General features: G+C 43.7%; 4 protein-coding genes across 11 annotated transcripts; 2 read left to right on the top strand and 2 right to left on the bottom strand.

Moving 5' to 3' along the window:
- Window positions 1-33,625: 33,625 nt before the first annotated feature.
- ALAS2 (5'-aminolevulinate synthase 2) lies at window positions 33,626-56,490 on the top strand. Of its 2 annotated transcripts, none has more exons than XM_084871088.1 (10): window positions 33,626-33,743; window positions 39,513-39,708; window positions 40,401-40,523; window positions 44,431-44,653; window positions 45,210-45,394; window positions 48,371-48,550; window positions 51,536-51,700; window positions 52,356-52,624; window positions 54,066-54,228; window positions 56,207-56,490. In XM_084871088.1, exons 2-10 carry the CDS (start codon window positions 39,528-39,530, stop codon window positions 56,368-56,370), a joined length of 1,653 nt encoding a protein of 550 aa, XP_084727214.1. In that variant the 5' UTR covers window positions 33,626-33,743; window positions 39,513-39,527; the 3' UTR covers window positions 56,371-56,490. The 2 variants fall into 2 exon arrangements, with proteins under 2 accessions (XP_084727214.1, XP_084727215.1); XM_084871089.1 differs by lacking the exon at window positions 33,626-33,743 and adding an exon at window positions 38,088-38,181.
- A 1,054-nt stretch (window positions 56,491-57,544) lies between these two features.
- Window positions 57,545-65,623, bottom strand: APEX2 (apurinic/apyrimidinic endodeoxyribonuclease 2). The gene is made up of 6 exons (XM_084871097.1): window positions 65,327-65,623; window positions 64,292-64,375; window positions 63,090-63,270; window positions 62,488-62,634; window positions 61,105-61,174; window positions 57,545-58,828 (listed from the first exon to the last, which is right to left on the bottom strand). The coding sequence occupies exons 1-6, from the start codon at window positions 65,469-65,471 to the stop codon at window positions 57,920-57,922; spliced, it is 1,536 nt and encodes a 511-aa protein (XP_084727223.1). The 5' UTR covers window positions 65,472-65,623; the 3' UTR covers window positions 57,545-57,919.
- Window positions 65,624-67,525: 1,902 nt separating this feature from the next.
- On the top strand, window positions 67,526-113,284 carry PFKFB1 (6-phosphofructo-2-kinase/fructose-2,6-biphosphatase 1). 5 transcript variants are annotated; one of them, XM_084871084.1, is made up of 14 exons: window positions 67,526-67,799; window positions 85,354-85,479; window positions 88,018-88,111; window positions 88,940-89,006; window positions 90,346-90,420; window positions 92,710-92,766; window positions 94,984-95,105; window positions 98,829-99,036; window positions 101,619-101,765; window positions 105,749-105,853; window positions 107,430-107,559; window positions 110,559-110,621; window positions 111,599-111,663; window positions 111,995-113,033. In XM_084871084.1, exons 1-14 carry the CDS (start codon window positions 67,772-67,774, stop codon window positions 112,052-112,054), a joined length of 1,347 nt encoding a protein of 448 aa, XP_084727210.1. In that variant the 5' UTR covers window positions 67,526-67,771; the 3' UTR covers window positions 112,055-113,033. The 5 variants fall into 5 exon arrangements, 3 of the variants coding, with proteins under 3 accessions (XP_084727210.1, XP_084727208.1, XP_084727209.1); XM_084871082.1 differs by lacking the exon at window positions 67,526-67,799 and adding an exon at window positions 72,123-72,563 and having other exon boundaries at window positions 111,995-113,284; XM_084871083.1 differs by lacking the exons at window positions 67,526-67,799; window positions 92,710-92,766 and adding an exon at window positions 72,123-72,563 and having other exon boundaries at window positions 111,995-112,131.
- Window positions 113,285-113,419: 135 nt separating this feature from the next.
- Window positions 113,420-123,236, bottom strand: LOC311615673 (uncharacterized protein). 3 transcript variants are annotated; one of them, XM_084871057.1, is made up of 13 exons: window positions 123,185-123,236; window positions 121,833-121,906; window positions 120,368-120,460; window positions 119,613-119,717; window positions 119,440-119,503; window positions 119,126-119,205; window positions 118,511-118,602; window positions 117,770-117,849; window positions 117,636-117,678; window positions 117,152-117,214; window positions 116,277-116,391; window positions 113,725-115,508; window positions 113,420-113,556 (listed from the first exon to the last, which is right to left on the bottom strand). In XM_084871057.1, exons 2-12 carry the CDS (start codon window positions 121,875-121,877, stop codon window positions 113,736-113,738), a joined length of 2,553 nt encoding a protein of 850 aa, XP_084727183.1. In that variant the 5' UTR covers window positions 121,878-121,906; window positions 123,185-123,236; the 3' UTR covers window positions 113,420-113,556; window positions 113,725-113,735. The 3 variants fall into 3 exon arrangements, with proteins under 3 accessions (XP_084727183.1, XP_084727184.1, XP_084727182.1); XM_084871058.1 differs by having other exon boundaries at window positions 120,368-120,442; XM_084871056.1 differs by lacking the exon at window positions 123,185-123,236 and having other exon boundaries at window positions 120,368-120,466; window positions 121,833-121,897.
- Window positions 123,237-144,179: the final 20,943 nt, after the last annotated feature.

Here is a 144,179-nt window from a genome sequence, read left to right as displayed (position 1 = left end):
TTCAGTTTTCTCATTTATGAAGTAGGTTAACTGCACTTGGCTGTAGGCCTGCTTTAATTTTCCAGCCAAATTGTAGGAAATGTTTAATATCTTCTCTAATGCTATATTTCCTCCTTTTACTGGTGTGTCATAATGCATGATGCATGCATACAATTTCACACACACACACACACACACACACACACACAGGCAGTCTTCTTCCCTCTCTTTTCATCTTGAACCTCCAATTCTCTTGCATCTTCTGGCTCTTGACCAGGAATGATATCCTGATTCTCAATTGGTGGCCCTGCTTGTTCAACTTGCTCATCGCTTGGCTGCTGAGCCTAGGGAAATGTATGTGTCAATAATATAAATATACATAACACATAAATAATGTAGCCATAGTAAGTCTAGTGACATTTTCCAGTACTATCTATAATAATAAAAGTGTAATATGCGCATTAGACCGGACATCTGGATGACCCTCCAGATGAAGCCGGGGATACGAGGGCTGAGGCAAGCTGCTGCGGCTGCAAAGGCCAAGCCCCTTGCATGAATTTCATGCAAGGGCCTCTAGTTCTATATAATTATTAACGAAGTTGTTCTTCCCATGAGAGGCTACTCCAAGGAAAGTTATCAACAAGGACTTTAGAAGCTATTTTAATCTCCACTGGAATGGATGTGAACAATCTGTTGTTAAACATGAGAAAGGAGTTGTACAATTTCCAGGAATCATAACAACATCCATCTAGGCAACATGAGAATGTAATCCACCTGGATCAATGTTTCCTTCATGAGATTCAATTTTTTACTTGTTATCAGCATGGAAGACTTTCATCAGTGTATCTATACTAGCTCCAAAACATTTCCCCCCAAAATAGATATCTGCTAATAGAAAACACGAAACATCAAAGCACTTACAGCTATAGGCCCAACCAAGTGTGAAAACACTTGATCATCTCCTTCTTCTTTAGATTCGGGTGCTGATTTTACTTGCTCACTCATATTTTACCCTGAAATATTGAGATTTAGAAAATTCACTTAAGATGATAGCTATATATGTATTTTTTTTTTAATTTCAAAATACTTTCAAGGTAAGTCCCAGGCAAATGCTCATGCTTTCTATTAATGCCAAATAGGCCCTTGTTTATGTGAGCATCAATCATACAGCCTTACACATGTGGTGAAAATTGGAGGACTTTTCTGATGAAGTCTGATTTCACAATTAAACTCATGAATGAAGGAACTTGAGTAACTTATTTGGTCATACTCTTATTTACTGGGCACCTTCTCCCCACATCAATAAAGTTTTGTGGGAAAGTATAGACAGGCTCATTTCTTGACTTAATGTCTCTGTTTTCTCAAAAGTCTTTGCGATAGAGAGGGCTGTGCCCCTGTCTCCCTGGGGACTCTGCTGGGGGCGCTACACACCTCGGAAGGGGGCGCAGCTCCAGGCCTCAGCGGGGCGGTCCCTCAGCATGGCCGTGTCTAGGCCCTTCCTTCGCCGCCCGCCCTTCCCCCCCTTCTCTGCGCCCCAAGGAGGACCGTGGATTGTGTTCTGTGGGCCGTTCCAGGTCCCTCCATGGCCCAGACACCCCAAATACTGTCCCCCAAACCCTTTACCTGCCCCCTGCCCTGGTGGGCCCAGCCCCTCCTAGTCCGGGTCACGCCAGGACTTCCAGGGCCATGGCGGCCATGATGCCTGAGAGGACAGAGGCGCTGCCCTTAGATAATGGTGCTAGCATTTAGGCTCAGTCCTCTGTCACTTGGTGAGACAAATGCAACAAAAGCACAATTCACAAAAAGAAAAATGATATAGTCCCTGTTTGGAGGATGAAAAGACAAGTTCCAGGCTGTGAGGAAACATTTGCAAGCACCTATCTACAACGGACCCTTATTTCAAATATATAAAGGACCCTCAAAATAGTGAAAATACGAATGTACCTATTAGAAAAAGACACAAAGAAATTTCACAAAAGAGGACATATGGGTGCCTAACAAACACATGAAAATATATTCAACATCGAGGGAAATGCAAATTAACATAGTGCAGGATAGGATTAGAAGAAACTGAATGTGTCATAAACTGATGGTGGGTACATGAAAAGGAAGTCACTCGGGCAATTAGTTGGGCAGTTTCTTTTCTTCTTTTTAAAAAATATATTTTATTGATTTTTTTACAGAGAGGAAGGGAGAGGGATAGAAAGCTAGAAATATCAATGATGAGAGAAACATCGACCAGCTGCCTCCTGCACAACCCCTACTGGGAATGTGCCCACAAGCAGTGTACATACCCTTGACCAGGATTGAACCTGGGACCTTTCAGTCCGCAGATCGACACTCTATCCACTGAGCCAAACAGGTTTCAGCAGTTGGGCAGTTTCTTAAAAAATAAAAAAATAAAAAATAAGCCCTAGCTAGTTTGGCTCAGTGATTATAGCATCGGCTTGTGGACTAAAGGGTCCCAGGTTCGATTTCAGTCAAGGGGACATGCCTGGGTTGCTGGCTCAATCCAACGTGCAGGAGGCAGCCGATCAATCATTCCCTCTGATCATTGATATTTCTATTTCTCTCTTCCCCTCCCTTCCTCTCTGAAATCAATAAAAATATTTTGTGAAAAAAACTAAACGTACACTGAACTTATGACCCAACAATTATAGTCCTGAGCCTTTATCCCACATAAATGAAAACATATCCACACAAAGACTTGTATACCACCTTTCATAGCAGCTTTATTTATAATAGCTAAAATCTGAAAATCAAAATGTTCACTAACATATGTATGGCTAAAGAAACTGTGGTATATCCATATCATGGAATACTACTCAGCAATAAAAGGAAATGAACTTTTGATACATACAACAATTTATATGGACCTCAATAGCTATGCTGAGTAAAAAAATAATAATAATAAAAATTTTAAAAAATCCAATTCCAAAAGGTCACATACTGCATGATTGCTTTTTTTATTAAAAACTTTTAATGTTGACATTATTGCAGGCTTCCTCCCATTTACCCCTTTTACCCACCTCCTCCTCCTGCCTCCCGCTCTTTTGCATTCCTTTTTAAAAATATATATTTTATTGATTTTTTACAGAGAGGAAAGGAGAGGGATAGAGAGATAGAAACATCAATGAGAGAGAATCATTGATCAGCTGCCTCCTGCACACCCCTCACTGAGGATGTGCCTGCTACCAAGGTACATGCCCTTGCCCAGAATCGAACCCAGACCCTTCAGTCTGCAGGCCGTCACTCTATCCATTGAGCCAAACCAGTTTCGGCTTGCATTCCTTTTTATGTAACAATCTGAAAATGAAACAGTTCTAAAGATGGAGAGCAGTTTAGTGGTTATTTAGGGATGGTAGTAGGGAAGGCTGTAGGTGTAACAACAAAGAAGTGGCACAAGGAAGATCTTTGTGGTGATGGGAGAGTTTTGCCTCTTTTTAAAAAAAATATTTTTTATTGCTCTAACCCAGTGGTTGGCAAACTGCAGCATGGGCTCTTTGGCCCCTTGAGTGTGGCTCTTCCACAAAATACCATGGCCTGGGCGAGTCTATTTTGAAGAAGTGGCATTAGAAGAAGTTGAAGTTTAAAAAATTTGGCTCTCCAAAGAAATTTCAATCGTTGTACTGTTGACATTTGGCTCTGTGAACTAATGAGTTTGCCAACCACTGCCCTAACCGGTTTGGCTCAGTGGATAGAGCGTTGGCCTGCAGACTGAAGGGTCCCAGGTTCAATTCTGGTCAAGGGCATGTACCTTGGTTGTGGGCACATCCCCAGTAGGAGGTGTGCAGGAGGCAGTTGATCAATGTTTCTCTCTCTTCGATGTTTCTAACTCTCTATTCTTCTCCCTTTCTCTCTGAAAAATCAATAAAATATATTTTAAAATTATTAAAAATATTTTATTGATTCCAGAGAGGAAGGGAGAGGGAGAGAGAGGGAGAAACATCAATGATGAGAGAGAATCATCAACCTGCTGCCTCCTGCATGGCCCCTACTGGGAATTGAGCCTGCAACCCAGGCATGTGCCCTTGACTGAAATTGAACCCGGGACCCATCAGTCTGCAGGCCAATGCTCTATCCACTGAGCCAAACCAGCGAGGACAGAGTTTTGCCTCTTGATTGTAGTGGTGGTTATACAAAGTTACACATATGACAAAATCACATAGAATCACACACATGCTTTGTGCCAATGCCAATTTCCTGGTTTGGGGATGGTATGACATTCTGCAAGATAGAATTACCTTGGGGGATATATGAATAGTAAATATCTTGAGGGAGACAGAGTGAAGGGTACATAAGACCTACCTGCACTATCTTTGCAACTTCCCTGCGCATATATATGATTTTTTTAAATTAAAAAAAAACAGGACGCTCGTGCATGCGCATGCAAACACACACACACACACACACACACACACACACACACACACACCATCAGACCTAGTGCTTCTTCTGGGATTCAATCAACAAAATGTAATGACAGTATTTAAAAAAAATGAGCCAGAAATACTACACAGATGGCTTATAATTTATTGGCGACAAGGTAAGGGAAAAAAAGTTGAGACCCAAAGAGGAAAAATGATGTCTTTGCACTAAAGGAAGTATTGTGGAGAGTATGGAGACATTGCTATCTAGTTGCTCTTGCCATGGAGGAACCGCTCCCAGCATGCCCCAAGGTGGCCCTAAAATTACTAAAGGAAATATGGCTATGTTTCTGGAGCTGGGTTGACTCGCCGGCTGATAAGTCCTTGGCATAGACTGGATGCTGTTATTTGTTCTCTGTTCCCAAAAGTATTCCACCTGAGGGGTTGGCAATGTTGGCACGCACGACCTCATCTCTTCTGGTCTTTCTGCGCCTGAGGGTGAAAGTCTTAGATTTAAGCTGCCCATTCTCTTAGGAACCTCTGAAACAGCCTTTTGCTCTTTTGCTCTCTGTTTTTGTATCTCTCTTCTCATCCCTTTCCTGCTCTCTCCTGTCAGAGAGGGGGTGGGTGTTATCTGAGTTGAGCCTTAAGTTGTTGAGTTGCTGTATGAGCTTATCACAGGAGGTACTTGCTTCCTTCCCAGGGGAGATCCCAGAAGTGGTGCCCACACATTTCAGGCAGTAGTAGCATTCACACTTGAATCTGTTCTGTTCTGTATCACGTGTAGAAGAGGTTTTTGCTTTTCTGTCAGTTTGATAAGGTGCTGCGGACTTGAGATATCTCCATCTGGAGCGTTCTACTAACTTTTTCCCCCTTGTCTTCTGAGGCACCCTTGAACTTTCCCACTGCTGTTCTTCTTCCATCCTCTAAAAAGGTACATATATTAGAAACCCAAAGAGTATATTTAAAACATGCCTTGTCATATCATTCATAGAACACCTACTAACAAACACATATGCACACCTTTCAGAAAGAGTCCCTGATAAATTAAGCAACTGAAATCTATATTTCAAATTTATTTGATTGGTCGTTTCTTTTTTTAAATTTACATTTCTTTTTTTTAAAAAAATTTTTATTGCTTTCAGAGAGGGAGGGAAAAGGAGAGAGAAATTGAAACAACAATGAGGAGAGAGAATCATTGATCGGCTGGGTCTAGCTGGCAACCCGAGCAGGTGCCCTTGACTGGAATTGAACCCAGGAGCCTTCAGTCCACAGTCTGACGCTCTATCCACTGAGCCAAACCAACGAGGGTATTATTTGGTCATTTCTTTTGATAAATGCCAACATAAGGAAACAATCTAGTCTAAAATTTTGGAATAATGGCTTTAAGCCAACTTTCTCCCTCCTGGATTACACATGGCGCAAGAAACTGCAGAATCACATTTCTTCAAGTGGAGAGTAGAGATTACAGTTTCTTTCCTTTCTCTTCCTTCACCCCGAGTTGAACTGATCATCTGGTTCTTCTCTTTTGTTCTTTAGTTTAATGAGTTGCATGGATTATTTTTTGGTGTGATAAGAATACTTAATGTAAGACCTACCCTCTTAGCAAATTTTAAAAGTGTGCAGTATTGTTATCTATAGACATAGTTTCAAAGGTACAAATAAATATATATATTTTTTAAAAGAAGCCTCATTCTCTTCATAAATTTTGTGTAATGTAATAATGTAACAGACTTTGAGATTCTCAGGTTCTATAAAGAAATTTATCCCTGATCCTAGAAGGTAAGGTGTTAAGCACAGTGACATATTGCCACTTGTTTGGGGAGGAAGGACAGAAACAATGAAAGTTAAGTGACCTTAACTCCTCATGACCCCCATTTTCCTCAGCTACAGTCCCTCTCCCCAGATGGGAAAAAACTCCCGAAATTCCTAGAAATAAATATATGCTTAACTTGCCCACTACCTTGGATTTCCTGCACCATCGCATGCCCCTTTTTATAAGGCAAGTAAAAAACTTGAAAGGAGAGAAAGGAATCTAAAGAGTAAGTTATTGGCCACAGATCCAGTTTTGTATGTGATTTCTCATGTTTTATTCTCCCAACCTTTGACAACATTTCTCTCTAATCCAATCCAAAATATAATTGCTGAGTGTGTCGCATGACCTCCCTTGTGACAGGTGATACAGAGATATGTGACAGATAACAGTCATCATTTACTTTTTTAAAAATATATTTTATTTATTTATTTATTTATTTATTTATTTATTTATTTATTTATTTATTTTTACAGAGAGAAAGGGAGAGGGATAGAGAATTAGAAACATATTTGAGAGAGAAACATCGATCGGCTGCCTCCTGCACACCTCCCACTGGGGATGTACCCACAACCAAGGTACATGCCTTTGACCGGAATGGGACCTGGGACCCTTCAGTCTGCAGGCCGACGTTCTATCCACTGAGCCACACCAGTCAGGGCAAAGTCACCATTTATTAATTTAAGGATACTTTTGGATGCGGTACAGTGAGTTAGATGCTTTACATCCATCCTTCATTAATTCTATCCCAAAACCTTCAAAGTAGGTAAAGCTGTCATTTTGCAGGTGTGGAAACTGAGGCTTAATAACGGAATGACTTAAGTGTCAGGGCCAGCGCTGGAATTCATACGTGTTCCATATTACACCAAAGCCAATGTAAATGAAAATTGTGAATGTGGAAGTCAGATTGGGCTGAGAATGGAGGGGCACTGATGCTCGGGTCATCAGGTAGGGGGGGAACATTGCATTTCATGGTAAGAGCAGCAACAAAGACACAGAGATAGCCTGAAACATTCTCCATCAAGTAAGTGGTTACATTTGCAATCTCTCCGGGAGCAGAACTGAGAATGAATGCTCAACTGATCCTTCCAATATAAGGGGTTATGTATTTATACATTTATAACTAGAGGCCTGGTATATGAATTCATGCTCAGGTGGGATCCCTCCGGGTGGCCTGCAGGGATCAGCCAAAACCCGCAGCCCAACGCTGCCTTCTTCTCCTGCCTGCTGCTCCCTCCATCCGGCCCCACTGCACCTGCTGTGGGCCTGTGCCCACTCACTCCTGATCAGGAGAGGCTTGCGCTGCACCTCAGCTCGCCAGCCATCAGCGGTGAGCCCTGCATCTAGAGCCTATCCCAAGGGACTAGATAGGCCCCAGACTCTGACAGAAGGAAGGTTTTCATATACATTTCACTAATTTTCTTTCATCTCTGACACTTCTATCATAGAGAAAGGGCAAATAGCAATATTAAATTATTCCCTCTAATTAATCCCCTTTTAATGTGCACAAATTTCCTGCACCGAGCCACTAGTTGTATATATATTAGAGGCCTGATGCATGAAATCGCACATGGAGAGTGGTGGTTCCTCAGCCTCTTGCAATCAGGGACCACTTGGGGGATGTCCGACTGCCAGGTTAGGCTAACCACTTTGCCATCATGCCTGATCATCCCTAACCACACTACCTGCCAAGCTGATTGTCCCTAACCACTCTGCCCGCCTGCCTGCCTGATCACCCCTAACCACTCTGCCTCCCTTCCTGATCGTCTCTAACTACTCTGCCTGCTTCCCTGATCACCCCTAACCACTTACCAGCCTGCCAAATCGTCCTAACCACTCTGCCTGCCTGTCTGCTTACCTGATCATCCTTAATCACTTGCCTACCTGCCTGATCACCCCTAACCACTAGCCAGCCTGCCTGATTGACCTTAACCACTCTGCCTGTCTGCCTCATCATCCCTAACCATTAGCCTGCCTGCCTAACTTCCCTAACCACTCGCCTGCCTGATTGATCCCCCTAACCACTCTGCCTGCCTAATTGCCATTAATCACTCTATCTTTCTGCCAGATCATCTCTAACTACCTCTGCCTGCATGCCTGATCACTCCATACCACATCTGCCTGCCTGCCTAACCACTCCTAACTGCTCTGCCTGACTGCCTGATCATCGCTAATCACTGCCTACTTGCCTGATTGCCCCTAACCACTCTGCCTGCCTGCCTTCTTGATCATCCCTAACAACTCGCCTGCCTGCTTCATTGCCCCTAAATATTTGCCTGCCTGATTGATCCCACCAAACCATTCTGCCTGCCTGCCTGATTGCCCCTAACCACTCACCAGCCTTTTTGATTGCCCCTAACCATTCACCAGCCTGTTTGATCACCCCTAACCACTCACCAGCCTGCCTGACTTGCCCCTAACTGCTCACCTGTCTGCCTCACTGCTCCTAACCATTCTGTCTGCCTACCTGACCACCCCTAAGCACTCTGCTTGCCTGATCATCACCAACCACTCTGCTGCATGCCTGATTTCCCCTAACCACTCACATGCCTGTTTGATCGCCCCTAACCACTCTGCCTGCATGCCTGATCACCCCTAACCACTTCCCAGTCTGCCTGATTGCCCCTAACCACTCTGCCTACTTGCCTGATCCCCCCTAACAACTCTGCCTGCCTGATCGCCATTAACCAATCTTCCTTCATGCCTGATGCTCCTAACTGCTTCTGCCTGCATGCCTGATCGGCCCTAACCACCTCTGCCTGCCTGCCTGATGATCCCAAACCACTCTGCCTGCCTGCCTGATTGCCTTTAACCACTCACATGCCTAATTGATCACTCCTCAGCATTCTGAATGCCTGTCTGATCACCCCTTACCACTCTGCTTGCTTGCCTGATCTCCCCTAACTACTCGCCAGCCTGCCTGATTGCTGCTAACCACTCTGCATGCCGGCCTACCTCATTATCCCTAACCACTCGCCTGCCTACCTGATCTCCCCTAACAACTCTGCCTGCCTGCCTGATCACCCCTAACCACTCTGCCTGCCTGCCTTCCTGATCATCCCTAACAGATTGCCTGCCTGCTTGATTGCCCCTAAACATTTGCCTGCTTGATTGATCACCCCAAACCACTCTGCCTGCCTGCCTGATTGCCCCTAACCACTCACTAGCCTATTTGATCACCCCTAACCACTCACCAGCCTGCCTGATTGTCCCTAACTGCTCGCCTATCTGCCTCATTGCCCCTAACCAGTCTGTCTGCCTGCCTGACCATCCCTAAGCACTCTGCTTGACTGCCTGATCATTGCTAACCACTCTGCTGCACGCCTGATTTCCCCTAACCACACACATGCCTGATTGATCACCCCTAGCCATTCTGCTTGCCTGCCTGATCACCCCTAATCACTCCACCTGCCTACCTGATCACCCCTAACCACTCACCTGCCTGCCTGTTTGCCCCTAACTGCTCACCCGCCCATCTGATCACCACCAACCACTCTGTCTGCCTGTCTGATTGCCCCTAACCACCTCTGCCTGATTGCCCCTAACCACTTATCACCCCTAACTGCTCACCTCCCTGCCTGATCGCCTCTAACTCTGCCTGCCAGCCTGATCGCCCCTAACTGATCACCTGCATGCCTAATTGCCCCTAACCACTATGCTTACCTGCCTGATCATCCCTAACCACTAGCCTGCCTTCCTGGTTGCCCCTAACCACTCTCCTGCATGATTGATCATCCATAACAACTTTGCCTGCCTGATCAGCCCTAACCACTCACCTGCCTGCCTGATTGATCGCCCCAAGCCACTTGCCTTCCTGTCTGATCAGCCCTAACCACTCTGCCTGCCTGCCTGATTCCCCTAACCACCCTACCTGCCTGCCAATCAACCCTAACCATTCACCTGCCTGCCTGATCACATCTGTCTCTGCCTACTTGGCTGATAGCCCCAACAACTCTGCCTGCCTGATTGCCCCTAACCACTTTGCCTGCCTGCTCAATGGGCCATAACCACTTGCCAGCCTGCCTGATCCCTCTTTACCACTCTGCCTGACTGCTTGTTGCCTCTAACATCTTGCCTGCCTGATTGATCACCCTTAACCACTCTGCCTGCCTGAATTCCAATACTATTCTACCTTCCTGCCTGATCACCCTTAACCGCCTCTGCCTGTATGCCTGATTGCCCCTAACCACTCTGCATGCCTGCCTGATCACCCCTAACCACTCTGCCTGCTTGCCTCATTACCCCTAACCACTCACCAACCTGACTGATAGTCCCTAACCACTCTTATTGCCTGCCTGATCATCCCTAACCACTTGCCTGCCTGATTTATTGCCCCTTACCACTTGCCTGCCTCATTGCCCTGACCAAATCTGCCTGCCAGCCTGATTGCCCCTAACCACTCTGCATGCCTGCCTGATCGCCCCTAACCACTCTGCATACCTGCCTAATCACCCCTAACCACTCTGCCTGACTGTATGGTCACCCCTAACCACTCTGCATACCTGCCTGATCACCCCTAAGCACAGCTAGCTTGCCTGGTCGCCCTTGACCACCTTGCCTGCCTCGCTGCCTGATCATCCTTAACCACTCACATGCCTGATTGATCACCCCTAACCATTCTGCATGCCTGCCTCATTGCCCCTAACCACATGACTTGCCTGCCTGTTAGCCCCTATCCACTCTGCCTGCCTGATTGATTTATTGTCCCTAACCACTCTGCATTCCTGCCTGATCTCCCCTAACCACTCACCTACCTGCCTGATTGCCCCTAACAACTCGCTTGTCTGATTCTTCACATCTCACCACTCTGATTGCCTGATCACCCCTAACCATTGCATGCCTGATCACCCCAAACAGCCTCTGTGCTTGCCAGATCACCCATAACCACACACCTGCCTGCCTGATTGCCCCTAACAACTTGCCTGTCTAATTGATCACCCCTCATAACTTTGACTGCCTCCCTGATCGCCCCTAACCACTCTGCCTGCCTGATTTATTGTCTCTAACCACTCTACCCACCTGTCTGATCACTGCTAACCACTCACCTGTCTGCCTGATCACCCCTAAATTCTCACCTGCCTGCTTTATCACCCCTAACTGCTCACATATCTCCCTGATTGCCCTAACAGCTTGCCTGCCTGCTTGATCACCCCTAACTGCTCACCTGCCTACCTGATCACCTCTAACCACCTCTGACTCGGCCCCTGCTGCCACATCTTTTTCTGGAAGAATGTCCGGAAGGTCGTTCGGCTGTCTGGTCTATTTAGCATATTATGATTTTATTATTATAGATTCCTAGATATGAATATGTGGTGGTGGGAACTCAGCATTCAGGTGAAGGGGTTGATGCTTGGAAGAACAAGAGAGAACATTATAACAGAGAAAGAAGAGGCTGTTGGCAAGACCCTTTACCTCTCTGAATCTGATTGCTCTCTGTAAATGAGGCTAATAAGATCAACATTCCCAGGAATGTTGTGTATGTCTGATTAGCACAGAGCCTGTTCATTATAAATTTTTTACCTTTTATTTGTGTTTTTTAAAAGCTGAATGTTATTCTGTTATATGTAGGTTTCGATTTTATTGATCTGTTGACGAACAGTTAGGTTACTTGTACCATTTAAAAAAAAAAGCTATGCTTTAGATTTTATACAAATAATATATCCTTAATATCACACATCCAGTCAATATTCAAATTTCCCTAGTTCTTGCATATTTTCACAGTTTCTTTCCAGAATAAATGTTACTTGATTGTTGTGCCTACCCCACCATTATAGAGGTTTTAGGTATATTAACACTTTTCCTTTTAAATATGTTTAAAAAAAATAACCGAAGATGCATAAAGTGATTTATGATCAAAGATATTTACCCAAGCTTTTTTTAACAGTGGAAAATGGGAAACAAAGATCATGCCTACGGGTTTGGTTGGATAAATTAGCCTTCATATTTACAATGGTATGTTATGGCTTTAACCCTCTGAGTGTGCCTCCACTTTTCCAGGCAAACCTAGGAAGTGACATCTGACTCCTGTAGAAAAGGATTGAAAATAACTGTCTGTGTTATCTTGGACTCCCAAGACATCACACATGCTGTTCCACCCTTCTTGAAACTTCGCCATTATCACCACCCTCCCACAAACACATCTGACAAAACCCTAGTCATGCTTCAGATCTCAACTCACATGGTGCTTCCAATAGCCAGCTTTCCATGATCCTGTTAACTGTCATTCCCTACATCAGAGAAAGTATTTACCATTTGGTTGTAATTGCTTCCATAGTTAACTATCTCCCCTACTAAGTTACTATTTCCTATGCTTAGCACAGGGTTGTTTGCATGTTCTGGCACATATGCCAGGCACATGCCCACCTCACATGTTTGTGCTGCCTGTTCCCACTAGTCCTCCAGATACCCTTGCGCTTTGATCTCACACCGTCTTTAAGATCTGCTCAAATGTCACCTTCTCAGTGAGATATTTAAAACTATACAAACCGATCACCACTGCCAATCCCACTTCCCTGATCTATTCTTCCAATGGACTATATTGCTCCTACTGCATTGTAGCATTTTCTTTCTTTATATTCATCACTCTCTCTACAGCTAGGCAGTGTTTCTCAAACTTTTGACATATGTGTACCCCTTCTATAATTTTCATAGCGCTGAGTACCCCTCGTACTCATGAGAACATAGAATTAGGCGCAGCTAAGCCCGGAGCAGTGCATATCTCCATCAAATTCTGGTGCAACGCGTACCCCCACCAAACACTTCCCGTACCCCTGGGGGTACGCGTACCACACTTTGGGAAACACTGAGCTAGAGTATAAACACAACAAAGGTGGGCGCTTGCGTCTGCTTAGTTCACTAGTTCACCCTCAGCTCCTAGAACACTGCTGAGCACGCAGGTGATCTCAAGAAATATCTGTGGCTGGAATGAATGACGTGCCTAGTGCAGAGTAGGTGCTCAGTGAACGGCAGCCTTTATTATTGCTACTTCCCTGGTTCAGTGATGCTGGAGAGGACACAGTCAATGACAGCACAGTGCAAATTGCTGAACATGGAGGAAAGCACCATCCATCTAATTGCCCCAACCCAAGCCCTGGCAGTTGTTTTCAACTAAGTAGATGCTGCTCTCTTTCCCCAGACGAGGTGTCTTCCTTATTAGTCAGGCCATCCACCCTTTTCTACAGGAGCCAGATGCTACTTCCTAGTTTTGTCCAGCATGTAAAGGAACACTCAAATGGGAAGCAGGAGCTGGATTCCTTTAGAGCTTCCTCTACGACATCTCATAAAATCTCATGTTTACTTTACAAATGCTTCAAGTTCCCAGTCACCGATTGTTGTAAATATTAACAAGAGGCTTATTACCCCATGAAATATGAATGTTTTGTTGCAGTCTGATCCTTCCCTTTTGTTAAAGAACAATCGAGAAGAATTACGAGGTAGATCCTGTGTCCTTAGCCTGAGAAAATGATAAACCCCTCTCATCTGTCAATTTATGGGAGTTCAGGGTCAAAGCTGCTCCCATATTTTCTGGAGAGGGCAGGCCTCTTGAGATAAGCTCTTATTTTATGGGCTGGAGCAGAAACAGAAAAGGAACAATCGGCATTGTTAAAAGCAGAAGTCCTGACGTCATTGAATCCAACATCTCTCTAATTTTTTTCCTTAACACTGTGCCATCTACAGAATTTTGGCAAACAGCTACCTACCTGATGTAATCCTTTCATTTCAAAGACCAGGAAACAGAAAACAAAGGGAGGCAATATAGCCTGCCCCAAGTCACAAAAATAATGTATCTCAATGTGCATATAGTCATTAATATTCACACAGCGGCCCTAGCCAGTTTGGCTCAGTGGGTAGAGTGTTACCTGAGGACTGAAGGGGTCCCAGGTTCGATTCTGGTCAAGGGCATATACCTTGGTTGCAGATTTGAGCTCCAGCCCTGGTCAGGGTGTGTGCGGGAGGCAACTAGTCAATGTGTCTCTCACATTGATGTTTCTCTCAGTGTCTCTCTCTCCTTCCCTTCCACTCTGTCTAAAAAATAGAAAAATATCTTCGGAAGAAGATTAATAAAACATTATATATAATACAGTGACCCAAGAGAGGTTTTGAGAACAAATAAATCTAAATGTTAAAAATGGCAAATTCTCCCTGAATAAAGAAAAAAAAAGCCTCTATCAAACAGCTTCCCTAAATTACAAGGTACACTCCCGTGGGTCTGCTTTCCCTCCACGTCAGGCAAACAAACAAGGAATTTGTACCATGCCGTGCACTGCAATAAAATGTCAGATAACTGCTGACTCTGGTAATTCATCATTGAATTGAAGGCATTCCATCTGGGAAGATCAAAAATCTAATTCCGGTTTCTTTCAACAAGAATCGATCTAGGAGCTCATTACAGAAAGTAATTTTTATTAACACAATGACAACAACAACAACAAAAAAGAGTAACGACAAGGATTTTATTTCCAATCACTATGTTGAAAATGTCAACATTATAATAATAGCTATTAACCCCTTTGTACAGAGGATAAAAACAAAGCTCAACCAAGCATAGTGACAGAACTAAGGTTACAGAGCTCGTACATGACAGAACATTGATTTAAATCATGGTACGCCTGGCTCTAAAGCTTGTGAACTTTCCATCATGTTTCAAAGTGATAATATCAACTTTGCTGAGAAAATTGTACCGCAGAGAAAGGACAACTACTGGGGTGGGGTTAATAGGCAGATTGGAATGCTTGGCCAGTTTCCTATTCATCACGCTGTTTGAAAAATTAACAGCAATAACACATAAATTTTACCAGAGGGAACATGACGGAGGCTGGTTTTAAATTTCCTGAATGGACTAAAGTCTCATTCTGGCTCAGAAAAAAAAGATACTTAAAAGTAGTTTCTGCTTATTACACTTGATATCTTCGTCTCGCTAGAAGGCACGTTTGTAAAATATTTTATTTTGGTTGAGTGATTTTAGGTTTGTTATGAAAGACTATTTGGGTGTCACAAAATGTCTAAAAGATTGTATGTGGTTGTGAAATAGAATATTTAAAGAGTCATAAACTATGAAAAGGTAAAAATAAATGACACCTAAGTAAACATATTTCTTTTAATCTTTTTTTCTGTCTTTATGTGTGGCTGTGGGTATATGTATAATTTACACCACTGAGATGATGCTCTCTATATAGTTTTACATTCAGCACATTTATATAATTATTTATAGTTCTTCTAACTATAAATGTAATTATTTAGAACAGTGGTCGGCAAACTCATTAGTCAACAGAGCCAAATATCAACAGTACAACGATTGAAATTTCTTTTGAGAGCCAAAAACCAACTTCTGCTGATGGGCCACGAAGTTTCAATCATACTGTACATGTGCGCCTGCACGTGGTATTTTGTGGAAGAGCCACACTCAAGGGGCCAAAGAGCCGCATGTGGCTTGCAAGCCACAGTTTGCCAACGACTGATTTAGAACATAAGATAAACACACACACACACCCCAAAAAAAAACATACCAAAAAAAAAAAAAAAGAAAGAAAGAAAGAAAGGATTGTTTGGGTGGATCGGAGCCAGGCCTGTGGGCAGAAGATGGCAGGAAGTTGGCCAGTTGGCTGGCCCCATCAGGCTGATCAGTCTGATCAGGGCTGGACTGGCTGGGAGGGGGAGGGGGGCAGCCACAGGCGATTGTTTGACAAGCCCACCCCTGATTGGGGGGGGGGCTATTGGGGGCCACCAGCCTGGAGGAGGGGCTATGGTGGTTGACCAGCTGGCCCTGCCCCTGGTCAGAGTTGGGGGGGCATAGAGGGAGGGGCCAGCCAGGCAGTAGGGCTGCAGGAGGTTGGTCAGCCAGTCCCACCCTCTATTGGGGTAGGGAGAGGCAATCAGGGGTGGGGCCTGCCAGGGGGCGGGGCTGCAGGAGGTTGGTTAACCCTACTCTTTATTGTGATTGGGGGGTGAGCAGGGGCAGGGCTGGCCAATAGGGGGTGTGGCCAGCCTGGGGGAAGGGCTATGGGGGGGGGGGTATTTGGCCAGCCACCCTGCCCTCTCTTGGGGTGGTAGAGGCTGCTCAGGGGCCGGGCGGGGGAGGTTGGCCTCCGGCCCCACCCCAGATCAGGCTGGTTCACTAGCAGCAGTGGGTGTCATAGCAACTGGTCATTCCAGTCGTTATGGCTTCCAGTTGCTGGGTTTTTATATATATAGAATACTATGAAAACTACTAGAAATAAATACTGTGTTACTGCTGGCATATCCCATCATTAATTTTAATTGATATTATTGTTTACCTGAGAGAGGCAAGAGAATGCGTCGGAAAATCTCTTCAAATAACATATTGAGAAACTTTAAAGGAAAATCTGAAAAACTAAGAAAATGAAAATGATAAAATTATTTTGAACACTCTATTAGATGCTAATAAATGGAGAGAATTTGAGTCTGGTTAGATAAATGCTGAACAAGGTGGCTGTGGGTGACGAAAAGGTTATCATTATTAAAATACCTAAATATAAGGACTGAAACAAATAAACAAAAAATAGAAGAAAATGTAGGTACCAAGATTTTGGACCTTGGTCTTAGAGAGGATTTTATTAATTTGGCCTCAAAAGCAAGGGAAATAAAAGCAAAAATAAATTAATGGGACTATATCAAACTCAAAAGCTTCTGCAAAACAAAAGAAACCATCAACAAAACAAAAAGGCAAAAACAAACGATCTAATTTTGAAAAAAATGGGCAGAGCCTGAACAGATATTTATTCCTATAGACATATAATGTAAACTGGTACAGCCACTATGGGAAACAGTATGGAGAGTTATCAAAAAAATTAAAACTAGAGTTACTGTATGACCCAGCGATCTATCTTCTTTGCATCTATTTGAAAATTTTTAACATATTTATTTACAAAGATATATGTATCCCTATGTTCACTGCAGCACTATTCACAGTGGCCAAGAAGAATGGATCTTGAAAATATCATGTTAAGCGAGCTAAATCAGATGGAAAAAGCAAAAAACCATATAATTTTCACTCATGTGTAGAATATAAAACTGAAAGCAACGAACAAACAAAAACTCATTGATACAGACAGTAGTATGGTGGTTACCAGAGGGAAATACAGGTGGTGGGTAGAAAAGAGTGTCAAATATATGGTGATGGAAGGAGACTTGACTTTGGATGGTGAACACACAATTTTTCAGTGAGGTTTTTCAATGACCTCAATATGGAAAATGTAGGTGTCCATATTGAACTGATTTTACATCACTGCCTGACCAATTTATCACATACTTCACGGCTTCAAACAATATTAAGTTCCCAACTCACAGTTTTTGTGTGTCAGAAGTCCAAGGGCGGTTGGCTCTTTGCTTACAAGGCCAAAAATCAAGCCTTCCTGGAGGCTCAGAGAAAGAACCTAACCCTAACCCTAACCCTAACCCTAATATATTGAGCTTCCAGGCTCATTCAGGTTGTTAGTAGATATGGTTCCTTGCTGGATGTCAGCTTTCCAAGGGGCTGCCTGCATTCCTTCTCACACTTTCCATGTGGCTTTCTCCAGCAAGTCAAGTCCCTCTGTGACACTCTGAATCTCTCTGCCCTCCCCTTCTACTGCATCTCTTTGACTGACTTTTCGGGCCTCCCTCTTCTGCTTTTAAGGGCTCATGTTATTACAATGGGCCCACTTAGATAATCCAAGATCATCTGTTTGAAAGTCAACTGAATTACAGCTGCCAAGTATTTTCAACAATAGTGCCTAGATATGTATTTGGTTGAATAACCAGGGGAAGGGAATTTGTGAGAATATCTTTGGAATTTTGCCTACCACACGTTTATTTACTAAAATTATTATTATTAATCTATTTTTAGGGATGTTGGTGAATTTTGTGGCACTGTGCCAAGGAATGATCTCTGACACTGATTCAAGCTCATTTAGTTCCTGCCCTAGCTGGTTTGGCTCAATGGAGAGAGTGTCGGCCTGTGGACTGAAGGATTGTGGGTTCAATACTGGTCAAGACCATGTACCTCGATTGTAGGCTTGATCCCAGGCTCTGACTGGGGCACGTGTGGGAGGCAACCAATTGATGTGTCTCTCTCACATCAATGTTTCTCTCTCTGTCTCTCCCCCTCCCTTCCATTCTCTAAAAATCAGTGAAAAATATCCTCAGGTGAGGATTAACAAACTCAGTTAGTTCCTGAGCTCCATAGAAAGCCTAAAGATCCTATTTCTACAACCAGAAAAATAAAATATTCCACAGAGTTTTAAATGAGAAATATGAGATTGGAGGCAGGGCATCTGAGGAATACAATTGTTCACTTAGAAAGCCACAAGTATGGTTAGCAATAAAGAGTACATTCACATAAGGTATAGAGATACTAACTCTCACCGGGCCTTTTCAGGAGATCCTCTTTCTCTCTCTCACTGGATCACTTGTCTCGAAGTGCTGGCGCGTGGAGAAGATAGAAGTTCGACCGCTCGGAGCAGGCCTCTTGAGATTCTAGAGAAGCAGAGTCTTCCAGCAGCCAACCTGTAGGGAGTGTTGACTGGATGTGGCAAGTGATTCTTGAGAAAAAGCAGGACTTTCTGGAGGATTGGAGGTTTCCTTACAGGGATGGTTTACACAGGGGCCCAAATTTCCCCCCTTTGGCCTTAATGTTCAGGGGCTTAATGGTGATCAGCTTGTTGGTGTCACAACGGGTTAGAATTTTTTTCTTTCCATGTGAACTAAATCACTAACCCTGATTGAGACCCCCAAAACTAACACCCCATTTCATACCTCTAGCTGGACAGTGGCACCACTGAGCAGGCCCTCCTCCAGGCTTTAGCTGCTTGGGACACCTGATGACAAAATAAGAGTTTCCAAGGCACTAGAGATGATGTAACAATAGAGTGATTGGAAAATAGGTCATAAACCCCATACCTGTGGTGACGGGGGTGGGGGAAGGGGGGAGGGGGAGCTGTGGGGGAGAGGAGGGTGTGTCCAGGTAGGAGGAGGTGATGGATAGAAGGATTTAAAGGAGGCATAAATCTGTATGTGACTGACTAGTGTTATTTCTTTTAGCATACACAGTAAAGAATGCAATTTGTATTCATTTATTTACAAGTATTTGTAATGAGAATACATACACATGTTGAAAAAACTCAATGTAACTCGTATGCATATGCAAGCACACGCACAGGGATTCGTTCCCCTTTTTGCCTAGGCACTAGGAGAGAACTGACACTTGAACAGTCATTTAAAGGCTAAAAAAATGGCCCTGGTCAGTGTGGCTCAGTGGTTAGAATTTCAAAGATAACATTTAAAAAATGAAGCATTATTTGATACTAAATGTTCACCGCAGATGTGATTATTGCAAATGGTTGTCATTATCCTTATGTTTTAGATGATAAAATAGGCACTTTAAAAGAAAAAAACAAAAAATAAATAAAATTGAGGCACTTTAGGTTCTTAAGAGAGCTTAAATATGCTACACAAAGTTAACAAATGCAGTAAGTGTTGGAGCCTAGATTCAAGATGATCTTGGACCTTAACCACTATGCTGTGCTGCCATCCACTGATGAGTCCCAGATCCACATCTTCAGCTCAGTCTCTCTCCTTGATGACAGTCTTGAGTATCCAGTGACCTTCTGCACATCTTTATCTTATGGTCCCATAAACACCTGACACTCAACATGTACACCCCTAAATTGAGCCTTGGCAAATATGTGATTTCTCTGATGTCAGTAACTCTGTGAAAGATACCTTCATCTATCCAGCAGTTCCAGCCATCTCATACTCTTCCACTACTCTCACCACCCCTAACACATCCATCCAATCAATAACCAGGTCTTTAAAATAAAACTTTACCCCTCTCTACCCTCTTCCTACACCTGCCTAACTTCTAGTAACCTTAGATGAGTTTTTCTGGCTAAGCTCTCTCTTAGGGCCCACAGAATGGCCCTGTGATAGAGAGATGTCTTCTAAGATTGTAGCACTGCTTATTTTATTAACTACAGGCCTGGTGCACAATATTCGTGCATGGAGCGGGGAGGGGAGTCCTCAGCCTGGCTTGCACCCTCTCTAATCTGGGACCTCTCAGGGGATGTCCGACTGCCTGTTTGGCCCAATCCCACAGGGCCTCTAGTATAAGTATAGTAATGTTCACAGTTAAAAAATAAAAATTCCTCAAATGTTCATCAGCAAAAAAATGGATCATAATCTGTGGTATGTTGCAATAATAAAATAGAATATAGCAAAGAAAATAAATTAATCTACATCTAAAACCAGCAGTTGGACATCCCACTCACAATCTGAGACCGCTGGCTCCTAACCACTCGCCTTCCTGACTACCTGATCACCCCTAACTACCTCTGCCTGCATGGGGAAGGGGGTGTCCCTCAACCAGGCCTGCACCCTCTCCAATCTGGGACCCCTGAGGGATCAGGCCTAAACTGACAGCCAGACATCCCTCTTGCAATCTGGGACTGCTGGCTCCTAACTGCTCACCTGTCTGCCTGTCTGATTGCCCCTAACCCCTCTGCCTACATGCCTGATCAGCCCTACCTTGCCTCCCTGCTGGCCTGATCGCCCCTACTTGGCCTCCCTTCTGGCCTGATCACCCGTAGCTTGCCCCCTGCCAGTCTGATCACCCCTACCTTGTCCCTCTGCTGGCCTGATCACTCCTATCTTGCCCCCCTGCTGGCCTGATCACCCCTAACCACCTCTGCCTTGGCCCCCAGTCTGGCCTCCCTCTGTGGGATATGACCTGGCAGATCAGGGGAAGGCACCACCCCCATTACCTCACTGCTGCTGCCACTGTCGGCCTGAGCCTCAGCCCTTCGCAGCTGCCCACGGGTGCCTGAGCCTTAGCCCTCACAGCTATTGCAGCTTTGTTTGGATATCCAGAAGATGTCCACTCTAATTAGCATATTACCCTTTTATTAGTATAGATATGGTCTCTGTTATACTGACCTCCATAAAAGCAAGAGCCCTGAATTCCAAGAGACTTGCATATTACCTGGTACACCATTTTGAATAAATTATATCAGAGTTGAAGACCAGATGTTAGGGTGAGGATAGGTTAATTTCTTAATATTCCAATGAAGGTTACATCTGGATGAAAAGGCAAAAGGAAAGGATGTGAAACTTTTACTGAATGGAATGTGATGAGAACCCTTTATGTCTTTCCCCACTGGCCTAATAATGTATTCAGAATACACCCAGTAGAAACAGAGTCTGAAAGAACATGTAGTTTCTAGTAGACAGTTCCTTGGTCTTAATAAGAAACTCATGGGAAGAATCACCTCCACATTTTGCACTGCACATTATGGCTGTTGAGAACGTATACTGGAAATGTGCAATAAAGGAGAAAGAACAACAATATGGAAGTAGCATAGTCCCCACGTACATTTCTTTTTTTTCCCTTAATTTCTTTATTGATTAAGGTATCACATATTTGTCCTCAACCCCCCATTCCAATCCCCCACCTCCCTACTCATGCCCTCACCCCCCCTATTGTCCTTGACCATGGTTAGGCTCATATGTGTGCACATAAGTCCTTTGGTTGATCTCTCCCTTTTATCCCCACCCTCCCTTTGAGGTCCAACAGTCTGACCCATGGCTCATTATCTCTGGGTATAAATTCTGGTTAGGAAAGAATTCAGAGCCACGACTCAAACTATAAGAGAACATCCTATATAATAAAGAAGTAATATGCAAATTGACCCTCATGCCCTCACAAGATGGCTGCCTGCAACAAGGCCGGCAGGGGGGTTAATGAGGGACGACCAAAGGACTGAACAGCAGGCTGCATGGGGCGACCAGGCCAGCACGGGGCAGGGGTCAGTTGGGGGTAATTAGGTTGGCAGGGGGGCAGTGAAGGGCAACTAGGCTGCTGGGAGGCAGTTGAGGGCAACCAGGCCAGCAGGGGTTTCAGTTAGGGGTGATAAGGCTGGCACACAGAGGCAGTGAGAGCCGATCAGGCCAGCATGGGGGCCAGTTAGGGGTGACTAGGCAGGCAGGCAGACAGGTGAATGATTAGGACCCAGTGGTCCAGGATTGTGAGAGGGATGTCCGACTGCCAGTTTAGGACAGCAGTCAGGCATCCTCCAAGGTGTCCTGGATTGGAGAGAGTGCAGTCTGGGCTGAGGGACCCCCCCCCTCCCCCATGCACGAATTTCATGCAATGGGCCTCTAGTTTATTTAGAAAATCACAAATGTAGAAGAAATAATTCTTAGAAGAAATGGGCTTAGGAAATAAGTTATAGAGGCAAAGGAAGGGCCCTTGGAGCTTATGGGGAGAGGGAGGGGAATACCAGGCTGTACTCTCAGGAGAAAGAGAGTACTCTCCTCTGTTCTAAAAGTTTTTATGGTGGAGATTTTAGGGGAGGTCCTAGGGGAAGCTCTCAATATAATATTCAGCAGCTTTCCAAGTGTGTGCTAATTGACTCAGTGCCAGGGCTGGGGTCATTAGTCAATGCAGCTTGTCCTGAGTCAGCTGTGATATCCCTTGTCTGGTTTTGCTGCTTTTCCGGCTCTGGAGCTGGAATACAACTGAGGCCCAGATGTTATCTCTAGGAAGGAAAGGTCTGGAGGCATAAACTGAATGACCCGTGATTTGAAAGGTCAGGGGGTCTACATAGTATGACCAGTGATATGCTAAGTGAGGAAAGGTCACCCTAGGAACGAGATCCCAACATATAATTGTCTGTTGCTAGGCACTCAGAGCTTTCCACTCTAGTGTCCTTCTGTACCTGGCCCGACGTCCTTGCTCTGCTCATGTTTATCTAACTGCCTACCACAGTAGTGCTCAACAAATATTGATACATTCAAGTTATCACCCTGTTCTTATCTACTCTATACACACACATACCACAAATTCTACTCAAATCTGTTTTTCTTATTTCTATGAAAATCCTCCAGTCTTGGGAAAGCTTACAGACAGATATAAATCACCCCCTTTTACTCCCTTCTAAAACGTTAAAGGCAGTTCCCTTTAACTTATAACGTCTCTGTGGTGATGACAAGATTAAAACAACAGGGTCTGTATCAAAAAGCAGTTGCCACAGAGCAGAATCTATTTTATCATCAGAAGAATATTATCGCCAGTGGCAGACTACCTGTTTTAATACTCTATAAATCAAAAACATTAACAGATTTATTCAATTGTACGTGTGAAAATGTACAGATAAGAGGCTAAAAGTGTTTATACAATATTCAAATAGAACAACTGCTCTGAGCTGCCTGCAGCTGTCAAGAGAGTGCACTCTACATTTTTTACACTAGGGGCAGCAACATCTAAGAAATGGTTCGTTATTCCCATGACATTTCTAAGAGACTGTAATATTTGACCAAAACCAAATATATATTAATTAGAAATTGAAAGACTAATACTTTGGGACCAATTTTCTGGGATTTGAGGAGGACCTCTAGGGGAAGATGTTGATTGGTGTGGTATACACTTTTGTTGCTTTTAAAGCTAGATGAAATGATGCCTTTGCCTCTCAGCATGAGACACAGCATCAGATGGGAGAATAGCACACAGCAGGGTCTGGATTCAAAGTCATTCCATGGAGTGATTCTCAAATAAATTTCTAAAAAATCTTTCTGTTTATCTTTGTATTTATATAGTGCATGTAAAAGAATCATAAGGATGAATGAGTCTGCTTGTTTGGTTAAACCCCTCTTGCAGGTAACTCCATATTGTTTTCCTCAGTGGCTGCACCAGTCTGCATTCCCACCAACAGTGCACAAAAATCCCTTTTTTTTTTCACATCCTCGCCAACACTTGTTTGTTGATTTATTGATGGTAGCCATTCTGATCTTGTGGTTTTAATTTGCATTTCTCTGATGATGAGTGACATGGAGGATTTTTTCATGTCTACTGGCCATCAATATGTCCTTTTTGGAGAAGTGTCTATTCAGGTCCTTTGTCCATTTTTTAATTGGATTGTTTGTTTGGTGTTTTGTTTTGTTTTTTGGTTGTGTGTGTGTGTGTGTGTGTGTGTGTGTGTGTACGTGTGTGTGTGTGTTGAGTTTTATAAGTCCTTTAGAAATTTTGGATATTAACTCTTTATTAGGTGTATCAGTGGCAAATATGTTCTCCCATTCAGTGGGTTGTCTTTTCGTTTTGTTGATGGACCTGGAGAGTATTATACTAAGTGAAATAAGCAAGTCAGAGAAAGACAAGTACCATATGATTTCACTTATATGTGGAATCTAATGAACAAAATAAACCAACAAACAAAATAGAAACAGATACTCATAGATACAGAGAACAGATTGACAGCTGTCAGAGGGGAGGGGGAAGTGGAACTGGGTGAAAACTGTGAAGAGATTGAACAATAACAACAACAACAAAAAAAAAACCCTCATAGACACAGACAATAGTATGGTGATTACCAGCAGGAAAGGGAGTGGGGAAGTTGAAATAAGTAAAGGGGGGATAAATGGTGATGGAAGGAGACTTGACATGGTGAACATATAATACAATATACAGATGATCTATTACAGAATTGTACAACTGGAACATATATAATTTTATTAACCAATGTCACCCCAATAAATTTAGTAGAAAATGAAAAATACTCATCCTCCATAAGGTTGTGCATTTTGAATACCAATTTTGTTTTTATCTCACAAGCTGAGGAATCCAGTATATTCAGCTTCAGTTTCCTTGGCAACCAAATTGCTTCCTGTCTAGACTTCTGGTCGTGAGAGAAAGAGAAAAGGAAAAACAAAGAATGGGGGAGGGAAGCTAAAAAATGTTATACCTTATCTCCCTTGCCTTTCCATACCACAGCCTGATAATTCTCTACCACCTACCACAGTCTAATAATTCTCTGCCACTCTAGCCATTATCCACCAAAAATAAATTAAATCTGTGGATGATGTTGAGTGAGATTAATTCCACATGTAAAGTCCAAATTTCCTTGCTCCCATCTATGCATCTGGGGTAAAATCTAAGGTTTTCTTTCTTTAAAAAAATATATTTTTATTGATTTCAGAGAAGGAGAGAGGAGAGAGAGAGAGAGAGAGAGAGAGAGAGAGAGAGAGAGAGAGAATGATGATGATAATGATGATAATCATTGATTGGCTGCCTCCTGTATGCCCCACATTGGGGATCAAGCCCACAGTCCAGGCATGTGCCCTGATCAGTAATCGTATTCTAACCTCCTGGTTTATAGGTCAATGCTCAACCACTGAGCCACACCAGCTGGGTTCTGAGGTTTTCTTGACAAGAGACCCTAAACCAGGGGTCAGCAACCTTTAAGACATAAAGATCCACTTGGACCTGTTTTCGAAGGAAAAAAAAAAAACCTGGGAGCCGTAAAACCATTGCGACATTTAAAACAAATATAACACTGCATATATTGTTTCTTACCTTAATGCTATATACCGGATCGTGCAGAAAAAGGATTTTTTCACTTAACAAAAAGAGCCGCATGCGGCTCCGGAGCCGCAGGTTGCCGACACCTGCCCTAGACTAAGAACCCTTGACATCTTTATTTTTACTCCTTCTTGCCTCTCTTTCTGAAATATAGAATAGGATTTTTATTACTAATCATAGAAAACAGCTCTATATTTTTTTCTTCTCCCATTCCATTCCCTTATGTCTACTAAAATGAGTGAGGGAAGAGAAGAAATTTGACCCATGGAAGAGACAGGGGCCAGCACTACTCCTGGACTCCCTAAGTGGTAAGCTATTCCATAGCAGAGGTTCTCAGTTACTCCTATCAATGCCTCCACATTGTGTTATAAAGGAAGGCTTTTTGTTTGAGACCTGCCTAAATCTTCTCCAATCCAGCATTGTGTGCTCACTCTAAATCATCCTCATTGGCATCCATGCCACCATTCTTTTTTGTTTGTTTGTTTGTTTATGCAACTTTATTGAAGAAAAATAAATCAATTACTAACAGAGCTATTAGTTGGTCACTCATCCATTGACAACTTGCATCATTTATTCAGTGCTATATTAAACAGTGTTTTGGAAGATAGATTAACTAATAGTTCCAAGCCTCCTAACAATTTACATGAAAATTACAAAATGTTTGAGACCCTATTTTGGAATATAAAGGGTGTTTGACTTCCAATTTCCATTCTCTGTAGAACAAGAACAGGCCATTCCTTTATTGACATGCATAAAATACATCACATTTTCTGTTCTGCTGATGCTATAAATTCAATACCAATTCTCCAGCCACATCAGTTATGAGCATAAAGTATATCATGTAACCTCAGATCTCTAACAGTGGAAGGATGGATGCTGCTACAATAGAATAATGCTGTTTCCTTTGATGCGACAATTGAGCCTCCATTTCCCTCCCCCTCAGATGAATTCTTCAGAATGTTAGAGCAGTGAGGAATGGTTTTAGTCTTATAACCAAATTAGAGTGAAGACATTGGCCACATAATACACATGCTTCATTTTTAAAAAAAAAAAAAAATTCTGAATCTTGGGCAGCTGTTCTCTTGTAACTACTTTACAGTGTCTAAAAGCAGTTATTGTCCAAAGCTAGAAGAACTTAAGTCTTCTCCGATGAGCATGTGAATGAATGGAGGGAGGTAAACAAAAAATAAAATTAAAAAAGATCAGGTCTGATAGGGTAGCAGCTGGATAAGAAAATCAAAAAAGGAACAGTAATTTAAAGTTTATTCCAGCTATAATGCAGGTTATTCTGACTTTAAGGTAGCATCACATGGCATACTTCTGAGTTCATTCCCGAGATATTCTGTTGTACTTATCTCTGTCTGTTTTATAGATCCGTGCAATCTCTGGCACTAGGGGGTCATCTGGGTTTGGATCACATAGCAGTGAACAAACAGATAAAAGAACTTTAGAAATAGTTAATGCAGGAGACCATTGTGATCTTAGAATATCGAGACAAATGCTGCCATTACTGTTAATATTTTAATTTCTTTATTGATTAAGGTATCACATATTTGTCCTCAACCCCCCATTCTAATCCCCCACCCCCTCAGACTCATGCCCCCACTCCCCTATTGTCCTTGACCACTGGTTAGGCTCATATGTATGCACACAGGTCCTTTGGTTGATCTCTCCCTTTTATCCCTACCCTCCCTTTGAGGTCCAACAGTCTGACCCATGGCTCCTTATCTCTGGGTCTGTTCTTGTTCATCAGTCTATGTTGTTCACCATTTCCCCTAGATGAGCGAGATCATGTCCTACTGGAAATATACTTAAAAGAATAAAAAATGAGGCAAGCAATCATGGTTATGCTGAAAGGCATATGAATCAGTCTGTATGAGTTTCTTTCTGGGCCAACAGTTCTTTTGAGGCCCAATTTTAATGTCAAACAGTTCCTTATGTGTACATGTCAGCAATGATATATCAGTTCTGGATGGTGGGCAAAGGATGATAAATTCTTGTTGTAAATGCAACCTTAGGTGGTTTGAAGGGGTAGTCTTCAGGAAAATGAATTGTCAAAAAGAATACACCACCTTGATACGGGCTGTCATTAGGTCCCATAATTGTGGCTTGCCAATGAAACATATCATCCCTAACTGAACCTGCAGAACACTGTGCTGGAGGGTCACGGGCAGGGTGTGTGCTCAAAGGTCTGGCCAAAACTCTGGCTCTGCCAGACACAGGCGCTGAGGGGCCCGGGCCTCCCTCCAGCTGCGGCCTCAGCCTCCTCCCCCGCATGGAAGCTGGGTGCCTTCCCGGCCCTACGGGGTTCACACGCCCACGCCACCATTCTAATTCTCAATCTCTACTATGAATCCTCCCATAATAAACCATTTTGTGACCCTTAGCACACTTCAAAGGGGCTTCCTAGAAATCCAACTATCTGGGATAAACTTCAATGCTAGTAAACCTCAAATATATGCCCTTAGATTGGCTCTATCATCTTGGCCTCAAGATTCTCCCTTTCTGGATTCTAGTTTTTAGTTGCAACAGGGTGCAAAGATACATTCAAATCCTGTCTTTCTTGGCCTAAAAGACTCCTACCACTTATAGGGGTCTGGACATCAGGGCCTCCAAATTCTCTCCCATGCACCTCTATCCTTTCTTACCCTCAGTTTCCCCATTTCCAGACCCTATAGGGCTTCAGGGAACGGAAGATGCAGGATAAGGGTATCATTGCCAATATTTTCCCTGTAAAAAATAGAGCAATTTGCCCTAGGCAGTTTGGCTCAGTGGATAGTGCATTGGCCTAAGGACCAAAGGATCCTAGGTTCAATTCTGGTCAAGGGCAAGTACTTCATTTGCAGGCTTGATCCCTGTGTGGGAGACAACTAATTGGTGTGTCTCTCACATTGATGTGTCTCTGTCTGTCTCTTCCTCTCCTTTCTATTCTAAAAATCAATGGAAAAAATCCTCAAGTGAGAATTAATTTAAAAAGAAAAAAGAAGACAGAGCAATTTAAAGGAAGCAACCAAAATTTAAATTGTGAGGAAAGAGCTTGATGAGCTGAAGATATGTTTATAATGTTATCTCTATTCCAAGTGATCTGAGTGTTCCTACTGATATAAGTCCCAGTCCTAGCCTCCCTCTCAGAGGCCCAGTTGTAGGCTGGAGCTGAGACCCTATACTCCATTCCACAACAGCTACACCTTCACCCATATTCATTGATTTATAACAACAAAAAAACTTCTAAGTTATCTTAGGGTAAAGATGAAATTTTAAAAATGCAATTACATGATCATTTGAACTGGAATCAGTAAAAACATAAATTCAGAGTTAAAGGAACTATTCAAGTCTATCTTCAGGCTAATTTTCATCTTGAACTGTTTTTTTTTCTTCTTTTAAATAAGAGAAACTAAAAAAAAAAACACCCCACAACATCACTAAATCTTCAAAAAATTTTCAACAAGCAAGCATGAAGAAAGCAAAATAGACAGTAGATAAAATAACAATCTTTGGCATAGTAAATAAGAAATTTGTTAAAAATTTTAAAATGTTATCTGATAATCATGTGAAATACCACAAAAACAGAGTAGACTCAAATAAATAAAATCAGAAATGAAAGAGAAGTAACAACTGACACCTCAGAAATACAAAGGATAGCCCAGCTGTTCTGGCTCAGTGGTTGACCTATGAACCAAGAGGTCACGGTTCAATTCCCCTCAGAGCACATGCCAGGGTTGCTGGCTGAATCTCCAGTGTGGGGCGTGTAGAAGGCAGCCAATCAAAGATTCTCTCTCATCATTGCTGTTTCTATCTCTCCCTTCTTCTCTGGGATCAATAAAAATAAAAGAAATACAAAGGATTGTAAGAAAATACTATGAAATTGGACAAACTCAACAAAATGGATAAATTACTAGAAACATACAATCAATCTGAAAATGAATCGGGAAGAATTTAAAAAAAAACCTGAATAGACCAATTACAAATAATTAAATCAAAGCAGTAATAATGATAACAATAATAATAAAATTCCTAGGCAAAAAAAAAAGTCTTGGACCAGATGGCTTCACAGGTAAATTTTATCAAACATTCAAGGGAGAAGTAACCTATCCTTCTCAAACTATTTGAGAAAATTCAAGGGAAGGGATGACTTCCAAGCTCTATTTATGAGGCCAGCATTCTCCTAATTCCAAAACCAGATGGAGACAATACAAAGAAAGAAAACTCTGGGGCAATATACCTGATAAACAGATGCTAAAATCCTCAACAATATATTAGTAAACTGGATCCAGCAATACACTAAAAAGATCATACACCATGATCCAGTGGGATTTATTCCAGAGATGCAAGGTTAGTACAATATTAGCAAATCAATAAATGTGATATATCACATAAACAAAATGAAGGATAAAAATCATATAATCATATCAACAAATCCAGGAAAAGCATTTGATAAAATCAGAACCCATTTATTTTATATATATATATATATATATATATATATATATATATATATATATATATATAAAATTAAGGTATTATATGTGTACATATCCTACCAATCCCCGCCCCCCCAACCCATTTATGATAAAAACTCTCAGCAAAGTGGGAACAGAGGGATCATATCTCTACATAATAAAGGCCTTATATGATAAGCCAACAACCAATATCATATTCGATGGGCAAAAACTAAAAGTGTTTCTCTTAAGATCATGAACAAGACAGGATGCCAACTTTCACCATTCTTATTCAACATAGTATTGGAAGAAGTACTAGCCACAGCAATCAGATAAGATGAACAAATAAAAAGCATTCAAATGGAAAAGGAGGAAGTAAAACTGTCATTATTCACAGAAGGCATGATATTGTACATAGAAAACTGAAAACACTCCACCAAAAAAACTTCTAGATCTAATAAGTGAATTAAGCAAAGTAGCCAGATACAAAATATTCAGAAATTGGTGGCATTTTTATATACCAATAATGAACTATCAGAAAGAGAAATTAAGAAAACCATCCCACTTACTATCGCAACAAAAACATAAGGTACCTAGGAATAAATTTAACCAATGTGATAAAAGACCTGTCATAGGGAAGTTATGAGATACTGAAGAAAGAAATTGAGAAAGACACAATGAAGTGAAAGCATGGATAGGAAAAATTAGCATAATTAAAGGCAATTTGTAGAATAATTGCAATTTCTATTAAAATACTAATGACATATCTCACAGATCTAGAATAAATAATCCAAAAATGTATATGGAACCAAAAAAGACCCCAAATAGCCTCAGCAATCTTGAGAAAGAAGAACAAAGTTGGAGGTATTATACTACCTGATATCAAACTACACTACATACCATAGTAATAAAAACAGCATGGTATTGATACAAGTACAGGCATATAGATCAATGAAACAGAATAGATAGCACAGAAATAAACCCATGTTTTTACAGGCAATTAAATTTAACAAAGGAGGCTAGAACATACAATGGGGTAAAGATAGTCTCTTTAACAAATGGTGTTGGGAAAATAGGACAGATACATGCAAAAAAATAAAACTGGACCACCAACTTACACCATACACAAAAATAAACTCAAAATGGATTAAATACTTAAATATAAGTCACAAACCATAAAAATCCTACCAGAAAACATAGGCAGTATAATTTCAGACATTTCTCTTAGCAATATTTTTGCTGACATATCTCCCGAGGCAAGGCAAACAAAAGGAAAAGTAAATAAATGGGACTACATCTAACTAAAAAGCTTTTGCACAGCAAAAGAAACCATTAACAAAATAAAAAGGGTACCCACTAAATGGGAGGTCATATTTGCCAATGACATATCTGATAAGAAGTTAATTTCCAATGTATATAAAGAATTTATACTACTCAACACCAAGACAAACAACCCAATTAAAAATGGGCAATTGGCCAGTATAAACACTTCTCCAAAAAGGACATACAGGTGGCCAATAGACATATGAAAAAACCCTCAATGTCACTAGTCATCAGAGAGATAAAGATTAAAAGCACAATGAGGTACCACCTCACACCTGTCAGAATGGCTATCATCAACAAATCAACAAATGACAAGTGCTGGTGAGGATGCGGAGAAAAAGGAACCCTAGTGCACTGCTGGTGGGAATGCAGACTGGGGCAGCCACTATGGAAAACAGTATAGAGTTTCCTCAAAAAAATAAAAATCAAACTTCCTTTTTGATGCAATGATTTCACTTCTGGGAATATGGGTGAAGAAACCCAAAATACTAATTTGAAAGAATATATGCACCCTTATGTCCAATGTAGCATTATTTACAATAGCCAAGATCTGGAACAATCCAAATACCCATCAGTAGATGAGTAGATTAAAAAAAAAAGCTGTGCTCCATTTACACAATGGAATACTTCTCCACTGTAAAAATGAAGAGAACCTTACCTTTTGCGACGGCATGGATGGATCCGGATATTATTTTGCCAAGTGAAATAAGTCAATCAGAGAAAGATAAATGCCATATGATCTCACTTATATGTGGAATCTAACTAACAAACTGAGGAAAAAAATAAAAACAGAGGCATGGACAATGGAATAGACTGACAGCTGTCAGAGGGGAAGAGGATTGGGGAGCTGGTGAAAAAAAGGTGAAGGGATTAAACAAAAAAAAAGTGAAAGCTAACTGCCTGGGTTCATAGTTGGGGTATGTACTTACTAACTGGCTAATTATCAGTTAGTTACCTCTTCTTTCTTAGCCTGTTTCTTCATCTGTAACATGTGTATAATAATACCTATCTTGAAAGGTCCTTATGAGGATAAACTAAGTTAATACATGTAAAGCACTTAATCAAGGGTCTGGTGCATAATAAGCACTTAACATTGCTACTTCTTTGGACCAGGCACTGTGCTTAGTGTTTTCTGTACATGATGCTATTGAATTGTTATGTTCTGGTGTAACCGCCATCTTACAAAGGGCGCCTCAAAAAAGTCAAATTATGGAGTCGTTTATTAAAGGCTGGCAGCATACGAGGGAGCAGAAGCACCCCAGACCACGCAGCCCCGAACAGCTTGCCACTTCTGGCTTATATTGGCAGAATATCACAAAGGTATTACATACATCTTTGGGTCTGGAACAAGGAACCTGTTTCGCGATTTTACAGAAGTGAAACTGAGGAAGTTAGTTATCTATGAATCACTGAATCAACAGAAACACATTATCTGGGACAGACCACCTGGACAATTTAGAAGAATTGTGCAGTCCAGATTCTGGGATCACTGAGCCAACAGGAATGCACTATCTGTAGCTACAAAGGCAATTTGGGATAATTGAAGTGTCTTGGGTCCCAGGAATGTGCTTCGATGACCAGTGAGATCACAATCAATGGGATAGTCAAACCGCCATCAAGGGAGTATTCAATCATACATAAGTTCCGAAAATCAAAATAACTTTCTATTGCTTTAGCAAACAAATAAGTACAGAACCCAAACAGCAGCTTCTACCTGAGATGACTACTACCATGCTTCAGTTACAATGACCTAGATGTCACCTATGGAAGCTGACTGCTCCAGAGAGCCCTTCCTACTTGTGCTACAGTTGCTTTTGAGTTTTATTGCCCATCATTTTTTTATTTTTTAAAATGTCTAATTGTGAAGAAGATACACATATAGAAAGATGCACAAAGTGGTGTATTTCATGATATATATAACAAAGCAAAAAACTAGCAAACCCATAACCAAGTTGCAAGTTCACCTCATGCTCTGTCTCATAATTTCTACCCTTCCCTCTTCATCTTTTTATTTTTTATTTTTATTGATTAAGGTCCCCCACCCCCATCCCACTCATGCCCCCACCCCCCTATTGTCCTTGACCACTGATTAGGCTCATATGTGTGCATATAAGTCCTTTGGTTGATCTCTCCCTTTTATCCCCACACTCCCTTTGAGCTTTTATAGCTGAAGAAACTGAGGGTTAGAGAGGTAATTTTGCTCTGATTCCAAAGCCCAGCAAGTTCATTTTACTACATCAGAGGAAGAAGAGGAAGAATATAGAAAGGGGAGAGCCACTGCTCGGGGAGAGGGGAGAGAGAGGACTACACTGGGTTTTATCTCTAAGAAGGGCCTAAGATACCTTTGGGGCCAATGCAAGGCCAGGCCAGCAGAAGGCGGGGTGGGTGGAGCTGAGCCAAGGGGGAAGGGATAAATACCAGGTCCTGACCCACAGCATCCACCCAGTCGTTCGTTCGTCCTCAGTGCAGGGCAACAGGTAAGAGTGACCTTCAGCCTGCTGCCCTCTTTCTGGTCTGTCTGTCCACCTAAAGGCTGTACATGCTAACTCTCTGGCCTGGCTAGATCCAATTTTGTTTCTTAGAATCTGTCTCTGTCATTTCCTCTTCCCTTCCCCCCATGTATTTTCCTGCTTTTCCCTAGTTTAGCTTTTTTTTTTTTTTTTAATCTTTTCCCCCTCATTTCCTCTCCTTTGTTAGTTTTCAAGGTCACTCTTTTCAGTTCATCTCTCTCCGACACACTAGCTTTCTCTTATTTTCCCTTCTTGGTCTGAATGCTATCTGTGTTCTTCTCTCTCTCTCTCTCTCTCTCTCTCTCTCTCTCTCTCTCTCTCTCTCTCTCCATCTCTTCCTTCTATTCTGCTCAGTCTCTGTCTTTCTGTCTCTCTGTTCCTCTACTTCTCTCTCTCCGAGAAAGATGTCCCGATATTTCTTCCAGCAATTCTCCATTTCTCTCTCACTTTGACTCCTTCTCTCTGCTTAGCTGACAGCATAGATCTATGAGTCAGAGCCTAGGGGGACAGAAGGAGGAAGAGAAAACAGGACATGTAGAGATTATGGGATTAATGAATTGGAGAAAGATTTGAAGGACTTGAGAGATGGATAATTAGTAGAAATAAGGGGGAAAGGTGAAAGAGGAATGTTGTGTCACTGAAGGTCAATAGATTTGTTTTCTCACACTAATTCATTGTGAGACCCTCTGAAAATGGAGCTTAGCCTATGATTTCCACAGCTTCTTTTAATTTTGATTTTGTGGTCTTCTAAATTTTTCTGTTTTTAAGAATTCCTGATTTCTGCTTCCTGTTATCTAAAATTCTCTATGATTCTTTCATGATGGAGAGAGGATGCTAGGAAGGGAAGTAAAACCTGATGCTTTCAACTCCTGTAGTTGTGTCCACATCTACTCCAGACCTAACCTATTCTTACAAAGCAGGCCACAAAGGAGAAAGAAGAGGCAAGGAATGCTACAATTAGTGGTTTCTGGCTCTCTGCTGGGGTAGAGTTGTGGTTGGCTCTTCTGATATCAGGGATTACAGATTGGCTGCTGACCTGAGAGAAGATTTTAAGATACAGGGAAAACCTACTAGTAATGATCTGTCTAGTAATGGCCTGGAATTGCACTATTATGTCTTTGAATAAAAGCATTGTTTTAATAAGAGCCTTGACAAGGATTGCCACAGAGTGGGTGCATAACTTGTTAAGTGGTGTAATGAATGAATGAGTGAGTGAATGAATGTTCACCAGTGCCTGAAATTTTACTTAAATTAGAAATATGTTCCTTTGGTAAAGGCATTGGTCACATTTCAAATTCAACTATTCCAGAAAGGAGCCTGTTAGTACAGCAGAGGGATTGACCTCGGGAGTTGAGCTCTCAGACAAGAATATATGTAGTAATATTTAAATCACAGATCCACAGTGGTTAAGTTAGTAGGATCTGGAACCAGATTCCCCAAGTTTAAATATTGGTTCTTCTACTTAACTAACTCTGTGACCCAGACAGGTTACTTAATTCTTTTGAGCCTCAGTTCCATCATCTTTGAAATAAAGTTGTCGTTAATGTCTACCTTGCAGAGTTACAAGGATTAAATAAATTAATTCATATGAAGTATTTCCAACAGTTAGTACTTTGAGTGTTTGCCTATTAGAATCTGATGGATTCTATGAAGTTATCTAGTCCACTGTCTGTGGATAAACTGGGGCCCAGGGAGAGAAAGTACAGGACCCAAATTCACATAGTAAATTGTAACAGAATAAGGGCAAGAATTGGGGCTGAGACAAGAATCAATTTGTGAGACCTGGTCTGATAATACTCATGATATAACTCCCCTTGGCTATACCTTCACTTTCCCTCTATAGAAAATGTAAAAAGCAAAAATTATAGCTAACACTTTTTCAGTGTTTACTATGGAATAGGCACTCTTCTATATACTTTATATAGATTATCTTACTGAATCTTCACAACATCATTGTGAAGTAGATTGTCCTTGTTATTATCTACATTTTACAGATATAAGACACAGAGCAGAGATGTAACTTTGCTAAGGTCTCAGAGCTAGTGAGTGGTAGAGCCAGGATGCAAACCCAAATAGTCTGGCTCCAGAGGCTGTGCTTTTAATACCCCAAATCGCTAAAAGAGTTCTTTGATTCAATTTTACTCACTCCACTTTTCATGACGGGTTGTGGGATGGATTGTAAACAAAATCCAAAGTAAATAGACTGTACAGTTATGGGTCATAAAGATAGGAAGAGTGAGGCGGGACAAATTCCAGGAAAGGAGTAAGAGAACAGAGAAATCAGAACTTAAACTTGAAAGAACTTGGTAGTTCAATGAATTCCAAGAAGTAGTCTATATTTTTCTAGGTCCCTGAGAACAGCATAGCCAAAAAACCCTTAAAGATGATGAGTATATTGCACTTCTTCCATTTTTATACAAGGGGATGGGAGTAGGCTTTAATTCGCCACCATCCCAAAGCAGGACTTGACTTACTATTACATATCCCTCTGTTGTTGTCATTACTCTGTGTTGATATTGGAGAATGGCATTTTGAAGAGCCTGGAACCTAGCTATTTGTTTTGCATTCCTCTCCCTGGGTGTCCACCCTTCCTCACCACCAATAGCCAGAGTCAGCCCTAAGCCAGATGCTCAGACGTGATTCTAGAAAGGAGCTCCTCTTCTCTCCCACACCCTGGTCTCATCGGGGAGCGGTCATACCTCAGTGGCGATAAACTCTTGGAGCTTTATCTGGGGTCTGCAGGCTCAGCCTCAAGTGCTTTAGCCTTTGCAGGCAGGCAGGGAAAGGAAAACGCGTATCTCCAGATACAAAGTAGTCATTTGGCCCATTCATTACCTTCCCTTTGAGGAAGGCATAAATACCTTACATTTGACAGCTGATGAAAGCTGAGACCAAGAGGGGAAGTGACTTTTTAAGAATGTCCAATAGGGAGTTGGAGAGCTAGAATTGCAATAAGAAAAGCTACCATTTATTGAAAACTATGTGCTAGGCACTGTCTTAAAAGCTTAACATGATGCGTTTCATTTAGCCTAGGGGTGTCGAACTCAATCAGAGAAGGGGCCAAAATCTAAAATCCAGCCTAAATCGCGGGCCGAATGGTTTACTGAACAGTCATAAACTGACAATGTCATAAACTGACAGCGGAGTGCAGTGATGACAGCGCGGTGCGGGCCACATTGCAAGGCCTGGCGGGCTGGATTTGGCCCGCGGGCCTTGTGTTTGACACATGTGATTTAGCCCTTTAAACACACCTTGACATTTTTCAATTCCAAAGTCCACACACCCTACCCCACCTACTAATCTCTGCTCCTATGACAGGCTGTGGGAGTTAGAGGGACAATGCTCTGGAATGAAACAAGGGGGAGAGATTGCTTTGTGAATTAGGGAGCACATGCTTGCTTTGTGAGACCTGGAAGGGAAGGTGTTAACTCAGTAAGAGGTAAAGGATGTTGCCATATGAGAACAGGGCTATGTGCTCCTTCTGTTAACTTGTCCCTTTCAACATAAGACCCTATATCTAATAGCATCGAGGTGCTATTAGATTCTACTTAGCAGTTTTCCTGGTGTGCCAAGGCCTTAGTCTCTCCTATTGTCTTGTCCCATATCTTGTCTCTTGATCCTCTGATGCTGGATATCCAGTTTGCCCTTTTCTTTTTCTTTTTTTTTTTTAAAGATGTTTTATTTTATTTATTTATTTTATTGATTTTTTACAGAGAAGAAGGGAGAGAGATAGAGAGCTAGAAACATTGATGAGAGAGAAACATCAACCAGCTGCCTCCTGCACACCCCCTACCGGGGATGTGCCCTCAACCAATGTACATGCCCCTGACCGGAATCGAACCTGGGACCTTTCAGTCTGCAGACCAACGCTCTACCACTGAGCCAAACCGGTTTCGGCCCTTTTTCTTTTCATCTGTTCCTCCCTCTTGCTCTCCCTAGCTGTCTTTCTCTGTGTGTCTCTCAGCCCTTCCTCATACCAACCCCCAACCCACCTTAACCACCTCTCTGTCTCTATTGTTTTGTCTCTACTCCCTCTGTCACTCAGTCTCTGTCTCATCTCCCTCAACAAGGCTGAGCTCCTCCTTCCCAAACTCTTCTTAGTTGTTCTCTCCCATCCCCTCAATCTCTGACAGATTTTCTCCTTTATTTTTGTGCCTGACTCTCTGCCTCTGCTAAATTCTCTCCATTCCTACTCTCAGTTTTCTGAGTCTTTGTATATTCCTCCATGCTCCTTGATCTGTCCTCATTTCTCTCTCTCTCTTTTGTTGTTAACCCCCACCTGAGGATATTTTTCCATTGAATTTTAGAGAGTGAAAGGGAGAGGGAGAGACAGAGAAAAACGAAATACATTGATTGGTTGCCTTCTGCACACACCCCGACCAGTGCCGGGGAACCTGTAACTAAGGTACGTGCCCTTGACCAGAAATGAACCCTGGACCCTTCAGTCTGTGGACCTACGCTCTATCCACTGAGCCAAACTGGCTTGGGTTGTCCTCATTTCTCTTTTGTGTTCTTCTGTCTCTGCCTCTACCTCTGCTTTCTCACTCACTAATATTTCTCCTCCTTCTCCTCCTCCTCTTCCTCCTCTTCCTCCTCCTCCTCCTCCTCCTCCTCCTCCTCCTTCTCCTCTCTCTCTCTCTCTCTCTCTCTCTCTCTCTCTCTCTCTCTCTCTCTCTCTCTCTCCTCTCTTCTCTTCTCTTTTTCTGAGCTCAGTCTCTTTCCCTATTCTTCTGTATTTCCTATCATCCTCTTGTCCTCTGTTTTTCTGGAGCAGTCCTCTTGTTCTTATCTCTAACCTCCCTTTTCCGTCTGGCTTTTATCTTTTTCTCTCTTACAATTTCTGTGCTTCTAACTCCACTACCATGATGTACATTTGTTGTCTCTCATTTTCCTTCTTTTATCTTTCCTAATTTTTATATTCTCCTGACTCGTCCCCTACTCTCCTCTTTTCTCCATTTGATTCTCTGTTTACTCATTAGTTTACTCCCAAATTCAACAAATATTTATATGTACTTTTTTAAATGATCTTCTCTCTGTCCCCTTTCTCTCCTCTGTCTTAGCTTCCATCTCTTTCGTTCACCCATAGACTTGTTCCCCGGGCCCTTTGAGTCTTGCCTTCACCTCCTTCTCGATCTGTATTTTATCTTGTAAAATATAGAAGCAAGTCCAAGAACAGCAAAATACCATTCTTGGGGAACATGGTTTGTAGGGCCTAGGGCCTGCCATTTTGTCCTGTTCCCTGAACATACTTAATCTGGTACCTGTGGCAGAAAATCTCTGGGATGAGGCTCAGAAGCTCTGATCAATGGTATCTCTATGTATTATCAGCTGAATCTTCACTGGACTGAGGCCAATATTTTTAGAAAAATTTTGGTCTTTAGTTGTGATTCAAAGAGTTAGTGGATTATCCACTCCTATCCTGGCCACAGTCACACTTCAATGATACCTCTGCATCACAGAGGGGGTCAGTGGCAAAGTCTGAATCAGAATTCAGGCTTTCTGACCTCCAGTTAGGACTCTTTCCTTCACCTCTTTGCTAAACAGCCAGTTTCCTATTTCTTCCTCTCTGATGCCCTATTGGTACATTTAAACATTGGGGAAATTCTTACCCTGAAAGGACAATAAGGGCAAGCATTTGGGTAGGAAGCTAAAGACAAAGAATCAAATACAAGAAAGACCCTTGGCTTTTGGCGGGGCTTTTATGATGAAATCTCATCTCTTCCACATCTTCTGCAGGACTTCTGGCTCAAGATGGTGGCAGCAGTCATGTTGCTACAACGCTGTCCTGTGTTTGCCCGGGGTCCCTCGAGCCCCCTGGGCAAGCTGATTAAGACTCACCAGTTCCTTTTTGGTAATGGAGGCTGTCCCATCCTGACCACCCAAGGACCAACCTATTCTCAAATCCACCTGAAGGCAACCAAGGCTGGAGGAGGTAAGAAGAAGCTACTGGAAAATGGGGGAATGTCTGGGTCCTAGACACAAGATACACTGTGCTTCATCTACCTCCCAAGTCGTACAATTCATCATTGCCTAATGATTGGTAGGGTTTATATGAAAGGAGTTGAGGCAGAATGAGCTGGCCTAAAATGAGCTGGGATCTGACTTCTGCCAGCATCTCCAAAGAAACTCAGGCTCATGCCCCTCATACTCTACATACTACATACTCTAGTCACTCTGAATTACTTAAACTTGCCTAGATCAACTCTATTATCTGAAGTTTCTGTGCCTTCACTCCTCTTAAATGATCCTCTTCCACACCCTTTACCAGAGTATCTCATATTTCTCATGGGACACTTAAATTGGGCATCATCTTTTCTGTCAAGCCTGCCTAGACTTCCAGCCTGTCCAATTCCAATTCTGTGTCATGTGTCTTCTCTGTTCTAGACTTTCTAGGCTTTCTGAAGCCTCCCAGCACTATTTATAATGTGTCTTCAGTGGGTGCCATTCCTACCAGTTTAAGAGCTCTCATCACAGGAATCTAACACAGGAACCAGACTCATCCATCTCTGTGTCTCTACCATAGTGTGAGATGGCACTTTGGGTTATAGTAGGTTTCAGTAATAATTGCTAAATGGAACTTTTGGTTAAAAACGCACTGCCACTTACTTGCTTACCTTTGCATAGACTCTCCATCTTGGTCCAAGAGCCACTGTCCCTTCATGCTGTCAGAACTCCAGGATGGGAAGAGCAAGATTGTGCAGAAGGCGGCCCCAGAAGTTCAGGAGGATGTGAAGACTTTCAAGACAGGTTAGAGTCAAGTTCCATCTCATCAACCTCTAGTCCTAATACTTGAACTCACTTCACTATAATCCTGAACGAGGCTACTCCAAGGGCAGCTAATATACATCCCATTATGGGGAGTCCAGTCTTTCTAGGGGAACCATGGTAAGCAATAGCTTAGATTATGCACTGAAATGCACCCTCCTCAATACACACAAATGCACAGGTTCCTATAACTTTTAGCCATTAGTCTAAAATACCATTCTTGGGGAACATGGTCTGTAGAACCTATGGCTGCCATTCTGTCCTATTCCATGAATATACTTAATCTGGTATCTGTGGCCTCAAATTCCTTCTCTCTTTAGAGTTCTGCCTCTTCTCTTCCAAGTGGCTAAATGGATCCCAGCAGGCTGGGCTCCCACATATAAGCAATACCACACTGACAATCTGGATTTTCATGAAAGAATAAGTGTTGGAAACAGGTACATACTATCCAAGGTTATGGAGCCCCAGGTCAACCCAAATGGTTCAGATCACTCAAGATAATCACACTTGAGAGATGGTTGCATTGTTGACATCTTTCATAGGCCCTTTTGTGAGATCATTAAGGATAACCATTTCAAAATCAAATTTTAATGCCATTCAGAAAAGAAGAGTAAGATACACTGTGCTTCATCTACCTCCCACATGTAAGACCCAGGGTGGCTTGCCCCAGTTACCTCACCTAAGGGAAAGTTCTAGTGGAGAGAAATGGGATTCACATTATGGAAGGTTTCCTGACACAGGAGACTCCACTTGGGGAAATAAATAGGTGCTCACTTTGCAGAACATTTTTTTCTTTCTGCAGAGAGCTCACCTACTTCATAAACTTAAATTATCATATTTTTCTTTGACTTAAAAATGACTACACATGCTGTCTTTGCCTCCCTTCCCCCGCATCTTCATGGCCTATGTATTCCACACTCCCTTTCAGATCTATCCAGCTTATGGCTTCCACCTGCTTGAGGAATCTATTCTCTAGTCCCCAGGAACCAGAGCAAATTTCAGAGACAGTCTCATACCTGCTACAGAACTGCATGGCTAGTGAATTTGCTGAGGTGGAAATAAAAGGGGTAGCAATATGGAAGGAGTGCTGAAAGGGCTTCGAACACAGCAGTGGAAATGGCAAGCACTTTGAAATCAAAGGGAGTGTGAGTTTAAATTTTAATGCTGGCACTTGCTGGATCTGGATCAGTAGGATTTTAATACCTGCTTCAGTGGACATGTTTCTAGCTTGTTATGAAGCCTCATTAAATATCGTTTATTCCTATCATTTATTCTCCATCCTTCCCTCAGAAACACCCATCCTTCATAAAGCCTTTTCCCTCTTTTGTATTTGTTTATATTCATTTTCATAATGGAATTTGTTTTGCTATCCTAATATAAAAGGAATATGATTCACTGTAAAATATTTTCCAACAGATAGAGTAAAGTATAAAGAAAAAAGTTTAAAACCAGAGCTCCACAATGCACCATTATTTTTTGCTGTTTTCTTCCAGATATTCTTCTATGACTAAACACACACACACACACACACACACACACACCCCTCCTACCTTCTCCTCCACGTATGTTTTTATTAGGAATATGATCTTATTCTACCCAAAGTTTGTTATTTTGCTTTTTCACTTTACCATATGTCATGGGCATCATTCCATGTCTCTAAACATGGAGCTGCATAATAATTATTAAGGGCCAAGGCAGTCAGTATCCCAAGAGGCAGCCAGTATCACGTGGGATAGTCAATATCGCGAGAAGCAGCCAGTGTCGCCAGAGGCAGCCAGTATGCAAGAGGCAGTCAGTATTGTGAGAAGCAGCATCAGTGGCAGGACAGTCCCAGATAAGCATCTATTTCCGTGATAGGTAATAATACTGAGGGGGAAGCACACACAGAAAAAAGGTCAAAATTTGTTCTGTAGCATGAATGCATTATTATTGAGTTAATCAAGCACCTATATTTCAGGTTATTGTTTACACTTCGTTATGCAAATTATTTCAATGTATATTGTATGTTGATGTTCCATTCATATCAATGTACCCAGATATAATTTGTAGTATTATCTTAGACTTATGAATACGTATACTTGAAATAATTTATCTACTCTATTGGGTTGCTTCCAATTTTTCCTATTACAAACAGTGGTACAACAAACATCATTGAATGTATCTCTTCATACACATAGGTAAGTGTTTCTCTAGGATAGACACTAAGAGGTAGAAATCCTTGGGGTATAAGGGTATGTACATTTTCAGTATTAATAAATATTGCTTATTAGCCCTTCAAAGTGATGCACCCGTCATCACAGAAAATATTTACATTCTTACACCATCTCCAGCACTTGATATTATCAAACTTTTAAATCTTTATCAATTTGATAGTGGAAATATGTTTATGCAGTTTATTTTTCCCTGATGAAGCATCTTTTTCTACATTTATTGAATTCTCTGTCTATATTCTTTGCCTACTTTTCTACTAGACTAAACATTGTTCATAGTAATGTTTCAATGTATAAAAAGAAATTCTGGATATCGATAATTTTTGTCAAATGTGCTACAAAGTTTTTGAAGGTATGTCAGTCTGTGCATTTAATTAACTTTTTAATATATACTTTTATTGATTTCAGAGAAGAAGGAGAGGGAGAGAGAGATAGAAACATCAATGATGAGAATCATCTATTGGCTGCCTCTTGCACGCCCCCCACTGGGGATCAAGCCCACAACCTGTGCATGAACCCTGACTTAGAATCAAACATTGATCTCCTGGTTCATAGATGGATGCTCAATCACATGGGCACATTTTTAAAACTTTTGATACATATTTCTAAACATCCTTGCAGCAAAAATGTTATCAGTGTACACACACCTACATCATGAATTACCATTGGCAACAATCATGATTTCTATCTCATGTATAGAGATCTAGAGTTTAACAAGCCCTTTGGCATATGTTATTTCAATTTATTCTGAAAATATGATTGCCCCATTGTGTATTGGTAGTGGTCACTTACTGGTAGGCCACTTACTTGCTGTATGACCTTGATCAAGTTACCTAACCTCTCTGTGCCTTGGTTTCCTCATTTGTAAAATGAAGATACTATTAGAACTTTCCACATGGGGGTGTTGTGAGAAATAAATAAAATAATAGCTATAATGTTCATAAGGCAGAGCATTACAAATAATAGGCAGTCATTAAATATTTGCTATAATAATATAATCAAATAGTTATTATTATTATTACCACTACTACAATTACTTTACTCATCATAATATGTGCCAGGTATTAGTTTAGGTGTATTCTGTGTGTAATCAGATGATCCCAATTTTTCAAGAAGGTATTATTAGCCTCATTCTACACATGAAGTAATTGAAACTAAGAGAGAGAATTCATGACTTTCTCAAGGTCCCAAAAGTAGGAAGTGGCAAAGTAATTACTTGATGTAGATCTGTCAATACTCTTTCCACTGATACTGGAAGTAGTGATTCCAGTGAGGCTTCTACACTAACCACAGGGGAAGAAAGCCTGGGTGAATGTATGAATAAATTACTGATTGAATGAGTAAGCAAAAGAATGGTTGAATTAAGTAGTGGAGAGTTCATATGGTCCAGTAAGTTAATGACTGATCAAACAAATGAATAAATTTGAAGAAAACTAGAGAAGGCAAAATGAACTGTATATATAAAATACAGACTTGCCAGGAAGTGATTTTAAATGAATTCTTTTTTAAAAAAATATATTTTATTGATTTTTTACAGAGAGGAAGGGAGAGAGATAGAGAGCTAGAAACGTCGATGAGAGAGAAACATCGACCAGCTGCCTCTTGCACCCCCCCCCCCACTGGGGATGTGCCCGCAACCATTAAGTGAATTCTTTTCATCCCCATCTCTACTCCTGCAGGAAACCATGTCTTTGGTTATGACCAGTTTTTCAGGGACAAGATCATGGAGAAGAAGCGGGACCACACCTATCGTGTGTTCAAGACTGTGAACCGCTGGGCTGATGCTTATCCCTTTGCCCAACACTTCTCTGAAGCATCTGTGCCCTCAAAGGATGTGTCTGTCTGGTGCAGTAATGACTACCTGGGCATGAGCCGCCACCCTCGGGTCTTGCAAGCTACACAGTGAGTAGTAGGGTCTGGGCCATGAGCTGTGTGGACAATCCAGAGAAGAGCCAAAGCCACACATGGAAGGAAAAGGCAGAGCTGGAAGTCAAAACCTGGGTTCCACCCACCACCTCTGTTGTACAAGGACTTCCAGCATATTTAATCCTCAGATAGGAACTAAATCAGTCAACAAACCGTGTTTTGTAAACTCTTGAGTGTACAGTGGTATTGAGGAGAGGATGGAAGAACAAGCAAGCCCACTCTCCATGAGTTCTCATTCTGGCTGCAGAATGAGTATTGACAGAGATGGTGTATGACCTCTTCTAGAAGGTCTTCCAAGCTTCTCAAGCTCAACCTAGATTCTCCCTCCATACCTGAGTGCCTTCAGCCTGAGAAGGAGTTCCAAGTCTTTCCAGCATCCCCAACTTGCCCTAAGAGTACTTAGTCACTTAGGTCACAGGATCACTGTCATCATTGACCCCCATCAATGGGTGGAATACATGAGAAACCTACCCAGTTCCTCAGTGTCTGTCAAGGGTTTCTTCTCCTTGCCTCCCCTCTTTTTCCTGACTAGGGAGACCCTGCAGCGTCATGGAGTTGGAGCTGGTGGCACCCGCAACATCTCCGGTACCAGTAAGTTTCATGTGGAGCTAGAGCAGGAGCTGGCTGAGCTGCACCAGAAGGACTCGGCCCTGCTCTTCTCTTCCTGCTTTGTGGCCAATGACTCTACTCTCTTCACCTTGGCCAAGATCCTGCCAGGTAAGCCTAGGGCCTAAGCTTTATACAGCGTACAGTCTAACTGTTTTCATTACTCTTTCCCTCTGTTCTGAGTTCACTTGCTCACATTGCCCTTCCTTCTTACCCACCTCGCATATCCTCAATGCTGGATGACTACAGTCCTCCCCTTTCTTCTCTTTCATACATAGGCTGAAGATCACTACTAAGGAACACAGCCCAACTTCACAGAAGAGTAACACAATAAATTTGTCACCCCCAACTTAACTAGGCTCTTCACACTCATAAACAATACTTGTATGTCCCCCAAATCCAATTTTTAAAACTTTCTTCCCTCATCTAAAACCTATGACTACCTTCTCCTTCACTCTTAACCAATTACCTCACATTTTACATTACATGCATGCATGCACACACACACACACACACACACACACACACACACACACAAATCACCAGCACACACACACACACACACACACACACAAATCACCAGACAGGGATTCCTTTCACTTACAGCCACCAAACCTACAAATTTTTCTAATTGTTCATTGATTCTTTTTTCATTCTTCCCTTTTACAATTTGAAAGTGCATCTCTTCTTCTGCCTAAAGTCAATCCCTTCCCTTATACATGGGATCCCATCTGGATCCCTCCTTCCCACTCTCTAGTCAATAACATCCCACCTCCCTTCTCTCCCACTCTTTAGCTAAAAATATCCTCAGCTCATCTGGCTGTCATCCTTCCATCATAGCCCCAACCCTAGATGAATATAACTCTCCACCTTCTCTCTTAATCCTGGGCTTATATAATTGCTCAGGCGGGAGCCACTAAAAATGTATGGTTCCCAACTTCTATCAGCTTGTCTATGCTCTCTGGCAATCTTGTTTCCATGGCCAGTTCTCCAAGTCTCCAGGGTAGCTTTGCCAATTCCCATTCTCCTCAGCCCTCCCAGACTTACCCCTCACTCTCACCCACATGATTGAGCATCCTCACATGCCCTTTCCTCATTCCTTCTCTCCTATCACGGTGGAAAAGGTGCCTTTTTTCTTGTTGACAAATCTTGCTGCTGGTGCTCTCTGTCCCATTTCCCAGTACTTCCTCAGGAACTTCGATCTATAAGTTTCCTGTCCCCTGTATCTTCAGCCTCTTCCTTTCTTTAGTCATACTGAAGTCTTTTGCATCTTACAAAAACATTTCCCCTCATTATGCTCGAGCTATTGCCCCATCTCTCTTTTTATAACTGGCAAACTGCTTGAGAGAAGTCTTCATACTTGCTAGCTGCTTCCTCACTTCCTGCTGATTCTTTGGCACACTATAAACATCACCACTGCTTCTCTGAAAATTATTCTGAGGGCACAGATAACTAACTCCAACTAAATTCAATATCCTTGGAAATTTTTTCAGTGAACCCCCTCCTCAACCATTACAATTCAACTTTTTTCCATTTCCACTGCAACCATCTTAGCCTAGACCAATACAATTTATTTTTTAAAAATATATTTTTATTGATTTTAGAGAGGAAGAGAGAGATAAAAACATCAGTGATGAGAGGGCATCATTGATTGGCTGCCTCCTGTACGTTGGACTGAGCCCACAACCCAGGCATGTGCTTTTGACTAGAATCAAACCTGGGACCCTTGGGTCCGCAGATTGATGCTCTATCCACTGAGCCAAACCGGTTAAGGCCAATATAATTTATTGATTTCACATTTGCCCTCCTGCAATCTATTCTTCACATCAGGAAGAATGATATTTTTTAAAATGCATACATATTTTTGTTACTCCCCTGCCCCAAACCCTTCAATATTTCCTCATTGCCCTTAGGACTAATTCCAAATTCTTTTTTTTAAAATATTTTTTATTGATTTCAGAGAGGAAGGAAGAAGGAGAGATAAAAGCATCACTGTTGAGAGAGAATCATCAATTGACTGCCTCTTGCACACCTCACACTGGGTATCAAGCCCACAACTTGGGCATGTGCCCTGACCGGGAGTCAAACAGTGTCCTCCAGGTTCATAGGTTGATGTTCAAGCACTGATCACACCGGCTGGGTCCAATTCCAAATTCTTTATCATGGCTTCTAAAGCTCCAAATAATCTGGCCTCTACCTACCTCTTATGCCTCATCTTTTTATACCCCCTTTTTTTCATTCTTTTATTTGGCAATATATTCACACACATATATTAGTTATGTTTATTCACCCGTTTATTCAAAAAGTACTTATTTATCAACTACTGTGTACTTAGCCTTATATTGGGTATCAGAAAGAGATAGATAAAAATATGTGGTTCCTTATCAATTGTCGGGGAAATCTGACAAAAACTCGCCCCTGTGCACAAAGATGCACGTTCAAAAATGTTCACTGCAAAGTTGCTTCTAAGAGTGAAAATTTGGAAACTCTAAAATATCCACTGGTGTGGAAGTGGTGAAGTGGATTATGGTGCATCCATTACTCAGGATAGATGCAATTGTAAAAACGAGGTAGACTTGTATTTACTGATATGGATATCACCAAGCTATACAGGCCTATTGTCAAGTAAAAAGAAAGAAGTCACTGAACAATGGAAACTGTCCATTTAGATCACCACAGATGTAAGTGAAGATGCACAATTTGTAAACTGAGGCAAAGGTAATTTTCTGAAAGGACCATGTGGGAACGTAACAGTGTTTCCCTCTTGCACACAGGGAGTGAGGGTCCTCTCCGCTTTCCACTCTATTTCCATGTTGATAGAATTGTTTATAACTAGGGTGAATTTCCTTGTTCCCTGTGTAATGAAAAGAAAAATAATAAATGTTGCTTTAATTAAAAAAAAAAGATGTTGTTCCTGCTATTAAGTAGCTTCCAGTCTACTTGTCCTTCATGGTAGGTTCACCAGAAAGTCATGCAGGGTCTTCAGTGGGAGGAAAGGGTTGGCCCTCTGTCCCTGCCATATTGTTCCTGAGGATCAAGTAGGAATGCTGGGACAGAAACTTAAGAATTATGCATGTGGTTCCTCAGGGTGCGAGATTTACTCAGATGCAGGCAATCATGCTTCAATGATCCAAGGAATCCGCAACAGTGGAGCGGCCAAGTTTGTCTTCAGGCACAATGACCCTGACCACCTGGAGAAACTTCTGAAGAAGTCCAACCCCGAGACACCCAAAATCGTGGCCTTTGAGACTGTTCACTCCATGGATGGTATGTACATGTGTAAATGTATGTTTACTAACCTTGGTCTCACAGAAACCATGGTAATAATGATAACAGCTAACATTTACAGAGTGCTCATTACATGCCAAGCAAAACTATTAGCATTTTATGTATATTTAATGGACTGAATATTCACAATTTTATGGGGTAAGTGTAATGATTCTTTCTATTCATTTACATGAGGAAAGGGAGACACAAACTAATGAAGTAACTTGCTTAAGATCATACAACCAGTAAATGCCAAAAGATTGAGGCAGCTATTATAGTGATCTTATGGATTAAGAAATTAAAGTTCATAGGCAGCTTCCAATTTATCTTGATTCTAATATGATTCTAATTCCTTCATAAAAGGGCTCCCTCTGTGATAAATTATGTATAAATCGATGATATCAATGTCTGGTTTCTGTGATGGAAAATTTTACAAATTATTGCCTGAACATTGTCTTCAAGATTTAGGATGAAGCATTGGAGTCAAAACAGGTTTTGAAATCAGACAGATCTGGGTTCAAATTCTGGGAACTTACTGGCTCTGTGACCTTGGATAACTCTAACTCTCTGAGCCTAAGTTTCCCCCAAGGTAAAATATCTAGTTGTAAGAATTAGAGATAATGAAAGTTATCGTATTTATTATGATCTAAGTAGAAAAAATGACCTTTTCCCTCCTGTCTCTTCCTCCCCAATCTGAAACAATGCTCAAATCATTTAATTGCTGCCCCCTTTGAGCAGAAATCATGTATTTTAGACATCACCTTCTGGATTTATTGAAGGGAAGAGGCCCTCACTTCATTTCAATTTGTCGGTTTTCCAACTAAAACAAAGAAGAGTTCCTGATATAGTGAACATACATGCCATCAGCATCATGTAATGGTAATGCACAGGCCGTGAAACCAGACTATTTATTTTGAAAACTCAGCCTGACAAGTTACTTAACTTGAGCAAGTTTCTTAATTGCTGTGTCTCAGTTGCCTTATTTGAAATAATAGAGTAGCTGTGAGAATTAAATGAGTAGTCATATGCACAGAACTTATTGTGCCCATTCCCACATTTCTACAACTAGCAATAAAATAAAATCATCCTATGATTATATTCTTACTGCTGAGACTAATTTAGTTCATGATTTCTCTGGTGGAAACCATGTTAGGACCATCCTACTTCCTTACATTCCCAAGTGAATAGTTCTTTATAAATAAATTTTAAATTCTCACCCCGGGACATTTTTTTCTATTGCCTTTTAGAGAGAGTAGGAGGGAGAGATAGAAGGAGAGAGAAGAGAGAGAGAGAGAGAGAGAGAGAGAGAGAGAGAGAGAGAGAGAGAGAGAGAGAGAAACTGACATGAGAGACGTCGATTGGTTGCCCTCCAGCAAAAGCCCGGACCAGAGACGGGGATGAATCTGCAACTTGGTACATCCCTTGACCGGGAATTGAACCTGAGACCTTTTGGTCTGTGGGCCAATGCTCTGACCACTGAGCAAAAACAACCAGGGCTGGTTCCTTATTTTTTTATGGAAACTCTGCCTAAACTGTCTATCCTATGGCACAATTTCTCTCATTGAAATGATGCTTGAGCTATCATATTGCCCCATTTGTTTTGGGCTCCATCTCCTGTGGTTGTTCCCACCAGTTGCTCACATTCTTTAATCCTGGTCTGGAGTCCCTGTTTCCCCGTGAACAAGTTTCTTCTGTATTTCGATTTCTCTGCACCTGAGTAGTTTCCAGGGATGGTAAAGGTGTGGATTCTTGTGTATGCAGAGTCTGCATATGGGATTCATAGCCACTGGAAGCCTTACAAAAACTATAAGCATATAAGATGTCTAGAATAACATAGATAATCTGTATGGAAATGAAGAGGAACCTACAGATCACTTCAAATTCACCTTCAATTCAATAGATTGAGATTAAGCCTGTGGGGGGGGGTGCCCTCATATAACATTGACAGAGATGAGAAATACGCTGTCATGGAGACACAGGGAATACAGAGACAGAGGCACCAAAAACAACCACCACCACCACCACCACCACCACCACACACACACACACACACACACACACACACACACACACAGAAAGAAACACAATGCAAAAGTGAAGGAGAGAGGGAGAGAAGCAGAGACACAGAGAGGAAAGAATGGGAGGGGAGAGAGAAAAATATAGCAGAGCCATAAAAATAGAGATATAGAGACAAAGATGGAAATGTCACAAAAAGAGATAGTGACAGAAAGCCAGACAGATCAAAATAGGGAGAACCAGTGAAGGATAAATATATTGCCAGGGCTGCCAACAGCACCTGGCTGAGGAGATGAGTGATATCTGAAATCAGAATGACATTAACCTGGAGCAAAAGGTAACATTTTTTTCAATTTATTTAAACAAAGGTATCACAAAGGCAAGTGCCAATCCAAAATGGAAATACACAGATTGGGGGGAGGGGGGGCGCGGAAAGAAGCATAGAGAGACTAGAAAATGACATAAATAAGAGAACATCTATTGGCAAAATGAAGCAAAAATGGGAAGGAGATGCAAACCTTGATCATAGCCTAGAGAACACACACGGAGGGGAAGGAGACGCTCAGCCAGCATGGCTCAGTGTTTGAGCATTGACCTATGAACCAGGAGGTCACAGTGCGATTCCCATGCCCGGGTTGGGGCTAGATCCCTAGCTGGGGTGTGCAAGAGGTAGCTGGTCAATGATTCTCTCTCATCATTGAATCATTGATATTTATCTCTCCCTTTCCCTTCCTCTCTGAAATAAATTTTAAAATATATTTTTAAAGGGGGGAGGGGAGGGAGAAGGGGAGACGGAGAGAGAGGGAGAGGGAGAAAGAACACGCACCAGCTTGGGCAGGAGTGAGGGGAAGGCAGTCATTACACACACAGAGGTCTGAAATAGTCCTCAAGTAGTTGTGTCCCAGTTCCACACTGGAGATGGATTTGGGGAAGAATTATGATCTACCTCTATTCCTTGGCTTTGCTCAGGTGCCATCTGTCCCCTCGAGGAGTTGTGTGATGTGGCCCACCAGTATGGAGCTCTGACCTTTGTGGATGAGGTTCATGCTGTGGGACTGTATGGTTCCCACGGTGCTGGGATTGGGGAGCGTGATGGAATCATGCACAAGATTGACATCATTTCTGGAACTCTTGGTGAGTGAGTGCCTTGGACTCCCTGACATATAATCCAGAAAGGAGGCCCCTGTAAGATCCTTTTATCCCTCCCCAAAGTTGCAGAAGCTATTTGGGTAGAATTCACAGCCTAGACCATGGAACTCCTGAATTCCCTACTTCCACTCCCTCCTCACTATAGAGTTGCTAAAAAAAAAAAAAAAAAAAAAAAAAAAAAAAAAAAAAAAAAAAAAAAAATCTGGGTGTTGTGTTGGGTTTTTTTGTTTTGTTTTGTTTTGTTTTGTTTTGTTTTTTAGAAGACACCTGAGCTGGGTCAAATAGCCAAGTTCCCGTCAGTAAGTGGAGAGTTGTAGTTCTAATGTTCTTTCCCATCCCAGCTCCAAGCTTCATCTGAGCTCCACCTTTGGGCCTAAACAGCTCGAGATCCCCACCCACCTCCTGCCTATCTAGTCATTGCATATGGCAGGCCTTGAAAGTCCTATCTCCAAGCAGCAGAATTATTCACTCTTGCTGATAATGATTCTCCTGACACGGGCAGAAGAAATGAGCAGAGGTCTGGAAAGGGAGTCTGGAGCTCCAGCTTCTGCTGCACCTCCTTGTGTTAGCTGGGGTTGATCCTATTCTTTTGAGGAATGAAAATGGGGTCTGTGCATATCTTCCTCCTCCCTGTCTCCAGGCAAGGCCTTTGGCTGTGTGGGCGGCTACATCGCCGGCACCCGTGACTTGGTGGACATGGTGCGCTCCTATGCTGCCGGCTTCATCTTCACCACCTCACTGCCTCCCATGGTGCTCTCTGGGGCTCTGGAATCTGTGCGGCTCCTCAAGGGAGAGGAGGGCCAAGCACTGAGGCGGGCCCACCAGCGCAATGTCAAGCACATGCGCCAGCTACTCATGGACAGGGGCCTTCCTGTTATCCCCTGTCCCAGCCACATCATTCCCATCCGGGTGAGAGCCCCACGCTTCCCATCACCCTCTCCTCCTCTCTCTTCTGGGAGCCTTCCCACACCCAGCAAACTGACACCTGCTCCTGTCTCCTGTCATCAACTCTTTGCTTTCCTGTCAACCATTTTTGAAGTTATCAGTCATTCTGGATTAACCAGTCTTTTTTTTTTTTTTTTACTTACTTTCTTTGTTTTCTTTTTTTTTTTTTCATTAGCCATCCTTATCAGACTCTTCTGACCCTCACAATATTGAGTATCCATGACCTATGTATAATTCAGTGTTTTTCGGACTCTGCATAAAGACCATTAGTGGGCCATAACATCACCTTCATAGGTTATGATGAGAATCTTTCTTGAACATCCAGCCTCTTAAAGAGACCGCTTCTTAAGGAGCCTATAAACTATGCATGATTAAAATGCTTGTATTTTATTAAGGAATGGCCTTTGTCTTAACTCACCACATCTATGGTATGGTGACTATAAATATAAAAAAAAATAACAAAAAAAAAATAACAGCAAAGAACATGTACATCATATAGTAAGAGTTTCATTTTATGGGCAATTTGTTTCAGTTTTGCTATGACTATGTGCACATGCATATACATATGTGTATGTGTATAGCATGATCATGAAATATATTTCTTATTGAGAACTGAAGTCAGAAAATATAAAATCAAAAGCCATGGGATTAGCTGCTATCTTTATGTTTTTATTTGTCTTGTTTTATTTATTTATTTTTCTAGCAGCTATTTTGGATCCTCAACTATGTTTGAGTATTTACTGCCTTGAAAAATTAGCTGTGACTTCTTTATTACTATTGTTTATCATTGACAAAGTTATAGATGTCTCTCCTTTCTTCCTCTTTGCCCCCCTCCACCCAGCCCCTATCCCACCCCAGGCCTTTACCACACTATCATCTGTATCCATAGACTATACATATATGTATACATGTTCTTCTTTCTCAAATAACATCAATTTGTGTGTCGGTAAGTAGGGAGGCAGGAAAAGATACTTTTATGTGACTATTGAAATAGTCATTGCTCCTTGGACCAACCCAACATTCCCTTGAAATATTGCTTTTGTAAATAACTGTTGTTGTTTTTTAATGAACCCAGTGGCAGCATCCCAGATGGGGGGTGCTTAAGGGATTTTCCTTCTTATCAAGAACCACCCAAATTAGCATACTAGCTAAGTAAAACCTGTGTGCTTGGTCTGCACACAGTTTCAAGACAAGGTTCCTAGCCCCACCTCCAAACTCACTCCTTAAAATTCAATTGGTGCCTCTGAGTAACTCCTTGATAGAGATATTCTAGAGCTGCCACTGATTAAGGCCTTTATGAAAAAAAAAGTTTAGAAATTCAGTGTTGTTCCTTCATCTGGTTCCCTCCACCTGCGATAGCGGGGCGAGGGTGACAGATATTGACAGGCTTTTCTCCTGAGCCCAGGTGGGTGATGCCGCACTGAACAGCAAGATCTGTGATCTCCTGCTCTCCAAACACAGCATCTATGTGCAGGCCATCAACTACCCGACTGTCCCCCGGGGGGAGGAGCTGCTGCGCCTGGCACCCTCCCCCCATCACAGCCCTCAGATGATGGAAGACTTTGTGGGTAAGTCTTCAACATGGTTGCCTGTAGCACTCTCCCTCCTTTCAGCCCCAGGATCTGAAGAAGTTGAGTGAATGGATGCCATTCATTTTAAAAAGCCATTTCTGAAACATCTATTGTGTGCCAGACTCTACACGAGGGCCATACATGGATTTTTAAAAAGTCCCTAGACTTGTAGGGCTCCAGTTTGCTTGAGGAGGCCATAGCAGATACAATGACTTCAAATTGTGAAAGTTCAACAAAGTCAGTACATATGGAAGGTGTGTGTGCAGAAAGGAGAGCCCTGGCCCAACATATGGGATTCAAGACAGGCTTCCTAGTGGAGATGACACCTGAACTGATTCTTTCAAGGTGAATGGTCTTGAACCAAGAGAATAAAGAGGGTGTGGAGGGGTATTCCTAGCAGAGGGAAGAACATAAAGGGAAGGAAGAGAGGATAAAAAGCAGCCTTGGATATATCAAGAATAAGCAGGTGCCCAACCAGTGTTGCTAAGTGGTTGGGTGTCGACCTCTGAACCAGGTCACAGTTCAATTCCCGGTCAGAGCACATGCCTAGGTTGCGGGCTTGATCCTCAATGGGGGCCATGAAGGAGGCAGCCAATCAATGATTCTCTCTCATCATGGATGTTTCTATCTCTCCCTCTCCCTTCCTCTCTGAAATCAATTTTAAAATATTTTTTAAAAAGAATAAGCAGGTGTTAGAGGAATGCAGGATAGTAGGAATGGTGTGGGGGAGAGGAGAGGAGTGTCAAAAAGACAATACAAAATAAGGACTGGAAAAAAAAAAAAGGACTGGATTGAAAGATTTATAGTGCTAACTGAATCGCTTGGTTTTTATCCTGAAAGATGCCAGCTTAGTTAATTCATCTAAAGTTTATTGTATTCCTGTAGGGTACAGTTTTTAGCAATCCTAGCGCAGACACAAGGATTGACATTGGAGATATTGAAAGGCAACTGAAGATACAAGCCTAGAATTCGGGAGGGTGGTCTGGGATGGGAAGGAAAATTTGAGAATCATTAAATCCATGAGACTGTATGAGATCACTGAAGGAATGATAATTTAAAAGGCCATGAACAGCCCTAGCCAGTTTGGCTCAGTAGATAGAGCATTGGCCTGTGGACTGAAGAGTCGTGGATGAGATTCTGGTCAAGGGCATGTACCTCAGTTGCAGGCTTAATCCCCAGCCCTGGTTGGGTGGCAACCAGTCGATATCTCTCTCTCACATCAATGTTTCTCTATGTCTGTCTTCTCCTCTCTCTTCTACTCTCTAAAAATCAATGAAAAGGGATTTTTTAAAAAAAAAAGTCACCTGAGGCATTTCTGAAAGTGAGGTCAGGTTCTCTCCTCTGGGTTCCCACCCCCTCCAGGAACACTCCCCACCCCAGGTTCCCATGTCACAACAGTGACACTGTGTGGTTACTGTCAGTGTCATTTTTCTCTCCAGGCTAGGTGTTTCAAAGTAGATGGTTTCACCTCTTGGGCCATAGCATGTCCTGTACCAGGCCAGTGCAGCTATCAATTGTGTCAAATTAGGAGCTTGCCAATCTTTTTTAAAAAATATATTTTATTGATTTTTTTTTTTTTTTTTACAGAGAGGAAGAGAGAGGGATAGTTAGAAACATCGATGAGAGAGAAACATTGATCAGCTGCCTCCTGTACACCCCCTACTGGGGATGTGCCCGCAACCAAGGTACACGCCCTTGACCGGAATCGAACCTGGGACCCTTGAGTTCGCAGGCCGACGCTCTATCCACTGAGCCAAACCGGTTTCGGCTTGCCAATCTTTTATACATCACAGCACCCATTCACAAATGGCAACATTCATCATACACACTGGGGCAAACCAAAATCCACTTCTAGTTCCAAGACATCTTGAAAGGTTGAAGGGATCTACATCTTGGCACAGCTGTACTGTGACACAAGGATTGAGAAAACCTAGTCTAACCAATTCTTTCCCTCCTCTCCTCTCACCATCTTCAGAGAAGCTGCTGGTGGCCTGGACTGAGGTGGGGCTGCCCCTCCAGGACGTGTCTGTGGCCTCCTGCAATTTCTGTCGCCGTCCTGTACACTTTGAGCTCATGAGCGAGTGGGAACGTTCCTACTTTGGAAACATGGGGCCGGAGTATGTCACCACCTATGCATGAGACGCCAGCTGACTTGGATCGCCAGCCACCTGCACTTCACTTGGGGCTGGGCCTCTTCCTTTGCTTTGTTGTGTGCCTTTAGCTGACTTGAGTTTGAAAACAAATAAAGAGCAAATTGCAGCATTTGTTGCCCTCTGTTGGACAGAGAACTGCACTAAACCCGAATCCCTAGGGACAAGTGGCAGGGCCATCAGTAAACCACAGATCACTTGTAGATCCGACCACCCCATTTTACTGATAGAGAAACTGAAATCCAGAAAGGAGACTATACAGTAAGTTGGACAAAAAGTGGAGACACCTGGCAGGTTTATTTGAAACTAGAAGCCCAGTGCATGAATTCATGCACAGGTGGGGCCCTGCCAGCCACTCCAATTGGGGCCAATGGGGCCAGCTAGGCTGTGGGGAGGGGCCACGGGTCATTGGCTGGCCGGCCCCGCCCCCTGGTCAAACTCCAGGTGGAGGGGACAATTTGCATATTAGCCTTTTATTATATAGGATGGCTCTTACCCAAGTTTCAACAAAAATCCTGGGATTGACTTTTCACTGGGAGGCCTGGACACCTGAGCTTCAGATAGCCTCTGAAGCCAGGAGGCAGAGTCAGCTCAAACCAATCTGCCTAGAGGAGTAGTTCCCCCAAACTGGAGTTATTTTCCAGCCCAAGGAATGGATGTCCTCAATAATTATCCTTTCCTTCCCACACCTTATAGAACAGGACTTACCAGCCCCATTTTACCAGGTGAGAAAGAGGCTTGACTATAGAAAGCAACTTATTCAAGGCAATGCTCCCAACCTTCCCAGGTCACAGAAAACAGAAAACATTTGCATGGCGTGCTTGGGTAGTGTTACTTACCTAGGAGGCAATCTTTCCTGACACCTGTGCCATTCTCGACTCTGGCTGGCAACTCCCACCTCATAACCCATTTATGGCAGCTGTCAGACACACCAGTTGGGACGTGTTGGTTTGTGGCTGAGCTTTCTGTCACACCACACCTACCTCCTCTGTCGAGCCAATCTCGGCAGTACAGGAACCCCTACAACTCAGCAGAGCCCTTTATGGTGAGCACCCCTCCTCCTTCCTCCCCTTTCTGAGTTATACCACCAGGCGACAGGCAGTTGGCAAACCCAGTATTGAGATAACATCTCATGGAGCATATCCAAAACCTTCAAATGACATGGGCACTAAAACAAAGACACAGACTTTATTGAGGCTGATACATTTCCTAGCAAGGGAAGAATGGGTCAGTCTTAAAAGTACCTGGAGCCACTTGTTCCTGTGTATTTCTTACAGGAAGGTGGAAATTGGGGTGCAGGACTGGGGTGCAGACTTAAGGCACAAGTAGCTCACCAGTGAGGAGCAAGGCAGGAAGAGAGAGGAGAGAGGCCTTAGAGGAATAAGAGAAAGAAGAAACAGAAGGATCCCTGAGAAAGGTGGAGGAGGAGGAGGGGGGTGAGGAAGGAGGCCTTGGGGGAGGAGATAACAGCTTAGGAAGGTGCTGGCCTCAGTTCATATACAGGGCTGACCAGGCCAGAACCCCTTGGCTGGGTGGGCTCAGCTAGGCCTGCTCCAGAGGAAGAAGTTGCAGCGAGAAGAGGGGTCAGTGGAAGGCCCCCGGGGCCTGGAACACATGTAGAATTGGCGACCCTGGTTGGGTCCTGCCTTCTTCACAGTTCGCATCACACATGGCTCCCCATGGCCCCCACAGAGCGGCAGAGGCAAGGGACCCCCCAGCACAGACTTCCAGAATGACGTCCGTACCTCCTTCTTATCCTTGGCCTCTGCATCCTTGGCCTGCCCCTCAACCCCTTTTCCCATCACCTCGTCTTCTGGGATCTTTGGGGTCCCAACGGCACACAGGTTAGGAAGCTCCACATTGGGAGAAGCTTGGAGGCGGCTGGAGGATGGCTGGAAGTAGTTGATCAGTTTTTTCTGGCCTCTGCTGGAGCCAGCCCGACTTGGCCGAGGCCTGATCGAGCGCACCTGGGCTTTGTTTTGGCGTATCTGTCCCTGGGTTTGACTGCTGACCTGCAGCACTGACTGCTTGGACACAGGCTCTTGTTTGGGCTGGACTAGGAAATTAAGGATCTTGAGCTGGGTGCCTGAAAACTCAGGGAGGAAGCGGGTGCAAAGAGGAGGGCATTGATTTGCTGGCACAGAAGACACGCTCAGGATTGCACCCACGGGACAATGGTCTGAGCCCATCACCTCGGGCAGCAGGAAGGAGTCCCGGAAGGTGTCTATGACCAGAGTCCTGTCTCCCAGCACATAGTCAATCCGGGTGCCATAGTTCGCACGCCGGGCGCCAGTGATTGTTGACCAGCAGGTAAAGGCCCTCTCCTGCTTTGGATGGAAGCAGCGGTAAGTATCAATAAAAGCCCCAGCGTGGGACCCACCCTGGCAATCCAGCGTACTGAGCAGGCCGTCCATCCACTTGCGTCCTGGGTCCTCTTCAAAGCATTCCTGGGGAAAGGGAAAGGGTACAAAGAGAGAGGCAGAACTAGATGCCAGAAAGGACTTGGCTTCGTTTTACAGACAAGAAAACGTAAGCCAGCAATGGCTGGGATTCCATTTCCACCCTTCCTGACTTGTTATTCGCTCCATCGAAGCAATTCTTAGAATTGCTCACCAAAAGAATGGAAAATAGGAAGCTAAAGGTGGCTGCCTCTAAAAAGTAGGGCTAGAAGTTGGTCCGAAGGTTGTGGGTTATTGTTAAGCTGATTAAAAAGTAGGGCTAGGGCTGGGAGTTAAGACTGCTGCCTTTTCATTCAAACCCTCTGGCACTATTTGGCTTCTCTTGTGTCAAAACCCTCACCGACCATCCCTCACCCCTGAGCTCAGGGGCTCCAGAAATCCATGTCTGAATACTTCCTTTGACTCTGCTCCCCAGTTCAGCCATCCATCCAACTCACCCACCCACTCATTCAATCAACAAATGTTCAAAGAACACTGGGCAGGAGTAACCTAGGCAGAGGGCGTTACAAATGAAGAGAACAGCTTCTCTGATGGGCCTCTGGAAGGAGGAGACAGTATACCCAAACATCTGAAGGGAAGCCAAACTGAGGGCCATAATACCAGCAGAAGATGGCTACTATAGTTCATGCCAGCAGAAGTTGGTCATTTAGACTAGAGGTGTACCAGAGGAGACAGAGAAAACTGAAATTAAGTGATGATGTGGAGCCCGACAGGTGTGGCTCAGTGGTTGAGCTTTGACCTATGAACCAGGTCATGGTTTGATTCCCAGTCAGGGCACATGCCGGGTTGCGGGCTCAGACCTCAGTGGGGAGCACGCAAGAGGCAGCCAGTCAATGATTCTTTCTCATTATTGATGTCCCTATCTCTCTCACTCTCCCTTCCTTTCTGAAATCAATAAAAACAGATGATGTGGAGCTGACTCTACAGTACTCGCTGGCCAACTGAATGTGGAAAAGGTAGAGGAGGGAAGGAGGACAGTAGTATCACAATTGCCAGGCTTCTGGGAAGAGCAACCGAGGGGATGACAATGCCATTTTTAAAGATTAGAAGAGTTGGTATTGTGGGAAGAGGACATATTCTGCTTCTTTGGACAGTGTCACGTGACCTGGTACTATTAATTCTCGTTTGCTGGAAGAAAGAATGTAGGAGGTGCACTTAGATCTAGGACAGTTCTGAATTAAAAAAAAAAAAAAAAGGTTCATCAGCAGAAGACAGAGTATATTAGAAAACTGATAGCCCTAGCTGGTTTGGCTCAGTGGATACAGCGTCAGCCTGAGGACCGAAGGGTCACAGGTTCGATTCCAGTCAAGAGCATATGCCTGTGTTGTGGCTTTGATCCCTATTAGGAGACATGCAGGAGACAGCCAATAAATGATTCTCTCTCATCATTGATGTCTCTCTCTCTCTCTCCCTCTCTCTCTCTCTGAAAGCAATGAAGATATATATATTTTTTAAAAAACTAAAAAAAAGAAAGAAAATGATTGGCCCTTGAATTCTGACTCCATAGGGGCCCCATCTCCTGCCACTAACCTCCCTCCCTATGCACACCAGGCAAATTCTCAACCTGCAGCCTTTTCTCATGCTAGAATGCTTTGGTGCCCTCGCCCCAAACCTCTCCTCTACTCATCTTTGAAGATTTAGGACATTTCCAGCCTCCCTGAAGCCTAGGCTGACCCAGGAATCCCATTTCTGGGCTCCCTGGCTACCTGGACTGCCACCTCTGTCTCAGGCCTGAAGACACCATTCTATAAGTGGCTGGTCATGTGTCCAGAGCCCACCACCACGCAGAGTGCTCTGAGGGGCCAAGAGCCAGAACTGGGTGGTAACCTGAGTCCCCATCATGCGAGTCAGGCTAGGTCAGTGGTCGGCAAACTGCGGCTCGCTCACCGCGTTTTGCTGCTCTGTAGACTAATGAGTTTGCCGACCACTGGGTTAGGAGCTTAATAAAAGGAACAACAACAGCCTGTAATTATTGGAATTGAGAGTTTAGGTCAGTGGTCGGCAAACTCATTAGTCAACAGGGCGGCAAGCCACGGCTCGCGAGCTGCAGTTTGCCGACCACTGGGCTAGGTCAAGGGTAGGGTCAATAATGTCTATTGAATGAATAAACAATCCTCAGTGGTTTGAGAATAGTATTTCAAACTAAGTTCTGCTTTTCCAGGAAGGAAGCTGCTCCTGAGCCAAAAAACAAAAAACAGCACCGATTGGCTGGCTGAACAGAAACACAGTCAGGAGTGAGATCAGAGGCCTAGAGGGAGCCTTACCAGGTTGACTCCCTCACAGTGGTCAATGGGGCGGTGCGCTGTGTTCAGGTCACCCAGAATGATCACATGGCTGAAAAACACAACAGTGGGATTGTCAACTGGGAAGTTAAGAAGAGGGGAGCAGTAATCCTGCCCATCTATGTTCTCCTGGGCTCAAGAGCTCAGGCAGGCCACCTGCCAAACTGAGGCCAAGGTGAGAACCAGAAGCAACTCAGAACAGCCTCCTTCTCCAATCTCATTGTAACCTGGCTGCCCTTTACTCTTGACCAACTCAATTCTGATCTCCAAAGGTGACACTGTTCCATCTGACATGACTGTCTGGCTGATCACCTTGGGGTATTTTTCTAGTCCTTCACAGTGGAACCGGGGTACCACTTCTTCCAGGAAGCAGCCCTTGATTACTCTAACACACCCTCACTTTCCTGTCCCTCTCTGGGATAACACTATTTGCTCCCAGGAATTCCTCATCTTATTTCATTCTTTTTAAAAATACATACTTTATTGATTTTTTACAGAGAGAAAGAGAGAGGGATAGTTAGAAACATCGATCGGCTGCCTCCTGCACACCTCCCACTGGGGATGTGTCCACAACCAAGATACATGCCCTTGACTGGAACCGAACCTGGAACCCTTGAGTCCACAGGCCAACACTCTGTCCACTGAGCCAAACCGGTCAGGGCTCATTTCATTCGTAAAGCTATTCTGCGAGATAGGGAGCCATACATTCATTTGACAAAAGAGTAAAGAGAAGGACTAGCCTTGGGGCTCGTAGTGAGTAAAAGGAGGAGCCCAAATAGGTGCTCAGAGATATTTGAGTACAAACCCTGTATTTGTGTTCCTTTCCTTGGTCCTCATAACTTTTTTTTTTAATTTCTTTATTGATTAAGGTATCACATATTTGTCCTCAACCCCCCATTCCAATCCCCCACCTCCCTACTCATGCCCTCACCCCCCTATTGTCATTGACCACTGGTTAGGCTCATATGTGTGCACATAAGTCCTTTGATCTCTCCCTTTATCCCCACCCTCCCTTTGAGGTCCAACAGTCTGACCCATGGCTCCTTGTCTCTGGGTCTGTTCTTGTTCGTCAGTCTATGTTGTTCACCATTTCCCCTAGACGAGTGAGATCATGTCCTACTGAGAATATACTTATAAGAATCAAAAATGAGACAAGCAATAATAGTTATACTGAAAGGCATATGAATCAGCCTGTAGAGCGTTTCTTTCTGGGCATTGAAATTAGGTCTCAAAAGAACGGGTCCTCAGAACTCTTACAGAGCAGGGCCTATTCAGGTAGACTGTGAAAACACTCCCACGATGAAGATCCCATTTCCCCTCCAATGGAGCATGACGTAGGCTGGGCACACAAGAGAAACTCAGTACCTGCCAGCTGCCAAGAGGGCTTCTGCTCGAATCTGCAGCAAGCGATAGAAGCGCATCTTAAAGGTCAGCCGCTCAGGCCTCCCAGGGTCAGCGTGGGGGCAGTACACGTTGATTATGGTCAAGATCTTCTCCTTCCCGTCCCACGTGCTAGGGAGAACAGAAACCCGCCCCCCCCCCCAAGAAAATGAGTCATTTTCAAGCCACTCCTCCCCACACTTTGTGGCTTCCACTTAATGGTTATCGGTGGGATGGGTGCAAAGAAAGGGAACAGAAAGACATGAATGAGCTGGCACACATAGGACTTGGGGACTGACTACAGATTTGGCAAGGAGAGGGGCATCTAGGATGACAGCCAGGTCAAGCAGGAGATGGTGCCGCCAGTCAAAAAGACAGGACACACAGAATGAGCACCTTGGGGCAATGCATTCAGCCCAGGATTTACCCAGTGTCACACAGTGAGCAACCCAGCCAGGACTAGAGTCCAGGAAAGGCAACTTTGGAAAGTTTCCTATGGCGAATGCCTGCTTATCAAGGCCAGCCTCACAATCACCACATGCAGACTACAGCCAGCAGTGCTGTGACAGGGGGAGGCGAGCTATTACCGGATCTTGTGCTGAGTGAGGAGGGCCCGGCCCTCGTTATCCAGAGCCCGAAGCTCCTCTTGGCTGAATTCATCCATGTTTCCATAGCAACCCACGCCCCCATTCTGAGGGGCAAGCAGGCCACTCAGGCCTTCTTCAGCAGCCAGTGGGGTGGCGCTGTCCTTACAGAAGGTGGCTACACCTAGAGACAGACAAGGGTATTGTGAGCAGGCCTGGCAGCCACAACCCGTTGCCCCCACACAAGTCACCTGAATCATCTCCATCAAGCGTTGTATCAACGCTTCTATCAATTCAAAGGCCTTGATGGCTCCCGAGAGCCTGGGGAAACGCTCCTCAAACCCTGAAGTCTCCATTTCTTCATGGACAGCAGCTAATATTCTAAGTGTTGTATATGAATGCATGGTAAGTGTTCCACTAGTGCTAGCTAATATCATTATCACATAAACTCATTTGTGTAATCCTTATAATTGTCCACAGTGGTCGGCAAACTCATTCGTCAACAGAGCCAAAAATCAACAGGACGACGATTGAAATTTCTTTTGAGAGTCACATTTTTTAAACTTCAACTTCTTCTAACGCCACTTCTTCAACATAGACTCGCCCAGGCAGTGGTATTTTGTGGAAGAGCCACATTCAAGGGGCCAAAGAGCCGCATGTGGCTCGAGAGCCGCAGTTTGCCAACCACAGCCCTAGGACTGTGGTCGGCAAACTCAGTCAACAGAGCCAAATATCAATAGTACGATTGAAATTTCTTTTGAGAGCCGAAAACCGACTTCTGTGCATGGGCCACGAAGTTTCAATCGCACTGTACGTGCGTGCCTGCACGTGGTATTTTGTGGAAGAGCCACACACAAGGGGCCAAGAGCCGCATGTGGCTCACGAGCCAGTTTGCCGACCACTGCCCTAGAAGATACGTATTATCCCCATTTTCTAGCTGAGGCATAAAGAGATTAAGCAACTTACCAAAGGGTACAGAGCTAGGAAATGAGCTAGGATTTAAACCCAGGCAGTCTGACTCCAGAGCACATACAAGTCACCACCACACTATTGTGCTTCTGAGGACCAATAGGATAATGTGACACATAATTTTATGCGGCTTTAGCTCTATGGACTAAAAGCCTACGTTTCTCATTACCTTCTCATCAAATATGGGAAAACCTGTTTTCATCACCAACTTCAAGTCCCCAGAAACCCCCATTTACCGGAATAGCCACTGCGGTTGCGGCTGAAGCTGAAATAGGAGTTATAGCCCTCAATGATGGCCAGGGGCTCTGTCAGCACATCCCCTAAAAAAAGATGCAAGATTCTGTCAGAGATGAAACTAAGACCCAGGTCACATAAAGGCCTGGAATTCCAGTTGTAAGGCTAATTCCTTGTACACATCAGGGTCCGAGTTGGAAAATAAAAGGAAGTATCTATGACTAGAGAAGGAGCTAGAAAGTTGAGGACTAGAGAGGGAATTGATATCAGAATTGGGAGGAAGGAACTATAAAATGGGAGGTGGAGAATTCGGTAGGAGGAGGGAGGTGACTAAGTGACAGTATGGAGCTGACGGGGGAGGAGAGTGGGGAGGGGGAATGGGGGACCTGGGAGAGGGAGCTGGGGATCTGGACTGGAGATGGAAGGAAAAGTAGGGAGTGTGTGGGGCAGAGAAGGAATCAGGAGGGAGCTGGGGGTGGGAGATGGATGGGGAGGAGAGGGAATTAAGAGGATTAAGCTTGGGATGGGACATGAAGGGGAAATGATGAGAGGCTCTGAGCTGGGGAGGAGAGATAAGGGAAACCAGGGATCCAATCAGAAGGTATAAGGAGGACATTAGGGAGTCAGATCTGGGGGCAAAAATGGAGTTGAATGAAAGAATCTGAGCTGGGAGGAGGAATTGGGGAGTCTGACTTGGAAGTGGGAGATGGACAATGTGCGGGTGGGGAGAAAATTATGGCGCCTGAGCCGGGGTGGGAGAATGAATGGGAATTAGAGGATATGAGCGAGGATGGAGGTTGCAAGAGGAAGGGAATTAAAGGTCTGCTGGGGACAGGAGAGATGAACTGGGAATTAGGAGATCTAGCTGAATTGAGAACTAGGGGTTTCAAGTGGAGGGGACCGGGGTTCTGAGAGGGAGGGTCTAAGAAGGGGAGGATTCTAAAGACAGACATGGAGGAGTGAAATGAGATGGAGCGGCGGGCAAGTTAGCAGAAAGGGGCAAGTATGGCAGGGGTCTTGGATTCTTGAACGCTCACTGGTAACTTTAGTCTCCTGAAGACAGAGGATGTCAGCACCCAGCTTGTCCAAAATGCGCGCCATGGCCATGGTGGTGGAGTTGGGCTCCTCCGCTTGCAGAGGGCTCCGGATCCCATTAATGTTCCAGCTCACCACGCGCAGCATTGTGGCGCCAAACCGCTAGGCCTCCTCGCCCTACCGGGGACCGGAGAGCGGCGGGCTCCCCAAGTGAGACCGCCTGGCCCGGCCTTCCGGCCTTCCGCTTCCCAGCTCACTCGCGCAGGCGTCCTCTGACGTACCACGCAACGGTGGGACGCGCGTGGGCGGGGCTTCAAGCCCCTCCGTTCCTATTGGCTACAGGAGAGGAAGTTCCCGCTGCAGGGGGCGGGGCGGACATCTAGGAGGAATGAATGGCGGGAAAAAGGCCTCCGGCAGGGCTTCTGCTTCTCTCGCAGCACTTTATTATTTTTTTGTCTTTATTGTTAAAAGTTTTACATATTCCCCTCTTTTCCCCCCATTGCCCCGCAGCACTTTAGCCCACGCATCCTAGCGTGACTGCGTGTCTGCTCTGCCCAAAAGCCCTTTGGATGCTTCCGATGAGTTAGGAATGCAGCGGATCCTCACAGCCCCCGAAGCCCCGCCCCCAACGTGACAGCACGCCCTGCCGGAAAGCATACAGCTGTAGCGCAAGCGCCCTGGGAGGAGCAGCTGACGTAACTGTGCTGCGAGGGAGGAAGGATGCAGGGAGGGAACTTTGCCGCTGCTGGAGGGAGCATTCAGAGGCAATAGGACTTAGGAGAGAGCTCTGGCTTTATTGGGTGGAGAGAGTGGGAAGGAGGAGGCTGCCTCAAGCCTGCCCTTAGCTATTCATTGTCTTGAGCCTTATAACATCCTAAGGACGTGGCTGGACACGTACATTCTCTTGGCTCCATTTCTCAGATGAGTAAAATTGAGGCCCAGAGAATTTAAGTGAGCTACCAAGCTCCTATGGCTCTTACATATGCATTATATCACTTCATTCTCAGGACAATCCTTTAAGGGCTATTAAGACTAAGTAGGAGAGATTGAGTGAATTCACTCCATTCTTAGAGAAGTGAGTCAGGATTCAAACCCTATCTTAATCAGCTCAAGGATTATTTTTTAAGTAACTTTTTCCTAACCACCCACCTCCCCAGTTAGATCTTTTCCTCTAGGCACTCAGGGCACCCTATGGTCCATTCTGTCACAGCGCTTACCACATTGCTCAGCTACCATTTATTTCTCTTTCTGTCTCTAGACTGCCAGCAACTTGAGGACAATGAACATGTCTGATTCATCTTGTTAGTCCCATCCCCTAACATGGGGGATAACATATACTAGAGGAGTTAGTAGATATTTGTTGAATGAATAACAAAGGACAATGGCAATAGCACCAACAGGTTAGTGACTTGAATTAATTCATTTTATTATTATTTATTTTAATCCTCACCTGAGGATATTTTTCCCATTGACTTTTAGAAAGAGGGGAATACAGAAATATCAATGTGAGAGAAACACATTGATTGGTTGCCTCCTGCACTTGCCCTGACCAGGGTCTAGGCTGGGGAGGAGCCTGAACCAAGGTACATGCCCTTGACTGGAATAGAACCTGAGACCCTTCGGTCCGCAGGCTGATGCTCTACCCACTGAGCCAAACTGGCTGGGGGGTGACTTGTTTTTGAGAACACAAAAATAGAAATAATAGACATATACAATGTACAGGGAAAAGTGTAACGTAGGTTCCTCACTCAGAATTGCAGCATAATTATACACACACACACACACACACACACACACACAATAACACCTGAATTTGATAGCCTTAGATTAACCAATCTCAATGTCTGCAGACTCAAAGAGCTGCTTTTCCTACTGGGGGACTTAAAAGTACCTTCCACTTGCTGCCATCAGAAAACAGCTCTGCAATTAAAATTAAATGTATGCTGCTTTAAACTTTTTCATGCTTTGGTGGCTATTGGTTCAGGGTTGAATCCCAGGAGTGGGATAATGAGGACAAAGGAAATGAACCTTTTTATTGCTCTTGCTTTAGATTGCCAAATTACTCGCCAGCAAGGGATCATGCCTACTTACTCTGAAAAACAATCTGAAATTTAGCCCCAAGGAAATGCATACAGATCTTGCCTGTCTCCGTTGCTGGTTTTCATTTTCCCATTCTGCGGTGGCTTGTTAATATTAGTTCTGACCTTTGGGGCAAGGTGAACACATGGTTAGCTTAAAGAGAAAAGGCTCTGGGTGGCTCGGGAACTTCTTTGGCAACTACAACAGCTGATATTTCAACAGAGCACACACACACCCCTCTTACCGAGGGTACTTCCCCAGCCTTCCCAGGGAACCAACGGAAGGCTCCAGGCTCCCTCTTGGACGCCACCCACTGGACCTGTTTGGGGGGTCTAAATAGAAGAGGACTGCGTGTCGGATAATTCCCAATGGAAGACAAAACCTCTAAGAGACCAGGTAGGTGAAACAGAGGAAAAAAAAGAGTTACACAAATCCAAATCCGTTCTTTAGGCTGTCTGGAAAGTTGTTGTTTTGATAATTTGCTAAGTGGCCACTTGAAATGGGCATTAAAGGTTGTGGGAGAGTTGGGGGAAAGATGAATCTCTATCTATCTATCTATCTATCTATCTATCTATCTATCTATCTATCAATCAATCAATCTGTCATCCTTCTGATCTGTCTTTGTGGGACAGTGGCCCCCAAAAGCCTCTCTGACTTGGTCTACTTCAGTTTTGAATGAAGTGGGAGATAGAGATTATGTCTTTTCTTCCTTCCCCCAGTGTATGAGGCAGGGCTGGTTTGCTCTGGCCCTTGGAACAAGACTTTGAACTTCTCTGGACTTAATAGCCTCCTCAACTAGAATGGAGAGTGAAGTTCCTTTAGAGGACTGTTCAGGCGAAGAGGACTGGAAGGACAGAAAGCAGAGCTCTTGAGAGATATTTCAGGACTTCTGTACTCTCTGTGTCATTAGGGATCCTGCTTTTTCTGCAGTCCTGGCAGGCAGTACAACTCACGACGCTCTCTCTGCTCTTCTCCTTGCGTGGCTGTGGTCTGTGAAAAGCTACTCCTAGAACTAGGATGCAGTGAGCCTTGGACCCAACACACGGGGCTGAAAATAGGGGGGGGGGGGGGGGACAAGGCAGTAGCTAAGAAGGAAGAAGATCCTAAGCTGCCTCAGCAGCAGCAGACCTGATACTTATATATAGGCACCTGACCTGGAAGCATGTGGCCAATCCCCCCTCTGCCCCATAACCTCCCACAAACGCATTCCCACCCACACGCTTCAAGAATTACCAATAGAGGAACCCCATTGGCGGTTTTGTTACCCATCCATCCTATTCTGATAATGCTTTTAATGGAATTCTCTAACATAACTCCTACTTTGGGAGGATGATCGGGATTGGTGGGCCTCAGGAAGTCACACTGTATGCTTCTCTTCCCCAGAATTAACCCCATTTTAGAATTGGTGGCTCAGCTTTTGGTCTTGAGTGAGTCTCTGATATTGAGTGAACGCTTCTTTAACCAGTTAATCCACCCTGTTCACAGAGGACTTCCTTCTTTTATGTATTCTGTTCAGCCCCATTCGAGGTGGAGAAAATTTCTAGATGACACTTCCTATCTTCAGACCAAGTTAGTTCCTCCCCCCAGGACCCTACATAACTCTCTGAATAACATTTACCTTATTTGAATGTGGATTATTCGTCACATATTCATCTCATCTAGGGCAAAGAGATGTCGATTGTACAACCACCCATTGAGCAATTGTCTCCTCTGTGCCAAGGCCTTAGCTGGACACTGGAAACACAGATTACAGACAGCTGAGATCCCATTCTCAAGAATCTCACAATCTAGTAAGGAAGCAGAGCAGTAAAAACACAGGTGGATATTTGCTCAGCCGGAAGCAGAGTTAATAAGACAACCAAAGACAAAATCTGCCCCGAGGGTACAGGGAAGGCTTCCCAAGGAGGCAACACTGAAGAGTGAGTTGTAATGAACAAGGCCTTGAAGAGTGAGTTGTATTTTGTTGAGTATGGAAGGAAAGCAAAGAAAGACTGAGGCAAAGGTGGGGGGGCGGGGAGGAAAGCACATGGTATGTTTTGGGGCCCAGTGAGTAAGCCAGTGCAGTTCAAGCATGGGGGTGCCTAAAGAGATGCATGACTAGAGAGGTGGGTTAGAACTTGATTGATAAGCCGAAACTGGTTTGGCTCAGTGGATAGAGCTTTGGCCTGCAGACTGGAAGGTCCTGGGTTTGATTCTGGTCAAAGGCATGTACCTTGGTTGCGGGCACATCCCTAGTAGGGGGTGTGCAGGAGGCAGCTGATCGATGATTCTCTCATCAATGTTTCTAACTCTCTATCACTCTCTCTTCCTCTCTGTGAAAAATCAATAAAATATTTTTTTTTAAAGAATTTGACAAGAAGGGGTAAATGTATACCACTGGATCAAGCTTACTGCGGATTTATTCCTGGATAGCTCCAAAAAAAAGGACTGGCTGGGAGAGGAAAATGCATTTTTAATTGGGAAGAAAAAAAAAAAAGTTTCCAACAGTGAAAAAATAAATAAATAAATAAATAAAGAATTTGACAAGATCCAGGCTGAGGCCTTTCCATGAAGCTTGTTTAATTCTCCTCCTTCTGGGGCCAGAATTGATAACAATGGTAAAAATAAATTAATAGCTAATTCCAGGCCATTTGAAGCTGGGTTTTCAAGATTGGACCCTAGGTTTACCATTTATTTCCATCCTTGCCAAAAGTCTCCTATATCAGATTTCCTACTGCTAAAATTATCTTTCTGCCTTTTGGCAGGATCGCGAGGACAAAATTATAAACAGATGAGGACTCAGGTTACTGGCTCAATTACCTTGGACTAGCCCCTTCCCCTCCCACACCTCCGTTTCCCTGTAAGGCTAGTGAGAGTGTTTGTAAGGAGCAACTAGGATAAGGAATATGTTGCTGCTTTGTGGGCTGTAGAAAACATACATGGAAAAGTTATTAAGATTATTAGCTCTAGCAGAGTGATATTTATAAGAGACTTTTTAGGATTAAGAGAGTTACATATCTTTCAAAGTCTAGTTATGAGATTCTAAGGATTCTAAGCTAATGTGGAAGGACACATTCTTAAATAGAGCTAGATTGGCCCATTAACCAATGACAAGCCCTGGAGTGGGAGAAATACGGTACCCAGTATCCTACTCCTGACTTATTGGCTGCAGAACCTTAGGAAAATGCTTCCCTCTCTAGGCCGCCAGTTTCTTACCTGAGAGGGTTGGATGGAACAATTTCTAGAGAGCTTCACAAAACCAAAAACGTAACAGTGAATTCATCTTTCTAGTTGGTTGGCAGGCGCTCTTTATTTATTATCAAAGTTAACCCTTCGACTTCACGTTATAAATTTCCTTTATCGAGTGATTCCTGTTTGCTCAGCATTACCTTTGCCAAAGACATGACTGATCATTTACTTCACAAAACGAATCACACACTGTTAGCTGATATATACTGAGCATTTCCCAGGTTGCTTTACATGTATTAACACGAATCTTCAACAACCATAAGGGGGTAGGTACTCTTAGCAGATGAAAAAAACACACACAAAAAACCCGAAGCATTCAGTTGTCTTCTGCCCTGGATCTCATGACAAGGGGCAGAGGTCGGAGTCTCCTTGGGTAGGATGGCCCCAAGAGCCTGTTGCTCTTCACCACTGTGATCCACTGCTTCAGTAGATCCATTGACATGGGCAGGCTCTGAAATGCATTGAAAGCTTATTATTTTTATAAACAGCAACTGGAGGGGAGCTAACCCTTGTGTAGAGTCGGACACTGAGAATGTACTTCAGAGAATTTCTTAAAAGGCAAAGTGGAGCTAAGAGCATCGGAGGGCAGGGGTTGGAGATTTCTGTTCCCAAGATATTGCCCCTGTTTAGCCCAGCTGAGTGGAAGAAAGTTGAGCTTCCTCATAGCCAATCACAAGAGGCTCATCAGGGGGTGGGAAGGTTGCAAAATAATGAAGTAAGAGCAACACTTGGACACCTTCCAGGTAAGCTGTGCCTTTAGATGAATTCTACACATAAAAGCCTCAATACAGCCAAGGGGAGATGGAGGGTAAAGTGGAGACATCTGGGTGGGATGTCCTACTGTGAGTTCATTGCTCCCTACTGCCCACACTCAGCCTGCTCCAGCCTCCACTCTAACCCTCCATTCCTATGGGTTGGCATGAGGAACTTTTGCCAGGTTTTGAATCAGATCACATTGCCTTTTCTCCTGGGGCACCCGATGGCTGCATTCGTTCCTCTTCCCAGCGGTGTCAGGTTTACTCCTATTTATTTAGCCTTGGCTGGAGAAAGCATAAAGGTGATTAGAAAGTGCCCATCTCTCCAAGACTGCCCCAGGGAGCATATTTTCGGAGAGGCTCTGCCATAAAAAAAGTCGGTAGAAGTGAGGGGAGCACAAGTGTTGCAATGCCATTTTGTAGGAGAGGGTGGGGGTAGCAAGGCAGTAACCTTCCACTTCCAGTTTGGGCCTTTGATTGCTAGATCGAAACATTGCATTCGTCACCAGGGACTGTGTGTGTTCGTATTTGGGAACCTTGCATTTCTGATGTGGATCTCCGTTTCCGGGTTGAACCTTGACATTCTACTTGGGCCTGTATTTTATTTCAAAGCTGTGAAAGCTGTTGAGACCTGCCTCCATCACCTTTGCCTCCCCACCTTGCACAGGATGTAAGCGCATGATCTTTGGTCTTTTATTTGCATACTCTACTAGTCCTGTCTTCATTGGAGGGAAGCGACTGGCCAGACCTGGGCTGTCTTGCTGGCCGCCCTCCTTTGCTGGAAGGAACTTATCTCCTATGTACACAGCTCTTGGAGTTCAAAGGCCTCTACTGACCTCTGCCCAACCTCTCCCTCTCTGCACCCAAGTCCCCACCGCTACATACAGGACCAAAGGCAGGCAAGGACTAAGTAAAAGGAGAGGAGGCTGGAGACAGGCTGCCAGCGGGCTCAGCTCACTTCCCTGTCCCAACGCTGTCCACCTGCTACTGTGGCCACAGCAACAGAAGAGACAGTTAGCAGGACAGGAAGTGAGGCCCGGTAGCTTGTGGACAGTGGTGTCATTACCTGTGACATCTAAGATGTCTCGAGAAATGGAAGAGCTCACCCAAACAAGGTTACAGAAGATCTGGATTCCACACAGCAGCGACAGCAGTGGGCTGCAACGGAGGAGGGGCTGTAAGTGGGGTTTGCTTCCGTGGACTTCCAGGTGGTGGTGGTAAAGTGGGTATAGAAGAAGAGCAAAGGACATGCCTCCCCTATACACCCCTACCCCGACCTGGAAGTTGGAATTGATGAGCAGCTTGATAAAGTAGCTATAACATAACAAGGGGCTAATGTCAGAAAAGCTAGAGAAAGAGTGAGAGAACGACAAAAAGAGATAAAGACAGACAGAATGAGGATTGGGTGGAGACCACTTGATTGGAGGGATTTTTGATACAGGCCCGCGTAGAATGTCAAGCTTCAACCGGAAACAGAGATCCACATCAGAAATGCAGTTTTTGACTAGGAGCTTTTCTGTCTCACCTCAAGCTTACTTGGAATGTTTCTTGTTTGAAATTTGACATTTCTAGTTTGGAACCGTTCAGTGCTTAGCCGAGAGTGTCTCATTTTGTTGACCTCAGTGAAATGTCTGAAAATTGGTCGTATGTGATAGTGCATGGGTGAGATAAGGTTATGGCTCCTAGAATAGTTCCTTGGGGGACAGGTGCAGGGTACACAGCAGTACCAAATCATTGGTCAGTTTTGCTCCTCCTCTTTCTCAAGCCTCTTCTAGTAAATCTATACCTGACTGGGTTGGGAAAGACTGAGTGTCCTGTCTCCTGCATTGCCTTCTTGGCACATATAGACACTTTCGCTGCTCTCGTCAGAGAGAGAAAGAAGACAGTCTTCTTGGGGGAATCCTGCTGTATTGTTATATTGTTCACTTTGAAAATGTAAGGAAACAGAGGGGCAAGGGAGAAGCAAATGAAACCTGTAAGACTATTTTTAAAAAGCTGGAGTGTACAATTTCCCATAGATAATAGAGGACAGTTGTGGACCAAGGTGCTTTCAGCTCAAGGATTATGGCCTGAGGACCCATAAGGTGGGCAGAGATAAGACAGCTGTGGACTGTGGGACTGAGACAACTCAAGGACCAGCTGACCAAGCTTCCATTATGCTAATGCTGCAGGAAGTCCAGGGTCAGGGGCTGGTGGGAAGAAGGGTAGTTGCTTAGAGGATCCAGGAATATGTAAGATGTTAAATATCATCTGTGAGATGGAGGATATAGATGGAGGAAGAAGAGCAGACGGGGGGGGGGGGGGACGGGGGGCACGGGACGCAGACCCAGCCTCATGTTTTTCTCTTCCTCCTTTTCACCAGTAGTTTTACTCACTCTTTGGGAGATCTAGGAATTGCATCTCACCCTCACTTACCTGGACAGTCTTGAACCTTTCTAAGGGGCTGTTGAGTTTAGGCGGCATGCGGGCAAGCCACTCTCCACATACCTGGGTTCTCCAGAATTAAGACCCTTATATTACTGGGGACTTCCTTTTTAGGTTGGAGAAATAATACACACCAACCACCTAATATAGTCTCTGTCACATAAAGGGTACAAAATAAATATGTGCTCTCTTTGGTTCTGAGCTTCTCTCTCCTCAGCTGTAAAACAGGATTAATACCTATCCCCCATATTGTTGGATGATTCAGTGATTCAGAGGCTCTGGATTTAGACTGCCTAGGTTTCAGTGCCAGCTCCTGCCTCCGTGACCTTGAACAAATCTCTTTGTGCTTTCATTTCCTCATCTGTCAAAAGAAGTTAATAGTAGTGTTGTTATGAAGATTAGAGAGCCAAAGCATATAAAATGCTTAGAAGAGAGTCTAGCTTATAGTAAGCACTCAAGAAATGTTGTAATTCTTTAAACAAGAATATGGGTGTGTGGTCCTTTCCCCCACAATATCCCCAGCATCAAGACCAGGGCATACTATATAATAAAAGGCTGATATGCAAATTGTCCCTTCAGGAGTTCAACCAAGAGACTGGGAGTTTGGTTGCTCGCTATGACATGCGCTGACCACCAGGGGGTGGAGCGGAATATGGTGGGCAATCAGCAGAGGTAGCAGGGTGCTGAGGGAGCGAGGGAAGGAAGAGGAGGGAAACCTGATTGGCCCTGATTGCCGGCCAGGCCTAGGGACCCTACCTGTGCATGAATTTTGTGCACTGGATCTCTAGTGGTGCATAAAGGTGCTCAGTAAATGCTCACTCTATTACTTCCACTCTACCACTCACCATAGCCAAGCATGGAGTTCTCTGTGTGCAAGACTACGTGAGTGATTGAATTATATAAGATCACAGGTGCAATAAGCTTAGATAGCATTTGCCACATCCTGCCTGGGCAATGTCTGCTTCACTTTTTTTTTTCCCCCCCTGGGAGGTCAGGTTATTTACCCCAGAAATATCTGAGTCATCTTTTGCTTGAAGCATCCTCTCTAGAAGACCTGCCTGCCCCCAAAGGGGATGGTGGCAGGAAGGGAGGGGGGCACACAATCACTTAATGAGGTTGTTCTGAGGATTAAATGCATTGACATGTATAAAGTGCTTGAACTGCTGTGTATATTCATCTGTAACTTGTTTTTCTCATTCATCGTTCTTTTGCTAGCCCCCTATATTATTGTTGCATGCGATTGTAGCTTGTTTATTCTTTCTGTGTAATAAATATTACATTTTGTGAAGGTCCCAGTTTATTCATCTTAATGTGCAGGAGCTTTTAGGTAGTTTCTAGATTTTGGTTATAAAATCTAATTAAATAAAATGAAAATGTTGTCCTATAAATTCTAGAATCAGCTTTTCAAGTTACACCAAGTTACATGCACACACACACACACACACACACACAGAGAGAGAGAGAGAGAGAGAGAGAGAGAGAGAGAGAGAGAGAGAGAGAGAGAGAAAATGTTTGGGGTGTTTATTGGAATTGCATTTAATCTGTAGATCAATTTAACATCTTTGAAATATTGTCTTCTGTAAATATAGTATGTTTCTCCATCTATTTAGACTATTTTCTTTTTTACATATATTCTTATTGATTTCAGAGAGGAAGAGAGTGGAAGAGAGAGATAGAAATATCAGTGATGAGAGAAAATCATTGATCAGCTCTCTCCTGCATGCCCCACACTGGGATAGAGCCTGCAACCCAGGCATTTGCCCTGACCAGAAATCAAGCCCTGATCTCTTGGTTATTGGTCGACGCTCAATCACTGAGCCACTAGTTTCATGTCATTTAAGTAAAGTTTTGTTATTTAAAAGGGCTTGCCTAAGCCTTAGCCAGTGAGCTCATTGGTTAGAGCATTGGCCTGGACACCAATGGGTCATGGGTTCAATTCCCAGTCAAGGGCATGTACCTGGGTTGCAAATTTGATCCCCTGCCCCGTTAAAGTATGCATGGGAAGACATTGGTAAATCAATGTCTCTCTCACATTGATGTTTCTCTCCCCCTCTTTCCCTCTCTCCCACTCTATCTAAAAGCAATGGAAACATATATTTGAGTGAGGATTAACAGTAAAAATAAAAGAGCTTGCACATCATTGTAAGAAACTTTTTGCTTATTTTTGTTGCTATTTTATTTTATTTTATTTTATTAATATTTTATTGATTTTTCACAGAGAGGAAGGGAGAAGGGATAGAGAGCTAGAAAAGTCGATGAGAGAGAAACATCAACCAGCTGCCTCTTGCACACCCCCTACTGAGGATGTGCCCGTAGCCAATGTACATACCCTTGACCGGAATCGAACCTGGGACCTTTCAGTCCGCAGACCGATGCTCTATCCACTGAGCCAAACCAGTTTCGGCTTTGTTGCTATTTTAAAGAATACATTTTTAGAAAATTACATTTTATAGCAGTTTATTAGTAATGTATACAAATATAACTGGTTTGTTTTATATTGCATTTATAACAAACCTAATCGGTCACTACTTTTTAAAAAATCCTCACCTGAGAATATGTTTATTGATGAGAGAGAGAGAGAGAGAGAGAGAGAGAGAGAGAGAGAGAGAGAGAGAGAGAGAGATGTGAGAAACATCCATGACTTGCTTCCTGTATGCACCTGGACCAGGATCAAACCCACAACCTTTTTGGTGTGTGGGACAATGTTCCAACCAACTGAGCCAGCTTATGATACAACTTATCATAAATTGATAGACACTCGGGTTGTTTCCAGAAAAAGTCAATGGCTAATTTGGTAAGTTGTATGTCAATGAGTTTTCTTTATTCCCCTCCATTCCTTATATTTTTAGTCACTTTTTCTTATATGACTGCACTGCTAGGACCTCCTACCTCCAATACACACACATCATTTTCAGTACAGCGTGAATACAAATGTTAGTAGTGTTCATTAGCTTGATCCTAATTTTAAAGGGAATACTTGAAAAGTTTCACCTTTGAGTACGTTTGCTGTAGGTTTTTTATGGATACCGTTTAACAGGCTAAGGAAGTTTATTATTTTTCCTTTCCACAGTGCAGGGTTCCCCAATTTTCCAATAGGATTATGTACAAATGAGTAGATGCTGGATTTTATTAAAGGTGCTGTCTGTATCCACTGAGGGCTTGACAGGCTAATTTTACACTTTAATCTTTTATGGTGAATTAAATTAGAGGGGTTTTTTTTTATTGTGTTGAACTAATCTTGCACTCTGATGACAAATGAAAACTGCTTGGATTTAGTTCATTAATACTTTGTTTAGGTATTTGGAGTTTTGTTCACAAATGAGATTATCCTCTAATTTTTTCATTCTCTATTTCCCTCTTTGATTTTGGTGTCATAAAATGAAATGGGAACTGTTTTCATTCATTCTATTTTATGACAGAGGTTGTCCAAGGAATTATCAGTTCTTGAAATATTTGGCACAATTTTCAGGTAAAAACATTGAGACCTGGCCGAAACCGGTTTGGCTCTGGATAGAGCGTTGGTCTGCGGACTAAAAGGTTCCAGGTTCGATTCAGGTCAAGGGCATGTACATTGGCTGCGGGCACATCCCCAGTGGGGGGTGTTCAGGAGGCAGCTGATCGATGTCTCTCTCTCATCGATGTTTCTGGCTCTCTATCCCTCTCCCTTCCTCTCTGTAAAAAAATCAATAAAATATATTATAAAAAAAAAACAAAAACATTGAGACCTGGCATCTTCATTGCAAGAAATATTTTATTTTTAACTTAAAAAAATATTTTTTTTATTGATTTCAGAGAGGAAGGGAAAGGGAGAGAGAGATAGAAACATTGATGATGAGAGAAAATCATTGATCAGCTGCCTCCTGCACTCCCTACACGGGGATCAAGCCTGCAACCAGGGCATATGCCCTGACTGGGAATCGAACTATGACCTCCTGGTTCATAGGTCAACACCCAACCACTGAGCCATGCAGGCCAGGCAGAAATATTTTAACTGATACAATCTGTTAAATAATTATTGGATCACACCAGTTTGCTATTTCTACTTGTCAGTTTTGTTAAGTTCTGGTTTCCTAGATTTTTTCTATTTCACACCAGTTTTCAAATTTATTTGCATAAAGTTCCTATCTTTACATTTAAAAAAAAAACCTGTGTTGCATTTACAGTTATAGCCTCTCTCTCTCTCTCTCTTTTTTTTCTAATGTTGTTTATTTGCACCTTCTCTTTTTCCTTCTTGATCAATTTTTCCAGAAGTTTGTTACTTTTCTCTGTTTTTAAAAATAATCGACTTCGGCTTTTTTATTCTTCCTGTATGTTTTTGTGTTCTATTCAACTACTTTTTTTTTTTATCATTATCCTATTTCTTTCATTCTCTCTTGGTTTATTCTGCTATTCTTTTTTTAAATTTCTTTATTGATTAAGGTATCATATTTTTCCTCAACCCCCCATTCCAATCCCCCACCCCACCCCCACTCATGCCCCCACCCCCCTATTGTCCTTGACCACTGGTTAGGCTCATATGTATGTACACAAGTCCTTTGGTTGATCTCTCCCTTTTATCCCCACCCTCCCTCTGAGGTCCATAGTCTGACCCAGGGCTCCTTATCTCTGGGTCTGTTCTTGTTCATCAGTCTATGTTGTTCACCATTTCCCCTCGATGAGTGAGATTATATCTTACTGGAAATATACTTATAAGAATCAAAAATGAGTCAAGCAATAATCGTTATGCCGAAAGGCATATGAATCAGTCTGTAGAGAGTTTCTTTATTCTTTTTAACCTCTGGAGTTGGATGCTCACTTCCTTAATGTTCAGACTTTCTTTTTTAAAATACAAGCTTCCAATGCTATAATTGGCCTACTCTCCAGGGCTGATGTTTGACTGATATACAATTGAATAGACACATGTATTTGTAAAACGCCTCCAGAAAATTGGGTCAGCAAGCACTGCTTCACGTTTCTTAGTTTCTCTGCCACTTAGCAAGTTGTCCTGACCATCTCAGTCCCTTTTCCAGGATTGCTGGGGCCTAAAGTTAGCGTCTTGCAACTAAGGGGTTAATGCCTGCACAGCAGGAGACCTTCCTTAATCCCTGCCTGACCTTGGGCCAGGACAAGTTTCGGTTTTAACAGATCATTGCCCTTGCCATTTCCAGGCTGATTTAATTATCTTCCCAGAACAAACTTTGCATGATTTGAGGTCTTTGAAATCTACTGAGATTTACTTTATGGTCTAACATAAACTTTTTGGCGACTATTCCATGAGCACTTGAAAAAAAATGTGCATTTTACAGTGGGTTCAGTGTAGTATATACTTAAGACTTACTTGTTTATCTGGCTCAAATGCTCAATTTTTCTGGAGTTTTGGCTGCTTCTTGATATGCAACTTTTGTTAATGTTTCCTTGTGACTATGTCAATTTTGAAGCTCTGTAAATAGTTACAAACAAGTTTAGAACTGCTATATCTTCCTGGTGACTTGAACATTTTATTCATGTGTAAGGAGCTTATTTATTTCTGGTAATCTAGTTTATTGGCATTTTGCCCTGAAATCGCTTTTTTTATATTAATATACATATTAGTTTTATTTAGCTTAACATTGGCCTGGTATATATTTCCCTATACTTTTTTTTTTAATTGTCCTTAATGAAGATATAATTCGCATACTATCCAGTTTCCCATTTTAAAATATACTTATTGGTTCCCTAGCTGGTATGGCTTAATGGTTAGAGTGTCAGCCCTTGGACTGAAGGATCATGGGTAAGGCCGCATACCTGGGTTGCAGGTTCTATCTGGCTGGGGCGCTTGCTAGAGACAACCATTCCATGTGTCTCTCTCACACATTTCTCTCTCTCTCTCTCTCTCTCTCTCTCTCTCTCTCTCTCTCTCTCTTCCACTTTCTCTAAAAAAAAAAAAATCAGTGGAAAAATATGCTCAGGTGAGGAGTAACAAAAAATAAAATGTACTTAGTGGTGGTTAGTATATTCACACACGGTTGTATAGCATCACAACTAATTCCAGAACATTTCATCACCCCCAAAAGAAATCACATATCCCCACCGAAACCGGTTTGGCTCAGTGGATAGAGCGTTGGCCTGCGGACTGAAAGGTCCCAGGTTCGATTCCGGTCAAGGGCATGTACCTTGGTTGCGGGCACATCCCCAGTAGGAGGTGTGCAGGAGGAAGCTGATCAATTGTCTCTCTCATCAATATTTCAAACTCTCTATCCCTCTCCCTTCCTCTCTGTAAAAAAATCAATACAATATATTTTAAAAGAAAAAAAAAAAAGAAATCACATACCCTTTAGAGTTATTGCACATTCCTCTCTTCCCTCAGGCCCTGGCAACCATTAATCTACTTATTGTCTCTATAGATTTGCCTAGTCTAGACATTTCCTATAAATGGAATCAAACGATATGTTGCCTTTTATATCTGGTTTCTTTCATTGGGCATAATATTTTTAAGGTTAATCCATGTTGTAGCATGTATAGGTACTTCATTCCTTTCTATAGCTCAATAACATTCCATGGGTATGGATACCCCACGTTTGTTTAGCCATTCATAAATTGATAGACACTTGGGTTGTTTCCAATTCTGGGTATTGTGAATAATGTTGTCGTGAACATTCTTATAGAGCTTTTTGTTTGGACATATGCTTTTATTTCTCTTGGGTATATACCTAGGAGTGGAATTGCTGTGTCATACGGTAACTCTATATACAGTTTTCCCTGCACAAGGGATATGTTCTAATACCCTAGTAGATACCTGAAACTACAGATGGTGTCAAAACCTAAATATACTATGTTTCTCCTACACGCACAGACCTATGATAACGGTTAATTGGCCAATTAATTCCAATAAGAGATTAACAATGGCCAGTGCAAACAAAATAATTATAACATATATGATAATAAATGTGACAATAAAAGGTACGTGAATTTGGTCTCTCTCAAAATATCATAGGGTACCATACTCACCTTTCACTTGAAGGAAGCACTTTACATATCCCAATTGCCAGCAACACTATTCTTGTGCTTTGGATCCATCATGAAGTAAAATAAGGCTTATTTGAATACTAGCAGTTTGCTACCATGACGTTGATCTGGTAACTGAGAAGGCCACTAAATGACTGGCAGGTACACAGCATGGATATGCTGGACAAAGGGATGATTTATGTCTTGAGCAGGACCGAACTGGGTGGTGTGATATTTCATCACTCTACTCAAAATTGTGTGTAATTTTAAGCTTACCAATTGTTTATTATTGAGATTTTCCATTTAATATTTTCAGATGATGGCTGAGCGTGGGTACCTGAAACCACGGAAAGCAAAACCCAGAATAAGTGGGGACTGCTGTAGAATACTTTGAGCACCGCCAATCTATTTTCAAATTAGTTTCACCATTTCACATTCCCCAAAGCAGCATGTGAGGGTTCCAGTTTTTCTATATCCTCACTACCACTTGTTCATTTTTTTATTGTAGCCATCGTAAGTGGATAGGAAATTTCTCATTGTGATTCTCATTTGCATTTCATTTATGACTTATGATGTTGAGCATTTTTTCATGTACTTATTGACCATTTCTTTATCTTCTTTGGAGAAATGTCTGTTCAAATATTTGCCCATTTTTAAATATATATATATAAATATATATATATATATATATATATATATATATATATATATATATGATTTTATTTTATTTTTATTTTTTTACAGAGAGGAAGGGAGAGGGAGAGAGAGTTAGAAACATCAATGAGAGGGAACCATAGGTCAGCTGCCTCCTGCATTCTCCACTGGGGATGTGCCCACAACCAAGGTACATGCCCTTGACCGGAATCGAACCTGGGACCCTTCAATCTGCAGACCGACGCTCTATCCACTGAGCCAAACTGAGTAGGGCTATTTTGCCCATTTAAAAAAAAATAAGTTATTTGTCTTTTTATTTGTATTGATTTGTAAGAGATTTTTAAAATATATTTAGGAAACTAAGCTCTTATCAGATATATGAATTGCAAATATTTACTCCTAATCTGTGGGTTGTCTTTTCATGTTCTTGACAATATCTTCTGAAGCACAAAGTTTTCATTTGGATGAAATGAGATTTACCTATTGTTTCCTTCTTTTTTATTGTTTAAAGTATTACATATGTCTCCTTTTTCCCTGATTGAACCCCCCAACCATCACTTGCTCCCCCCAGGACAAGCCCCCACTGCCCCAGTGTCCGTGTCCATTGATTATGCTAATATGCATGCATACAAATCCTTTGGTTGATCTCTTACCCCCCCCCCACCCACACACACACACACCCTCTTTCTGAGGCTGGACTGTCCAGTGTTTCTCTGTCTCTGATCTATTTTTTGTCCATCATTTTATGTTGCTCATATACCTCACATATGAGTGAGATAATGTGATATTTATCTTTCTCCAACTGGCTTATTTTGCTTAGCATAATGCTTTCTAGGTCCATCCATGTTGTTGTAAATGGCAAAAGTTCCTTATTTTTTATAGCAGCGTAGTATTCCACCGTGTAGATGTACCACAGTTTTCTAATCCACTCATCTGCTGATGGCACTTAGGCTGTTTCCAAATCTTAGCTATTATAAATTGTGCTGCTATGAACATAGGGGTGCGTATGTCCTTTCTGATTGGTATTTCTGGTTTCTCGGGATATATTTCCAGAAGTGGGACTACTGGGTCAAATGAGAGTTTCATTTTTATTTTTTTGAAGAAACTCCATACTATTTTCCACATTGGATGCCCCAGTCTGCATTCCCACCAGCAGTGCATGAGGGTTCCTTTTCTCAGCATCCTTGCTAGCACTTGTCTTTTGTTGATTTGTTGATAGCCACTCTGACAGGTGTGAGATGGTACCTCGTTGTCATTTTGATTTGCATCTCTCGGATGATTAGTGACTTTGAGCATGTTTTCATATGTCTCTCAGCTTTCTGTATGTTGTCTTTTGAAAAGTGTCTATTTTTTATTGGATTGTTTATCTTCCTTTTGTTAAGTTGTATGAGTTCCCTGTAAATTTTGGAGATAACACTGGCAAATATGTTCTCCAATGCAGTGGGCTTTCTTGTTGTTTGCTTGAAGCTTTTTATTTTGATGTAGTCCCATTTGTTTATTTTCTCGTTAATCTCCATTGCCCTAGGAGCTGTATCGGTAAATATATTGCTACAACATATGTCAGATATTTTGCTGCCTAAGGAGTATTCTAAGGTTTTTATGGTTTCCCATCTAACATTTAAGTCCTTTAACCATTTTTAGTTTATTTTTGTGTATGCTGTAAGTTGGTGATATAGTTTTTTTTTTTGTTTTGTTTTGGTTTTTTTTGCATATATCTGACCAAGTTTCCCAGCACCATTTATTGGAAAGACTGTCTTGACTCCTACCTGTTGTTTCTTTTGTTGGATTTGATTTAGGTATTATATCCCTGAAAACATCTAATCCAAAGTCACAAAGAGTTATGCCCAGGTTTTCTTATGAGTTGTATAGTTTTAGCTCTTATATTTAGGTCTTTGATCCATTTTGAGTAAATTTCTTCATATGTTTCTTTTCTATGTCTAGATGCTCAAATACTTACCATTGAGGTATAATTGCCTATACTATTGAGTACAGTAACATGCTATATAGATTTGCAGCCTAGCAGCAATAGACTATACCATATGACTTGGGTGTATAGAAGGCTATACCATCTAGGTTTGTGTAAGTGAAATATGTGATGTTCACACAAGGATAAAATTGGCTAACGACACTGCTCAGAACATATCCCTACTATTAAGCAATGCATATCTGTATAACTCTTTGCTCTGGGACTTGGTTAGGCTATTTTAATTAAGTCTATTTCCCTGTGGTGTTGCTCCTGGAGTCTTTGGGCTCACGTTGACTATCTTTCCCTGATCTATTAGGCTGTCAGTCTCAACTGCTATTATGCTCTAGGCTCTACTACTTACTGATTGCCCTATTTTTGTTTTCATATTTGCCAGCTTTGCTTGTTTCACTGGGAGAGCAGGTACATGGAGCTCTTTTTTTTAAAAAATATTTTATTGATTCTTTTTTTTTTTTTACAGAGAGGAAGAGAGAGGGATAGAGAGTTAGAAACATTGATCAGCTGCCTCTTGCATGCCCCCCCACTGAGGATGTGCCCACAACCAAGGTGCATGCCCTTGACCGAAATCGAACCTGGGACTTTTCAGTCCGCAGGCCGATGCTCTATCCACTAAGCCAAACTGGTTTCGGCACATGGAGCTCTTAATGATGGAAGTGAAAGTCTCACAATTGATTTTTGTGCGTTGACCTTGTATCCTGCAACCATGCTGAATTTACTTCCTAGTTCTAAGTGGGGGTTTTTATAGTTTGGAGGCATTTCTATGTATAGAATTATGACATCTACATATATGGAATGTTTTATTGATTCTTTTTCAAATTATATGCCCTTTATTTCCTTCTACTGCTTCATTGCACTGGTTAGAATTTTCAGTACTATGTCAAAAGACTGTAGCATGGACATGCTTACATTGTTTCTAATCTTATGGGAAAAGCATTCAGGCTTGCACTTGCAAGGGTAATGACGATGGTAGGTTTTGTTATAGAGGTCCCTTATCAAGTTTAAGTAATTCACCTCTATTCTTAACTTGCCGTACATTTTATGACTAATGGGTGTTTAATTTATGAAGTGTTTTTCTTCACGAATTGATATATTTTTCTTTTTTAGTTTGTTAATATCATGGGTTATATTGATTGACTTTTTTGAACATTCACCTAATCTCGCATACCTGAACAGAATTCCACTATGATTCTTTCTATGTGATGTTGGATTCTATTTTACAATATTTTCATGAGGATTTTTGCATTTAAGTTTATGAGAGATACTGGACTCTAGGGCCTTTTTGGCATTCTGTTAGTCTTATTTTGGTATATCTGGTACCAGGGTTACTCTGGATTCATAAAAGTAGTTGGGAACGCTCCCTCCTTTTCTTGTGCTCTCAAGCTACAGTTTTATTGCCTTTTCCCCCGTGATGATTAGGGCTTTTTTTCTACCATAGGGTATGTAGAGAGAATGGTCTGGGGGAAACTTCAGCAAATAGTTGCTGTTTTGTTTCCCATCCCAAGCCAGAATAAAATATATTTCTCAGGATTCTTCTCAGTCTACCCTGTCAGCACTCGGTGGAATTCCTAAAGGAAAAAGTCTACAAAAGGATGCAAAACCACCTAGGTCTACAACCCCCAGGGTCTTCACATCTTACACTAGCCTACAGCTAACATTTAGCAATTCCTTAACCATGTTTAGTTGAATTTCTTATGAGTTTATATGTTGTTCAGTAGTATCCTGAAAGACAAACAATGGTCTGAATACTGTCCCTGAAGAAACTTGTCTCTACAGATTTTAGGTTAGATGTTTGCACTGCAATCTCAGTTTTCTGATTAATTCAAGAGAAGTCAATTTGCAATTTCCAGGGATTTTTATAGAGTTATAAAATTCTGCATCCCTGAGTTGATACTAGATCATATGAACCTGGAGACAAGTTTTTGAGGCTCCGTTTGTCTTCCAGCAACTATACCCCAGTTTACCAATTCCCCCACAATGGTGATTATGGTGGGCTTACCAGCTCGAGGAAAGACTTACATCTCTACGAAGCTCACTCGATATCTGAACTGGATAGGAACACCAACTAAAGGTAAGTCTCTGAAACCTTTTGTTATACAGCCCCCTACAGGCTACTGGCTGGAAACAGAGTAAGGTAGTATGCCTCAGTACCAGGAAAGTCTCAATTATTAATAGAATGTGGACTATTACTGCTACTGCTTCTGCTACTGCTATTACTCCTACTACCACTACCACTATACTTTTATAAATTTAAAATTTCTTGAGCACATACTCTGTGCCCTACCTAAGGCTAGGCTCTAGGCAGGAAAACCAGTAAGATTAAATATCTTACCTCAAGGAGCTCCATTTTTGCAAGACCGTGCGCATCTGAGCTCCCATACAAACCCTACCACAGCCCCCTGTATGCCAACACTAATTGCATAGTGTGTTATTATAGTGTGTGTCTGGGTATCTCTCCCCCGGACCTGCTATAGGGGACAAGGGACTAGATCATATTTATTTCTGTCTCTCAAGGATGACAAGATTAAAACTAAATACCAAATTTATTTATTCCCTAATGACTATGCTGATGCTTTTAAAGAATATCAGCATAGTGGAATATTTTTATTGGGCCATGTTCCTCCTTTACATGGCAAGTAGTTAGACTTCTCTAGTCAAATGGAGCACACTACTCCCCAGTGCAGAAAACAGGTCTCCTTGGCATTCATTTATCCACTCAAGCATTAATTATTTGTTGGATGTTGGGCAAACAAAGACAAGTAAGTCGGATGTTTGTCCTCAGAAAACGCACAGCTATTCTTAAGTTCTTAAAACACCCAGGAAGGAGGAACTGTTATCATCATTTCACAGTTGATAAAATTAATTCCTGGGAGTTGAAGTGTCTTGTCTAAGGGCATATGGCCAATAAGTGACAGAACCAGGATATGAACCCACATTTACATGATTCCAAAGCCTGACACTCACTGTACCACGGCTCATACTTGGCTCTACTGATGGGAAGAGAAAAGAATCCGACATGGCCCTGTACCCTCCCTTCCTCCATTCATTTCCTCTCCTTTCTCTTGCCCATCCCAACACCTTTATTTATCTGCCCCATTCCCAACCCCCGTCCACCAAGTCTCCTCCTCTCTTCCTTCCATTGCTTCTTTCTCTTAATGCACTTTCTCTAATTCACTAGTGAAGAGTTTCCCAATGCTTTTCCATGTGCCAAACCCATGCTAGGCATTGGAGGTGTAAAAATGGATGCAATTCACACCCTATTCTTGAAGAGTTCTCCATCTGGTTGTGATGCATAAGAGTACTTCATGTCACCTAGGAATCCCAGAATAGGATAACGAGGGGGCTCACAGAGGAAATTATCAACAGGAAGGCAGTGAAAGCTTCCAGATAGGTTATATTTGAGCTGAGTCCTGTGGGGGAAGTAGGGCATTCACAGAACAGAGGGCAGAAAGAACAGTTCTCCTGGAGGCCTGCAGGCTCACAGGAGCCTCTCCTGAGTATAGGAAGCACATAACCTAGTGGTGGATGGGTCTTAACTCCAAGCTCCTTGGCCTGTTGTTCAAGGACTTCTACAATAATCCCCTGCTAGTCTCTCAGGCCTCAGTCACAGTGGATGACTCAGTCCCCCAAATATGCTCTGCCTTCTTCCAATGCCCTACCTTTCTTTGCTCAAGCTGATCCTCTACCTGAAATTGCCTTTGCCCCCTCCCCCCCATTTCCCATGTTGGCCCATAAAAGGCCTGCCCCCCCCCAAAGGATTAATTCAAGTCTGCTTTCTCCAAGAAGCCTCAGATCACCCAAAGTTAATCTTTCCTTTCCCCTTACTTTTTTACATGGCTCTGTCAGAGCACTTAAACTGGATGAGATCTCTGTTTACTGATTTGTTCTCTGTCCTGTCTGCTGGATTCTGAGGACTTTGAGAGCCTCATCACACAAATATGATTCATCTCCAGAAGTCAGGTCCTTCACAGATTGTACATCTAAAAAAAAATGTATTAGTCGAATGCATGAAATATTACTTTACCTCATTGCCTATTATCCCCTTTTCTTCCCTCCTCTCTGTTTTTTTTTTTCTTTCCCCATTACAGATGAGAAATATGGCCTATGGAGGGCTTAAATTTAGTTTCTCTGTCAGGATACAGAAAGATGTAATAACATTGGACTATGATTCAGAAAGCCCAAACTAGTTCTGACTCACTGTTTGATTCTTGGTGAATGATTTTACTCACTGGATCTCAGTGTCTTTATCTTTCCAATGGAGTAGGGCATGAAAAGGGTTGGAGTTTATGATAAACTAAACTAGTGAAAAGACCACCAGCTTTGGACAAAACAGCTCTGAGTTTAAATTCCAGTTCCCCACTAATTAACTATGGTGTTAGTTACCATCTCTGAACTTCACTTTCCTCATTTGTAAAATGGAAATGGTGATTCTCACTTTGCAGGATTGTTGTGAATAATAAATAATATGGTAGACAAAATTTAAAGCTTTATAAGCATATGATATGGCTATAAATTATACCTTCTTCTACCTCTAAATTCCCTCCCAACAAGGACATGTTTTTGCTACTGAGATCTTCCCAAACTCTTCACCAGTGTTCCCTGCTTTCAGTGTTTAATTTAGGCCAGTATCGACGAGAGGCAGTTAGCTACAAGAACTACGAATTCTTTCTTCCAGACAACATGGAGGCCCTACTTATCAGGAAGTAAGTATCTAACATTTTAGGGACCTATGCTGCCCCCTGGCTGAGGGAGGGCTTTGTTCAGGTGATGGGGGACTAGGGCAGAGCCATGAGGGTTATCAAGGAGGCCCTCTAGACTCTCAAAGCGTGGTTTGGACAGCCCTTCTACCATATTACCTACAATCTGTTTCTGGTCATAGCTATCCCCTGCTTAAAAACTTTAAACAGTCTCTTACTTCTGGCAGGAAAGAATGGAAACTTTTCAGGCTAATATTTGAGGCAAGAGTCTCAGTAACTTGGCATATTCCAATCTCTCCAATCACATCCATTCAACCTCAAGGTTGAGCACTTACAGAAAAGACCCCTTGTCTCACTTATTGATCCATGCCTTCATAATAGAACCTTGAAAAGAGTAATCACTAAATAAATGTTTACCAAAACCATAAATACATTGCCAATGCCATACATGTCCTTGCACTGGTACCCGTGTCAGGAATGCCTTCTCCTTCACAGACCATATACTTGGGCTCTAACTGGGTTCAAGAAGCAGCTCAGTTTGAGCTCTAGTAACTCAAGGAATGGAGCCTTTAATAATATGTCTTCTGTCATTCTGTTTTTCCTGGGCATGCCACTTTATACCTGCCCCTAAGATGGCCACACAGAACCACTTTCCCCTGTGCGACATCTCTGTGCTTGTCATGGTGCCTAGAAGATAGGACACCTTGTGTAGATGTTTAATAGGGGAATAATTTAACCTAGGACATCTGAGAGATGGTGCAAAAGATACTGCAGGAAAATGGAGAGGAGCCAATCTTGAGGTTGGGTCTTGTTTGTTTCTCTCTCCTTTTACAGGCGGTGTGCTCTGGCAGCCCTGAAGGATGTCCATGATTATCTCAGCCGTGAGGAAGGCCACGTTGCGGTAAAGAAACTTGTATTGTTCCCTAGGGTTTCTGCTGGGATGGAGAACAGTTAATATGTGTATTGAGCATTCACTGTGCTCCACACGTTATTCTAGGTACTTTGTACATATTAATTTAATTCCACCTTACCCTATGAGATAGGTATTATACCCCACTTTATATCCCAGAAGAATGACACACAGAGAGATTAAATAATTTCCAAAAATGGCACAGTATGTATGTGGCAGGACAGAACTGTAATCCAAGTTGTGTCACTCCTAAATATACAGTTAACTACTATACCTTCCCCCCCCCCCACTCCCAAGAATTTAGCAGCAGTACACTAAAATTTAACCTACAGTAAAACATTTTGAGTTCTGAGATTTACCTAAACATTTTAGTCAATTTAATCTCAGGCTTTTGAAATAGGATTTGCAAATTCTAAAAAGGGAAAAGATCCTCAAATATGCAAATTGTCCCGTCTAAGGTGCTGGACCTTGCGAGTTGTTTCCTATTCTTAAAGGGCTCCAGGGTGATAAGGAAGGAAGAAGCCTAACCTAGAAGATAAGAAATCAGTTCTGCCAAAACTGGTTTGGCTCAATGGATAGAGCCTCGGCTTGGGGACTGAAAGGTCCCGGGTTCGATTCCGGTCAAGGGCATGTACCTTGGTTGCGGGCATATCCCCAGTAGGGGGTGTGCAAGAGGCAGCTGATCGATGACTCTCTATCATCGATGTTTCTAACTCTCTATCCCTCTCCCTTCCTCTCTGTACAAAATCAATAAAATATATTTAAAAAAAAAAAAAAGAAATCAGTTCTAACTCTGTTCTGTCAGCAACTCTCAGTGACCTCGGTTAAGGCAAATCCTTCCTCAAAGGCTCGCTACTTCACCTGTATAATGACCCTAATAAAAACCCACAATTTTTGCTTGGCCAGCATGGCTCAATGGTTGAGCATCAACCTGTGAGCCATAAGGTCATGGTTCCATTCCTGATCAGGGCACATGCCCACGTTGCAGGAGGCTGCCAGTCAATGGTTCTCTCTCACCATTGATGTTTCTGTCTCTCTCTCCCTCTCACTTCCTCTCTGAAATTGGTAAAAATATATTTTTTAAAACCCCACAATTTTTCTTGTCTTATTATACTTATAAAGCCTGCTACATTTTGGGAGCGACAGTAGGACTCAATGAGTACTTGAGAAATTGACACAATCCAATTCCAAATCTTTCCTATCATTTGTCACCAAGTCCAAGTTCTCTTTCTTGGTAGCACTCCACGTGGCTAAATACAGGGATGCTCAAAGAGTAGGCGTTCTACCAGCACCAGACTCACAGTAAACCAATCTCATCATGTGCCTCTAGGTTTTTGATGCCACCAACACTACCAGAGAACGACGGTCACTGATTTTGCAGTTTGCTAAGGAACATGGTTACAAGGTACAGTAACACTGCCACTCTTATCTAGAGCCTACTGATCCAGCACAAACTCCAAAGAAAGGCAAACCAGAGGACTCATCGGTGCCAACTCAGCTACCATAAGGTCAACATTTTAATCTGGTTGAGATGGCTTTCCAGATCATGGTTAGAAGCAGCAAAACAGAACAGAACAGGAAAGGAGGGATGCCATGTTAGGCAATGAAGGTGATGGCTGTCAGGCTGACACTGTGGAGGGGTTGGGGTGAGGAAAGTGGAGAGAGAACCACTATAAAACACATATACACTGAGTGGCCAGATGATGATGATCTCTGAATACATAATAATCTGGCCACTCAATGTATAGCCTATATAATAAAAGGCTAATATGCAAATTGTCCCCTCAGTCAGGAGTTCGACCAGCAGGAAGGCCAGCCAACCACCCATGTCCCCTTCCCCTGGCCAGGCTGGCTGGACCCCACCCATGCACAAATTCATGCACTGGGCCTCTAATACATATATATTTTTTGAGTGGCCAGATTATTATATTTCAGAGATCATAATAATCTGGCCACTCAGTATAGAAGAACTAAAAGCCAGCATGGGAAACCATGAACAAAATGGAGGGGGGGAAATCTACTGAATAAGAGAAGATATTTGTGATATATTTGATAAGGGGTTAATATCCAAAATATAAAAAACTCATACAACTCAATAGTAAGAAAACAAAAAAATCCAATTGAAAAATGGGTAGCAGACCTGAATATATATTTCTCCATCGGAGACATACAGATGACTGATAGACATAAGAAAGGATGCTCAACATCATGAAACATCAAAACCACAGTGAATAGCACCTCACACCAGTCAGAGTGGCTATCGTCAATAAGTCAACAACCCCTGGCTGGGTGGCTCAGTTAATTGGAGCGTCATCCCATACACCAAAAGGTGGCAGATTTGATTCCCAGTCAGGGCACATATTGAGGTTAAGGTTTGGTTCCCAGTTGGGGCAGGTAATTGATCAATGTTTCTCTTATATTAATATTCCTCACTCCCTTCCTCTCTCTGAAAAATCAATTTCAAAAATTTTAAAGCCAACAAATAACAAATGTTGACGAGAATATGGAGAAAAGTGAATCCTCATGCATTGTGGGTGGGAATGTAAATCAGTACAGCCACTGTGGAAAACAGTATGGAAATTCCTAAAAAAAACCAAAACAAAACAAAAAAAAAACCAGAATTGCCACATGCCCCCAAAATACTACTTCTGTTTTTTTATCCAAAGAAGATAAAAATAGCCGAAGCCAGTTTGGCTCAATGGTAGAGCATCGGTCTGCAGACTGAAAGGTCCCAGGTTCGATTCTGGTCAAGGGCATGTACATTGGTTGCGGGCACATCCCTGTTAGGAGGTGTGCAAGAGGCAGCTGGTCGATGTTTCTCTCTCATCGACGTTTCTAGGTCTCTATCTCTCTCCCTTCCTCTCTGTTAAAAATCAATAAAATAAATTTAAAAAGAAGATAAAAACATTAATTAAATATATGTGCACCCCTATGTTTATTTCAGCATTATTTACAATAGCCAAGATATGAAAGCAACCTAGGTGTCCATCAATAGATGAATAAAGAAAATATGGCATATGGAGAATGATTGGGTTCTTAGAAAGATGTAGGGCTCCAAGAAGGATGTATATATACTTACACACACACAATGGAATGTTACCTAGCAAATAAAAGAATGAAAATTACCATTTTCAACAACATGGATGTACCTAGAGGATATTATACTAAGTGAAATAAGTAAAAAAAAATATATGAATACCATATGATTTCACTTATTTATAGAATATAAAAAACATGCACAAATGAATAAGTAAAACAGAAACAGACGCATAGATACAGAGAACAAATTTGATTGCCAGAGGGAATGTGGGTGTAAAAGGTGAAGGGGAATTTTTTAAAAAGTTTTCTTTGTGAAGAAAAAGAAAAGAAAAGAAAGAAAGAAAGAAAGAAAGAAAGAAAGAAAGAAAGAAAGAAAGATTGTCTTTCTAAGCCTGATTTATTTTGTAGACATTACTTATAGGATCCCATTAAAAAAAAACACACACACACACAAACAGTCAAAATACAAAGCAATAATCTGGAACATTCCATTTAGACCCCATCTGCCCCATAAAAATCTGAATCCTTAAAAGCACCACTGAATGAAATCCTGTTGTCAGAGATGCCCCCAGTGATGAATCAGAGTCATTGAGAAAGGGTCAAGCCTATCAAACATAATTCCCTGCTGGAAATCTCTCTTATGTTTCTCTTATAGGTGTTTTTCATTGAGTCCATCTGTAATGACCCTGGTATCATTGCAGAAAACATCAAGGTAAGGACTCCCAGTTACCTTCCCTCCTTACTCTGCTTCAGGCTTGGATCATGCCTAAAACTACCTCTATTGGATCAAAGGAAGTATTCTTCCCCAAGATTCTCTTCCCACTTCCTTGACAACTGTGGCCTACAATTTTCCTATGAAATTAAATGAGGCCAACATATAGAGAGTTATTAATATGCACCAGGCTCCAAGCTTTACTCATTGATTTTTCACAACAAACCTGCATGTTAGGAATCATTTCAGTGTTGGAAACTGAGGTTCCAAGAGAAGTGACTTGTCAAGGATTTGTACCATCAGAAAGAGATAGAACTGGGAATGGACCTCAGACTTGGCTATCTGCCTCAAAAACTTTATTCTGCCCCACGATTCACAGCAGAGCTATCACTGCTTTAAGATTCTAGGCATGTGGTCTAGAATTAGATCACTTTCTGTATTTTATTGTTCCTTATTTCATCAAATTACTGAAGCTCAGTGACAGAAGAGACCTTAAAAGTCATCTTCAACCCTCCATCAGATACTTGAAATCTCAGGTGAATGTTTGTCTAGCCCAGTGGTCTGCAAACTCATTAGTCAACAGAGCCAAATAATCAACAATACAACGATTGAAATTTCTTTTGCGAGCCAAATTTTTTTAAACTTAAACTTCTTCTAACGCCACTTCTTCAAAATAGACTCTCCCAGGCTGTGGTATTTTGTGGAAGAGCCGCACTCAAGGGGCCAAAGAGCCTCATGTGGCTTGTGAGCCACAGTTTGCCGAGCACAGGTCTAGACTTTCTCCTCATACCTCCAGTGACAAGAGGCTCATTGCCTTGATAAAGTGCAGTCCAATCAAGCTGAAATCTTGTAATTTCCATTCAACTGGTCCTATTTTTGCTTCTATAGGCACAGAACATGCCCAATCCTTCTCTTTCTTCTTTATTCATCCATTTATTTATTCAACAGAAAATGAATCCATACACTGTGCTGGGCCATTCTGGGTATTAGAGATATAGAAATGGATAGAGAAGAATCTTGCTCTTGTGCTCACAGTCTAGTGAGAAAGACTGACAAGTTCATAGGCATAATTCTGCGCTATCAATGCTAAGATGAGGGAATAAGGGAGGCTGTGGGAACAGAGTATTAAGAACCTAACATTGCATGAGAGGGGTAGGTGCAATAGGAAGGCTTCTCAATGAAGGCAATAGCTAACCTGCATCTTGAAGAATGCATAGGAATTTGGCAGGCAGAGAATGGGAAATAACGGAATAGCATGTATGAAGTATGGCATCTCCAGGGAACTGTAAGTTGCTTGGGTTGGCTAAAGCAAAGTGTGCAGAGAAATAGGGGAATAATAGGAGATGAAGATGAAAAAATTCATTCCAGCCCAATCATGACAAACCATGAGTCACCCGCTAAAATATTTCATAGTTTGTGCTAAAATATATGAGAACTGGTGAAAGGTCTTAAGCAAGGGAATTCTATGGTCAGATCTGCAAGTTAGAAATATCCTTCTGGCTATTAGTATGGGAAATACATCAGAAATAACAAGATTTTATTACATATATTTTTATTGATTTCAGAGAGGAAGAGAGAGATAGAAACATCAATGATGAGAGAGAATCATTGATCAGCTGCCTCTTGCACATCCCCTACTGGGGATCGAACCCACAACCCGCATATGTGCCTTGACGGGGAATAGAACCATGGCCTTCTGGTTCATAGGTCAACGCTCAACCACTGAGTCACACCGCCTGGGCAGAAGTAACAAGATTTTAGAGAGTGATCAGTCACAAAGCTATCATGAACATTCAGGCGAAAGAAAATACAGACCAATTGAGATATTTGTAAGATATAGTGGAGAGGATTTTGGTGCCTGCTGAGAGGAGGGGAATGTTAGAAAGGGACTCATATAGGATGTCTCCCAGTTGCCTTTTAGGCTCTGTTGACTGAGTGGATGAGAGTGCCCTTCACTGGGATGGGTAGAGAAGGTAGGTATTGAGAGAATTAGAGATGCCAGCCCTAAAGCAAACATGCCGTATTCTCCCAGGAAACACTCGATACATGTGAGCTATTGTGACCCCTGGCCAAGATCTCCTGTTCTTCAACCATTTCTCATGGCACAATCTCCAGGCCTCTTATAAATGTTCTTAAATGATCTCTAATGGCCCTTCCCAAGGGCACTGTCAGAGTCTCTGTCTTCCACGGTCCCTCTGTCCTTCTCTCTTCTCCCAGCAAGTGAAACTCGGCAGCCCTGATTACATAGACTGTGACCGAGAAAAGGTTCTGGAAGACTTTCTAAAAAGAATTGAATGCTATGAGCTCAACTACCAACCCCTGGATGAAGAACTGGACAGGTAAGAGCCCAGAACTCCACAGTCCAGGTCTGGATGCTTAGCACTGTTTCAATATGCTGTAGGACCTAGGGAAATTTCTTCCCTCTGTGGACCTCAATCAGCTCCTGTATCTGTAACATCAGGAAGCTGGACTTGATTTGTATTCAAGGACCCTCATAGTTCTAATTACCAATGAGGTGGTGATTCATTGACGTGCAAGGTGTTCACAAGAGGATTGAAGTAGTGTTTTCCTGAGCAACATGGACATATCAGGGATAACATATCAGGGACCTGATCTTTGCTGGGGGTGTGGACAGACATTTATAGTTTGTCCTGCCTTTGTTGCTATTATTTTTTGAATATTATTTTTGTGGATGGCATTTCAGTTTCCAAACATGTTCACATTCTTTGTTTCATTGAATCCCTTGTAAAGGAGACTAAAATAGGTCTTATGACCAGACATTTTCAGAAGAAATTGAGTCTTAGAGAGCTAAAACTACTTGCCCAAGCTCTCACCATTAGAGCTAGGATTCTAACCACATATTTGGTCTCTTAGCCATGTATCTTCTTACCATGCCCACGTATACCTCTTCAATGAATAAGTAGTTGGTCCCTCTGGGTTGTGGTGGACATAGGGAGTTAAATCAGAGCAAAAAAAGTTGGGTTCTGTTCTCAGGTAGCTTCCACAGTGCCTTGAAATATGGGAAGACGCGTGAAAAATTTGAAACTTTTATTCCTAATACCAGATAAAGATAGGAGAGGTGTTAGCTGTCAGTACAGGGAATATGTAAGTTTTAGACATAGGTTGTTCCCTGAGCCCTACTCTTTTTCAAAATGGGTTGTGATGAGAAGAGACTTTCAGAGTCACTCAGACTCTGTAATCCAAGTGAGAAGGGTAAGGAGGTTTCAAGCTGAATACTACCCTAAGAATATTAAAGAACATCCTTTTAGCTCTGTCTCACTGAAGTCCTGAGAGGTGAGCATTGTTACTGCCTCCCTCCTCAAGGAAACAGAGACCCAAGCGCTTATCTGAGGCCACAGAATGAATCAGTAGCAGAATATATACTCAGACACTTATCTGCAAACTTCCAGCCTGGTTCTTCCCTTCTCACATCCCTAGGTCATACAAAGTGTCACATGAGGCTTAGACACACAGTACAAGGGGCAAGACCTTAGGTATAATTGTGAAGATTGTTCTCTGTGCAGGGATATTTAGATCAAGGCTATACTTACTTTTTTCACCAAGGCATGTGTGCTGGAGTGGGACTGTTTCTGCCCTGAGGAAAGTGTAACCTTTTCCAGTTTTCACAGGCAGCATAGAGGCTAGCAGCCTATGGTGAGAGAAATTTGAAGGAGAGGAGCTGAGGTGAATGAATGGCATGGAGAAATCCCCAAGCCTTCTAGCCTTCAACCTATATTCCTGCAGGTGCTCAGTTAGTGTTTGATGAATCAGTTTGAGCATCACAGTTGACTTTAATCATTTTTCCATGAACAGACATTTATAGTCCATGCCTCAGGACCCAGCCCTAAACTCTGCCCTAGGGACCCAAAGAGTGATAGTCTGTCCCTGCTCTGATAGAATGACCATTTTGTTGGGAAAAACAGTGAGTATGCAGTTGACAGAATAGCAGGGAGGCTCACACAAGTGGGCTGGAGGAACACCCAACTCATCTTGAAGGAAGAGGTCTAGAAGAGCAGGTTTACCCAGTAGGTAGACTAGACATGTGTTTTGGGTACCAACGAGGAAAAGGCTACCAAAAAATAAGAAGAAAATAGTCTTGGAATAATTTAACATTTTATATTTCCAGCATTAAGGTAGTCAAAATAGTAAAAAATAAAACCAGAACTTGGTAGAACTTCCTTTTAATATAGATTATGATTTTTGTTTTAAATTATATGTGGTAGGGTGAAGTGTTAGCTACTGTCATACATTTTTCTAAGTGACTTCTCATGTCTGGGCTCAAAGAAGTCTTCCTAGAGAGAGTGAATGTACTGGCTGTAGAAGTATAGATACATAGGGGCTTAGCTTTGGAGACCAGACAAGGAACACATTTTCAAGCAAAGAGAATAGCACTTCTTAATGGCCTAGTTAAATCTGAATAAGAGTAGATGAATACAGAGAAACACCCAGAAAACACATAAAGGCTAGGGTAAAACAGAAGTTATGAGCATGGGCCTGGAGCAGTGAGGCCAAATAGGACCAGTGTGTGAAGGCACCGAGAATGTCAGACTAAGCTGAGGAATTTGGAAATTCTCCTAAGAGCCACTAAGAATCTAGCGTCAGGGACAGACAATAACCAGACAACAATGCGACATCATATATTTTCTACCCTTAAGCTCGGAGGGTCCTTGGAGAGGTTGACCTTAGGCAAATCACTTCCTTCTCTCTGTTTCAGTTTCCTTGCCCATAAAACAGAGATAATAATTTCTGCTTCCTATGATTGTTGTGAGGATTCATGCACTTTGAAGTCTGCATTCCCTGCCAGAAGCTCCCAAAATGTTCAGCAAATATGAATGCCCTGTGGGACCATTGGACATGAATGACAGGAAGGGGCATGCTGAGTATGGTGCAGATAGAAAGGCCTTCGTTAGGAATAACAGAGAAGCTTTCTGAAACCAAACCCATCACTCACTGCCTTGCCTGCTTTGGGGTAGAGCAGCTATTTTCATTCACTTGGTTTTGTTACTGTGCACACAAGGTTGCTAGTGTGTCACCCCATTGCCCTAGCCTCCCTCACCTCTTTCCAGGGATCACCCTGAACTCCTCACAATAAAACAACTTAGGAATTAGTGCCTGGCACAACAGATGCCTCCAAGTCTTGCTCCATGGTTCTATTCTTGATTAGTCAAAGTTCCCCATTTCGAGCTCCTCTGCAAACAGGTTGTTGAATAATTTGATTATCATTCTGTGTATAGTTGTTAGTTCATGACAAAGAGGAGACTGAAAAGTGGCTCTAAGCAAGGACCACAAGTTCCCCACTGATGGTGTGAACCACATCTGTATTCCCATGCCCCAGCACATGACACACCTTAGAATATGTTTGTGGAATGGGGGATGAGCATTGGTCATGCATTTCTAAGTATATATTCCTAACTGGCCTAAGAACTTCCAAGCACAATGCTTAGAACAGACAAGGGTATATTTGTTGACTGGCCAATAGGAAAGAATCCAACTTGGTCCCCTTTCTGAGTAAGGAAGATACATACACACAGAGACACAGCGCACACAGACACAATCTTGTAACTGCCTATAGAGTATCAAATACAATATATCACAGCAGAGATTCAAAGAACAGAGAAGCAGAGCTCAGGTCATGGTTTGAAAGGGTGAGGGAGTGGACAAGTTCGGAGCTGCTGGGGAGATGTTGGAGGTCTCCAGAGACACAGAGGATTACTGCTTCTCTCCAAGTATATCAGGAGTGTGAACCACAGAAGACAGAACCCCAGTCCCTAGAATGTGATAAGTGAAGGTGAAAATAGAGCCTGGCTCAAGTTGAGACTGAGAAAAGGATACAGAGGGAGATGGTAGCAGGCACTGAGCTTCTGAAGGTGGCCAGGAACCAAGTTTCTGAGACAGGTACCTAGAATAAGAAAAGGCATGGCATCCTGTTAGAGGAAAGGTTGGTGAAAGCTGGGTTATGGAGGAAGCTTGTTAGGTAGGGTGTGTAGTTGGGGTTTCTCTTGGGAATAGCCTTTCCACCATCAGCCCCTGAACTGCCCTTGCTCTTGCTTGGACTGGCCCAGCCACCTGTCCTACATCAAGATCTTCGACGTGGGCACACGCTACATGGTGAACCGAGTGCAGGACCACATCCAGAGCCGCACAGTATACTATCTTATGAACATCCACGTCACACCCCGCTCCATCTACTTATGCCGGCATGGTGAGAGTGAACTCAACCTCAGAGGCCGCATTGGAGGTGACTCTGGCCTCTCAGCTCGGGGCAAGCAGGTAGGGAAGGCCCCATGTACCCAGAGGCATTGGCTGATCTGGACCAGGGGGTGCCACAGGTGGGTGGAGTAGCCACTACCTGGGTCCTGAGGATTGGGAGTCTCAGTGACAGGGTAGAAGCAGGTTCTGGTCACTCCCACTCTTCTTCCCTGATAGCCACTCCGTCTTCAACCATCCTTAAATGCTACCAAGTGCCCACAGGAGCTACAAGGCTGAGAAGCTAGGTCCTGGCACTCCATGTGCTCATATCTTGCTGCTTCTTCAACCCCAGCATGATAAGCACCTTGGCTCCACCCGACTGGTCCCCTCATCATCCTCAAAACTCTGTGTTTTTACTTGTGCAGTTTCCTCACCTAGGCTGCCTTCTTCTGTCAGCTGATGACCATCACTTGCACGGACAGCTACCCTGAAGCGCCCCACCCTTGAAGCCATCTTCTCCTCCCTTACTCAGGGCTGATGCTACCCCTCCCCCGCCACCCACTGCAGATCATCACACTGTCAGCACTTATCCCTAACCTGTGACTGCTTCCTTCCTGCCCCACCTCCCATACCCCCTTCCAGGGTCCAGTTGCTGCTCCATAGTCTGGTCTAGGAAGCCCTTCACTGTCCTTTCCAGACAGCTTACCATGCTCTGGACTCCATATCTCCCAGTGCTGGCCCATCTCTGACTTTATGGCCTGAGTCTTTTCTATCCTTCTAAGCATGGTGACCTGCACATTATGGGTGCTGGCTCAATAAAGGGACACATTTTCCCGCATTCAGCCCTGTGCCTAGGCTTGTTAGCACAGGTCCTTGCTGGGGAAATCGCTTGGGGATGGGACAAATGGAATGTGGGTGCACAGACAGGAAACGCCCTCTTTCATTGGACACTTGTGGCCTCATTTAATCTTCACAGCAGCTCTGTGGGGTGGGCATTCCCATCACCTGTTTATGGATAAGCAAGCGGAGTCCCAGATAGGAGCAGAGAGCAGCCCCAAGTCAGACACAGTGGGAGCAAGGAATGAAAACCAGGCCTTCCCGCCTGCCCCCTGCAGCCCCACAGCAGAGGTGGCGTTGTCACAGGCAAGGGACTGCACCCATCCTCATGGCTCCCTTTCTGTGGCCTTCACACCGACAGCCTCCCCTCAAGAGCAGAGTCAGAGGCCACCAGAGGCATCACCCTCACCTCGTGGCACCACCTGCAGCCAGGGGTCTCTTGGGTGCAGCTGGCCACGGCCTTGCCCACCTAGCTCAGCACCCAGCTTGGACACATGGCCACTCCACACAGATGTGAGCATGGACACACACCGGCCTGGCCCCACCTTCATGGGTGGGCACAGGGCACCACGCCCTTTCCCAGGGACTGGCTCCCAAGTCTGTTAGAGTGTCTCTCACCAACCCTGTGCCAGGGGTGCTCTGGGCGCTCCCCACCCACGAACTAATCTCCACTCGCAGAGACCAGGCCGGGTGAGCGCATGCTGTTCACACCTTCCAGGCAGGAGGCCCCAGGCCAGAGAGGCCAGGGACGCCCCAGACACAGGGAGCCCGTGTGAGGGAGCTGCAGCAGTTCAACCCCATCACCTACCCCCCAGCCAGGGCTCCTTCCACCAGAGCACACTGGCTGCTGCTGACTCAGAACCCACCCTTAGCGTGTGTGCACACAGTGCCCATGTTCGGACGTGTAAACGTGTGCCATGTCTATGCGTCTGCCCATGCTCCTCACACACATGTGTACCCATAGTAACGTGCCTATACACAGAGAAGAGGGGATCACTGGCTCCTCTGGGCTCCCACCGCCCTTGGTGGTTTCTCTCGGTGCCATCACCGTTTCCCTCCCTGGACTGGCCGTGTCTTGAGAACAGGTTACCTGGGTACTCAGTGCAGGTCCACACATACTCAGCACATGTTTGAATGTGGTTAGAACCTGGGTACCAGCACCCCTACTAAAGCAGTAAGAATTCAAAGAATCAAAGAGAAATATTCCCCAAATCCCATTCCACCACATCTAGACCACACTCTGAGTACCCAGAACCCAAGAAATCTCTGCCCTGTGGTCTGGTGTCTGTTTCCAGTGCCTGTGTGGCCCTGTCACAGAGTCTGTCCACCTGAAAGTAGGCCATATAACAGGAGTGTTCACCCCTAGGATCAGGGGGATCTGAGAGGATATGGTGTGGGCAGAACTTGGTCATGTGATGGATTATCCACAAACCTGTACTCAAGGCATCTGTGAGTGCAGGATGGAGGCAAGAAGAGAAGGGAGATGGACTGTGGATAGAGGGCCTCCCTATGCACTCTTGTCCCAGTCTCCACAAATGTTAGAGGTAGACTGTTTGAAGGAATTAATAACTGAGTAGGTTGTTCAGTGAACAAGCATCAACAAACACACACACATAAACTCACATATTCTATTATATTTCCTTGATCCATAGTCACATGGGAAAGAATATGGCTTTTTACAAATTGGAAACATTTAAACTGTGTTCTTGCTTGTTCATCATCATTCTACCATGTGTGATAGATCTGAGCTTGTTCTCATGGCTACCCTGTCTTCTTTCATTTCTCTTTCTCCCCTCTTCTCCTCATCTGTACCCCCTACTTGGCAGTATGCTTATGCCCTGGCCAACTTCATTCAGTCCCAGGGCATCAGCTCCCTGAAAGTGTGGACCAGCCACATGAAGAGGACTATCCAGACAGCTGAGGCCCTGGGCGTCCCCTATGAGCAGTGGAAGGCCCTGAATGAGATTGATGCGGTGAGACGTAGGGGAATGGATTTCCTGGTGGATGGTGGGGCTTCACTCTCAGCTTATACCCCGGGTTGCCTCTGCGGGCTCCTATGGTAACCTAATTAATTCAACAAACATTTCTTGACAACCAGTCATGTGACAGACACTATTCTGTGTGTTGAGGATCTGTGAAGGCCAGAACAGACAAGTTCTCTGAACTCATGGAGCCCATATGCAAACAGTAAATAAGACACTGCATCTCATGTGACAAAGGGTTATGAGAAGGGAAGTACAGGGACTATGGGAGGCTGAGGGTGCTTCTGACAAGACGTGGTGATGTGAGATTTACAAGGAAAGCTTCCTAGATGAAGGTGGAGATGAGAAAAGAAAACAGGCAAAATGGTCTGGGAGTAAGGAAATAAATTTAATTTCAGTGGCAAGGAGCAGCTCATGAGAAGGCCCAGAAGTGAGAAGAGAGCATGGCATGCTCAGAGAACGGAGGCTAGAACAGCAGAGAGGCTGGGACAATGATTGTGAGGTCTGGAGATAAGGGAGATAAGGTTGGAAAGGAAGGTAGCTCATAGGGCTTTATATCGTGTTGAAGAATTTGGATGCTGACCTATAAATGGGAAGCCATTGATGTAGTCTAAGTCAAGGAGGAATGGCTTGAATGTGATTCACTTTTAAAAAAATAAAATAAAAAGACCATTCTGGCCACGGGTGGAGACTAGGTAGGAAGAAGGCCAGAAAGAGCATGTAAACTGATATGAAGATGACTGCATTAGTCCAGAAAGAGGTAAGGGTGTGATGGACCAGAGTAGTGGCACTGGTGATGGAACAAAGAACTTGAAGAATATTTTATCAGACTCTTATCACATGGCCATCTCTCTTTGGGTCAGGTTTTCCCATGAGCTCTTTTTTAAAAATGTTTTTGTTTTAGGGGGGGGGGAGGAGAGAGAGAAACAGCAATGATGAGAGAAAGTCATTGATTGGCTGTCTCCTGCACACCCCACACTGCAAAAGGAGGCCACAATCTGGGCATGTGCCCTAACTAGGAATTGAACCATGACCTCCCAATTCATAGGTCGATGCTCAACCACTGAGCCACACCATCTGGGCCCATGTGTTCTTTGAAAAGGCATGGTTCCCTCTCATTGTTTCACCTGCATGATAGATACACTGATATCAGATAGTGGCACATAGGCTATGATTGTTAGACCCCAAAGTAAAAGCTTCACCACAGATACAAATAACTTGAATGTAGGTAGGTTAACCTGCTTGCCTACTAAATATGCCTCTATAAATACTGACAAGTATGTGTGTGTGTATATATATACATACATATGTCCTTAATGATAGACATACAGCAATACTCATTCTTACAAAAAGGGATATGTGGCATCGTTCTGCATATCACATGTATTTGCTATAAATACATGCAAGAAAATATGTCAACTCTTCATCCTAAGAGTTCAGTTATGGTTTGTTTCTTGCACACATGTGATATAAACATTTATTTGATGCCTACTTTGTTTCACAAAATCTGTTTCACGTATTTTGGTTCCTGTCTTCACTGAATTTTCAGGTTAAACAGGTTAGACAGAGGACTAAACAGAGGAATACAAAGCAGTGTGTGTAATACAGGCTCTGGTAGGCTAGACTGTGGGTGCATAGATGTCGGGGCAGGACATGTGGCCCAGCCAGGATCTGCCTGGAGGAAGTGATGCGAATGTTAACTTGGCAGGTTAATAGTGAGCCAGATAGAGAATATCAGGAGTGGTATGCCAGGCAGAGAGAACAGCTGAAACAAAGAGGGTATTGTGTGTGCACAGCTGCTAAGGTTGTAGCAGTGGGGGCTGAGGGAGGAAAAAGGAATAGATTTGAGAGAAATTTAGGAGGTAGAATCCCAGCAGTGGGTTATGAAGGTGTGGATAAGGAAGAAGCAAGAATTTAGAATGATGCCTATGATTTTGGTTTGTTTTCCATGATCAATAATATATTGATAATTAGTTCCATTTATTGAGTCTCTAAAATGTGCCTTAGATATCCTGTACTAGTCTCTTTTGCACATATTACCTCTCATATTCAAAACATTCTTGTGGAGTAATTGTACTTCTCGTCATGTTGCAGATGAGGAAAACAAAATTCAGAGAGGTTAGGCAGTTTTCCTTAAGTCATTAGGAAATCAGTGACCATTTCCACTGGCAACAGGTTCACAGAATGCCTCGGAATAGAAAGTCAAAGCCATGCACAGGGCCAGTTGAAGAAGTTTGACAATGCATAGCTGTTTGTGGGCTGGGGAAGAGGCAAACCTCACACCAGAGCCAGTTGCTTCCCCTACAGGAGGGTCTAATCTTTAGAATCCACACAACCAGATGGGAAAACTTATAAACTCAACATGGCTTCCCTACCCCACCAGCAGCCGCCTCACTTCTGGGGATTTCTAAGTGGATTTGGAACTCTCGTATGCTCCTAAGGGACAGTCTCTGAGCTCTGTTCCTTCTTTGGGAAGAGAGTGTATCTACCATAGGCCCACTCTGAAACTGTTAGGGATTTACTAATTCTTGCCTTCTGAGATGTCTGTGGATAGCTGATTATCTGCCAGAGATCCTGGGGCAGATGTAGAGGCAGGAGGGATGAGAGATGCTCTAAAATGGGAGAACCCTGCTGTGGATGCATAAACTTGCACACACAGTTACAGACACTCACCTCAGGATGCTTACAGTCACAGACACGCACTTCATGGACACTAGTCAGACACAGGCTCTCTCTCAGACACATCTGCCACTAACAGCCACACCATACGCACAGATGCATACACACTTAAGACACACCTAGAGATACATGCAGACACAATCACAATCACCATAGACACACTTGCACTCTTTGCACATTTCTATATGACATGAGCACAGAGGCATACCATGGGCATACAGACAGCATATCACATAGCCTTGAGCATATTATCACAAATTCACACAGGCTTCAGACATAGGCACACAGATGTTCACACATATCCACCAGAAACATAATCAGGGACATGCATACTCACAGATATACATGCCACAGACACACTGAGGTACATATGGAAAGACAGACCACAGAAACATTCATGGAGGCACTTTCTCAGATGTTCAGACACCCTGTACACACACAATCACATGAGCACACTACATATGATGCGACAAATATACAAACACAAAGCATAGATTCCTAAACATACCACAGGTACACATCATAAGCTCGCTACACATACACATGCAAAGTCACAAATTCTTAAGCCCACATATTTATTTATTTATTTTTTAAATCCTCACCCAAGGATATTTTTTCATTGATTTCTAAGGAGTGTAGGAGGGGGAAGGAGAACGAGAGAGAGAGAGAGAGAGAGAGAGAGAGAGAGAGAGAGAGAGAGAGAGAAACATCAATGTGAGAGAGACATATTGATTGGTTACCTCCCACACACACCCCTATAGGGGCTGGAGCATCTGCACCCGAGATAAATGCCCTTGACCTGGAATAAAATCCGTGACTATTTGGTGCATGGACCAATGCACTAACCATTGAGTAACTGGCCAGCGCAAACCCACATATTTATAAAAATACATACACATATGTACAATATATACCTACAAACCTGTTGGGATAATCATATAGGAACACATCTGTACACATGTACTCATATCTGCACAGCCACATATCTCATGCACACACACGCACACACACACACACACTCAGGCAACATGCACAAACCTAAAGCTGTGTTCACAGAAACCTAGGTGCTACTGTTCTACAATCATTTGGCCTTAAAATTATGGTAAAGGCTGGCCAGGCTGGCACAGCTCAGTGGTTGAACATCAGCCTGTGATCCAGGAGATCACAGTTCAATTCCCAGTCAGGGCACGTTCCTGGGTTTCGGGCTTAATCCTCAGTGTGGGGTGTGGAGGAGGCAGCCAGGCTGTGTGGATTTCACCAAGTGAATACTTTTGTCCCCACATAATTTTTCTCAGGGTGTCTGTGAGGAGATGACCTATGAAGAAATCCAGGAACATTACCCTGAGGAATTTGCACTACGGGACCAAGATAAATATCGCTACCGCTATCCCAAGGGAGAGGTAAGCTTTGAAGGGTGGACTGATTCCTAGAACTCTTCCTTAGTATCCTCATTCCAACCCTCGAGGTTTCTTAGTTTCCTAGATTGCTTTCGAAACAGAATAAAGCATATATTGCAGCAACTGCCACCCCACAGGCACGTGATGATCTGGCCCTTGGCTGACTCAGATTCTTGGCAATGGGCAGCAAATTCCTCTGTTTTAAAAGTTACTCGTTTGCCCTGGTCAGTGTTTCTCAGTGGTTAGAGAATTGGTGTATGCACCAAAGGGTCTCAGGTTCAATTTCCAGTCTAGGGCATATATTTTGTTCCTAGAATTCTATTTAGTTCTGTTTCAAATGCACATTGTGTATTTGGTAGCATCTTATTTCTTTCTTATATTTTTCACTCCATCTTTTAATTTAAAAAAAATTTTAAACATTCATTTTATATTTTGGATTATTTACCTTGAGTTTTTAAGATTCTCATCTTGTTTGTTCTGTTTATTTTCATTCATAATAGTTTATTTTTCTTTGCGTATTGTGAGCTTCAGTTTGGCAAAATGTATCTGTGGGATTCTCATGTGGTGTGAGTTGAGAGAATCTATTTGCTTCTTACAGACACTCTGAGAAGCTAACAACTTGTATCACTTTTTATTAAACTCTCAGCTTAGCATTTTCTAAAACACATGGATAATAATATTCTGAACCAAAACCCACTTGAGGGTAGACTTGTGGTTGTACATTCTTATAAGAGGCATTTTCTAAATTTTTATACTCAGAGTCAGAGACATATAAGTTCTTATTGTTTCCCTTTGCCTATATATACTTTTTTTTTCTAGTTTACACTTTTATTGAGCATATTGGCCTTTGAGAGTCAGGTTTATTGGAGAAATTCAATCCCAACTCCCTACTTTGTGTATACCTAAGACCTTGTCTCATGTCTCTATAAAGTTTTAAAAATTCAACCCTCACCCATCAGTGTGGTTCAGTGGTTGAGCATCAACCTATGAACCAGAAGGTCACACACCCGGGTTGTGGGCTTGATCCCCAGTAGGGGGTGTGCTGAAGGCAGCCCATCAATGATTCTCTCATCATTGATGTTTCTATCTCTCCCTCTCCCTTCCTCTCTGAAATCAATAAAAATATATTTAAACAATAATAATAAAATAAAAACTCAAGCCTCTTGGAAAACATGATTATAGATGCCTCCATGGCAGTTGTTGCTTCCACATCCACTTAGCACTCTTGTTTACCAAGGTTTTCTTCATTTTGGAACCCTATCTTTATAATGTTTTCTTGATTTTCTTGAACAGTCAGCAGTGCGGACATTTATTTTATCTAGCTTTTCTAGGAATTTTTTGTAGTGAGAAGTTTTTTTTATTGTTATAGATATCTAGTTGAATATATTGATTGCTCCCCATTTAACAGATGAGAAACCAAGACCCTAAGGAGGAAGTGAGCTGCTTAAGGTCGTACTGCTGGGCCAACAGCTGATCTAGTACCACATCCAGGTTTTCCTGATTTCTAGTCTAGAGTTCCTCTCCTCTGGGCAAATGTGCCTCATCTCCCTTTCTTACGGAAGTATTTTCTTATTTTTAGTCCTACGAGGATCTGGTTCAGCGGCTGGAGCCAGTTATAATGGAGCTAGAACGGCAGGAAAATGTGCTGGTGATCTGCCACCAAGCTGTCATGCGGTGCCTCTTGGCCTACTTCCTGGATAAGAGCTCAGGTACCACTGTCCTCTCTGTTCCTGGCATAGAGAGCTGGATGTCATTTGAGACCCTGACACTAGAAATCGGTCGTTTATATCTTAGTAGTTAAGAGCACAGCGTCTAGAACAAATATGCCCGAGTTCAAGTTCTTAGCTTTGGCAAATTACTTTAACCTGGCTTCGGTTCCCTCATCTGTAAAATTGGGAAGATAATGATGAAGTTTAAATAAATCAAAATGTGTAAAGAGCTTAAAATAGTTCATGACACATAGCGTGAGCTACGTAAGTCTTGGCGACTATTATTAGTATTACTACCATTCTGAGCTAACGTCTTCAGAGCTGGCCTTAACAGTCTGCCTTGATCTGGAAAAGCTGAGCTAGTATTTCTCTGAAGCATGCTGTCAGCAGGTGGTAATGGACCTTCCCTGACCTCGTGATTCTGATTTTAGGTTTCTGTATTTGCTGTAGAGGTGATTTTCTCAACCTAGTGTTTCCATTGTTTTACATTTAAAGCAGTGTTTCCCAAACTTCTCTCATGATGAGAATCACCTGGTGGAGTTGTTAAAACACAGATTCCTGAATCCCAACTAAGACGTGCTAAACTAGAATTTTTGGGAACATATAGGTAAAATTGTATACTTAACTAGTGCTCTAAGACAGATTTTATATACAGAGCACTAAGTTAGGTATGCAATTTTACCTATATGTTCTCAAAAATTCTAGTTTAGCACTTCTTAGTTGGGATTCAGGAATCTGTTTTAACAACTCCACCAGGTGATTCTCATCATGAGAGAAGTTTGGGAAACACTGATTTAAAGGATTATTTCTTTTTCTAAAAAATGTCTAGACATTGTTGAGTATTTATACACTGAATATGCATACTGAATCGCAGACTCAGGCAGGTGGTCTGGCAAAAGACTATTGTGCCACCCTCAAGTGAGAGAATCCACTTCTGACGGGGATGCCGACGTGTTGGCATCTCCTGGACACGGGGAGGGTGTGTGAGGACAGCGCAAAGCCGTATTTGAAGTGGCCAGTGTTTGCAGATTTGTATTGTTTCTATGTCGTTAACTTCAAAATCAAGGGCACTTGTAATATAGAGTCATCCAGAATTGGAACCCGGGGAACTTGAGAACTTCACATTGGACAGAACATTCCCGAACTCAATCTTCTCACTGAAAAGGGGTAGTGGGGGGTCCCTGTGCTGCTAGATTTCTGATACCATCCACACATCCGCTGCTCGGTGTTACCTTTGAGACTGCAAGGCAAGCACAGTAACCTGACTGCGCAGTTGAGGAAATGGCAGCTTTGAGAGGTCAAGTGACTGGCCCTGCCTAAGTCACAGGGCTTAGCGAGGTTGGGAGGGACGTTAATCCCAGATGCATTTCAGAAGCCTTCCCCTCTCACACACACATGGGATGTGTGGGTGGCTGGTGCGTGGCACACTACTTTACCCACTTCCTACCTGCTTTCATGCACAGGACACACCAGCTGTTCACAGCTACCCTGGGAGCTGAGCCAGGCAGGCTGAGCACAAGCTCCGACCCCTATTACTCAGGTGACGAATGTGAGGCCCAGAGAGATGATGTGACTAAGGATGCAGACCCAGCAGACCTCACAGCTAGGGCACTCTAGGAGTACACCTAATCCAATCCTATGCTGTGAGAGATGGGAACTCTCAGAGCCAGAGAGAGAAAAGGTAGGGCCAGGCCACTTGTGGAGGTCGTGGCAGAGCAGGGTCAGAGACCTCAGGCAAGTGGGTTCCCTATTCTGAGTTTGTTCTCTCGCATCTGCCATGAGGAACAGTAACTCCTGCAGAGTATCAGCAAGGATGGAAGGAGATAGTGCACCAAAGTGCTGGGCCCAGGGCCTGACAGTGATGCTGACCAAGAGGAGGAGAAGGAGCAGTATGGACACCTAGGAAATTGCCAAAACAGATGTCTCAGGTGGCTGAGAGGGCATTGGCAGGCCCCTTAAAACTGTAACAGGGGCCCAGCCAGCATGGCTCAGTGGTTGAGTATTGACCTATAAATCAGGAGGTCACAGTTCTATTCCAGTAGGGGTGCTTCATCCCAGTGGGAGGTCTTGCTGGAGGCAGCTGATCAATGATTCTCTCTCATCATTGATGTTTCTATCTCTCCCTCTCCCTTTCTTTCTGAAATCAATAAAAGCTATTTTTTTAAGTGTAGGAGGGATTCTAGGGATGAGAAGCCATGAAGGGTGGGTTCTGGCTTAATGAAAGGAGGTGGGGAGTGGTATGGACAGTCTGGGTGGATGGGCAGGTGGAGGTGTCAACCCAAGATACTCTGAACCCCTCAGAGAATGGCAGCAGACTTCAGTGGACAGAGCACACAATTGAACTCAGAGGGTTCTGGATTCCAGGCCCAGGGCTGCCACTCCCTGGCTGTGTGCCTTAGGACGAGTGTCTTCACTCTGAGAGCCTCGCTTTCCTCATCTGTGCAATGGGCCTGATCATCCCTTCCTCGGGACTATCTGGTAAATACAACCTAGGTCCATACACGAAATTATACATGGATATTGAGAGAACTTTATGCATCATGGTCAATAACTGGAAACAAGGGCCCATCAAAGAGTGAGAGGAGTCAGAGGGTGCAGGCCTGGGTCGGGGGAAAGCTGTGCAGGCTGCCCAGGTACCCACACACCTCATCACAGGGTCTGGTGTGCAGTAGGGTCTCAGGAACCCTTTTGGGAGATGCACTGTGGGCCTCTGTGGTCAGGGAGCCTGTGGAAGAACCGGGATTGGGGGTGGGGTGGGAAGTGGGGAGGGTTTGGAGGCCATCCTGACCATTCCAGGGGTCCTACAGTCTGGCTGCATTCCCCAGGGCCTGCCTGTCTCCCCTCTGCTCTCATCCTCGCTGGTCACCCTGCAGGCCAAGGGGAGGGAGACCATGCAGAAGGGCTGTGGACAGTGAGCATGCTGTCAACCTGCAGGCCTGGGGCTGGGACCCCACCCTCCAGCACCCTGTCTCTGATGGCTGCTTTCTCCTCCTTTCCAGATGAGCTGCCGTATCTCAAGTGCCCTCTGCACACAGTGCTCAAACTCACACCTGTGGCTTATGGTGAGACACACACCCCCACCTTTATCTGGGGAAAGGCACATAGAGGCCATGAGCATGCCTCTAGTACCTACCATTTGCCCAGTAGAGTCCTAGGGGAGGTTCCTTGGATGGGTAGTTGGATGTCCTGGTAGAGGTGGGCTTGGTGGTGGCAAGATGAGCACTGAGCATAGAACACCAAACTGTAGCGGGGTGACAGGGGTGGGGTGGGGGAGAGTAGTCTCCAAAGGGGACCAGAGGAACAATTAAGTGTATGTTGGGGCGAGATTGAAGAAAGGCCTCAAAGACTAGACTCTCTCTTGGGGCATTAGTTAGCTGTGAAATGTTCATGAGTAGGAAAGAGACAGACAAATCTTTCTTGACTGTGAACAGGACACATAGTGAACTGAGCCCCAGAGTAGAGTGCAACCCAGAGATGGAGCTAAGGGGGCTTCCTTAGGCATTGGGTCTCCTCTGCCAGCCCCAGCCCCATGATACCACCGTCTTCCTTCAGGCTCCCCAAAACTCCCTGTGACTGCCACACCTTGAAGGTTCCATTACCACTGTCCTCTAATTATAATACACTTTATCTGGGGCTGATGGTCTCAAGGCAGTGGCCCAGACCTCCTCCATCACTTCACCACCTGATAGAGCTGGGAGGATCGCAGAGCTCCATCATTATTATCTAGACTAGAGTGCTGTCCCACAGACAGGAGCCTGGAGATCATCTCTTTTCTTCTCGCCATTGGCAGCTGAGCAACTGAGCCTCAGAGACCACTGAGAGGATTAGGGGAAGAGCTGGGAGGATGTCTCTTTGGTGGCCTCTTAGGCTGCGTGTCTTCTCCACACAGAGCCGGTCTAAGTTCCCTCCCTACGGAAAAGTCACAACTACACACAGCATGGAGCTGGGGGTGGGTGGTGATGGCACGTTGAGGAATGACACCTCAGGGAAGACAGTCTCGCCTTGGGGGCTTATGGATGGATGGGTTTTTCTTTTTGAGGATGCAAAGTGGAGTCCATCTACCTGAATGTGGAGGCGGTAAACACACACCGAGAGAAGCCTGAGGTATGCGGGCACATGGTGAAAGCACCCTCCCCACCCAAAGGGCCACCCCAGTGCCACAGGCCTTGGGTGTTTTGCACCACCAGTTAGAATAACAGCACCTAGAAATGCTGGATCCTCTGCCCAGATGGGAGGCACCATGGAGATGCAGGGCTAGAGCAACCCCTCCCAGAAAGGCCTCAGACCAGACTCCTCCAGGCTCTCCTGAGAAAAGGGGCAGGATGCAGGCCTGGCTGAGGGAGGGGAGCCTGGTAGTGAGGACAGCCCACAGGGGATGGGCTGGGGCTCCATACTGCTGTCTCCTTCCTGTTAATCCTGGGCTTTCTTCTCTCAGAATGTGGACATCACCCGAGATCCTGAAGAAGCCCTGGACACTGTCCCTGCCCACTACTGAGCCCTCTCCAGGAAGTCAAACTACCTCTTTCCTGTCTTCCACCTTTAGAAGCTTCTATTCTTGCTCTTCTACACTGAGAAGACTTTGGATTTGGCCTCACTGGGAGATCCTGCTTCCAGTGAAGAAGCACTCGGCAGATCCAAAACAGGTGTCGATTTCTAACTACAACCAAGGAGCTGTCTAGCTCTGGATAAAACTTTTTTCTTAATTTTCATTCTCTGATCAATGAAAACTTCTCTTACTGCCTCTAAGAGGGGAGAGGTGGTCATTGTGAGGCTTCTCCCGCGGGGTCTTCTGAAGATCCTGACCCCGCAAAGTGGCTCTGATGATGTGGGGATGTGGAATGGGTGAGAGCTTCCTAGAGGAAAGACTTCTGGGAGGAGATAGGTCTCTGTGTCTGCCTATGGCCTTTGTTCTTTGGTGGGCAGTGTTCCTGGGCCATGGCATCCTCACCCCTATACTCAGAGAAGCTGAACTTGGACCACAGTGCTCCTGTCTTCTCCAATTCTTGCTGCCATTCTGAGTGTTATCCCTGTCCATGTCAATAGTCCAAAGAATACCCTAGTCTCCCAGTCCCCCTCAACTCCATGACCACCCACTCCATGGACATTGGCAACATGAAGACTTCTCCGCAGTGTGACTTCTTAAATACAAGCATCCGACTATCTGACCACAGACCCGTAGTCCTTACAACTTTCTGTGTCATGCATGGGATCCCTAGCAGCCTGCCTTCTGTACAGCAGACATACACATAGTATTTCTGGCCAGGAACCAGGAACCCAGTGCTGAAAAGACAAACTCATACAGTATTTTCTGGTACTCTAGCCCACCCCACCTTCTCAGGGATTGCCCACTTCAGTCAATTCATGACTATTCTTTTTCTGTCTCCTGTCCTTTTTTGTTGGCTTTTGCCCCAACGGTCTATGCAACACGGTCAGGTCTCTCTCCTATCCCAATAAAACTCTCCCTTCTTCCTGTGTCACCCTCTAATTACCCCCACTCCATTCTTACACAACCATCTCAAAATGAACGTAGAATTACTGTCCCTGTATAATTACCTTCTCCCTATGCATTCTGCTCCAGGCTTTCCCCTTCATATCTTTGCCATACTTTCCCCAGGTCTCTATCCCACTGAAGTAATCCTTTCCTTTTAGCCTAAAGCTGGACCCCACATTCCCCAAAGAGCTATGCCGATCGTTAGCTCTTCTATGAACTCAAAATGTCACGCACAACAATTAAGCATAATAAAGAAAGAAAACAACTGCAGTTCATTTTGCAAATTTAATATAACGCTGATACCCAAAGTACAACAACAGCACACAGAAAGCGAACAATGAAGCAGGATTGGCAACTGGATTTGTCATAGCATGTCAACCTCGGCTGATTGGTAGTATCTGCTTAGACTGCTGGGTGGACACAGATCCCAAGGATGTTCCTTGGCTCCATGGGAAGGAAGGACTGCTGTAGCTCATCAGCGGTGTCTGTAAATGTGGCTCATAAACCTGAAAACAAAACACCAAAAAGGAACATATTTTACCATCAATTATACTGTTTTCTCATACTTCCTCCACTGTCTTCATCTCCCCACCCTGCCCTCCCACCTCGGGGTTTCGTATAACATTCCCCAGCACTTATATGCATAGCCTTGGCTATGGAAATGTTGTAATTACCTGAAACCTCACTAGCCATAGGAGAAGCTACAGGCACCAAGGCTGGTGGCTCCACCACCAAAGGGAGCACCGTTGCTCGGTCCACCGCTGAAGCCAGCACCGGTGTTCAGTCCACCGCCGAAGCCAACGATAGAACTGGGTCCACCATTGAAGCCAATGCTGGTGCTGGGTTCGCCATTAAAGCCAATACTGGTGTTGGAACCACTGCCAAAGCCAATGATGGTACTCAGTCCTCCGTCGAAGCTGGTATTAGGCCCACCACCAAAGCCATCACTGATGTTGAGGCTACCACTAAAGCCAGCACTGGTGCCAAGTGTGCTGCCAAAACCAGCATTGGTGCCCAGTCCTCCACCAAAGCCATCGCTGGAGATCAGTCCGCCACCAAAGCCAGCACTGGTGCCTAGTCCACCATTGAAGTCAGTGCTGGTGCCCAGTCCACCATTGAAGCCAGTGCTGGTGCTCAGTCCGCCACCAAATCCACTGCCGGCACTTAACCCATCACCAAAGTTAAAACCCACACTGGTGCTAAGCCCGTTACCAAAACTGGCACTGGTAGCTCCACTGAAGCATGCGCTGGTGCTAGGAGGGCCACCAAAGCATAGATTGGTATTAGGCACATTACCAAAGAAGCTGGTGCTGGGACCTGCACCAAAGCCGATGTTGGTGCTAGGGGCACTTGCAAAGTCGGTAGTGGTGCTAAGTGCCCCAGTGAAGTCAGCACTAGTGCTGAACATACCACCAAAGCCAGAATTGGTGGAGGGTGCACCACCAAAGCCGGGGCTACCACCGACAGCACTGCTGAAACCAGCACTGGTGTTGAACGCACCGCCGAAGCCGACACTGGTGCTGATAGCACCACCAAAGCTGGCATTAGGATTGGGAGAGCCACTGAAGCAGATGCTGGTGCTCAGTGTGCTGCCAAAGTCAGCGATGGTGCTGGAAGAGCCACTGAATGAGACACTGGTGCTGAGGATGCTATCAAAGCCAGTGCTGGTGCTAGGAGAGCCACCAAAGTAGATACTAGTACTGAGTGTGCCACCAAAGCTGGCGCCAGAGCTGGGAGAGCCACCAAAACAGACACTAGTACTGAGTGTGCCACCAAAGCCAGTGCTGGTGCTAAGTGCACCACTAAAGACGGCACCGGTGCTAGGAGCATTGCCAAAGCTGGTACTGGTAATGAGAGCACCACTGAAGCCAGCAGTGGTGCTCAGTGTGCCTCCAAAGCCAGGGCTGGCCCCACCGTTGAAACTGGTAGTGGTGATGAGTGGGCCACCGAAACTAGAGCTGGCCCCACCACCGAAGCTGGCACTGGTATAAGGTGTGCCACCAAAGCTAACGCTGGCTGTGCTGCTGAAGCTGGCACTGGTGCTGGGTGTGCCACCAAAGCTAATGCCAGTTCTGCCACCAAAGCCACCACCACTGGGGCTGGGCGCACCACTGAAGCTAATGCTAGCACCATTGTGGAAGCTAGCTGCGGGGCCAGCTCCTCTGCCGAAGTCGATGTTGGTGCTGGCATCTGCATTTTCGTGGGCTCTGGCCTCAATTTCAAATGAAAATCTGCTCCAGGCCTGAGCATCATCGCCTAACTCTTCCCGTGTTAGGCAGTCGATATCCATGTCATCCCAATTCCAGGGCCCAGCCACAGCTTCCTCTCCAATTCCCATCTGGGCTCTTGCCTCAGCCCTGGCCTCAGCCTCAGCCACAGCCACAGCTGCGGCCTGAACTTCCATCTCCACTGCCTCCCGATACTGAGCAGCCCAGTCCTTGGGGTCTTTCTTCTGTACCTGAAATGGGAATAATAATCATTATAAAGAAAATAACCTGATAATTATGTATTAAGAGCATATTACGGGATTTGTAAACTAGTAGCAATGTTTTTCAAGACTATCATGGGTCAGTCTTGAGATCCAATTTCAGCTCTAATGACTTAGGTACTGTGTGATCTTGGATAAGTTACTTAACCTCATTGAGCCCAAGTGTCTTCATCTGATAAGAGAGTAAATGTGCCATAACTGCTGTGTCTCCCAAAAATTCATATGTTGATGCACCAACCCCCAATGTGACTGTATTTGGAGATCGGACCTTTATGGAGATCAAGTTAAATGAAGTCATAACGGTGCGGCTCTGGTCCAATAGGATTAGTGTCCCCATAAGAAGAGGCTCTCTCTTCACCATCTTAGGACACAGTAAGAAGGCATCCATCTGCTTTCCAGGAAAAGAGACCTCAGCAGAAATTAACACTATTATACCTTGATCTGGTACTTCTGGCCACCAGGACTATGAAAAAATAAATTTCTGTCATTTAAGCCATCCAATCTATGGTATTTTGTTATAGCATTCTGAGCATACTAATGCAAACTATGAAGAATGAATGAAACAATGTAAACTTTATGTTGAGCAGCATCTGGAACAAAATTAAATTCCATATGTTTATATGTGAACTGCAGGCTTCCCTGTACCTGCCCATCCCTGCCCATCCCTACACATAGTCTGCCCCAATCAGGAACAACCCATACCGTTAATATGCCAAGTCAGGGCGGGTCTCCTATTACCTTGCAGGCAAACTTGAGGACTTTCATCTTGCTAGTCTCATGGTAGGAGCGCAAGCCCCAGAAGAACTCATATTCAGGTGGTCTGCTGTTGGGGACCCTCTTGTACTCCAGGTACCTTGGAGAAATGAAATGAAACTTGCTTCTAAACAAACAAATCTGTTATCTAACCACTGGGAACTAGGTGGCAACTTCCTTCAAACACTAAACTCAGCTCCTGGAGAAGATTTCCAAGACCCCTCATCCCTCGACTCACTCCCAAACATCGTTCATGGTCTCCACTATTAAGCCATTTCCCATAGGCTCGGTGCCAAAGAGTCACTGGGTGCTGCAGGGGAGGCATGTGTAGGGCATGATGTCACAGAGAGGCCAATGAACCCTGCCACCTGTGAGGAGTAAGCCCCAGTTTCTGTTGGGTGTGTTGTAAACAGAGGAGCCATTCTTCAGACACTCTGCTCTGAGCACACCCCCTAACAAGAGCCTTGTGTTTGATCTGGCCCAGCCTTGGGATGTCCCATCCATGGGAATTGTGGACAAGCCTAAGATTTGGGGCACAGGATGCCAATACCTCTAAAGCTAGTCGCAGGGGTCTTCAAACTACGGCCCGCGGGCCACATGCGGCCCGCAGAGGAGTCTGATCCGGCCCGCCAGGTTTTTTGGGCAGTGAGCGCAGCCGAGGTGTTACAGTAGGAATTAGTAGTTCATATAGTCCGGCCCTCCAGCTCTCTGAGGGACCGTGATCTGGCCCCCACTTAAAAAAGTTTGAGGACCCCTGCTCTAAAGCTAGTGTAAGAAAGGGGCTTATAAAGCACTTCCTGAACCAGACCAACACGCCCCAAACACTTAGGGCCTGACAATGCCCCCAAAACACCACTTACTTCTGCTTCACAAACTCGTCTGTGATGAGTTTCCTCACTTCCCCAAAGAGCGAGTGCCTCACCCTGACAATGGGAAAAATAACCCATGAACAGAGATCAGAACTTCCCAGATGAGGACAGAGGCATTTCACAACATGGAAGACACCTCTCTAGCACATGTGGCCATCTTCGTGAAACCAGAAAAACAGTAAACACATACATGATCACTAGAAGTATGCAGCTGAGGCCAAATGGTTCTTTGCCAAGGATACCCTGAAGGACTATCTTATATCTCATCTTAGAACAAACAGAGGACATAGAGGAGAGAGGGAGTAAGGAGTTAAGGACTAGTTTCCCCAATCACCCAGATCAGAGACATGGACCATCTACCCAGCCCGATACCCCCACCCGCTCCACCAGACCACCAGGCTGATGCGATCCTGGGACCATCCTCTCTTGCCAAAGGACAACACGGACAGCAAGTGCCGAGAGAGCCCAATCATACCCCGGGCGCAGCCCCAACTTGCGCAGCACCTCCCAGATGACAGCTGCAAGGAGAGGCAAGAGGAGAGGGACAGAAAATGAACATGTGGAACTCTGACCACGTTCACCCATTCAGCTGCATGCTCAACCACTCACCCTCATTGGCCTTGTTGCCATTCATAAAAATGACACTCAGAATCACCATGAGAAGACCAAGTTTGGGTGTGTCCTTGGTCCTAGGGGAATAACAGGACAGAGAGAATGTTTATGACCCGCAGCCATCTGTAGAAAACACACCAGCCAGCTCACTAGGCTAGCCTCTCTGATTCCTCAGGTATGGGAGAGTTCTGCCCAGTCTATGCTTCCGGGTCCACGTGACCCTGGGCAAGACGCTTAGACCCCTGAGCCTCAGTCTCCTGTTCAGTGAAATGGGAAATCACATCCTCCCCTCCCCGGGCTGCTGAGAGGACAGGCGCTCAGTCAGTGTGAGGCCCTTCTTGCTCTCACAGGACCCTCAGCCACCAGAGAATTCACAGCCACCGATGCATCTGCCCTTCGAGCATCGTGATCCACCCACACCAGGAAGGCCTCCCTGGAGAACCACTCCACAAGACCAGTAGGAAGAGACAGGCAATGACAGGGCTGCGTTCCTGGAAGCTTCTGGACAAACAGACAACCTGACAGTAGGCATGCCCGCCCCAGGCTTCGACACCCTCAGTCCATCATAACCAGGCACAACTTCTGTGGGCAGGGTTCCAGCTACATGAGGGAGCTGGAACGGGCTTCAGGCCTGTTTTTCCTGGCTCTCTAAGGGCATGTGGGACAGAAGACAGGGATGGGGTAGTACCATGGACAAAAGCAGAAGCCTCCCTCCCCCCCAGCCCTTTCCCAGCTTACGTTCCTAGTATGCCTGCGGAGGATTCCTGAGTGCTGATGAGAATATACAAGCTACTTTGCTTATCAATTTCCTTCAGATTGACTCGAAACATCTGCCAAGTAAAAGAATAACCTGTGAGATAACAAAATTCAGGCTAGGCATCAATGAGCTTCCTGAGCATCCCACAACTCCCCTTGTACCTAGAGGCCAGTGTGTGTGTGTGTGTGTGTGTGTGTGTGTGTGTGTGTGTGTGTGTGTGTGTACTTAGCTATGAGGCCAGCATTGTGCAATTGTTATCAATATTTTATCAAATCACCCTTGTGATTAGTGGTAATCTAGGAAAACAGAGAATGAGGAATAGAAGGAAGAGGTGAGCATCCGGAATACATTCTACGACATGTCCAGCAGCAGACAGAAGTTAGGACTAAGTTGGTTCGCTTGAGTCCTAGATGTGCTTTTACCACTGACTTGTGTGATTCTTGGCAAGTCTATGCACTTCCCTAAGTCATTGTCTGCCCAACTGCACAGTGATGGGGCTGAGTTAGTCTCTGTAGTCCCCCCAAGAAGGGCCATGTACACCTTTGTTTGATTCAAGGCTTCACCACTGCACCCATCCCCCAGGGCTGCCCCTTCACCTTCTCCAGAGCGTAGCTTGCTCGTTCAATGATCTCTGGGAAATATTCACCATATTCTTGGATGACATCCTTCAGCATGTCTGCAGGAGGGGAGAGGTGGGAGCACCTGGGCTGAGCAGAGACCACAAAGCTGCAACCCTTTAGCAAGCCCTTTGGGGTCATTGCAGTCTGAGTCCTAAACTATGTTTAATGGGAGATGCCATTAACACAGTGTGAGGAGAGTAAGGGAGGACATATGAGGGAAATAACACCCAGGGTATGGGGGATAGGGGAGTGAGAAGAGAGCTAAGGGAGGAGGGTATGCATGACTCTACCTGAGCGCTTGATGGGGATCTTTGTCTGGTCCTTAACCAACAGGTATTTCACCAACTTATTTGCCTGGGAGAAGAGGAATACATAGGGAAATCTCAATGTGATTTAGAAAACTTGGAAGAATGCCAGAGAAGGGGGCAGGTGAAGAAAAGACTGGGCAGCATAGGATTCTTACCCTTTCTTGCAAAATGGCCACATCTCGGGGTGGCGGAGGCCTCTGGCCCCATGGATTCCACCTGTAATTACGGCCACCTCTCTCATGCCCAGTCAGATGCTTGAACTGCATCATCAGAAAGAAGGTCCAGAGTCACAAGGTGAAAGAGATGGCTCTGTCTCTTTATCCTACCTCTTCCTGAAAGTCCCTTAAACCCTTCCTGCAGGGGGTCCTGACCTTACTTTTGACCACCCCGAGTCCTAGACTTGTCTTTCCCTGTCTTCCAGGCAGGAGTTTCATTTCCCTTGCTAGGAGAGGAGCAACCCAGAGGCAGGGCCTGGGGTTCCTCTTTTGGCCACCACTAACTCTGCTAGCTGTACCCCTTACACAAGACTCTTCATCTTTCTAGGATTCAATGTTCTTATCTGTAAAACTGGGATATACGTCCCTAGCTGGTAAGAGTTACTTTCAAAACATGAAAACATAACCTGTATGAATGTACCCAGCACAAAGCCTGGTACATGGTAACTACATGTTGCATTATATCTAGGTTGAAGTTAAGTATATGGATGTCTTATTTTCCCACCAATCTGTGAACTTCCAGGGAGCAAGAACTATGTCATATTCTTCTCAGCATGTCTTACATCCTATCTGAACCCAGAGTCTGTCTCAAGGTAAAAAGGCTCAGTAAAATTTTATAGAATAAATGAACAAACTAAGAGGATAGGAATGGAAACCAAGTGCAAATTTAAGGATTGTGATGTCAGAGATCTCACCTTTCGGTTCCTCTTGCCCCGGGTCCTGGTTGTGGGCTCCAGACTCAACTGAGCCAGGTAGTCATCTGCCAGGGCCTGGACAGCAGCAGCAACCTGAGTCTCAAGGGTACTTAAGTTGGTCTGAGAGCTGGCCATCTCGGCCTGAGCTCCTTGATCAACAATTTGAATCTGGGTTTCAGCTACCCGGGCCTTAAGTGGAAGTCTTCCGAGCCCTGGACCCTCTCTAGACCCGGAGGGTGGCAGCTAGGGCTTGGTTTGTGACCATTTGAACAGCAGATGGGGCCTCAGAGATCTCATAGGTAAAACGTATGCCCTTATTGGCAGCCTTCTTGGCCTGATAGCTGCTGCTAAGGCCTCAATCTGCCTGATACCTCTCTCAGTGATATTTGGGACCCCTAGGACAGTGTCAGTATTTGTGCCTTTAATAGTTGCCCTCTTGTCTTAGGAGGCTTTCTTAGTTCGACTGGAAGCTGCTGTGGCCTGGGTATTGGTTGTCTCATTGGTGATTTGGCCTTGGGTGGTAGCTGTGTGGATGGTGTTTGAAGCCAGTGAGATCTCAGTGGAATTATGCATGGCCTTATCTTGGAAGCTTTCTTAGGCTTGATGGAGGCTACTAAGGCCTGGGAATTTTCTGACTCACTGGCAAGTGGAGCCAGGGTAGTCTGTGGGATGACTGATAGGTTGTGGGCCTTCAAGGGTGACTTGATCTGTATAGTGACACTCTCACTGCCAGTTGGAGATTGAGGGCCTTGGGCTGCCTTAGCAGTAACTCTCTTGGTCTCGTGGGCTTTCTTAGACTGAGTGGTGACTGAAGAAGCCTGAATATTAGCTGCCTCAGTGGTAGCTGAAGCCTCGCTGATCTGGGGGCTCATTGGCAGTTTTAAAGCCTGCAAAGGTATTGTATGTAGGCTTGTTGATGGTAATCACATTGGCAGATGGGACTGAGGGGGCAACAGGTATTGTGTCAGTAACAGCCTTATTGGGGGCCTTCTTGGTCTTGCTTTTCTTAGGTCGGTTGGCAACTGGTGGGTCCATAGCCAGGGGGTCCTTTGTTGCTGCCAAGAGGGGATGCATCAGCAAGACACTGTCCTCTTCAGTGGTCTCAACCTGTACATCTGGAGGGAAGTGAAGCCCCAAGCTCCCAGGGGTAGGCAGAGGGCCCTATACACTTAGGATTATGTTCTGCTGATTCGTCTGATCTCCCTACAGCCCACCCTTTCCATGAAGGTCTCCCGTTCCTCTGAGCAGTGATTGAAAGGGGGAGGGGGAGGGAAAAGGGAGAGAGCAAAAGAAAGAGTCAGGCCTTATATATATATATTTTTTTCTCCTCCTCCTCCACCACGCAGGGGTGGACTGAGACGGGCTAGTCAGAAAAGTATGCAACTACAGAGTGGTAGGGGGCTCAAAGCAGGAAGCAAACTCGAGATGGCACAGCTGGCCTGGCAAGAATGCAGAGGGGCCTCACCTGGACCGGGGGCATCCTATAACCGTGGTCATTTCTCCTATCCATTTTTCTGGGAGGTCATGCAACAGCTGAACCTGAGGGGAAGGGGTCTGAGTTAGGGGAGAATGGAATGAGAGGGAGGAGGAGATTCACCAGATTTTCTGAAGGAGGGGGGCAACCTCATCTAACCTTGGGCCCCCAACCTTCAGCTCCGAGGTTCTCATACCTAGAAACCCAGACCATCTGGTTTGTAAAGCCTACCTCCTTTTGCCTCTAACCATCCACCAGTCAGTTCTCCCTCCCACCCCTTTACCCTACACAAGTCTGCCGCAACTCGATTCTGCGTATGCGCAACACCCAGAGCCCCGCCCATCTCAGGACCTCAGAGCGCAAGCGGCTTTGATGGACCATAGTCTGACCACCTCCATCCCACACACTCCCCCCACCCCCCTTCAACATCTCCTCCCACTTCTAACTGCATCACATCTCAGTCCCTCTTTCCCTCAAAACCAGCGCCCTCCCTCTTCTCTGCAGTACCACTGTGCTCCGCCCCTTCCCTAACACCGCCCACGTCTTCTCTGCAGTACAGCCACTCAAAGCCCCCCTCGATTTGCCCCCTCCCTCCCTCCCCCCTCCGCTCTGCAGCAGTTCTCCGTACTTCCCCTTCCTTTAATGTGCCCCCTCCCTCCGCTCTGCAGTAAGTCCCTGCCCCTCTCCCAAGACCGCCCCCTCATATCCACGTCTACAAGTGATCAGTCCCATCCTTTCTGCAACATGGACACCTCACCCACAAATCCAACGGTATTCCGTTTTTGTATATTCCTTGTTCCTGAAACCTACCAAGTTCGGTCCCTTCCCTTTTCAAACCAAAATCTACGGGGTACTGGTCCCTCTTTTCTTCCCTCTGATCCGGGTTATTGTAGCCGTTCAAAAGGCATTCTGCTTCATCCTTTCTCTAAGTCCCGATCCCTTTTTCTGTGGCCCAAATCAGGTCCTGATACCTTTCTCCGGGCTTAAAGATTTCTGTCATCGCTTGTCTCTCTCCAGAACTGGGTTCTGCTCCATCCCTTCTACAGCCTGAACGATTTCTCTCTCTCTCCTTTCGGCAGTACCAAATGGGTCTGCATCCCGCCCTCCTATTGCCTTAAGAGAGTCCACATCTCTCCATTCTGTGCCCAAAGGAGCTTCTGCCCCCTCCTTTCTCCCTTGCGATCCGGATCCAGGCACCTCTAAACCCAACCACTTCAATGCCCGTTAGCTCCCAAACGCCTAGCACATTTTCTTCAAAACTTAGGGGCGTAAGGAGTCAGGCAGGTCAAAGCTGCAGACCAGAGGGCACCACAGTTTTCATTAAGCTGGGCACCTTAGCTCACCTTGTCCTGAATCCAGAAGACGTCTGCTCTCTCCAAGCCTCTCCTTAGGTCTGAGCCTGTCCACTCCCCCTCCCCTGCCGGAAGTGGTCCTGCCTCTTTCCGCCTCCAGAGGGGTCTCCTTCCCTGCCTGTCAACCTCCTCCCTCCTCCCTCATCCCTCCTCTCTCCTCTCTCCTCCCTCCTCCCTCCTCTCTCCTCCCTCCTCCCTCCTCCCTGCTTCCATCTTTCTATTCTCCTCAACATGGCCTCTTTTCTGATTACTACTCCTATGCATAAATCCATCTCTCCTATTATCCAGTTGATTTCTCCACACACAAACACCCCCCACAGTGTATCTCTGATCCTATTTGATGCCTGTTTTCCCACTCAGAGGACCATGCACCTCTGAGCTCCCACACAAACCCTGTGAATAGCCCCCCTGTATGTCAACACTAATTACATAGTGTGTGTTTGGGTCTCTCCCCAGGACCTGCTCTGGGGGCAAGGAACTAGATCATATTTATTTCTGTCTCTCAAGTATGACAAGATTAAAACTAAACCCTAGAATATATGGTGCCCCCACATCTTATGCAATTCAGAATACAAACAGTAAATATAAGATAGTCTACCAAAGGTTTTTGTTTATTCCCCGGTGAGAAGTAACCAAAAGCAGGCAGATGGTGGAGGAGAGTTAAAACATAGACAGATAACCTGCATGAGGGTAACTTATTCAGGTTTTTTCCTTCCTCGGTCTTGCAAAATGAGAGTGTGCCCCACTCATTGTTTGGAGCCGCACAGGTAGCTAAAACTGTGATGGAAACTCTACCTTCAATGGGGGAAATACAGACACATTCTGATATGTCAATGTAGGTTCATCAGTTGTAACAAATGTACCACTGTGGTAGAGGATGTGAATAATGAACGGGGTTGAGCATGTGTGAGAAAAGATCTTGTGTTTAGGTCTTTGATCACATTTTAAATAATCTAGTTTGGTTTTCCAATTTTCCAAGCACCATTTATTGAAGAAACATTCTGCCTAAACCTGTTTGGCTCAGTGGATAGAGTGTCAGCCTGCAGACTGAAGGGAACCGGGTTCGATTCTGGTCAAGGACATGTACCTTGGTTGCGGGCACATCCCCAGTAGGGGGTGTGCAAGAGGCAGCTGATCGATGACTTTCTCTCATCAATGTGACTGACTACCGGTATCGCTTTCCCTTCCTCTCTGTAAAAAATCAATAAAATATACTTTTTTTTAAAAAAGATTTTTAAAAATTCAATAGAGAAAAGAAGCCTATTTGAAAATGGTACTGGAACAATGGTGCAAAGTTCAGAACTAGAATATTATCGGGATAGACATGTTATTTAATTATTAAAAATAATTCTTCAAAAAGATATAACCTGCTGAAGCCGGTTTGGCTCAGTGGTAGAGCGTCGGTCTGCGGACTGAAAGGTCCCAGGTTCCATTCTGGTCAGGGCATGTACATTGGTTGTGGGCACATCCCCAGTAGGGGGTGTGCAAGAGGCAGCTGGTCAATGTTTCTCTCTCATCGACGTTTCTAGCTCTCTATCTCTCTCCCTTCCTCCTCTCTGTAAAATATCAAAAAATATATTTTTTTAAAAAGATATAACCATCTGAACTGTTTATGCAAACAGCAACATAGCTTTAAAACTGTAAGACAATATTTATTTAATTGAAGAGAAAAATAGATAAACCAACAATAATGGTTGGAGACTTCAACATTCCTTGCTCAGTAACTGACAAAACAAATAGAATAGAGAAGACCTGAATAAGTTTCAATCTCCTTGGCAAGATACTCCCATTTATTAATTTTATTCTCAATCTCATTGAACTTCCTTTCTGAGTTTTCTTTGATCTCGTTGAAGTTTTTTTATGGCTGCTATTTTGAATTCTCTCTCATGGATCACAATCTTCCATGACTCGGAGTTGGGTTTTTAGAGAACTGTCATTTTCATTCTGTGTTACCATGTTACCTTCGTTATTCATAGTGTTTGATGCCCTGCTCCTCTGCTGGAGCATTTGAAGTAGTGAACATCGCAGTGGCGATGGGAGTCAATGCCTGGATGCCTTGGATGGTGGGTATCCCCACCGTGTCCAGGTCACCTGAGTCATGGGGCACCACATTGTGGTGGGGGGGTGGCATGTGAGGGAGGTGGCTGGGTTTCTAAACTCACTGGACTGTTGTAGCTTAGAAGCCATAGAAACATCTCCACTGCTGTTACCAAACTGTGCCTAAGTGGGGAGAGGGAGCCAGATTCTCAGGTGCTAATGCTGCTTCTGCCCCTCTAATCTTCCACTGGGCAGTGGTAAGAGGTCCATACCCTGAATCTTCACCACTGTCACATTAGCTGGGGTCATGGTCTCAGCTGTTGTGTACTGGGAACCACATCTGCAGGCACTCTCTCTGACCTTCCCCCTTCCTGCTTCTCCTATGTATTCCATTATGCACACTTTCAGATGTATCAATTTGTGGATTTATTAGTTGTGCTAGTGAGTTAAACAGAGAAACCTTTGTTGCGTTAGAGATGTCCAACTTGTAGATTTAAAGAGAGAGACAAAGAAGCCTTCTCATTCTGCCATCATGCTAATGTCACTCTGAGAAAGAGCTTTTATCCAGCTACCACCCCTAGGGCACAGAGGAAAGCCCACAGTCTGAGGCACCCAGTCTATTGTGTAAGAACTCTATTAGCTTATTCTCATAGCTGCATCCTAATTAAACACACATGTAAGAGCCAACAGTCATGCTCCCCAAAGACCACAGAGGGTGATAGCTATCTTAGCACAGCCTGCCGTGCAGCAGAACAGTAGTAACTCCCAGCGGGTAGCTTGCACACACATCTTATGCCCTGGTTTGTATGTATGGTGACAGTTTTTGTGGTTGCCACTCAGGGGAAGCCCCTTGATTGCCAGGCTCTGATGGGCAGTGGAGTTCACGTTCACAAGCTCAATAGGACTGTAGCAAAGGAAGAAACAGTTCTTAGCTGGCTATCATTCAACTTCTCAGTGAAGAGGGCACGGACAAAAATGCCCATCTCCCAGCCCATCTCCCAGCCTTCCCCTGAAAGGGTATATTTGTATACAGTACTTTAAAGGCCGCTGCTTGACTGTCTCGTTTCCAATCAGCTTGAATTTTGGATAATGCTGTCCTTCTGAAAAGAGCTTGGAAGTCTTCCCTCCTCTGGACATTGTTGCAATAGTTTGAGAAGGAATGGTGCTAGTTCTTCTTTGACTGTTTGGTAAAATTCACCTGTGAAGCCATCTGGTCCAGGATTTTTGTTTGCTGGAAGGTTTTTTTGTGTTCTTTTTTTTTTTTTTTTTTTAATTTTATTGCTGCCTTTTGACCCAGCAATCCCACTTCAGAGAATATAACTGAAGGAACCCAAAACACTGATTCAAAAAGATATATGCACCACTGTGTTCACTGCAGTGTTATTTACAATAGCCAAGGTTTTGAAGCAGCCCAAGTGCCCATCAGTAGATGAGTGGATAAAGAAGCTGTGGTATATTTACACGGTGGAATACTACTTGGCCGTGAAAAAGGGAAATCTTACTTTTTGTGACAGTATGGATGGACCTGGAGATTATTTCCTAAGAGAAATAAGCCAGTCAGAGAAAGACAAATACCATAGGATCTCACTCACATGTGGAATATATTGAACAAAGTAAACTGATGGACAAAATAGAAACAGACATGGATACATGGAACAGACTAACAGCTGTCAGAGGGGAGGGGGGAGGGAGGTGAAGGAATTAAGCAAAAAACATACATGCATAATCCTTAGACACAGACAACAGAGTGGTAATTGCCAGAGGGAAGGGGGGCGATGATGGAGGGAAGAGGAGTGGGCAAATGGGAGGAAAATTAGTACATTTGTAATAGTGTGAGCAATAAAAATAAAGTTTTAAAAAGAAGAGGAGGAAAGTCTTAAAGACAAAGCAAAGAAAGCTTGGATAACACTGTGGACTTTGAAAAGGGAGCCGATAGCCTGCTAAAACTCAGGCTAAGACTCCAGAACTCCCATATTAGTATGAATATAAAGAAGAATTCAATGCTGTTTTCCCTCCCTAGTGCAGAGGACAGGTACCTGACAAGGTCCCAGAGTTTTCTAGTGCATCACAGCTTGCAAGAATACAGAAGAAATGCTGTGCAGTATCTTGGAAAATAGAGGCGCCCATTATTTCCTGTAGTCAAGAGCAGCATAGGGCCAAAACTGGTTTGGCTCAGTGGATAGAGCGTCGGCCTGCGGACTGAAAGGTCCTAGGTTCAATTCTGGTCAAGGGCATGTATCTTGGTTATGGGCACATCCCCGGTAGGGGGTGTGCAGGAGGCAGCTGATCGATGTTTCTCTTTCACCGATGTTTCTAGCTCTCTATCCCTTTCCCTTCCTCTCTGTAAAACATCAATAAAATATATTTAAAAAAAAAAAGAGCAGCATAGGAGCAGTGACACATTTCCCAGGTAAGGAATCTGAAATAACTCTTCCAAGAACAAGGAAGATGTATCAGTGACTGGCCTACTCAAATGACTTAAGGTTACACAAGAAAATACCTAAGTGATGCCAGCATGGATACGTGGAGGGTGAAAAGTTGAGGGTCAGAGGGGAAGGAGTACTTAAATAACTGAAATTAAGTTTCCACATTCTGGTATGATGGAAATTTAAAAAGAGAAAGAAAGGATCAGTGTTGGGGGTAGAGGGAAGCAAAATTTCTTAGACCCTTAAATTGGTGCACTTAGCTTATACTATCAGTATAGTTAAGTTCAGAATCAGTTATAAGTGGAAAAACTAACAAACTTCTAGGTTAATTAACCACACCTATGCCTCAGCACACAAGAATAATGCTCCTATTGCCACCTGATGGCAGTGTACTCTAGAGTAGAAGCTCCCTTCGGATTTGCATGGATGGAATGCTTTCTTCCTGAATGCCATGCTGTGTTATATTCCCATATCCCATCCTTTCTGGCTGTAATGATCTTTCCCTGCATCTTGTCCACCTCATGAAGGTGAGGTCACATTTATGTTTTATGTTCCAATTCCAATATTCCTTTATCTACAGAGCCTTTTTGTCCCCCCTCCCTGCATCTCTGATCCCCCACCCTCAATGCAGGTAAAAACAACCTTTACCTCTCAACAACTCAATTAAAAGTATTTTTGTGGTATAAATTTCTTTCTTAAAGTTTGTTGAGCTTCTTGAATTTCTAGGGCCCTGTCTTCTCAAGTTGGCAAAACTTTAGCTATTATTTTTTCAAAAAATTTCTTTGCCGAAACCGGTTTGGCTCAGCGGATAGAGCGTCGGTCTGTGGACTGAAGGGTCCCAGGTTCGATTCCGGTCAAGGGCATGTACCTTGGTACATCTCCAGTGGGGGGTGTGCAGGAGGCAGCTGGTCTATATTTCTCTCTCATCGCTGTTTCTAGCTCTTTATCTCTCTCCCTTCCTCTCTGTGGAAAATCAATAAAAAAAATTTTTTTTTAATTTATTTGTCCCTTTTGCTCTCTCTTCTCCTTCTGGGGCTCCCATAATTCATATATTGGCCTGCTTACTGTGACCCATAAGTGCCTTGATTCTCTTCACTGTTTTCATTATTTTTTATTTGTTCCTCAGATTCACTAATTTCAAATATCCTGTTTTCAAGTTCACTGATTTTTGCCTACTCAAGTCTGCTGCTGAATTTCTGTAGTGATGTCTTACTCAATTATTATATCTTTCAGCAACAAAACTTTTGTTTGTTTATGTTTTGTATTTCTAGCTCTTTGTTGATATTATTATTTTGATCAGATATTATTGTCCTGATTTCTTTAGTTACTTGTCTTTGTTTTGTTTAGCTTTTGGAGCATATTTCTGTCAATCATGGTTGTTTTTTTCATGGTCAGTCTGGTGTCTGTGTGTCTTTGGGGATGGTTTCTCCAATTTGATATTCTCTCTTAGAATGAGCCATGTTTTTCCTGTTTCTTTGTTTACCTTGTGTTTTGTTATTTGTTATTTTTTTGAAAATTGGGAATATGAGCGGGCTAGAAGGGCTCAATTGGGGGTGGGGAAAGATATATGGAATATTTTCAACAATAAAGATTAAAAAAAAAAAAGAAAGCTACAAAAAAAGAAACAAAAATTTGGACTATGAAAAGACTATCCTCTCTCTTAGTCTTTGTACACTGGCTCTGTACTATGCAAGTCCTAACTAGCTGGGCCTTAGTCCCGAGCCTCAAGATCAGCATGAGGAGAAAGCTTATCATCGTTTCAGGCCTTTTTTGAGCATGTGTCTTACTTGGGCCTCTGTGTGGCTTTGTCAATTCCCCCATATACTCAGTTGCTTTCAAACTTCTGAAGGAGTCCTTCCTTGAAGACTTTGATGGTCTGTTGTATGTCTCCACTTTCAGTGTCCCTGCCGCTTTCCCAAGATGTTCCAGCTGCTTCTCCTGCTTGAGAACAAAGTTGGGCAAAACAGAGAACAGTCATTTAAATAGCCCCCGGACAGGTTAGTATGTGGCTTTTTAAAAGGCTACACTAATCCCTCCCGTGTAAAGGAGGAAATTGGGAACCAGCTGTTGCTTCCCCTAGACCAGGGCATTGCCATAGCGGGGAGGGTATGGCATAAAGGTAAATAATACTCTGTGGAATGTCCTACAATTTGGAATGTAGCTTTTCTTGATTAGGCAAGAACTTGATTCCTATATATCTTTGATTGTTTTTTTTTAAAAAAAAAAAAAAACAAAAAACAAAAAACAAAAAAAAAACTCTTATAAAGACATTTTAGGCAATTTCTGGTGGGAGGGATTATTTTGTGGGAGAACCAGGGTCCAGAGCCTCCAGGGCTGTCATTTTATGACATCATCAGGCTTATGTCCTTTAAGAAAATGGGATAAATAATTAATAACCTTCCAAAAACAGAAAGCACCAGGCCCAGATGGGTTCCCTGATATATTCTACCAAACAGTTAAGAAAGAAATTATACTAATTCTCTATCATCTATTCCAGAAAATAGAAGCATAGGAAATACTTCCTAAATCATTCTATGAAGCCAGCATTACCTTAATACCATAAGAAAACCACAGCCAATATCTCTTATGCACATCGTTTCAAAAATCCTCATCAAAATACTATCAAATAGAATCCAACAATGAATAAAAAGAATTATACAGCGAGCGTCACTAAGTGAGCTTATTATAGGTATGCAAGGATGCTTGAACTTAAAATATCCCATAATGTAGCTGAGGCAGTGACATCACCACAGACCGGAGTAAAACCCCAGGGCTTGGTGAAGTTCGCTCTCTCTTCCGCCATGTTGCTGGTGTGAGTGGGACAGAGCCCATGCTAGCATGGATAAGAGGCTCTTTTGTTTATTGCATCAGACTAGGCTCCCTGGTGGTCCTTGGGGATCACGAAGTCTGGGTGTAACAGATAGAGCATCGGTCTGGGGACTGAAAGGTCCCAGGTTCGATTCCGGTCAAGGGCATGTACATTGGTTGCAGGCACATCCCCGGTAGTGGGTGTGCAAGAGGCAGCTAATCGATGATTCTCTCTCATCGATGTTTCTAACTCTCTATCCCTCTCTCTTCCTCTCTGTAAAAAATAAATAAAAAATATATTTAAAAAATTAAAAATAAAATAATAATAAATAAATAAATTTTAAAAATAAAATAACCCATAATGTAATCTATTGCATCACCTGGCTAAAGAAGAAAAATCACAAGTCACATCAATAAGATGCAGAAAAAAACCATTTGACAAAATCCAATACTAACTCATGATTTTGGGGGGGAAAAAAAAACAAAACAATAAGCAAACAGGGAAAAGAGAGCAAATACTTGATAAATAACATCTATAGGAAAAATAGGACTCTAAGATAGCTGTAGAGGAGGTGGAAGCTACACTAAACTGCCCCAGCTCCAAACTGGATTTACAGCTAAATTATGGATCAATCGACCTGGATAACCAACTGAAGATGAGCTGAACTGAAATATCATAACCAAAAATTTACAGAAGCCACATGGAGAAGGGCAGAGACAGGGAAAGTGCTGGCCCCCTCAAACATGTGTAGCCGCTGAAAAGCCAGAGGGATATCTAAGCCGTAACAGTTCCTCCCCTCCGGAGTAAAGGTACCTCCAACCCAGAGCAACTGAGATGAAAAGAGGAACCTGCACAGCATCTGGTGGTGAATATGAGTGGGGACTCAGTCCACCTGTGAGAGAAGACCCACACACCACCTTTCCAGGGTCAAACACTCCTGTTGTTACAGCGGACAGCCTGGAGAATGCACTGCCCCGTCCTCCAACTGTGGGCAAAACCACTCCGCTGTGCTTAGGTCCTGCAGAGGGGTCTGCTGGCTGCACCCACTCGGAATCATTGGGCCACGCTTTTTCTAGAGCTCTTAGGGGGAAGACTCAGACAGTGATTGAACTGTGTAGCTTTAAAAGGGGGATAGTTCTTCCCAACCTCAAGTGCATAGCTGTCGACCCACACACACACCTGCTGAGCCTCTTGGCCTGCCCTTCCACTCTGTGGCCCTGACCTGCTGCGTTCAGTCTCTCAGGGAGATCAGAGCGCGCTGCACAGAGCTGAGATTTTGGAGTGCCTCTCCCAATGAGGCTCCTGTCCAGGAATCAGACAGGCAGGAGCTGAGTGGTGTGGCTATATCATGGGGCTAGTGGGTAGGGGGATATTCCTATCTGCCCTGTGAACACAGTCCCTGCTATTGCAGAAAGTGGAAGAATGCCCCCCCTCCCTCCTTCTACAAGCTTGTTGGCACCATCTCAATGGGAGACTGTTAGAATCTGCCCCAGCAAGTTCTGGTGGCCCTGATCTGCTGAGCTTAGCCCCGCAGGGGGAAGGGAGTGCTGCTTGGAGTGGGGACATTCAGAGTGTATCTGGAACTAGAACAAAGTGCTCGGTCCCCTCCTGTGGGCTCAGGCAGCACCACCCCCAATGGAAGTCTCTTTTGATCTGTCCTCCCAGGGCCTGTGGCTCTGCTCTGCTGAGCTTGCTCCTGCAGAGGACACGGCTGGCTGCACCCAACCTGAGCCATTTGAGTACTCCTCTTAAGGGAGCTATAGCTAGAGATTCTGGCAGAGGCTGAGTGGTTTTGACCTGGAGTATGAGCCACCTCCCTCCTCCTTTGAGTGCCTGGCCACGCAACCCCCAAGTGGGGACGCACTAGCCACGTCCTCCTGATACTGGTCGCCCTGCTCTACCAAGATCACGATGTGGAAGGGTCTGTGGGTCAATCTACCCAAAGCAATCTATCGATTCAATGTCATTTCTATTAAAATACCAATGGCATATGTCACAGATCTAAAACAAACACTCCAAAAATGTATATGGAACCAAATAGCATCAACAATCTTGAGAAAGAAGAACAAAGTTGGAGGGATCACACTACCTGATATCAAACTATATTACAAAGCTATATTACTGTAATCAAAACAGCCTGATATTGGCATATGGATCAATAAAACAGAACAGAGAACCCAGAAATCAACCCACATCATTATGGTCAATTAATATTTCACAAAGGAGGCAAGAGCATACAATGGAGTCAAACAGTCTCTTCCATAAATGGTGCAGGGAAAATTGGATAGATCCATGAAAAAAACTTAAGCTAGATCACCAACTTACACCATACACAGGAATAAACTAAAAATGGATAAAAGACTGAAATGTAAGTTGCAAAACGCTAAAAATCTTAGAAGAAAATATTTTCACTGCCCCCCACCCCCCAATGCCGGTTTGGCCACCCCCAACTGCCACCGCTGTGGGCCTGGTTAAATCTGACCTCATAAAACAATTTGGAAAGTGATTCATCTTTATTGTATTTTATGAAAGAGTTTATGTAACATAGGGAAATAACTTTTTCTTAAATTTTTTAAAGAATTTACCAGTGCATCCACCTATATCTGAGTTTTCTTAGTAGAAAAGGTTTCAGGCTGAAACCTGTTTGGCTCAGTGGATAGAGCGTCAGTCTGTGGACTGAAGGGTCCCAGATCCGATTCTGGTCAAGGGCATGTACATTGGTTGTGGGCACATCCCCGGTGGGGGGTGTGCAGGAGGCAGCTGGTCAATGTTTCTCTCTCATTGATGTTTCTAACTATCTCTCTCCTTTCCTCTCTGTAAAAAAAAAAAAATCAATTATATATATATATATATATATATATATATATATATATATATATATATATATACATACATATATTTTTTTTAAAGAAAAGGTTTCAGTAAAACATCCAATTTATTGAACTTACAATTATTCACACTTTTAATTCAATCTTCTGTTTGTTTTTGGCAAGTTGTACTTTTCAAGAAATTTGATCATTTCATTGAAGTTGCCAGTGCTACAAGCACTTTTTATTTACTTACTTTATTCAAATTAGGTAAGTTACTATTTTGAGTCTGTAATTTTATAACTTTGATACATACATTAATGTAACTCAAAACAAAAGACAGAATAATTCCATCACCTCAAAACTCTCTTGTAGTGTCCCTTTGAAATCAACTTCTCCACCCCTCCCAGATCCTAATGATGACAGATCTGTTTTTCAATAACACTGCCTTCTCCACAAAGTCATATGTTTGGAACAATACAGCATTTATCCTTTTTAACATGCAATTTTTTCTTTTAGCATGACACGCTGAAGATTCATCAATGTTGCTGCATGTATTAGTTGGTTTCTTTTGTTATTGAGTGGTATTCTATTGTATAGCTTTATCACAGCTTATTTAGTTATTCATCAATTGAAAGACTTTGGAGTTGTATTGAGGTTTGGGCAATTATAAATAAACCTGCTATATTTGTGTATGTTTTCATGTGAACATGCGTTTTCATTTCTCTAGGGAAAATGCCTGCCATTCCATTGGAGGAATGTACTACTATTTATTTAACCATTCACCAGTTGAAGGACATTCAAGTTGTTTTCTTTTAATAGGTGATTATGAACAGAGTCACTAAAAACATTCCTTTACAAATTTTTATGTGAACTGAAGTTTGTGTGGTTGGTTGTTTTGTTTTTTCGTTGCATTTTGTTTGTATTTTTACTATTTTTAAAAAAAATTTATCTTTATTGTTAAAAGTATTACAGATGTCCCCCTTCTCCCCTATTGACCACCCCCCTCTTCAACACTCCCACCCTCCTCCCCAGGCCTTCCCCGCACTAATGTCTGTGGCCATGGGTTATGCATATATTCATATAAGTTCTCCGGTTAATCTCTTTCCACTCCCCACCTCCCTCTGAAATATATCAGTCTGTTGCATGCTTCAATGTCTCTGGATCTATTTTGTTTGTTAGTTTATCTTATTCATTAGATCCCACACATAAGCGAGGTAATGTGATACTTGTCTTTCTCTGACTGGCTTATTTACTCTCCAGGTCCCTCCATGCCATTTTAACCGGTAAAATATCCTGCTTTTTTACAGCTGTATAGTATTCCATTGTGAAAATGCACACAGTTTTTAAATCTATATTCATCTACTGATGGGGACTTGGGCTGTTTCCAGACCTTAACTATTGTAAATAATGCTGCTATGAACATACGGTGCATATATGCTCTCTGGTATTTCAGGATTCTTAGGATATGTACCTAGAAGTGAGATTACTGAGTTAAATGGCATTTCCATATTTAATTTTTTGAGGTACCTCCACACTGTTTTTCATAATAGCTGCACCAGTCTGCATTCCCACCAGCAGAATACTAGGGTTTTTCTCCACATCCTTGCCAGCACTTGTCATTTGTTGATTTATTTATGAAAACCATCCTGGCAAGCATGAGGTGATATCTCATTGTGCTTTTAATCTGCATCTCTATGATGATTAGTGATATTGAGCATTTTTTCACATCTCTTGGCCATTCGTATGTTCTTTTTGGAGAAGTATCTATTCAGATTATCTGTCATTTTTAATTGGGTTGTTTGTCTTCATTCTGTTGAGTTGTATGAGTTACTTTATATATTTTGGAAATTAACCCCTTAACAGATGTATCATTGGCAAGTATGATCTCCCATATAGTGGGTTCCCTTATCATTTTGATACTGGTTTATCTTGCTGTGCAGAATATTTTTAGTTTGATATAGTTCCACTTTTTTTTTTTCTCTTGCCCTAGGAGGTGTATCTGTGGAAATGCTGCTACTTGACATGTCTGAGATTTTGCTGCCTACATTTTCTTCTAGGAACTTCATGGTAACACAACTTACATTTAAGTCCTTTATCCATTTAGAGTTTATTTTTGTGTATGGTGTAAGTTGGTGATCTAGTTTTATTTTTTATTTTTTGCATGAACCTGTCCAATTTCCCCAACACCATTTAATGAAGAGACAATCTTTTCTCCATTGTATACTCTTGCCTCCTTTGCCAAATATTAATTGAGCATAATGTGTTAGGCCAATTTCTGGGTTCTCTGTCGTGTTCCTTTTATCTATATGCCTACAAGACACATCATAATTAAAATGTCAATGTAATACCTTAATCAATAAAGAAAAAAATTAAATGTCAAAGGTTAAAAAGAGAAAATCTTAAAATCAGCAAGAGAAAGCATTAGTTGCCTACACAAGAAGCTCCCATAAGACTGTCAGCTGATTTCCCACAGAAACATTTTGTGCCAGCGGGATTGGCATGAATATTCAAAGTTATGAAAAACAAGGACCTACAACCAAACTATCCTACCCAGCAAGGCTATCATTGAAAATTGAAGGAGAAATAGTTTCCCAGACAAGAACAAGCTAGTGTCATTCATCACAAACAAAGCAGTATTACAAGAAATGTCAAAGGGACTTCTAGAAGGAGAGGAGGAGGAAGAGGAGGAGAAAGGAAGAGGAGGGGGGGGGAGAAATAAAATTATAAAGAATAAAATGGCAATGAACATGTATCTATCAATAAACACTTTAAATGAATTAAATGCTCCTATCAAAAGACATAGGATAGCTGAATGGATAAGAAAACTAGACCCATATATATGCTGTCTATAAGACACCCATATCAGAATGGAAGACACACATACTAAAAGTAAAGGCATAGAGAAAGGTATTTCATACAAATGAAATAAAAAGCTGGGGTAACAATACTTATGTCAGACAAAATAGACTATTTTTTAAAACAAATTTACATTTTATTTACGTTGAAATAAACTGTACAAAATTGACTTTCTTCACCAAAAATAACAGCAATATTTTCTGTATTATTCCTAGATAAACTACAAAACACACTTTGGTAGGTTGTCTAAGTTTTGCTTATAAATCAAGACAAGGCAGTAGATATAATCATGGAAAAAGACAGAATAAAACAGACCAATCTGTTGTCAATATCCATGGCCTCTGATCAAAATAGACTTTAAAACAATGGCTACTTAAAACAATAGACAAAGTAGGTCATTACATACTGATATTGAGATCAATTTAACAACAGGAAGTAACCATTGTAAACATTTATGCACCCATAGGAGCATAGAAATATATAAAGCAAATATTGATGGACATAAAGAAATATATTGACAGTATTATAATTATAGTAGGGGACTTTAATACCCCATTGATATCAATGTATAGATCTTCCAGACCAAAAAACAAATTCTACAAGGAAGTATAAGCTTTAAACGACACATTAGATCAGATAGATTTATTGATATTTTCAGAGCATTCCACCCTAAACTGCAGGATATACATTTTTTCAAGTACACATGGAACTTTTTCCAGGATAAAGCACATATTAGGCCTTAAAACAAGCGTCATTAAATATAAGAAGATTTAAATCATTTCAAATAACTTCTCCAATCACAATGCTATAAAATTATAAATCAATTACAAGACAAACTGAAAAGCACACAAACATCTGGAGGCTAGATAATATGATAGTAAACAATAAAAGAGTTAACAATAAGATCAAGAAAGAAATCAAAAGATACCATAGGACAAATGAAAATGAAAACACAACAACCCAAAATGTATGAGATACAGTAAAATAAGTTCTGAGAGGGAAATTCAGAGCAATACAGGTTTACCTCAAGAAACAAGAAAAATCTCACATCAACAGTCTAACCTTTCACCTAAAGGAACATTAAAAAAAACAAATAAAGCCCAAAGTGGGTAGAAGGAAGGAAATAATTAAGATCAGAGCAGAAATTCATTAAATAGAATCTAAAAAAAAAAAATCAATGAAATAAAGAGCTGGGTCTTTGAAAAGATATGCAAGTTTGATAAGCCTTTAACCACACTCATCCAGAAAAAAAGAACCCAAATAAATAAACTCAGAAATGAAAGAGGAAAAGTAACAACTGCCTCCACAGAAATACAAAAGATTATGAGAAAATACTACAATAATATGCCACCAAATTGGAAAATCTAGAAGAAATGGATAAATTCCTAGAAACATAGAAGCACCCAAGACTGAATCAAGAGAAATCAGAAACTCTGAACAGACCAATTACATCCAACAAAATAGAAGCAGTAATCAAAAACTCTCAACAGCCAGGACCGGTTTGGCTTAGTGGATAGAGCATCGGCCTGCGGACTGAAAGGTCCCGGGTTCGATTCCGGGCAAGGGCATGTACCTTGGTTGCAGGCACATCCCCAGTGGGGGGTGTGCAAGAGACAGCTGATCGATGGTTCTCTCTCATCGATGTTTCTAACTCTCTATCCCTCTCTCTTCCTCTCTGTGAAAAATCAATAAAAAATATTTTTTTTAAAAATAACTCTCAACAGACTTGCCAGTATGGCTCAGTGTTTGAACTAGGAGGTTATAGTTCAATACCTACCGTATTTTCCGGCGTATAAGACGACTTTGAAACGAAAAAAAGTCAACCGAAAATCGGGGGCAAAAGACCAAAATTGCACAAAAATTACCTGCAGATCTTGACGGCAAAGTAAGTCTTTTCTTTAAAGTGGGGGGTAGTCTTATACAGCGAATATAGGCCTAAACCTGTTTTAACTGTAAAATTAGAGGGTCGTCTTATACGCCGGAAAATACGGGTCATGGCATGTGCCTGGGTTGTTGGCTTGATTCCCAGTAGGGGGCATGGAAGAAGCAGCTGATCAATGATTCTCTCTCATCATTGATGTTTTTCTGTCTTCCTATCCCTTCCTCTCTGAAATCAATATATATATAGTTTATTTAAAGTAATCTTTCCCTTTTGGATTAATAAGTACTACATTGTTCCATTTTATCTCATTAATTATACTTTTTTAGTTACATAATGTGATATTGTTGTCTGTTTACCCTAAATATTAAAATACTAGTAGCCCTGCCCACAAATCTGTGCGCCAGTAGCTCTCTGCGGGGCCTGGCCACTCAGTGCCCACTGCACAGAGGCTCTTGGTGGCCCAGAGGCCCTCCAGGGCCAGGTGGGACACTTGCCTCATCACCGCAGTGACAAAGCAAGCATTCCTCCCTGGCCACTCCACACCCACTGCCCAGAGGCCCTCTGAGGCCAGGGCAGAACACTTGCCTCATCGCCATGGCAACGACACAAGCATTCTACCAGGCTGCTCATGTTGCCTGCTCTCAACGGCCACCCCACCCCCAGGACTGGGGGACTCTGGTGGGGCTGAGGGGACTGGGTGCCGCCATCTTATGGCTATGGGCACCACCATCTTTGTGACGGAGTGACGGTTAATTTGTATATTACCCTTTTATGAAATAGGATGCATTTTTCTTAGTATAGTGTACCTTAAATTAGTAACCAAATCGCTTCCCAAAGAATGAAAGAACCATAAAACTATTATATTACTCCATTTACCTCCTTTATGCATTTTACACTATTGCTTTAATATCTTTTGCTTCTACATGCTATAAAAATGGTGTTACAACAGTCAATATTCTTTATATTAACATATTTACATACATATATTTTCCAAGAAAGCTTCACTCCTTCCTATAATTCTGTTTATCTATATTGATTCATTTCATTTTAGTTTAAAGAGCATTCTTTAATACATTATGTAGTTTGAGGGAATTAAATTCTATTAGTATTTGTCATGATCTATCAGAAAACATAATGTTTTACATTCATTTTTTAAACATATTTTTCATGGGCGTACAACACTACCTCCAGTTATTTTTTTCCTAACTTCTTAAAAAAGTAATTCTAGCCCTGATCAGTTTGGGTCAGTGGATAGAGCGTCAGCCTGCAGACTGAAGGGTCCCCGGTTTAATTCCAGTCAAGGGCATGTACCTTAGTTGCAGGCACATCACCAGTAGGGGGTGTGCAAGAGGCAGCCGATCGATGTTTCTCTCTCATCTATGGTTCTAACTCTCTATCCCTCTCCCTTCCTCTCTATAAAAAAAATCAATAAAATATACTTTTTAAAAAAGTAATTCCAATCGCTACTAGTTTCCATAGTTTCTTTTCAAAGTTCATTTATAAGAGGAATTGTTTATCCCTAAAAGATAATACTTCTCTTTCATGATGCTATTGATTTTTGTCATTTCCATTGCTTTTCAACAGTTTACAGATGGTGTACCTACTAGTAACTGTAGTTTTTTTTGTTTTCCCTAATTGATATTCTCTCAGCTATTAGAATCTATAGGTTAATATATTTTCTTTGTCTTTCTGCTATACATTTCCAACACTTTACTATATTATTTTCACTATTTTGAGTCTTTTTGCCTCAGTTGGGAAACTCTCTAGTGACATGTCTTTGAATTCACTCACAATGCTTTCTGAAACTAAAAAATCAAATATCAGAAATTAAGTACTACTTATAAGAGCGATTTCACATTAGGCTGGACATAGGAGAAGACAGCATTATCTAAAAATACAATGGATCAGACACTAAAAGGTCATTATAACTTTAACATATGTGGGCTTAGAGAATTTGAGCTTTATGAGGTCAAATAATCCTAACATGACAGAGCTTAATGTCCAATGACTTCCTGAGAATTTCCACATCCAGGTACCCATGATGCTAAAACTCAATCGATCCTACATCCTACACATGATCTCTCAGGAATACTGGGCTTTAATGTTTTAGCTAAAAAGGCTATCCTGTCCCAGAACACTTGAACCTTATAACTAGACACCCCGAGTACCATGGTTATAAATACTGCTTCCAGAACATTAAGGATTCAGGCTCTAAAGTCAAAATCTTTTTGGCCAACGGCTCTGTTTCAAGGGTGCTATGGGAGAAGGGCTACAAGACTTAAGTCTAGATGGAACAGGACTGTATGGTTTCTATGCACTACAATGCTAGCATACTGTATTTTTCTGGCGTTGAAGTAAAAATTAACTAAATTTAAAAGCCTGTGGCCTTGGAAATGTTCAGAGTCTAAAATGACTAAGGTTTTATTTATTGTTTGGCTCAGGTGTCTGACAGCAGCACACTCTAGCTCAGAGACTCTGCAATGCTGGGCCCTTCTGAGCCCAAGAGTTTTGTGGTGCAGGGTCTCAGTGGCTCAGGCCCCACAGTCCAGTGTTTCAACAGCCCTCATATTCTGCGGCTCCAGGTCCACCTGGCTCCTCATAGGTGGCTCCTGATAGCTAAGGTACCAGGAGCCTGAAGTGGGGCCAGGCCTATAAGAGCAAAGGGTGATGGGATGATGGAGCCCCTGGCCCCAGGGACCCCATGTGGCAGCACTCTCTGCTGCTCAGACTTAACAAGAAGAGGTCTGAGAGGTCACCAGGCTGCTCATTACCTGCTTCATCTTGGTACCAAACATGGAGCCGCTCACGTCAATAACGAACACCACGTTTTTCTCAACAGGTGGGAGGCCTCTGGGGGCAAAGTAGTGAATGAAATAGCCATCGTAAATCTGGACAAAGGAAGGAAAGCACAAGAACTGTGAAAGCTGGTTTAAATCAGGCCCCTCTAAGTCTCCTCCATAACGGCCTCTCTGCTGCCTAGGCCTTCTCACTGTGTCTGGTTAAAGGGGCTTGTGTGCCATTCTCTCCCATGCCCATCTCTCCCAGCAGAACTGTGTCTCTGCTGTTCGGGCTGTGAGCCTGGGAGCTGCCCCAGAGCTGTGCAGACTGGCTTGGGGCCCAGGGCTCCAAGGAGCAGGATCTCTGTAAAATGTGAGTTCCTGTCCATGAGAGCTGGGCTTGCACAGTCTCCAGGGCCCCTAGGGACGTTTTGCCTGGGCTCCAGGAACTGGAACTATTGTTTTAACCTCCCTCTATAGAGTGAGCCTGGGGCCCAGCTCCCCAGCTCCATGGCTGCCAGGGACTGGAAGTATGCAGGGCCTCCCTCTCCTCCTTCAGCTCCTTTCTGCTGTTGCTGGGCAGAGCAGGAGGGGAGGAGGGAGCAGAGGCTGAGGGAGCTGCTTGTGCAGAGGGGATTGGTTAGACCAGGTGCAGATGCCTGAGGCTGTGGGGGCTGTGATTGGCTGCCGCCCCCTCCCCCTACTCCCAATCTCCCTCTGCAGGGCCTGGGGGCTGGGACAGCTGAGGGAAGGGGAGGGGAAGCTGGGAGGGCCCCCAGGACCAGTGTCAGCTCAGCCTGGAGGAGTATGGGCTTGCTGAGGGTCTGAGCTGCCCAGCAGCCTGAAGTGGCTGTGCCCTAGGGTAAACAGCTTCCTCTCCTCCTGCCATGCAGGCACCCTCTGATCACAAGGCTGGGGACACCATGTCCTCTTCTCTCAGGGGACCTCAGAAGACAGGGGAGGACATCTGGGCCTTCCCCCACCCCAGCCTTTGAGTTAATCCCCAAGTACATGTGCAGGCCCTGTGTCCACTTTGCCCCTGGCACCCTACGGCACTTCCCAAAGCCTGGTCCACCACCTGCAACTGCCCCAGCCAAGGGCAGAGGCCAGCTGTCCTCCTCTGTTCCTCCCCTGCCTGGCTAAGCGAGAGCTTCTGGAGAGAGCACACACCCATCTCTCCGGATTCCAACTCACAGGTGGCCCCACACCTCACATCCTAGAAGCCAGAGACAAGGCACAGGTCACCAGCCTCTCGCGCTCACCTCAGCTGGCATGCCCTTCCTCTCTCAGGACATGTCTCCCTCCTTCCTCATGGAGGAAATTCAGGACACCAGGCCATGTTCCTTGGACTGCCCCCCTACCCTTGCTCAGGGTTCACATCCCCATATGCCCCTTCTCTCTGCTGAAAGTCCAAAGAATCCAGGCCTGGACCCATGGACTCCCAGGCTATCTCGCACCTGCTCCACCGGCCAGGCCCCTACACTCCAAATTTAGAATAAAAATATTTATGTGTTTTCCATCCACTAAGACAAACCCCCTGGATCCCAATCCCACCCATCTGCAAGCCAGCGTCTCCCCCTGTAGCATGCCATGAGAAAGATTTGGACACTCATAAGGGTCTTCTCCTCTCCATCTCACCCCCCCACCGACCACAGACTGGGTCTCACCTCCACCACACAATGGCTTTTTCTCACCAAAGGCAACAATGACCAGCTGGTCTCCAAACTCAGGGAGTATATTTCCATTTTCATCCAACTGCACCTCCCTGATGAATTCACAATGGATTATTTTCTCTGATTTCTTCACAAACCTTTTACCCAGGGATCTGAGATGGGGAGCTCTCCTTATTCCCTACCATCTCTGGTCTGTGTGTCAGTGTCTTTCTTGGGCTGCATTTCCCCCCTGTCTCTGCAGCAGTGCCTCCCAATATGTGTGAGCCATGGCATCCAGAGAATGGTTATGTCTGAGCAGCACAATGGGGGGAAGTGGTGGGAATTTACAGCTCTGAGCAGATTGTTGGCAGCTGGTGGGTTGGGACCAATAGCTCCTTGGATGGAATCTCGGCCTTAGCAACTGTCATCCTGGATCGGCCTTGTGGCTCTGCACGTTATTCCCTGGGTCACCTGGCTAGCCCTTGGGTTTCCACTGCCCAGGCTCCACTGATGACTTCACAGGTCCTGCTCTTGCCCAAAGCTTTCCACGCCTCCCCCTCTACAGCTGCACACCCACTCGCTATTGGACCTGTTCCCTTCGATGTCTGAAGAGGCCTCCAATGGATTCTGCACCAACAATCAATTCATCCTCTGCCTCCATCCTTCCCCTGAGCACCTTTGTCATTGAAGGCGGCGTCATCCACATGGCCACTCCAGATGCAACCCCGAGGGTCACTCCTCAGTCCAGCTGTGCCCTCCTTCCCAAACTCAACCAGCCACAAGCTCCTCCTGGTTTCTTGTGCTGGATATCTCAGGTCCAGCCCTGCTCTCCATCCCAAACTCACACAGCCCAACTCAGGGGTTTCTGTCAAGTTTCCCTGCTTCTATCGTGGCCCCTTCCAACTACATGTCTTGGCAGCTCTTGCTGGATCTGGCCTTTCCAACCAAAATCTCATAATGTCATTCCCTCTCTTGGCTGCCTGGTCCCCTCAAGGCAAATGGCAAGCTCCTTTCCTGCCCCTGCAGCCTTTGAACTTTCGGTCTCAGCTTTTGCCATTTTTTGTGCCTGAAACCTATGGTCTGGGAGTCCAATCCATGTGAAGTTCCCTATGCACCCATGGAGAGTTCCAGCCCCCTTCTTTGTCTCATGCAAAGCCCCCCTCCCAACTTGGTGCACTTCTTGACATTCTTAAAGACAAAGTTACAACAAGTCCCAAGTTCCAGTAGGACATGATCTCACTCATCTGGGGGAAATGGTGAACAACATAGACTGGTGAACAAGAACAGACCCAGAGACAAGGAGCCATGGGTCAGACTGTTGGACCTCAGAGGGAAGGTGGGGATAAAAGGGAGAGATCAACCAAAGGACTTGTGTGCATACATATGAGCCTAACCAGTGGTCAAGGACAATAGGGGGGTGGCAGCATGAGTGGGGTAGGGGTGGGAGATTGGAATGGGAGGTTGAGAATAAATATGTGATACCTTAATCAATAAATTCAATAAAAAAGTCCCTAGTTAGTCTGTACTTCCTCCAGAGAGCCATCTTCTCTCTTCTCAATGGCTTCCATCAGAACTGGTGTTGTCATTGAGAGAGCAGTTCTCAACTTGTGTCAGTATTGATTCTCTGTGCTTCATTCAAAGACAGTGAATAGGATCTGTATGTGGCTCACCTCGGGTTTCCAACATCGGCCAACAGTGGGCCTGACACATATAACCTTCCCAGGGAGTCCTGACTGA

The sequence above is a fragment of the Pipistrellus hanaki genome (genome assembly GCF_964339955.1).
Source record: "Pipistrellus hanaki genome assembly, chromosome: X".
NCBI classification, from domain to species: Eukaryota; Metazoa; Chordata; class Mammalia; order Chiroptera; family Vespertilionidae; genus Pipistrellus; species Pipistrellus hanaki.
This window is presented reverse-complemented; position numbering and strand designations above follow the sequence as displayed.

Bases quoted from the DNA above. Each gene is read 5' to 3' on its own strand.
- ALAS2 (XM_084871088.1), top strand. From the start codon at position 39,528: ATGGTGGCAGCAGTCATGTTGCTACAACGCTGTCCTGTGTTTGCCCGG. The intron at 39,709-40,400 runs GTAAGAAGAAGC...ACCTTTGCATAG, and splicing joins GGCAACCAAGGCTGGAGGAG to ACTCTCCATCTTGGTCCAAG. The intron at 54,229-56,206 runs GTAAGTCTTCAA...CACCATCTTCAG, and splicing joins GATGATGGAAGACTTTGTGG to AGAAGCTGCTGGTGGCCTGG.
- LOC311615673 (XM_084871056.1), bottom strand. From the start codon at position 121,877: ATGGATAGGAGAAATGACCACGGTTATAGGATGCCCCCGGTCCAG. The intron at 119,718-120,367 runs GTGAGATCTCTG...CTGATGATGCAG, and splicing joins GGGGCAAGAGGAACCGAAAG to TTCAAGCATCTGACTGGGCA. The intron at 117,850-118,510 runs GTAAGCTGGGAA...TTATTCCCCTAG, and splicing joins TCCGCAGGCATACTAGGAAC to GACCAAGGACACACCCAAAC.
- PFKFB1 (XM_084871082.1), top strand. From the start codon at position 72,185: ATGTACACAGCTCTTGGAGTTCAAAGGCCTCTACTGACCTCTGCCCAA. The intron at 92,767-94,983 runs GTAAGGACTCCC...CTCTTCTCCCAG, and splicing joins TCATTGCAGAAAACATCAAG to CAAGTGAAACTCGGCAGCCC. The intron at 99,037-101,618 runs GTAGGGAAGGCC...CCTACTTGGCAG, and splicing joins TCTCAGCTCGGGGCAAGCAG to TATGCTTATGCCCTGGCCAA.
- APEX2 (XM_084871097.1), bottom strand. From the start codon at position 65,471: ATGCTGCGCGTGGTGAGCTGGAACATTAATGGGATCCGGAGCCCTCTG. The intron at 63,271-64,291 runs GTAAATGGGGGT...GTCTGTCTCTAG, and splicing joins CAACCGCAGTGGCTATTCCG to GTGTAGCCACCTTCTGTAAG. The intron at 62,635-63,089 runs GTAATAGCTCGC...TGTTCTCCCTAG, and splicing joins CTCACTCAGCACAAGATCCG to CACGTGGGACGGGAAGGAGA.